The sequence below is a fragment of the Acomys minous genome, assembly GCF_964271855.1.
Source record: "Acomys minous genome assembly, chromosome: 2".
NCBI lineage: Eukaryota > Metazoa > Chordata > Mammalia > Rodentia > Muridae > Acomys > Acomys minous.
The window spans coordinates 94,209,232-94,353,410 of NC_140484.1; the positions used below are offsets into that span (position 1 = coordinate 94,209,232).

Genomic DNA, 144,179 nt, shown 5'->3' on the forward strand with positions numbered 1-144,179 from the left:
GATCCATTCTGTAAGTTCTGTTACTCTAAAGACCCAGAAGTGGTTCTAGAGCAATAGAAGTATAAAGATGAATCTTTTAAGTATCTGGAATAGGCTTTTCAATTTGCCAGCATCTACAAGTATGGCAGCCTCTCCTGGGAGCTCAGAGAGTACTGGAAGCCCATGGTGTGAACTATTTTACACAGTTAAGGAGATAAGTGTGTCTGATTATTGTGGGCAGCATAGATGAGCGCCTTATCCAGTCATCATCAGAAGGGCTTCCTCCAGCAGCAGATGGGAACAGATGCAGAGACCCACAGCCAGACAGTATGCAGAGAGAGAGGGGGGTCTAATTGGGAGGTCCCCATCACATCCCTCCTGTCAGAGTTCATGAAATCCCATAGAGATTCTAAGAGGCAAAAGGGGGTGGTGGACGCCACGATAACAAGGCCTTCTGAATCAACTAAGCAAGGGTCATATGAGCTCACAGAGCCTAAATCAGCAAGCACAGGCTCTACATAGGTCTGTACCCGGCCCTCTGTGTATATATTATAGCTATTAGCTTAGAATGTTTTTGGGACTCCTGACTGTGGGAACAAGTGGGTCTCTTTCTCTTATGCCTGATCTTGGTACTCTTTTCCTCCTGTTGAATTGCTGTATCCAACTTCAATTTGATAGTTTCATCTTATAATTTTTATTTTTGCATGTTTGGTTGTTTATCTCTTAGAGGCCTGTTCTTTTCCAGTGAGAGATAGAAAGGGAGAAGATACAGAGGATAGGGAAGCGTAGGGAAGAAATGGGAGGAGTGGAGGGAGGTAAAACCAGAATCAGGGTATATTGCATAAGAAAAAAATCTTACTTCTCTCCCCTCCTCTACCTGCTCCTCCCTCTTACTTTCTATCTCTCCTTCTTCTTTTCTCTCTCTGGAGTACCCCTCCCCCCTTTTCTTCTCTCCCCATGCTCACTTAATAAACCTCATATAATATAATTTTAAAAAAAGAAAAAAATCTATTTTCAATAGAAAAAAACCAAAACAGAAAGGAAGAGAGAGATGGAGAGAAGGAATGGAGAAAAGACAGAAAGAGACAGGAGGAAGGAAAGAAAGAGAGAAAAGACAGAAAAGAAAGAGATATGGGGAAGGAGAGAGAGAGAGAGAGAGAGAGAGAGAGAGAGAGAGAGAGAGAGAGAGAGAGGACAGACTGAGCAAGCCATGATAAGCAGACCACTAAGTAGCATCCCTTCACAGCCTCTCATCAGTTCCTGCCTCCAGGTTCCCACTGTATTTGAGTTCTCATTCTGGATTCTTTCAGTAATGGACTATAAGGAAGAAATATAAGTCAAATAACCCCTTTCCTCCCCAAGTTGCTTTTTAGTCACCGTGCTTCATCATAGCAACAAAAACCTAAAGAATTTTTGGGCTCAGGGAAATTGCAATGCTAGAGTGGGTATGCTGTGTGAAACCTAACCCTCCACAATGGGAAGGCCCAGAAGACATGCCCTTCGCTAATCCTATAAGACACAAAATGGTGAGAGGGGCACCAGCACATCTGAAGCTTTGTCACCCTTTCCCTCATACCAGACTTTAGAATTAGAGATGCTACCTCTCTGCTGGGTGAATTAAATGCAATGGATTCGGTTGACCCCGAGGTAGGAGGAACCACATAGCAGCACTGTCTAGCCAAAGGCAAGGTGATCATAGTTAGAGTAATAGGCAGCAGAGACAAAGCAATATTCAAGCCAGGCATGGTGGCACATGCCTTTAATCCAAGCACTCAGGAGGCAGAGGCAGGTGGATCACTGTGAGTTTGAGGCCAGCCTGGTCTACAAAGAGAGTCCAGGACAGCCAAGGCTACACAGAGAAACCCTGTCTCGAAAAACCAAAACAAAACAATATTCATAATAGCCTAACTTGTAATGGTCAACCCAGACAAAGTGAGTTTTGTGTTGTGCAGCTAGTATGGCCCTAATCAACCATGATGTTTCCAGGCATGGAATAGGTAAGAAACCTAGTTTATTTTTGTAGAGTCTGTATAAATGGGAAAAATCTCAAACAAATGAAAGGCCACATTGGATCATGGCAAAAAGGAATCTCGGCCTGTCAATCAATTTCCAGACTTGAGCCAGTTTTCAGACCAAGAAACCCCTTGAATGAAGGGACAGTCAGGTTCCCCTGAGGAAGGACCTTAATAAAATATCTAAAGGTTTCGCTTATTAGCCTTTCTCCACTCCTTCCCCAAAGGGACCCACAGCTTTGACAAGGTAACTGTACACTGGGGGAAAGGAAGCAATCAGACACACTCCCAGCTCTATTAGATATTGGTTATGAATTGAAGTTGGTTCCAGGAGATCCCAAGAAACCTTGTGGCCCTCCACTTAAACTGGGGCTTACGGAGGTCAGGTCATTAACGAAGTTTTGCCTGAAGCCCAACTGGGGTCCAGTGAGTTCCCAAACTTATTCTGTGGTTATTTCCAGTCCCAGGTTGTATAACTGTGATAGATATACTTAAAAGTTGGCAGAATCCTCACATTGGTTCCCTAACCTGTGGAGTGAGGACTATTATTGTTCAAAATGCTAAATGGAAGCCTTTAGAGTTGACTCTGCCAAGTAAAATAGTGAGTCAATAACTGTATTGCATCCCTGAAAAAAATTAAGAAATTAGTGCCACCATCAAGGACTTGAGAGGTGCAGGGGTGGTGGTTCCTACCACATCTCCCTTTAACTCTCCTATCTGGCCAGTGCAGCAGATGGATCCTGGAGATTGACAAGTTGACTTCAGAAATACAATCAGGTAGTGACTCCAATTGCAGCTGCTGTACCAGATGTGGTGTCCTTAATGAGCAAACCAACACATTTCATGGTATATGTTACACAGCTATTGATGTAGCAACTGCCTTTTTCTCAGTACCTATCAGTACCTCCGGGCCTCAAGACCACCAGGGGCAATTTGCTTTCAATTGGCAAGGCCAGCAGAATACCTTTACAGTTTTAGCTCAAGGATATATTAACTCCCTGGCCCTGTGTCATAACTTCTTTGGAAGAGATATTGATCATTTGTCTCTTACACAATATCACACCGATGCGCTATACTGATGACACTCTGCTGATTGGTCCAAGTGGGCAGGAGGTAACAACCACTTTGGGCTTGCTGGTAACACATATGCGCATCAAAGGATAGAAAATAAACCCAACTAAAATTCAAGGGCCTTCTACATCAGTGAAATTCTTAGGAGTCCAGGGATGTGGGGCATGCACAGATATTCCTTCTAAGGTGAAGTTATAGTATCTGGCTCCTCCCACCACCAAGAAATAAGCACAACATTTAGTTGGTCTATTTGGTTTCTGGACACAGAACATTTCTCAGTTGGGTGTGTTATGCTGGCTCATATACCACGTGACTCACAAATCCACTAGCTTTGAATGAAGCCTGGAATAGGAAAAGGCTCTTCAACAGGTGCACTTGGAACTGTGATTCAGCCGACCCTATAGGACTTGGGGTGTCAGAGGCAGATACAGATGCTTTCAAGAGCCTTTGGCAGGCCCTTATCAGTGCATACAGAAGAGACCCTTGGGGGTTTGGGGCAAGGCTCTATCATCGTCTGCAGACAATTATTCTCCCATTGAAAATCATCTCTTGGCTGCTATTGGGGCTTAGTGGAAACTGAACATTTTATAATGGGTCGCCAAGTTACCATGTGACCTGAGCTGCCCATCATTAGCTGGGTATTATCTAACCCACCCAAGTCATTGCACAGCGTCAATCCTTTGGCAAAAATCCTTTGGGAAAAAAATCCTTTGGTATATACATGAGCAGTCCTGAGCAGGTCCTAAAGGCTCAAGCAAGTTATGTAAAGAAGTTTCCCAAATGACCATGGTTTCTACTCCCATTTACAATGCTATCTGATGTCATCCATGCACCTATAGCCTCATGGGGTGTGCCCTAGAATCAGTTGAATGAAGAAAAGAAGACTACAGCATGGTTTGCTATGGTGGTACACACACACACACACACACACACACACACACACACACACACACACACATCCATCCAAAAGTGGACAGGTGTAGTATTATAACTCCTTTCTGGGACAGGTCTGAAAGACAACAGCAAAGGAAAATCTTCACAATGAGCAGAACTTCAGCCAGTACACATGATCATACATTTTGTTTGGAAGGAGAAATGGCCAAATGTGCAACTGTTCCATGATCCATGGGCTGTAACCAATGGGTTAGCTGGATGGACAGGGACTTGGAAGAAGCATGGCTGGAAATTTTGTGAGAAAGACATCTTTGGGAAAAGAATGTGGATAGATATCTCCAAATGGGTAGAGGATGTAAAGATACTTGTGTCCCATGTAAATGGTTATCAAAAGATGACTTCAGTTAGGAGTTCAATAATCAGGTAGATAACCCATTCTGTTGTAATGCTGACATCGTTCAGTGTAATTCTGAGATTACTGAGATCACCCAGATCGCAAGACCCCCAAAAAAGACCACCAGGACTTGATACCGATGCAACATACACAGGGTCCTGTATTACAGGCTCCGAGCTTAGGCTCACAATCCTTCCTGACACAGCAGGATAGGAGAGTGACCCAGAGCTTCAAAGGCTTATAAAGGGAAGCAGGGTGTGGGGGGAGGGTGGTCACAGAAATGTCGACCTTTGGGCAGGTTGGGTGGAGGCTGGATCTTCAGGGAAGTTGTGGGTCACAGGAATGTCGACCTTCAGGCAGGTTGGGTAGAGACTGAGTCTGGAGGGAAAGATTTTTTTTTTTTAATCTCAGAGAAATATTGGAAGTTAATTGTATCTAATTGCTCTGGTGGAGTTTCTGGAGACTGCTGGTAGGTCTGGTTTATGGCAGTGTGTGGTCTTTCCTGGAACACAGGAAGAAATGAAGTCACCTGGAGGACACCTTCTCACAGACCATGGCATTAATTGTAGAATACACATTACATATAAAATATGGCATTAATTTTGCCCTTACACTATCAACAGTCAGCCTCTTCCCCCAGCCATTCCTGCCATTGCCCAATAGTCCCATGAACAAAGTGATCATGGTAACAGAGATAGATGGTGATACATGAACTTGACAACATGGACTTCCACTCACCAAGGCTGACGTGGCTACAGATGCTTCTCAGTGGCACCTCTGCCAACAGAAGAACACAACACTGAGCCCAGGCATAGCATCATTTCCCTGGGTGACCAGCCAGCAACCTGGTGGTAGGTTGGACCACTTCTTTCATGGAAAGGACAATGCTTTTGTCTTTACTGGACTATTATGATTATGGACTTGCCTTTGCTGCATGTAACTCTTCTGCCAAAACCACCATCTATGAACTTAGAGGATGTCTTATCCACAGTCATGGTACTCCACACACTATTGCTTCCGACCAAAACTCACATCGCAGCCAGAAAAGTGTGGCAGTGGGCCACAAAATTTCTCATCCTCCTGAAGCAGCTGGCCTGATAGAAAAAATTGGATGATCTTTTAAAGACACAATTATAGTCCCAATTAGATGGCAGCATCCTGTAGGGCTGTGACAGGTTCTCCAAAAGACAGTATTGGCTTTGAATCAGCACCCAATGTATGGCTCGGTTTCTCCCCTACTATAGCCTCTAAGTCATTCTAATAAATCCCCTTTTTATATAGAGAGATTCATTCTATAAGTTCTGTTACTGTTGGCCCTGGTTCCTTAACAATTAAACTTTATTATGAATTTATTAAACAAAAGTATCTTTCTTACAACCCGACTATTTCAAGCAGAAAGAGGGAAGGATTAGGGAGAACAGAAATGAAACCTTCTGGGTATCAGTTCCGAGGGGCGAACCCTTGGCGTAACTCTCCAGGTTTCTCCTCTACCTGACAGAAATCCGCACACTCCTCACCCCAAACTCCAACCTCTTCTCCTCCTCGGCTCCCTGCACTGTGGTCCGCAACCTCTGATCTCTCTCACTCTGATTTCCCAAATGTCCTTTTCCTCCTAGTTGATGGTCCTTTTTGCAATACTATATCTCAGGCAGAGAAGCAGGGGCCTGTCTTTTGTCTTGGGCTGAAACTTGCTCGCTCTCTCTGAGTCTAAGATCTTTATCTGAGTGGAGTCTCAGTGGTCAAGCCACCCAAGACCATTTTCACCTTGGGCCTAGCCTAAAGCAAAGTCACATTCCTTCCACATGTTACTCTAGAGAACCCTGACTAATATAGAAGGGGATTAGTGGGAGGGAAAGGAGAGATAGTAGAAGACAATGGGGGGAGGGTGATACAAAAAAAAAGTTACTACTAAGTTGTACTTAGATATGGTGTGTTCACAATGGTATGGCTGCAGACACGTGACGGATCAGAAGGAAAATGTGATGCTGAAACACTTCACTTGGTAGACCGAACACAAACAAATAAGAAAGTTGTTAAGCACCAGAAAACAGAGAATTGCTTTCAGGAGGAGGTTTGCCCCCTCCTCTGAGGTCTCACAGAGCTACTGAGGAACCTCCCCTCATGAGCCTCTGATACCCCAGACACAACCACACACAGCAGGTGACTGAAACACAAAGACTTCCTCTCCTGTGGTTCAAGAGGTTAGAAGTCCAAAGTTAAGTCCCTTTGTATGCCTAGCAGCACGCTGCGTGAGTGGCCACCCCTGAAGAGCTCAGGGAGACTGCCCTTGCTGCCTGACTTGGCGGCAGAGGCTGTTGTCATCCTTGCCCCTCATCATCACTCTGCCTCTCGGGTCACATGACCTCAACCCTGAATTAGCATCCCATCTCCCTGTGCTTTTCCTCTTGCAGAAAGCTATTGATATTTACTATTAATATATATAATTATTACAGCAGTTATTATTTAACCCACTATTATGTAAATATATGACACAGGCACCTGTTAGACTTTTAATAGCCTTAAACCAGCAAGGCTGGGCAGATGTAACCTCCCTAAGCCACCTTGCTATCTCCCAGCCACACATCCCGAGTCATTTGTTCCAGTCATTCCTAACTGGGCTACTTCACATCTGTCTTTCCCATAAATACTTGTACACTCTTCTCATCTGGGCTGCTTCTCCCCATCACGCCAATCCCCAGAGCAAGTGCCTCCCGGCCATTTGTTTCTTTTCTCTAACCCATGGCGCTGCTCCTTTCTCCTTCCTCTCCTCTCCTCTCCTCTTCCTCCTCAAGCCTTTGATCCTTTGCTCTGCCCCTCTCTTCTGCTCAACCCAGTGTCAGCAACTTTATTATCCAATCAGCGATAATTTGGGAGGCAAGGTTCACAAACACCATTTTGAATATATGAGGGCTTGCTTGTACAACAGTAAGAATCTTGGGGGGGGGGCAAGAAATTAACATCTGAAGCCAGGCGTGGTGGTGCACACCTGTAATCCCAGCACTCAGGAGGCAGAAGCAGGCAGATCGCTGTGAGTTCGAGGCCAGCCTGGTCTACAAAGCAAGTCCAGGATAGCTAAGATTACATAGAGAACCCCTGTCTTGAAAAGCCAAAAAAAAAAAAAAAAAAAGAAAGAAAGAAAGAAAGAAAGAAATTAACATCTGGATACATGGGAGCTCCAGATCAACCACCACATTTTCCCTTAGAGAAACATTTGTGATTGGATCTGAAGGTGACCTAGGTAATGCAAGATAGTCCCCAATGGGCAAAAATCCTTCACTTAGTCACTTCTACCAAGACCATTCACAGTGGAAAAGAAACATTTATAGGGCAGCTTTTCCGTGGGGACTAAATATTTGCTATTTTAAGGTGCCTGGGCAAACATCAGGATGGTTCATCATTACTGTATGAATTAGTAAATAAATGTCTCCTTGCTTTGTACTGTGTTGAATTTGGAACCAACAGTGAAGCTACACCATTGCTCTGCATAAAGAAGCCAGTTTATGAGTTAATTGTCCAAATCAAAAGGCCTTTAGGCTTTCTAGGTGTCTCCCTTATCTTTTTTGAGTGAGAAGAAACACATTTTCCAGCCTGAAAAAAAAGAAGAAGAAGAAGAAGAAGAAGAAGAAGAAGAAGAAGAAGAAGAAGAAGAAGAAAGAAGAAGAAGAAGAAGAAAGAAGAAGAAGAAGAAGAAGAAGAAGAAGAAGAAAGAAGAAGAAGAAGAAGAAGAAGAAGAAGAAGAAGAAACATTTCTAGGTCCCAGGCAACGGGGCCTGAGCTCCTTTGGTCATCTCCACCGGATGCTTGTCTTTCATAGTGTTTTTTGTTGTTGTTGTTCTCCTGGGTGTGTCTTTGGTCTCCTTCTTCATAACAAGAACGTTTAGGTAGCAGTCTCTTGATGTTCTGGGGCCGGAAATAGGCTGTAAAGAAGATAAAACATTACATGCTAAGAGAAAATATCTTAAAATAGGTGAATCTGTCCACAGCATGTTAAAAACTCAATAAGAACAGTTCTTAAGCAGAAATAATTTCAAATTTAGAAGACGAGATAATATTCAACAACTCGCTGTGTGTTCCCTGGAGAGATGAGGAAACAGACACTGCTTCAGTTCATCAGAGCTCTTCCTAAGGTCACCTTAGACTAAGGAAAGCTCTTAGGCTCGCCTCTGCATCCAGGTCCACCCCAGAGACCTTGGTCTCTGAACTTCTCTCCCCCTTCCTCCCCTCCGACCTGCCCTGCCTTCTTTTATCTCTCCATCCTTCCGTCCGTCCTTCCTTCTTGTATATATGTGTGTGCACATGTTTATGTACTCGTGTATGCAGTGTTCATGCATGCACAAGTGTGGGAGTGAGGGCCAGAGGTTGGTGTCAGGTGTCTTCCTCAACTATCGTCTGCCTCATTAAAAATGCTTTTAATGTTTATTATTTTACTTTGTGTGTGTAAGCGTTTTGCTTGCATGCATATGTGTGCTTCATGTATGTGCCTGGCACCGATAAGAAGAAGATATCCAATCTCTTAGAACTGGGGTTATGGATGACTGCCAGCCACCAACTGGGTGCTGGGGACTGCACCCAGCTCCTCTGCACAAGCAGGAGGTGCTCTAACCACTGAGCCATTTAGCCAGTCCCTCCACCTCATTTTTTTTCCATTTTTTTCAAGGCGGGGTCTCTCCCTGAGTCTGGAGATAACCAATTCAGGCGGAATAGCTCTAGGCATCCTCCTGCCTGTCCCTCCCCAGCACTGGAATTCTAGACATGCGCCGTCACGCCCAGGTTTTTCTGTATGTGCTGTGAATATGAATTTAGCTCCTCAGCAACCACTTTACAGACTGTGCTGTTTCCCCAGCCCTCCTTCCCTGCTCTTTTCTGCCCCAGTGTCTTTGTCGTCTTGACTACTGGGTTTTCCTGTGCCCTCTGCACACAGGCCACCTGCACGCCCTGGTTCCTCCTCCGTCAACTAAAATCTGCTGATTCTCTGCAGCTCCACCAGTTCCTATAACTCTTCCTCTGCTGGAGCCCCACCTTTACTCACTCGCAATAGCCTGGGTCTCCCATTGGGATGCTGCTGCCGCAACTACTGCCCCTGCTCTGGGTGTGTGAGTGGGTTTCTGGAAACTGTTTTCCCCACCCTGCAGAGTCCACGGCTTCGTATCCAAAATTCACGCTAAAATTGCAGTCTGTGACGGTGCCAGAGGGTCTGTGCGTCCTCGTGCCCTGCACACTCTTTGGAAATTTCTGGCTTAGGAGATCGTATTCTGTCTTTGGCTACTGGTTCCGTGAAGAGGAGCATTCCCTTGATTTTCTAGTGGCTACAAACAGCCAAAACCAATGGGTGCAGAAGGACACTCAGAGCCGGTTCCACCTCTCTGGGGATTTAGAGTACGGTGACTGCTCCCTGGCCATCAGAGATGCACAGAAGAGGGACAGCGGTTCTTACTTCTTCCGACTGGAAAAAGACGGAGTACAGTGGAATTACTGTCACAATCAGCTCTCTGTGCATGTGACAGGTAAAGTACTGGCTCCATGCTGGCTACAGAGGAAGCCCATGGGTGCCACAGGGCAGGGCTGGGGCTCTAGTCTCAGAGTGATTGAGGGTGGAGCTGGCTAGTGCAGGAGTCGGGTCAGAATGTGGCCTTCTCAGGGGGTGTATGTCACTCCTATCCTAAACTTCCATATCTTTCTCTCCTCTCCAGCCCTCACTTACACCCCCAACATCAACATCCCACAGACTCTGCAGCTTGGCCATCCTAGGAATGTGACGTGCTCCGTGCCCTGGGCCTGTGAGAAAGGGACACCCCCCATCTTCTCCTGGATGTCAGCTGCCCTAACATCCCTGAACCCCAGGACCACCACCTTCTCCTCGGTGCTGACTCTCACACCGAGGCTCCAAGACCATGGCACCAACCTCACCTGTCAGGTGACCTTCCCTGGAGCTGGTGTGACTGTTCAAAAGACCGTCCTGATCAATGTCACCTGTGAGTTCAACCGGGGCCTGGGGATGCATGGTGGCTGTGGCATGGATCTTAGTTGGATTGGAGACTAAGTCGGACACAGGTCCCATCCTTCTCATATTCTGTGCTTCCTGGACAGTTGCGGGGAATGTTTCTGAAACGTGAGATGCTAAGTTCTTTTTTTTTTTCCCTCCAAGATACTACACAGACCTCCACAACCCATGTTTCTGGAGGAGCTGCCCCAGGTAAGGGAAGAAAGACATCATGGGTTGGAGAAATAGGGTCTCTTTAGCTCAGGGAAGGGTCCATCCCTCCTTACCCTGAACACAAAGACCTCCTTCTTGGGAAACTGGTGGCTCTCCTCATTAACATCGCATTCAAGTTCTGAAACAGCTGTCCCCATCTCTTCCTCAATCCTTTGGGCTTCTGGACATACTCCTGAGCCATTACAGAGATAGGACAGCATTCACAAAACAGAACCACACACACCCCCTAGACACTTTTAGTCAACTTGAGAATCTGCCTGAAACCTCAGCACTTGAGTCTGTCAACAGCTTTGATCTTAATGCTGGTGCAGACACACAACCGTATGGGAAAACATGCATAGCACACACAGAGGACGGTCCACTGAAAGTCAGCTCCCCTCTTTGAATAGACCAGTGATGACACACAGAACCAAGCTTTGGTTTGTCCACACGTAGCCTGAGAGGACTCAGGCTACAGGAGCATAATGACCTTAGCTCTCCATGACTTCAATACACACTGGCTGGATCTAGTTCTATTGACATCTTGTACTATTGGGCAGTCATCCCATTGATGTTATTCTGCTAAAAGCAATGTGCAGTAAATAATTTTGTATCTGCTTCCACAAGTGTGTGTGTGTGTGTGTGTGTGTGTGTGTGTGTGTGAATGTGTGTGTCTGTCTGCCTGACTATATGTCTGTCTATATATCTGAATTACTAATTCCCAAATGCAAATCACAGCTGAACCTGGTGTCTTTCTGATATGGAGAATGATGACCAAATGTTTCTTCATGGATATTGGACAGCAAAACATTCCCAACAGGGAGCCAGAGAGTTTGTACTTCCACCAAAGCAAGGCAGACCAAACTCTTCTTGTTTTGTTTTGATTTGGGTCCTATGAACGGATCTTAGGATGAACATTGGCCCATGCCTCTGTCCATGGAATCTTTTGCATCTTTGTCAATATTAAAAGTTTGGCATTGCCATGGACTTATTTATGCACTTTGACCAGATACAAAAAAAAAAATTAGGGATGGGGAGATGGCTCAGTGAGTAAAGAGCTTGCCTTGCAGGGACCTGAGTTCAATTCCCAGAATCCACATTTCACACACACACAAACAGAGAGAGAAAGACAGACAGACAACAGACAGACAGACAGACAGACAGAGAAACAGACAGAGAGACAGACAGAGAGACAGAGAGACAGAGACTGTGAGACTGTGTTGTGTACTAGGTATGGTGGCATGTGCGTATAACTCCACCTCTGGGGAGATGAAGACAGGACAGGCTTACTGGCCATTCAATCTACCTTAGCCAGACTGTTAACTAGCTATTGTTAACAAGGTAAATTGCAGGCCATTGAACAACCCTGTCTCAAAAAAAAAAAATTGATACTTGGCTATTTGCATATGTTCTGAGAAGTCTGAGTTTAAAAATCCTGTGACTATTATGGGCTGTGTTGCTGTAATTTATTTTTGAGGCAGGGTCTCACTACGTTACCAGGTTAGTCTCAACGTCACGGAGATTAACCTGCCTCCGTCTCCTGAGGACTGAGATTAAAGGCATTTGAGTTCCCTGTAAATTAAGCTGTAAGAATCCTTTCCTGGAGGCAGGAGAGATGGTTCGCTGGTTAAGAGCACTGGCTGCTCTTGGAGACTACCTGAGTTCACTTCTCAGCACCCACGTGGTAGCTTGTAGCTGCTATAACTCCAGTTCTAGGGGACCCAACAGCTTCCCTTGACCTCAAAGGGCACTAGGCCCCACATGTGCAGGCAAATAAAAATATGAAATGTTTAAAGAATGCTTTTTTTATATACTTGACAACAGCCCCTTACTGCAATATGCAAATTTGCTCCCAAATTCTGGAGGTTCTTGATATTTTCAATTGCAATTGTTAGTTTTGAATTTGGGTTTTTGTTTTGTTTTGTTAGCTGTTTGTTTGGGTTTGTTTGTTTGTTTGTTTGTTTGTTTGTTTTGAGACAGGGTTTCTCTCTGTGGCATTGGCTACCCTGGACTCACTGTGTAAACCAGCTGGCCTCAGGCTCTGCTGCCTCTGCCTCTCTGAGTGCTGGAATTACAAGGCATGCAACACTGTGCCCAGCTTGGTTTTGATTTTCCATACAGAATCTTGCTATGTAACCCAGGCTGGCTTTGAACCCACAGTCTTAGTGCTTCATCCTTCTGAGCAGCAGGAACACAGATGGCCACCACGCCCCTGTGGCAGAAGTTTGTTTATGATAGAAAGTGATTTTTTTTCTGATATATTGTTGGACAACAGGATGAGGGAGTCAGGGAGGCTTGGGCTGATGCCGTCTTAGGTCTGTGGATGAAGAAAGGCTTGGAGGACCATATCTAAGTGCTTCTCTGAGGGGGGGGACACTGGGATTAGCAGGTAAATTCAGCTCCATCCACCTTTCTGCAGGGAAAGCGGGGCGCCCGGCACAGGTGGTTCTGGTAGCCATAGGGCAGGCGGCTATCAAGCTCCTGTTTCTTGGGATCTGCTTCCTCTTCATCAGGTGAGTGTTGCGCCCGGGACAAGACACAGGTGTGGGAAGGTGGAGGCCAAAGATTAAATCCTAGCTTCCCAGTGCTAGGAGTCTTAATGTTTGGGATCCTGGCAGGGAATTCATGAGTACTGACAGGTCCTCCCATGCTGGAGCTGTCATGTGTGGCCTTTTGGGAATGTGTTAGTCAGATTTCTATAGAGAATCAGAACTGAAAGAAAGTATTACACACACACACACACACACACACACATACACACACATACATACATACATACACACATACATACACACATACATACACACATACATACACACATACACACACACATACACACACATACACACATACATACACACATACACACACATACACACATACATACACACACACACATACACACATACACACACATACACACACATACACACACACACACACTGGATTTACCAGAGTTATAGTCTATGGTCCAGCTATTCCAACAACGGTTATCTTCTGATAGAAAGTCTGAGAGTTTAAAATTTGTTCAGTCCATGAGGCTGGATGTCTCAGCTGCTCTTCAGCATACACTGGAGAGTACGAACGAGCAGGCAAAGAGCAAGCACTGCCTTCTTCCGTGTCTTTTATATAGACTGACACCTGTACATCTTCCCACCTCCAACGAGCTAGATTTATGTAAGTCTCCTCACCTTAAATGATTCAATCACGAAAAATCCCTCACTAAAAACAGCCACCATAGGAAGAAGGCTGTCTGCCACCACTAGGAGGTCCTGCTGTCTCAGTGGCAATCTCTCCCCCAGCCACCCTTACAGCCCCTTACTGTAGGGGGGGTGGCTGCTGTGCCTGGTCCCCTGCATGCCCATAATTGAAGGCTCTGCTCTTCTCACTCAGTATACAGTCCCATAGGAAAAAAGTGGAGAGGCCAGCCGTCCACGTGGATTATGCAGCCGCTGTCATGGATTAGTCTCTCAGGTGAGTGACGTGGGATCACAGCATCTGACTCTTCCCTGTGATGGACCCTGTATGTCCTGGCTTAGCATGGCCACTGGTGATCTGCTACCCTCCTGCAAGTCCACATCCCTGCTGGGTACCAGAATGCTCCCGGATCAGTGGCACCCCATCTCTTTCCAAAGCTAGCTGTGGTTCTCCACTGTCACCTCTCTCTACCCTTCACCCCATGACCCATACTGACCCCTTTATTCACCCATCCTTGACCATCCCTGAGCTTTGTCATTCCCTGGCCACTGACTCATCCTTACATTCTGCCTCTGTAACAGGGCCCCACATCTTAGTAGGCCCAGAACTTAGCGCAACTGACTCCATGATGGAAGTTCCATCCAGGCCATAAAACTCAACACATAGGCAGCACCACCTGCCAAAAATCAAAACAAAGACCTAATCCATCAAAGCCCATAGTTCAGGGTAGGTCTTTAAGTGTATTAACCTGGCCCTTGGCTTCTGTAGTCCTGCTTCTGCCTAACTGTTCTTGTTAACTGAGGTGTGTCAAACCAGAACAGTGGTTTTTGTGCTTAAAATTTCATGATGAGAAAGGCTTGGTGCTGTATTGGGATCCCAAATACTCAGTGTAGTCACTGGCCAGGTAATACAATTTTTCTACCGGCTTAAACCCATGTCTAAGCAGTCTTCGCTGGTGGATACCCCACACCATTTCTGGAGGTTCCACTGAGATTCCCCAGAAACCAGACCTTGAGACACTGGGGATCTCAGAGCCCCTTGAGATGGGAAGGAGTGCAGTGGGCAAAGAGCTCCCAGTGGGTACACAACCAGAGTTCCAGATCCCCAAGACTCCCTTTCATCAATCTCTGCGACACCTCCGCTCCAACATGAAACATATTAGAAAGTTGAGAAAGTTGCCTTGTCTGTCACCTCCAGAAGTAAGTCTGATTAAGGTGCCTTCCATTTGGACACATAGGAAGGTCAGATGATCCTGGTGATCCAGTGTCCAGGAAGCATGTGAGACGTCATTGGATTCCCCCATCTCTCCAGGTGTGTGAATGTGGCCACCCCTAGTTATCCTCTCTCTCTCTCTCTCTCTCTCTCTCTCTCTCTCTCTCTCTCTCTCTCTCTCTCTCTCTGTCTCTCTCTCTCTCTCTCTCTCTGTCACTCTCTCTCTCTCTTTCTCTGTCACTCTCTCTCTCTCTCTGTCTCTCTGTCTGTCTCTCTGCCTCTGTCTCTCTCTCTGTGTCTCTGTGTCTGTGTGTGTGTCTGTGTGTGTGTGTGTGTGTGTGTCTGTGTGTGTGTGTTTCTGTGTTTCTGTGAGTTCTGTTTCCCTGAATTGACCAATGGCTTTCTCTGGTGTGAGAACCCCCTGGCTTAAGACCTGTGCCCCATCCTGTCTCATCCAGGTTGCCTAGAGACACCGCCACTACCCAACATAGGCGCACACACACACACACACACACACACACACACACACACACACACCTTCACCTGTCCCACTCCAGGAGTGAGAATACTTGCTTGGTTTGTTGCTTGATTCCCGCTCAGTGTTGGTCCCTGTGTGGGGTTGGGAAGGGGCTGGGCCTCTCACCCAGGGCCCCCAGCTATCTAAGTAGAATGCACACAGGGAGGGGAACTGTCCCCCAGGTGAGCATCCTTCAGCTCTGTGCCTGCTCTACGCAACCTCAGGGGAGGGATAAAGGCCCAAAAGAAAAGAAGAAGTTCCACCCCTTTTCATTTTCATGATTTATAACTCGTTTTTCAACTTGTGATCCGTGTAATTGGAAAACTCAAACTGCACCATTCTCTTTTTAAAAGTAGAAAAAAAAAACATCATCTCTGGGCCAGGCAAGGTGATCACTGCCAGAACATGCATCCGGGACAGATGGATGCTTCTGCTAACACTAACCAAGGAGATTTTAAACAATTTTCACTAGGTCCTTTGTAGAAGGATTAAGACAGCTGCTAAAAATATTTCCTTTGTCACCCATTTGGTCCCAGACATTAGAAAAAATATAAAGGTTGTTTAAAAACTAAAATATAAGTAGGTTTCAGTTAGCCACACGGTGGTGGCACACGCCTTTAATCCCAGCACTCCGGAGGCAGAGGCAGGCAGATCGCTGTGAGTTTGAGGCCAGCCTGGTCTACAAAGTGAGTCCAGGACAGCCAAGATTACACAGAGAAACCCTGTCTCAAAAAAAAATAGGTTTCAGTTGCTAGAGGTAGCTCAAAAAAAGTGTTTAACCACAAAGAACTGATTGGGACAAGATCTTTTGCATAAACTAAAAGCCACTGTCACCTTCTCCGAAAGGAAACCCAGACTTACAGACATCCAGGAAAAACTTGATGTCTTACCCTCTGATAGAAGAATATCTCCTAACTGCAAGTTCTGCCTGTGAACAAAAGACACAGCTGGGAGGCAGCTGTGCTCACCACTATACCACCAATGTGTTCTTCCAGAGGTCCTGAGTTCAATTCCTGGCAACCACATGGTGGCTCACAACCATCTATACTGGAAGCTGAATCCGCCTTCTGGCACGCAGGCATACATGCAGATAGAGCACCCATACATAAAATAGTAAATAAAATACTTAAACAAAAAGAAAGAAAGAATCTTTTAGAAAAAGAAAAAGAAAAAGACACAGCTGGACTTTCAGATTGATGACAAAGATTCCTGGGGTGTGTGAACCCCGCAGGACTGGCCAAACACCAAATTCCTATAATTGTTCGACTAACCAGTTCAGCTACCCCATATTAAAGAATATCCAATGGCCCTGGAAGCAAAAAGGAATATTGCAGTCCACACTGCCTGGCTTGGAGAGAAAGCACTCTAGTGACCTGCCAGTCAGCCTAGAATACACCTCTCCTGCCTGCGGGGGGGAAAAAATTGCAACATCTAGTTCTTGTGAGTCTGATTCTCCTGAAGAAACAGGTGCACGCTACCTTGTACCTGAAAGATGTGTTCTTCAGCCTCCCATGGGCACAGGTGAGTCAACCATGCTTGCTTTTAACTGGACAGCCCCAGGGGAGGTTACAGTGGGCAACATACTTGGACCAGGTTATTCCACAGACTTAAAGACGCTAAGTGCCGCCCTCCTGGCATTCACAGCCCGTCAGAGGTGTCCTGGAAACAGATTCTAAGGGGACCACTGAGGGACTGCTGTAAGAGTTACACACCTTGGAGGTACATCATCTCAGCTGAGAAAGCTCAACTCTGTGCAGCAGAGGCTGCCTATTGTGCCTACCAGCTGAGGGGAGGCGAAAGAAACCTGTCTCAGAGGGGGGCTGCTGTTTTCTTCAATTCCTACTCCAAAGACTAAGAGACAGGTTGGAGAGTTCCTTGGTACAGATAGATATCGCTGCCTCTGGATACCAAAGTTTGTGGAAATTGCATAAAGGGGGACACTGAATCCCTAAAATGGACTGAAAATAAACAAAAGGCATCTAAGGTTTTTTTTTTAAACAGCTCTGACTTTGGCTCCAGCCCTAAACCCTTCCAGACACTTCAAAACCTTTTCAACTGTATGTCCATGAGACAAAAGACATTATAGAAGGAATTTTAAACCACACTTTGGGGCCGTGGAAACCTGTTCAAATGATTGGAACCTATAAGCACAGGATGGTCCACCTGTCTAAGAGTTGTGGTGGCTATCGCTAGGTCTAATGAAAAACTTGTAACAGGCAAGTCAACTCTGGGCCAAGATCTTATTCTCTCAGCATTCCATGTGGCTGAGGCCCTGCTCCAAGGATCACCAGAACTCTGGCTGCCTAATGCCTGTGTGATCTAGCACCAGGCCCTACTCCTGACTCACCCTTGAGTCCAGTTTGAGGCGCTCATCCTTCTACCCTCTTGCATGGTGACAACTCCGTGACTGTCGTGAGATGAAAGGTGACACCGGGTACATGGGAGCTGCAGCTGTTACCTTAACTGAAACGATTTGGGCCCAAGCCAGGAACCTCAATACAGAGAGCAGAATTGATGGATCTGACCCAGAGTCTCAGATGGGAGAAAGGAAAGTCCAGCAACATATACACAGACAGTTGCTATGTTTTTACTACTGTGTGTCCATGGTATGATCTATAGAGAAGGAAGACTTCTCACCACTGCAGGAAAGGCCATTAAAAACAAGCTGAAAATCTTGGCCATCCTAGAGGCTATTCATCTTTCCCTACAAATTGGGTCACTGACCTGGCCATCTAATAAGTGGCCCTAAGACCACTGGGTCCTATTGATATTCTAATGGCATACCCTGACCCAGGGCTGCCTGAGACTCCGTGGTAAAGAAGAAAGGGACAGCTCAAACCCAAAGGTTAATGGAGGACACCAGAGGGGGGGAAGGTCATTCTCCCAGAAACACCTGCCCAGACTCTGTTAACTGACCTTCACCAGGCTCTGGGATCCACAAAACAGAGTTGCTCAGACCAAGGTGTGTTATACCTAGACTAGGTGCCTAGCTCAGCATATCTCAGCCAGACGTCTGTTTTGTACTCAAGTAAATCCAAAACAGAAAGCCCTTACCCAGGAAAGGGTCTGGATGAGAGATCTACACCCTATCAAAAGTCTAGGAAAACTGACTTCATCTAGATCCGACCTGCCAGGGGAGGGTAAAAGTACTTACTAATTTTTATAGAAACTAGCTATCATTTCCAGGTGGGTGGGAGCAGTCCCTACCCAGACTAAATTACTCAAATAGTAGCTTAAAAGCTCCACCAGGAACTGTCCCCCTGGTTGGGCCTCCTCCTAGCCTATGGGATTTGACAATGACCTCACTTTCATGGCTAAAACCTCTCAGTTAATAGATAAAGCTTTAGAAAGTAGTTGAAAACTTCATTGTGCATATAGACTCAGAGTTCTAGGCAGGTAGAAAAAAAAATAAACAGAATGAAAATAATAATAATAATCCCTCTCATTAGAGTCCAGCAACTCTAATGAGGAGGGTGTGTGGACCTCCTTCCTTTGCTCTGCTTCAGGCCTGCTGCACCCCATATAGGAAGGGATTTACTCCCTATGAGATTGTGCTTAGAAGAACCCCCCCTACTGCTTCCCAGGCTCAGAGACTGTTATAGTTATTTTTATATAAGTGTGTTTGTTTCTAAGTTTCTCTCTTAACGCTGCTATCACACAAATAATTGAGATAAATTTATAGCAGTTTAATAATAAGCTTCACAAACCAAGATCTGAGCAGTTATTGCTCTATTTCTTCTCTTGTTGTTGTTGTAGTTGTTATTTGTTTTTTTGTTTTTGTTTTTCCGAGATAAGGTTTCTCTGTGTAGCCTTGGCTGTCCTGGAACTCACTCTGAAAACCAGACTGGCCTCAAACTCAGAGTTCTGTGCCTGCCTCTGCCTCCTGTGTGCTGGGATTGAAGGCGTGCACCACCACTGCTCTATTTTTGTTGTTGTTGTTGTTGCTCTATTTTTAACTGTCTAAGCTATTTTGGTTTCCTCTCAGCATACATCACAAAGATACTTGAACGTTGTAGCTTTTGTTACTGAGCTCTCTCTCCTGGTCCCTCCTGGACATCGGCCCATGGCTGAATCCCCTACTTCCTCCTCTAACTCCTTCTCCTTAGATGGCAGGAAATCCAGCCCTATTCTCTGCCCTGCTCAGCAACTGGCTGTAAAGTGCTTTATTGGCATACCATGGGACAACTGGGGAGCAGTGTTTACACAATATTGAGGAAGAAGACTCTCAGAGCAAGGCTTGCAATGATATATGAGAGGTACAGAAACCAGCAGTTGATGATGCCTGCATCTCCCCTTCTAGTCCAATAAAAGCCTCTTTCTCTTACAGTAATAAACTATATGCAACAGTAATAATTATGAAAATTATTAGTTAAGATTTACACTTGTATATTTGGCACCCTCAGATAAAGTATTCTATTACCTTTCAATTTTTATCATGCTAAAGAATTTAACTGTGAGATTATATCTAGTCTTCCACCCCATCAGAGACTTAATAAGGAATAAATATTACCTAAATATGTAGGAAGTGAAGGCAAGAAGTTTCTAAAACTATAGAAATGACAAAAGATATTTGGCTGCCTGGAATAGTCCCTCTAATTTTCTTTATAATGGAGCAGCATCTTTAACCTTCTGGCTCAGAATATTTGATAGACTTTTCTGTGAAGCAGGAATTATAAAAGACTTGCCTACCTTGTCTTCTTTATCTATTTCCTTTACAATAATGGCATGATAAGTCCTAAGGCTTTTGTAGCCAAAGATTTATTGTCCATGCATAGCTGAATTTCTGACTGGAGACATTTTTATGTCTCAGTCGCACAGATGTTCCCATACGGAGAGATTAGCAAATTATGTTGCCTGTCCTATTTAGTCTTCTTGATTTCTTTCCTTCTATCTGGAGCCAAGATCTTCAGGAAGTCTCCCCCTCTCAAATCTAATTTCCATTGGTTTGGATGAAATACATAGCTTTTTTTTTCCCTGTTGAGACAAGAGCATTTTCTCCTTCTCAACACAATACATTTCCTGTCTTCCATTTTGGGATTAGGACCTATATATGCTGATCTAATTTAGCAGTGCTTTCTAAAATCCAGTGTATCTCAGCAGGCCCCATGATTGGGGCCTCCTCCTAGCCAATGGGTTGCAACCAGATATGAGGGGGGGCGGTGGCGGGTACAGAAATAAGCATTTTAAATACACGATAACCTTATACCTACAACTAGCAGTTGGCAGAACTCTCTATTTCTTTCTCAAATCACTACAGGCCCTCCAGTCCTCCAAAAAGGCAGCTCATTGGGCTATCAAAGAGAGCTAGCTGACCTCTGAGTCCACCACCTGTTTCTCCTTCTTTGAGTCCGCTGATACCCTCTGGGTCAAGCAAGAAGCCAAAGGGTACTGAAAACAACTTGGAAAGGACCCTCCAGGTGGTGATCTCCATTCCTATGGCTGTGAAGATAGCTGGGGTTTCACCATGGATCCACCACACCCAGGTCAAGAAAGTAGAAGCCATGGATGCTGATGCCAAGTGGACTCTGAACTATGGACCCATTAAAATTAAGGTTTCATCTGGCCCCAGGCCCTTCCACTCCCTGCTTCTTTATCTCCTTTTGAGTCTTCTGTTTTGTTCTATGGGTATGAATATAGGGTTATGGTCCCACCCCCACAGAGGGAAGGTGTTAGCTAGTGTGACTATAGGCCAGCAGCCCATATTCATTTTGACCTTTGTTTACTGATGCCCACATTAAATGTTTGTTTGTATTGAAAAAAAGCTAAGATATAGGAGTTTATCTTTTGAGATATAAATACAATTCTATGCATGCCCTACAGCTAGGCCTCCTACCGAGTTGCTAGGAACAAGCGAGTATCCGCTACAAAAAAAAAAAAAAATGGAGTTGTGAGACTGAGGCTTCCTGAAATTTTCCTTTAAAAAGATTCTGGCCTCTGGAAAAGCTGGGGATTCAGACTCTATCCCCAGGGTCCCCACAGGAGTTAATCAGTCCCAGCCAAAAACCATCCAGGATTGCTTAGACACCCAGCCCCCAAACTCCATAGGACAGGAACTAACCAGACTGTCAGCCCATTAACTAACAAGACTCACTGTGACTGGGGGCGGCCCAGATTGGCATTAGAGAACTCACAGGTGACTAAAACTTGTCTAATATCCCAAACCTTTCATCTATGCACCTCCCCTTATTCTGATGCCTGCTCTTCTGCCTTGTGGGTCAACTCATCTAGACAACAGCAATATTACTGACACCAATTGGTGGGAGTGTACTAATGGTTTGACTGGAAGGGCCTCTTCTGCTACTTCCAAAACTAAATAGACAGACTGAACAGGACTAAGAGAAACTAAAAGTTTTTGTTTCTGAAATAAAATAATAGTTAGATTCCCTTGCAGAAATGCCCTACTAAATTGGAAAGCCTTGACTTCCTGTGTAACTTTGGCTACACAGAGAAACTGTGTCTGAAAAAAAAAATAGAAAGAAGGAAAGGAAAAGAAAAAAACTTGAAAAGAGAAGAGACAAAGACAAAAATAAAATAATTGACACCAGTGTCTGTCTTCTTAATCTCCCTGAGTAGCAACTCTATTATCAGCACTGCCGAGGCCTTTAATTCACATTCTAATTGGATTAATGTTGAGCCCTGCATCCTCAACTGAAACAGGAAGGGTTCATGACCCCAAACCTTAGTAGGCCTCTAGATCTTAGCACAACTGACTCCGTGATAGAGTCAGGACATAAAACTCAGCACATAGACAGCACCATCTGCCAAAATGAAAACAAAGACCTAGTCCATCAAAGTCCATAGTTGTGGGAAAATCTTTAAATGAGCTAACCTTGCTTTTTTGGCTTCTGTAGCTCTGTGTCTGGCTAAGTGTTCTTGTTAACTGAAGTGTGTTAAAAGCTCACCTTAAGAAAGGCTCAGTGATGCACTGGGGTCCCAAACACTCAGTGCAGTGAATAGCCAACTAATAAAGGCTTTCTACTGACTTAAACCCATGTCCAAGCAATCTCCTCTGGTAGATACTCCACAATACCTCACTGCCTTCCTAGCACGGGCCCCGGAGATGTATTTGCAGATGCAACCATCATCCCTTCCCCCACAGTCTGAGTACTTTGTGTTCTCACCATGGATAGAGGCTGAAAAACAAGATCACCTGTACTGAGGGCCTCATGGTGTCTACACCCTGAGTCTTCTCGCCCTGCATGATGATGGTGTCACACTGCCTGCCCACCCTCCTGAACCAAAGACTGTGCATGCGCTGCTCCCACCAAAATTCCCTTCCATTCCTTTTTTTTGTCTGTCCTCATTCTAGCCTTCCTCAGGCTCAGCCTGTGTGTCACTTTGGGTGATGATGGTTGTGATGCACACAGGGCTGTTTGTAGGAGTGATGTTATCCACTGTGTATGGACCATATTGGTGAGTAATACTGAGTTCCTACCAGGGACTAGCATTTTTGTAAGGCTGAAGATGCATCCCCATTTCTGTTGGAAGAAATTGCCATCCAGTGCTCATAGCTGGAATTAAAATAAATAAATTACTAATTAGGACAAAGCAGAGATGATGTCTGTTCAGATAAATCATGCAGAAGAGCTGGTGACTCTGGGGACACTCTCTTAGTCTGAAGGCATCGGGGTGATGTTTCAATACCCTCAAAGTGGGGAGGAAGGAGATTTAGTGTATTTCCTACACAGGAGTGTCCAAGGGAGAGAGAGAGAGTACATTAGGTCTGAGGCAGAAACAGACTGCTTAGCCCAGAAGAGGGACCGGTGTTTGATGTCCTGTCACCCACAGAAAGAGATGGTGATTTAGAGCAAAGAATGGCAAGATGCCAAACAAGAGGCCCTGAGGGATTCTGCTTGATCTAAGGCACCATCCATGGACAAAACGGGCAGTCATCATCAAACCCCTACCCAGATCTAGCCAAGGGACAGAACATTCTCCACAGCTAAGTGGAGACTGGGGGACTGACTTTCACAGGATCTCTGGTGCCCCATATTTGGCCATGTCCCTTTGTTGGGGAGGCCCAATGGCACTCGGAGGAAGGATAGCGGTCTACCAAGAAAAGACTTGATACCCTAGCACCATATTCAGGGGGAGGAGGTCCCCCTCAGCCACCGTCATAGGGAAGGGGGATTGGGGTGAAAGTGGGAGGGAAGGAGGAATGAGAGGATGCATGGGATGGGATAGAAAATGAGATGTAATAGGAATTATTTTTAATTTTCAATAAAAATGTGTTATTATTAAAAAAAAAAAAAGAGGCCCTGAGGGTAAAGCAAGAATGCAGAGTCTTTGAGAAAAGAAAAGCTGTGTGGATTTTCACTTTAACAGGATACCATGGCTGCCCTGTTCAGAACAGGACAAGGCAAATCCTAGAGCTGTGACAGGAACGGTGTTTGTAAGCTTTCCATCACTATGACAAAATACCTGAGACAAACAATTCAGAGAGAGGAAAGGTTTAGTCTGAATCATGGATTGAGTTCACACCACTATTTGGCTTTGGTACTATTGGCCTATAGTGATGTGTACATCGTGGGACAAGTGCATGCTGAAGGAGGCCTGTTTGCCTCATGGCAGCTTGGGAAGCAAGGGAGAAAGAGGCCAGGGAATGTTCCAATGTCCCATAACTACTTCAGATGTGCAGCTCCAGTTTCCTGTCTTCTACCAGGCTCTACCTCCTTCATGGTCCATCATGTAGCACCATCAGCTGAGGACCAAGACTTTAACCTTGAGCCTGGGTGGAGGACATACCATACTCAGACAGTATTTAAGGGGAAAGGGCCACCACATTCTAGAGGACGTGATGGTCCCTTGAACTTGGCAGGTCCTACAAGGATGTGTGTTTGATGCATGAGGAAGATCAGACTAAGGGCTTCTAGAAGATGTGTGTGTGGTGGTGCAGATTCACTTGCTTTGCTGAACAGGTTTGCCTTTTGATCCAATCCCAGTTTTGTATTTTAGCTTTTGCTTCCTGTTCTTGGGGTGAGGGTGGGTCACATTATATTCAGGTACATATAGTTTCACAGACTCAAGGTTCAAGGCCTGCCTTCTGTTCTCCAATGGTATTTGGGGGGGGCTTTTTATTTATTCTTTATGAATTTCACATCATGTACCTCATGCCAACTCATCTCCCCATCCTTCCATATCTGCTCTCTACCCTCACAACCTCCCCTCCAAAGAAAACAGTAACAACAACAACAAAATCTCACAGTAGAAGCTGTGGTGTGTCCTGCAATACACCCTTGTGTCCACACTTGCAAATGTACTTGCAAATGTTCATTGCAGTGAGTCACTAGTCTAGTTCTAGACTTCTGCTACGCCATTGGTACTGCATCCTCACTGGGACTTCTCCCAGACATCCTGTTGTTGCCCTGTATCACTGAGATTCTGCAGCTTTGGTTCTGCAGGACCAGCTTCCCATGCTCCAGCAGTTTATAGATGGAGTAGATACTGGGGTGGCCCAACTCAAAGCCCTGGATCTGAGCCTGGATGGTAGGTGAGTTGGCCAGCCGATAATTGCCCTGCAGTCACACTACCAGGACCAGCTTCCCCTCTCTGCCCAGGCCAGGGGCAAGGCCAGCTCTCCTGCTTGTGGTTGTGGTATTTGTAGAAAATAATAATAATAATAATAATAATAATAATAATAATAATAATAATAATAATAATAACAGTAAAATAGTAAAACTGAAAATACCTGATAGAGATGAACAAAAAGGTTGGGCCCCTACTTGATTTTGCTAGTCTACTCACCCCACACCCCAAACTAAAGAGTTGAGCAGAAGTTGCTAAGAGCCAAGGTTGCCCATTACCTGCAGATATGACAAGGTTATATACCCAATAAGCTTTCAAGATGGTCATGAACTGCCTAGCTTCATCATGTTGAGTCTCCTGTGCTTGCTATTATGAAGAATCCAGGTTTCTCACAGTTTTGACTGTGGCTTGAGAGCCACTTTCGACACTTTATTCATTCTGAGCTGTCCCTGTGTATGGCCCAAGACCACTCACAAGTGATGTTCTGATGGGGCCACGGGGACAGGTGTGAGACTTGGTTGGAGAAAAGTCAGCAAAACTGGAAAAAGGGCTTTGGGCTGCAGTACCACAGGCAGCTCTTTAGCAGTGTGGTCAGATAAATGATAGCAAGGCGTGATGGCACACAGCTGTAACCCCAGGACTCGGGGAGGCAGAGGCAGGAGGATCCCTGTGAGTTTGAGACCAGCCTGGTCTACAAAGTGAGTCCAGGACAGCCAAGGCTGCACAGAGAAACCCTGTTTTGGGGGAAAAAACAAAACAAAACAAACAAACCAAATGTCACCATTTTTTGGGAAAATGAGTGGAATTGGAGACCTATGTGCTAAGCAGAGTAAGTTCAACTAGAAATACAGAATTACCACGGTTTCTCTCACATGGAATGTAGGTTTCTTGATGTACACAGACACACACAACATGAAAGCAGGTAGGAGACAGAAAAAGAAGAGGCAGCGAAGATGGGAGAAGATAATGGGAATGTTTACAAAAATATATGTGTGGTGTGTTAGACGCTAAACCTTCCTTCGCATACTGAACACACACTAATAAAGCAGAAAAGGCTATCGGCCACAGTGAAGATCCTCTGGCTTCCTTCTGCTCTGTGGTCTGCCATGGCTGTTTGGTGGATGCCTCCCCCATGAGCCTCTGATGGCCCTGACACAGTTACATCCTGCAGGTGTCTAAAATACAGACGTTTCCTCTTTCAGATGTTTCAGCAGACCAGAATCTGAGATTGGACTCTCTGTGGTAAAATGGGTGCCACATGGGTAGTTGTCCCTCTGGAGAGCCAGGGACTGTTTACCTCTAACTTCTCCAGGTGGTGAAGGCCACTGATGTACTGGCCTCCTGCCCTCTGAGTCTTGTCTCTGTCTCTGTAGTCATATGAACTTCCCTTTGCATCTGCCACCCGTCTCCTTCTGCTTCTCTCATTGAGGGACAATTTGTGAGGACCAGACATTACTGGGGTTCTGTGACATAAGTCACTTAGCCCCAGGCCCATGGTGCCATGACAGAAGGAAGTCATGGAGCCACCGCCCCCCGCCCCGCACCAGCCAATCCCAGCTGGAATCTCGTAACCTCCCTCCACACCAACCAACCCCAGTTAGTGTCTAATAGCCACAGGTAGGATTCTTCCAGAAGCCTTTAAAAGAGCCTGCGAGCTCAAACTAAGGGGTATCATTGCTATTTTGTATGGGTGGTGTTGATCCCTGCGTGCAGGCTGTTTCTGCAGAATAAATGCTCTTTGCTTTTACATACTATTTGGGTCTGGGGTCTTCCTTCAGCGATTTTCAGGCCCTTACAAGTTGAAATTTGAGAGAAACTGAAATTGAATTGCGAGGACCAATTGTGTAATGCAGGACTGTCACCACTTTGCAAGATCTTCTACCAAGTCATTTGCTGCTTGCCTGGCATGCACAGAACCCTGGGGTTTTATCCCCAACACTGCAGAAACTGAGTGTGGTGTTTTGTGCCTGTCCTCCTAGCATTTGGGAGGTGGCAGTAGGATGATTAGGACTTCAAGCTCATCCTTAGCTACAAAACTAGTTCAAGGTCAGCTCACTGCATATGCAACCCCATCCTAAAGAAATCTGTAAACAAGTAGAAATAGCTTGGTTTGTTTCCTTTTTAAAGCAGCCGCTTCACAATACAGGAACAATTGCATTTAAAAGTAGTCAGGGATATGGACAGACATCTCTCCAGAGCCAGGCATATACATAGTCAATACAGGCATACCAAATGGCTCAACATAACCAAGAGTGTAAGGCAAAGCCTCAAACTGGAGCTTGGGAATGCAGCTCAGTCGGAAAAGTGCTTGTCCGGCACTCACAGCATTTGGTCTCCAGCGTCACCTAAAAGCCAGCACGGTGGTGGCTGTGGTTGTTTTAATAAGAATAGCCCCCCATAGGCTCAAAGATTTGAAAGGATAGGAGGTATGGCCTTATTGGAGAAAGCGTGTCACTGGAGGTGGGCTCTGAGATTTTTCGGAGCCACTGAGATTGGCTCCAGCGGCTCTCCTTGCTGCGTGGGGATCTGGATGTAGAAGTCTCAGCTATTTCTCCAGCATCATGTCTGCCTTCATGCCAGCATGCTTCCTGCCAGGATGACAACGGACTGGAGCTCTGATGCTATAAGCATGCCTAAATTAAATGCTTTCCTTTGTAAAGGTTGCTGTGGTCATATTGTCTCTTCACAGCAATAGGAGCCTTAATTACGACATGCTTGTAACCCCGGCAGGTGGAAGGTGTTAGCAGGAGGATCAAAAGCTTAAGGCCATCCAAGGCTATGCAGTGAGCTCAGGGCAGACTGAGAACCATAAACACAAACACATAAGTAAAATCAACATCTTGATGATGTTCCCGGGAGAGCAGATGAAATGGACTCATTGTGTTAGGTGATGTTAGCCAGACTGAGAAGTACGGGTATAAAATGTTTTCTGCTCTGTGCAGAATAGAAACGGTGCTGCTGTGGAATGGGTGACTCCTAAGAAAAGACCATAGACTCAGTCCAATTCTAGTTAAAGGATTTAGTAGTTACTGTCAGCGGGATGGCTGGACAACAGTCTCTGAGCCGAATTTGAGATTGCTATGAGGAGGGTGGGGGAAAGATTTTTAAAGGCAAAAACCACAATAAAGCCTTCAATATTTACACAGGCAATCAAAAACTGGTCTGGGGGTGGGGAACTGGAGAGATGGCTCAGAAGTTAAGAACACTGGCTGTTCTTCCAAAGGTCCTGAGTTCAATTCCCAGCAACCACATGGTGGCTCACAACCATCTATACTTGGATCTGGTGCCCTCTTATGGCATGCAGGCTCATATACAGGCAGAATACTGTATAGGTAATAAATAAATAAATAAATCTTTTTTTTAAAAAACTGGTCTGTTCTGCCAAGTTAAATGGTTAAGGCAACTCAAAAATAAAAAAAATAATAATAAAATGAAATTAAATTTTAAAAAAACTTCATTGGATGTCTGTGTAAGCAGGTTATGGAAGCCAAAAAGGCAGTTAGTGACATCATAACAAGTAGATGGTCTTAGCTGTGCATTTCAGGGTGGGCTTCACTGTATCAGGGCTGTCCAGAACTTATCTTCCAGGGTCTTACGTCAGAGACAAAGGTTAGTGGATACCAGGATGGAAGTCTGTCATAAAATGGTGTTTCTTTAGCCATCACAACACAAGAAAGTAGAAGAGAGCCAGCGAGGGCTAATGGAGAAAGGGTTTGGTGGAGTGGGACTGGGAGTAAGAGAGAGTAGTGGAGGGTAAATGTGGCCAAATCACATTCTGCACATGTGTGAAAATGTCAATGTGACTCTTCAAAATGAGCATGTGTCAATAATAACTTAAGACCACAATCAAATTACACTTCATTCTCATCTCAAGAATAACTATTTTTAAAAAATGGGAAGTGGCAGGTGCTGAAGGGGACAGAGGAACTGGAAGTGCGGTGCCCTGCTGCTGAGAAGGTGGCACGATGCAGCTGCTGCAGAAAGCTCCACCATAGAACCTCAAACAGACAGAGACACCGAGCACCTGACCCAGCGGGTCCACCTCTGACTGTGCAGCCCCAGGGCTGAGTCCAGGTTCCTGTGGGAACTCCCATGATCTGTTGTCACATCAGTGTTCATCACCACAGCTCATAGCAAGGAGCAACGTGGGCATCCATTAAGGAGCAACACACTGAGGCCCACATAACAGAACGTTCAGTCACCATGTGCCCTGGCAAGCAGAGGCCTTGACTACATTGTGAAAAGAAGCCAACAGTCAAATGGCACAGGGATGGTGTGAGTTCACTTGCAGGAGGTGACTGCCAGAGTCACAGATGAGGAAACTAGAAAGTCACTTTGCTTTGTTTTAAACATACTTTTATATTTAAAAAATATATATATACACAGGTCTAACCCACATGGAGTCCCAGCACTGAGAGAGGAAGTAGACACAAGGCCCATCCCTAACCCACAGCTATTTCTAATTGATAACAACTCACAAAGGAAAAAATTAGTTTTCTCCAACTCAGTCTCACTGAGGATACAAACTACACTTAGAGCCAGGCCCTATGCCTAGCAGTAATGGCCAACACAAACAAACTCAGTGGTATTTCTGGATGTTTCTTTGATCCTTTCATGCTTTGTCTGGGCTTTTTTTTTTTTCTTACAGGTCTTTTACTTATGTATTATGGTTTCTGGTCTCATTTTTAATGAGTTTTCTGTGTGTGTCAGTGTTTGTGTCTCTGCATCTATGTTTCTTGTGCGTGTGTGTGTGTGCGCGTGTGTGTGTGTGTGTGTGTGTGTGTGTGTGTGTGTGTGTGTGTGTGTGTGTGTGTTTAGCCCTATTCTGGTTTGTTTTTATTTTATTTATTTATTTTTTTTTAGATTCCTTTTTGTTTTCTAATGAGAGAGAGGAAGAAAGAGTATGTATGGGGCAGTAGGGAGAATATGAAAGGAGTTAGGGGAAAGGAAACTGTAGTCCGAATACGTTATATGAAAAATATATTTAATTAAAAATAAAAATATTTTGTGTGTATGAATGCTTTGCCTGTGTATATGAGTATGAACCATGTGTGCACACTGCCTTCAGACAATGGAAGAGGAGGTTGAATCCCTGGAATTGACATTACAGAGGGTCGTGAGCCACCATGTAGGTTCTGGGACCAAAACACAGACCCTCTGTGAAAGCAATGAGTGTCTTAAGCCCTGAGCCATCTCTCAAGACTCTCAGCTTTTTAAAAAATGATTTATTTTATTTTAAATTGCGTGTGGGTGACAGAGAGTGTGTGTGTGTGAATGTGCACATGTGAGCACAGTGCCCATGTGCTTATTGCTCTAGAAGTGGTGGGGCCCGAGAGAATGGAGCCAATAAGCAAGAAAAGTTTATACTCTGCATCAGACAATGAATGCTCTGAGGGGTAAGTAGAGTCACATGGATAGAGTGTGCAATCACAAGGGCAAGCCACACGTGGCAATAAGCTGAACATGGCAGACAAGCTACACTCGGCAAAACCAGGTTTTTCCACAGAGGCCTATAAACAAACAACATTTATCACGCTGTGCTGACTAATCTGAAGTAAACTCACTCCTATCTGCTACACCTGGGAGGGTCAGGAAAGCATAACGGAAAAACAATTCTGTGTTCTGAAGAAACTGAGATCGCAAGACTCGTGTCTTGTTTTCTTGGAGTTTTCTCACAGGCACTCAGAAATCTCTTCCCATGACTCCGTTCTTCAAACAAGTTCCAACACCCTCTGTGTCCAGAATACGACACTGAATCTCCAGAAGTTGGAGCTACAGGCAGTTGTGACACATCCAGCTTGGGTACTGGGAGCCAGACTCAGGTCCTCCGAAAGAACAAGGAGTGCCCTAAATCTTTTGAGCTGTCTTCCATCCCCAAGTCCTTGAACTTTTGAGACAAGTTCTCATTGCATTACTCAGGCTGGCCTTGGCCTCACAATCCTCCTGCCTCAGCCTCCCAAGGGCTGGACTCTTAGGTGTGTGCCATCACACTTTGGAGATATCTCCGTATAAGGACAAAATTCCACATTGGAGAGATGAAAGGCATTGTGGAGATGGCCAGTCATGATGACTGCTTCTTGCTTAAGCAGAAAAATAAGGTAAATTTATAATGCAAATATTACCATAACAAAGCAAGTGGCCTAAATATGTTGGTTTTGGCTTCTCAAAAAAATAAATAAATAACACATGCAAATACATTTAACATGGTTTGCTGTTAGGGAATTACATAGAAAAACCACACTGGGATGCTCACACATGCCAATTAGAATGATTGAAAGTGATGCATGAGTAGATGACTGGTTTAGTACCATCATGATTCCAAATGCTAGAGTGGGTGTGGTACAGATGGCGTTCATAAGGTCACTTAGCAGGAGTGCGAATGGGCAGCCACCTAGGGAGCTGTTGGCTCACTGCACACAAAGTTAGACCTGATGGAGCATATTCGTAAGCAACTTAATTCTAAGCGCTGACCCAGTCATGGGCTCCTGACTCTGGCTTGTCATCGCTATAGCGATTTCACTTCACAGATACCTAAGCCTCAAAACAAGTCAACTGTCTAAGGGAGTAGTGGGAACAAGGCCGTGCCTGTCCGTGACACAAAGGACCATTCTGGTGACACTCACAGAACCACATGGATGACTCTCCATTGTATGCCGGAGAGAAGTCAGACCCTCAAGCTGACTTTCACTTTTTTTTGTTAGTTCTTTGAGAGTTCCACACAACACATTTGGATCGTACCACCCCCACCTCCATCCTGCTTCTTCTCGGGTACCTCTCCCTTCCCCACCCACCCAACTTTGTATGCTTGTTGTTTTTTAATCCTTCAAGACAAATTGGTGCTGCCCGAATACTCTTGGATGTGCGGTTTTCCACTGGATCTTGACTCTCCCTCTCCAAGCGGCTAAGCCGAAGTTACTTTTTTGCCGCTTGAAGGAGTCATCTAAGAACACAATCCTTGGGATGAACCAGGAACTCCTTAGACACTCCTTGTACACAAGGGGATATGTTTAAGGATTTTGGCAGCATACTGCTTATGTCAAGTTCTTGGACCTGTTGAGCTCTGTTTTTAGTATGTCACCAAGAGATTGTGAAGTTGGCTGCACATTAACAGAACCTTTTTTTAACACCCACTTCAGACTAAGCACAACTTGTTTTATTACCTTGCACGAACTGTCTTTGTTTAAAAACTCAACACATACACAGCACAGACTTAGCTCAGGGCTCAACATGCCCCCGAGTTAAGTCCTTGCTTCTGCTAATCTTATTTCTGTGTCCATCGCCTTTGCAGCTCCGATCTTTAATGGCCATACAATCCACTCACACAGATGAAAATATTGTGTGGTCCTTCTTCTGGAGTTATCATTGACATTTTCGGGGTCCATGGACAAGACATGGGGAACAGAATGCCAAATGCACACTTTAAAAATATACCCAGTATGGCAGCCCAGAAGGTGGCAGCTCTCCATTGCTGGCAACTATGCTGAAAACAGTGTATGTGAGGGTCCTGCATGGAGAAGCTAAGTGTAGGGCTCAGGACACCAATGTCCCACGCATGCTCACCCCCGCTCCGCAGAGCTCACTGTGCATTTGCTGAAGTTACTCTGTCATCATAGGTATCACCACAAACTCAGTGGTTCTGGTGCCTTGGTGGTGCCCACAGGGTCATGATGCAGGAGGCTACAATCAAAGCACCTTCATTACGTACAACTGAGGAAGCCAAGTGTAACGTCAGAGTATAAACCGGGGCACTAACCTAAGTTGGCGAAGAAGTTAGTACTGATGTTTACACAGATTTAAGATAAAATCAACATCTGATTTCTGAATTCTGAAAAAATATCTTTTTCATTGAATGAAGTTTATTTTCCTCTTAAAATTACTGAAATTTGAAAACTGGGTAGGATTATTGGGAAATGGAAACTGAGACCAGAATCTAAAACGAACCATCCATTCACATTAGACATTGCAACTGGGAAAGTCAAATTACCCATTAGTTTATCAGTTGTAATAGCACAACTATTACGTCATATGAAGACTTTCATATGAAGGAAACTTTCTACAGCAAATAAGCAACCACAACAAAGATAAAATAGACAAACATTTAGTGGGAAGATTGACACCTTAAAAACTATCTATGGTGCTGGGTGTGGTGGCGCACACCTTTAATTCCAGCACTTGGGAGGCAGAGACAGGTGGATCACTGTGAGTTCCGAGGCCAGCCTGGTCTACAAAGGGAGTCCAGGACAGCCAAGGCTACAGAGAGAAACCCTGTCTCGAAAAACCAAAAAAAAAAAAAAAAAAAAAAGTTCTTCAGACAGTTTAGTCATTAAAAATTACATCCAAACCAAGAAAGAAACAAACAGATGTTCAAGTATGCATGTGAGACATGCAGATTTCTGATGAGATTTTGTCTTTACTAGAGGGTGGAGGACTTTCAATTTGTGTTGTTACATTTTCCCACTATAAACTAAATTAGAGCAAATGAAAGGATGATTCGTTTCTTTGGAGAATTGCCTAAATGTGCACTGCTGTTTACTCCATTTCTAGGATATTTGTAGGCAAAATCCAGCTATACTATCCATAGGTACTTTAATGTGTACCTCTAAGTGATGATGCCTTCTTTGCATAATCATATAGTCCATCTAACCCAAAGGAGCAATGATTTGTTGATCTACCATGTTAACTAATTTATCATATCAAGATCCAACTAACGTCCATAGAGTCTACGCAATTAATATGCATACTTAATCTTTTTTAATTTACAAATACTTTCCTTGCCTGTTTTCATGTTGTTCATTTCCTGAATAAATGTATTTTTTATTTAATTATTGTTGCGACAGGGTCTGATGTGTACCAAGTTGGCCTTAAACTCACATTCGGCTCCCCTTCTGCCACCTCCCAAGTGCTAAAATTATAGATGTAAGTTACTATATTCAGTTTATGTGGTGGTGGGGATTGAACCCGGGGCCTTGAGCAGGCTAGCCAAACATCATGTCAGCTCAGCTTGAACATTATGACAGTCTAGATTTGTCTTAGGTCATTCCTCATAGTGTTATTTAAAATAAGGCTCCATCATTGTACTTCTGGTGAACTAATATTTATTTACTTCTTTGTTGTTGTTGTTTGTTTTGTTTTTTTAAAGACAGGGTCTCTCTACAGAGTCCTGACAGGTAGGCCAGGTTGGCCTGAACTCACAGAGATCTGCCTGTGCCTCCTGAATGCTGGGATTAAAGGTATGTATCACAATACCTGGCCCTTTCATCACAATTTGAAAACTCCTATTGTTTTTTCACAATGAGACCCATCCTAGTTCATCCGTCTGGGACTTACTTGCCAACCACATCCAAACATCACAGGGTGAAGGCAAGAGAGATAGCTCAACAGTTAAGAGTGCTTGCTGTTCTTCTAAAGAACTGTAGTGGGTGTAAACAGGTTTTTTGTTGTGATCTCAAGTGCGGAATGTGAAACAGACGTTGTGAGAGGGCACGTGGTGTTTTTCCGATAGAAAAGGAACTGGCTCATGCTGGGGCATGGTTTCTGCCAACTGATAAACATCCTGGTACAGACTCTCTGAGAGGAGACACATATGAGCCCAAAACCAGAGGCTTGCTTTCAGGTTTGTGCATCGCTTCCCATTTCTTGGCTGTTCGTTGCTTCTCTTTGAGACGTTCCTAGAGAGAAGCATTCCAAACTACGCTTCAAGGTTCTGGGTTCTGGCTGCTGCAGTTGCAGTCACGTTTGCTGAATGGCTGGCTTGCTGTTTAACTGGTCTGCTGGAATCCTGACAACAAAAAAATGGAATCGGCCCAAGGAACTGAGTCTTAAAAAGTCTACTTCTACTGTCCCCGTTAGCCTCTTTTGTCTCCTATCTAGAGTAGGTGGGTTAGAAAAGAAGAAAGTTATTAAAGAGCCCCAAATAAAGTAGGTTTTTAAAAGATGAACGCCTACAAAGAACCTGAGCTTGCTTCCCAGAGCCCACATTGGGGGGTCCACATCTGCCTGTAACTCCAGCTCCAGTAGGGTCTGACACCCTCCTCTGACCAGTAACAGTGCCCCCAACACACGTGACATTCAATGACACAGATACAGCTTACAAAGAAATGAGGAATAATAATAAATCTTTAAGGGCTAGAAAAATTGCCCAGAGGTTAAGATACTTGCTGCTCTTGCAGCAGGCCCAGGATTGGTTCCCAGCACCCACATGGTGGTACACAACCATCCCTAAGTCCAGTTCCTGGGAGGCGGGGATCTGATGCTGTCTTCTGACCTCTGAGGACACCAGGCACACACATGGTGTACAGGCATGTGTGTAGGCGAAACACTCATAAACACAGAATTAAGAAAAAAAGCCAGGTGTGATAACACATCTAATCTAGAAATGCAAAAACCTGAAACTTTTCCGTAAGTTCTAAGGGTTTTTCCTTGTTGTTTTTTTTTTTTGGGGGGGGGGTTCTTGTTTGTTTTCGAAGGTTGTTGTTGTTGGGTTTTTGTTTGTTTGTTTGTTTTTTGTTTTGTTTTGTTTTTCCGAGACAGGGCTTCTCTATGTGAAGATTTACCTATCTTGGACTCACTTTGTAGAGCAGGCTGGACTCAAACTCACAAAGATGCACCTGCCTCTGCTTCCCTATGCTGTGATTAAAGGCATGCACCAAGTTCTAGGTTTAAAAGCACTTAAGTTTTGGTTTTGGTTGTCTTTTTTTTTTTTAAGATTTATGTATTTATTATTATGTATACAATATTTTCCTGCATGTACACCAGCATGCCACAAGAGGGCACCAGATCTCATTATAGGTGGTTGTGAGCCAGCACGTAGTTTCAGGGAATTGAACTCAGGACTCGTGGAAGAAGAGCCAGTGCTCTTAACCACTGAGCCACCTCTGCACCCCGTATTTAAGATTTTTAAACTCCTCAATTAAAGATATTCAACCTGAGTAAGACAGATTGTTATCTGGTTATTCATGTAACCATTGGAGAGAAATCATACTGGTGACAATGACTTTGCTGTGAGATAGTAATACTTCTAATTGTCAACAACTTGAGTGATGACTGGAGGATATGAAAGAATATGTGTGTGCGCGTGTGCGCGCGCACGCGCGCGCATGTGTGTGTGTGTGTGTGTGCATATGTGTATATGAATTTGTGTGCATGTGTAGACATTCATATTTGCTTTGGTCTTACATATATTTGTGTGTGGTCCATGTGGGGGAGGCTGTTCACCTGTGCATGTGGACAACAGAAGGAAACTTGAGAGATCTTCCTCTATCACTTTCCACATTATGTTTTTGAGACAGAGCCTCATTGAACCTAGAACCCCGCCCTGTTTCTACACTGCGCACCCAGAACCAAGTGTTGGGATGACAGGTGCATGCCACCATACCCGGCTTTTATATTTAATGTGAGCACTGGGAATCTGAGCTCAGGACTTCATTTTTTTTGCAGCAGGCATTTTATTCCTTCATTCATCTCTCCAGACCACAATCATATAATTTCTAATGAAGATGAGAAATAGAGAATTAAATGGCAAGTAAATAATATCACTATGGCCCTTTCAAGTAATAAAAAATATTTGGCAGAAGTTATAGACTTTATGTGAATTATAGACTTAAAGTCAGGAAAAATTTTTTTCAAGATAAAGTTTCTCTTTGTAACGTTGGCTGTCCTGGAACTCACTCTGTAGACCAGGCTGGCTCTGCACTCACAGAGATCCACCTGCCTCTGCCTCCAAAGTGCTGGGATTAAAGGTGTGCACCACCACCACTCTGCAGGGAAAAATTTTTATTAAAAAAATATTTTTAAAAAATCTTCACTTATGTGTTCTGATCATGGTTTCCCCTCCCTCATCTCCTCCTAGATCCTCCCCACCCATTCAACTTGACACTTTCTTTCTCTCTGTCTTTAGAAAAAAAAATCAGGCAAATAAAGCAAACAAACCAGAATTTTAAAAAAAGGAATGAGAAACACATACACACAAAAAACAATAACAAAAAACATAAAAGCACAAAATCAGAAAGCATAATATACAAGTAAAAGACCAGTAAAAATTAAAAATGCCCAGACAAACCAATATGAGACTAAAAAAAACCCTCCAAAATATCAGAGTTCGACTTGAGTTGGCTGTCTACTGCTGAGCATGGGGGCCTGCCCTTAAATGTGGTTTATAAACCCAGTAAGACTCCATTGGAGAAACTGATTTTTTTTCCTTTGTGAATGATTTTTAATTGGAGATAACTTCTTGGTTAGGATTGTGTCTGCTTTCCCCTCAGCAGTAGAACCCCATCTGATTTGGACCTGTGCAGGCCTTACACACGCTGCCACAGTCTCTGTGAGTTGCATATGTGTGCCATGCACGCTTTGTTTAGAAGGGCTTGTTTCCTTGGTGTTATCCATCCCTCAGGCTCGTACAGTCTCTCTCCCTTTTCTGTATGGATGCCTGGGAAGAGGGATACAATGGCAACATCCCACTTAGAACTCAGTGTTCCAGGGTCTGAAAGTGAAGAAAAAACTTGAAGGATAAAAATCAGCCTTATGAATTACTGAAACGAAGGAAACCAATATGCATTCTATTGTAATATTTTGCATGTGCATAACATGCCCATAAAAGATATAATCAAGGCACCGAATATCCAAAAATTGATCTAGGAGTTCATAGCAATTGTAGATAAAATTTCAATACACAATTTCAGACATACAGATTCATAGACAGCTACAAATTAAGAAGCTAAATCTATCTTGGTAGGAAAAAAAGAAAGAAAGTCGAAAGAATCTTGAACAGTAATAAATCTGCAATAAATCCACTGAAGTGGCCCCAAGGCTGCTGACCCATCCTCAGCAATCTACAGCCACAGCCTAGAGTTGGAAACTATTACCCCCCCAAAGCAGCAGGAGCTAGCTGCTAGCCTTGTAGCTGTCAGCAGGGGACATTCCTAGCCTGGAAGTCTCCACTCCAGGTTCCCCTGAGAACAAAACACCACAGGTGTCTGTTTCTGGTCCTGTATTTCCCATCACTTGTCTACAGATTTTGGTCTTCTGAGAGCTCAGAAAACTCCAGGCCCCCCATTCCACTACTTGCCTCACCTCACTGCTTGCCGTCTCCCCCACCCTCTCCAACATCTAGTCTCAAGGAAACTTCTTGGGTATGGCCAAAGGGGACCCATTTTTCACTGTGCAGAAAATGTCACCCAATGATGATGGCAAGAGGGAGAGAGGGAGGAAGGGAGGGAGGGAGGGACGGAGGTAAGGTGATAGTCATTATGGGATATGTTGGTTTTAGGGTCCCCAGTTGTGGACCTGGGTGGCTAATCTTTAATGATCAAGGGCTCCGACAGTGCTGGAGTCTGAAACTCCTCCTCCTGAGCCAGCAGCTGTCCTGGACTCACCCCTGCTTTCTGGTGGGACTTCCTCCAGGCCTTGAATCTCTTAGTTCCTCAGGGAAGAGCCCAGAGGATAGATTCTCCTAGATTTTCCTTAGCAGCCTTGTACACAACTGGACATGCTGCGCCTGCTGCTGCTGCTGCTGCTGCTGCTGTTCCTGCTGCTGCTGCTGCTGCTGCTGCTGCTGCTGCTGCCGCCGCTGCCGCCGCCGCCGCCCAGGGTTGGGAGGGGGGGAAGGGGGCCGTAATAAAGAGAGTGGACAGTAGAGGCCAAGGAGAGTTACACCCCCGAGAGCCCAGGGCCAACAGTGGCTCTAGCTTAAACCTTATAATCTTATATTTGTGTCTTCTCGGACACATGACAGTTTCAAACCAAACTGATTCCAGTCAACTACTATAGAAAATCCAAAGCCTACCACTCAACCAAGGGGTTAAAATAAAGAGTCTTATAGTCCCTCCTAGGCAAAGATTTACCCTTTAATGCCCCAAAGGCTGGGGGTGAGGATATGATGAGAGACTAGGGGCTGGGGACGACAGCAACAGCACCCAAGCTAACAAACGAATAAAGCCAGGGAGACTGGAAGCCTCCCCAACAAATAGCAAGTACTCAAGCCAATTAGCAGAGAAGACTGTGTGTCAATGAGTGCACATGCAGTGTGACTCTCCACAGTGTCAGAATTTATTGAATAATAAATTCACAAGGTTTTTGGGGGGGTGCTCATTTTTTATATTATATATTACAATTTTTTCATATTACATCCCTATTATTATCCCCTAACTTGCACCTTCCCCCCATTCCCACCCTCCCTCCTTCTTCCACCTTATTCCCCTCCCCTAGACCTCTGATGGGAGGGGGGCCTTCCTCCCCGACCGCCTGACCACCAATTTGCCATAGAATCTACCTACCTTGGTAGCTTGGCCCAGGTGAATACAAATTCTTTAATCCAACCTTAATTACCTTTATCGACTCATCTCATACAGCACACAATAAATATACCCAAGTCTCTGTTTCTCTCTCTCTGTGTGTGTGTGTGTGTGTGTGTGTGTGTAGGCTACAGAATGACTATGAGTTCAAGAGGCATCTGAGGTGGACTGAGAAGGGGTCTGCATAAATAACAAAGCAGACCAGTGAGAGGAGAAAGCCACTGGCTGAACCTGCCGGGGAAGCTGCTACAGTCAGGTTTGAGAGTGAAGCTACAGCATCTGGATGCCAAGATGAGAAGACCAACCTGGTCTAGAGCAGAAAGTGGGTCAGACAAGATCAGGTACACGGCAGATTAGATCCAGGTCCGGACAGGTGAACAACTGGGCACTGAGGCAGTGCGGAAGGCTACATCAGCAGTGGGAGACTGAGCCAAGTCCTTGATGCACACAATGGACGATAGGTTTGTGTGAGCCCACACCTCCACAGAGGTAGGCATCTATCACATTATAGGGGGGTGGGTCCCTGTGAGGAACATATACCATTTTCTCCACCTGGTACGTCTGGAAAGGTTCAAGGGCCTTGGGCCTGGTTTACCTGACTTAGCATGTCCCTGTGCCCTCACAGTTTCAATTCTCCCCCACTCAACTTACAGGGTGGCTCTCTTTCTACTCCCAGGAATAAGTTATCAGTCTTTGCTTGATGGGGGTACCTGTCCAGTGGTGCTTTTTCTGGGTCTATTCAGCAGCAGAACAGAGGGAGTCAAAGCCTCTTGTAGAACAGTCTCCTGGGGGCAATGTACAAGTTGGGGGGAAACTGTTTTATACACTATGGAGTAACTGAGCCTGACCTCAACAGATTGAGAGTCCTTCCTCATAAGGGATTTATCTAATGGGCAGAGTATAAGCAAGAAAAACCTGCCATATTTTACAAAGGCTCAAACTCCGCTGGTGCTCTCTACCTTCAGCTCACTAGCCCACTCCTATTCTCAAGAGTGATTTGGTGGCACATGGCTGTAATCCTAGCACTAGGGGGAAGCAGAGGCAGGTGAATCTCTGTGAGTTCGAGGCCAGCCAGGTCTACAAAGGGAGTCCAGGACAGCCAAGGCTACACAGAGAAACCCTGTCTCGAAAAACAAAACAACAACAAAAGAAGGCTTTCTCTCTTTTATACTTTTAAAATTACATTTTAAATTTTATTTTGTATAGGGTGGAGGTGGGCACATATGGAAATCGTAAGACAACTTACGAGACTTGGTTCTCTCCGTCTACCATGCGAGTTCAGAGGCTGGGAGGGAAGTGGCCAGGCCTGAGAGAAAGCAACTTCATTGAGTGAGCCATCTGTGTGGCCCTTTCTTGAGAACTTGTTTGAGGGTTCTAGCAGGAAAGCACAGCTACTTGCACGGTTCCAAGGACCAGCCCTCCTCACTGGGTAAGGTCCACCTAACCCGAAGTTTTGGGTGCACGTGCAACAGTAAGGGAGAGAAAACCCTGGCCATCAAGTGGGTGGCAGATGTCTCAGCCAGATCGCCCTCACATTCCCACGTGACCTTTCCTAATAAACTAGCAGTTTTCAATTGTGGACCCCATAGGGGTAGCCTATCAGATATCCTGGGCATCAGATATTTACATTTCATAACCCTAGCAAAATTACAGATGTAGCAGCTAAATAATTTTATGGGGGGGGGTTGGTTTCACCATAACATGAGGAATCGTATTGGAGGGGGCCAGCATTAGGAAAGTTGAGAACCACTGTAATAAATGGACTCTGTTTTAACCATGTGTCCGTCCCTGGTCAAATCAGACTATGTATTTGGGTGGGCAGCACTGAGAGCCCAATTTAGGTCATCTGGAGGAGAAACTTAAGCCCAGAGCATGAACAAATAAGTCGTGGTGCTCAAAAATTATGAGAACTACACACTGAACTAGAGTACTGGTTGTCTCAAAATCCAACAGAACTTACACCATTAAATCAAGGCTATCCAGAGTCCCTTGTTAACAACGCTTAATAATAAATAACGGCTAACTCTCTGAAAACATTCAGATTTCCCTACGTGCGAGCGCACAAACTGAACCCAGGAACCAGGACCAAACCGAGAGCGCACGAACCTCCCCTAATCAAAGCACCGAGACAGCCAGAACTCTCGCGGAAACGCTCTCCACTTCTCGAATACCCGCGTCGGCGCGAGTTGGAACTCTCGCGAGAACAGCCGTCACTTAGCGGGGACTCCTGATAGGTAGGTCGTGGATATGGCCCGGCCTAAGCCTTCCGGGAGCCGGATGGACCGACAGCTGGAACATGATGTGTGTGCGCTCGTCCGGCGGGTTACTGGCCTGCAGGACGAGGCGGATCCCAACTTCCAGCTGGCCTTGAGCTTCGTCTGGTCCAACTTCAGGTGTGGGATCGCGGCTGCGAGCTCAAGCCGGGCGGGCGGGTCCGGGTCGGGGGTGCGGCCTTCAGGGGAAACCGCCGGCTGCCGCTGTGCCTTGGTTTCCCCCCAAAAGTGCCCTTTCGAAAAAGCATGCACTGAAAAAACTGAGTTGCAAGTCGCTGGGCACCGACTTCACCTTAGCAGCGGGGCACTCGTGGAGAGCTGTTGACTCCGCTGTCCCTAACGCAATACTTTGCACATCGAAAGTCATTAAGCTGGGAAAGTGCATTTTTAGAGCGAAATTGTGATTACGCCCTGTTAAAAATTCAGCCTCAACAACTCCCCTCTTCTTGGTCAGGCCACTTGCACATTTCCCTAATTCTGTGTCATCCTTTTGCCTAAAGCAAACTCCAGTTATATATATTAACTGAGCAACACATAATATGCCTTGTAAAAATCACCTTGAGCAGTGAACAGTTTGTCAAAGGCTATGCTCCTCATTATAAGCACAGACACGAGTTGTCTACCAAATCTGAGAGAATTACAGACCTCTCAGGTTCATGGAAAGCACACCAAGTGTCCAAAAAAACAAGTGCAATTTCTAACTATAATCTAGAAAAAGAGCAATGATTCAAATAAGTCGTGTAACTCAAAAAGTAAGTGTATCCCAAGTAATTTTTCTAGTAGTATTCCTAGTGTCAGAAGAGGGGATACAAGATGTTGCACAGTATAACATCCGTAGTAAAAGCATACCTATGACTTTGTCACCAGTAGAAAACATGTGACTTTCACGTTGAATTACAGTTGCTTCAGGTTATTTCCACATGTTGTTTGTTATTACACTGATGGCAGCTTTGGGTGTGTGTATGCGTGATTTACCTCTATGTACACATGTGTATCTTGTGTGTGCTGATGCCCAAGGAGACAGCTTATCCTCTGGAGCTGGAGTTATAAACAGTTGTGGGTGCTCTGGCTGGCACCTGAGCCCCCTAGAACAGTGGCAAGGGCTCTTAACCACTGAGCCATCTCGCCAGACCCTTACCAAAGCAGGTTTTTCCCCCTTTTCTTTCTTTAATTTGATGATTGTACTTGAATATGCTTGCTTTTCTTTGTATTCTATTTCGAACATTTAGCAAAATTATTCAAAGGATGACAAAATCTAGTTGTGCAAGTGCTGTAATTGCAGCACTTGGATGGCTTAGGCAGGAGGATTGCTGTGAGTTGAAGGCTATCGTTAGCCTCACAGGGAGTTCTGAGCCACATTGCAAGATTATCAAAAACCCTAGGAAAATATGTTATGCTGAACATAAGTATGGGACTTATAAAAAAAAAGTATCAGCCATATGCAGGGATATGGAAAACTATGACTCAAGTATACTTAGCTAAATGACAGTATTGGCATTAAACACTGTATTTTATCTTCACCAGATTCCATCGCTTCTTGGATGTCAACAGTCACAAAATAGAAAAAACAATAGAAGGGTATGTTGATTCTGTATATATGCATATGTATTCATTAATGTGTTTTAGTGAAGTTGGGTTTTGTATCAATTGATTTTTTTTTTTTTTACCATTTTAGAATTTATGAAAAATTCACCATTCATTCTGATCTGAGCAAAGCTGTTAGTTGGAAAAGATTAACTCAGGAGTTTCTAAATGCATCACTTCCCAGCACAGAGAAAATAAAGGTAAGCCTTCAGTTGTGAGCTCTCTGTTTGGTATTCATGCTTTGTTGTAGTTACTGTGACTGTGGAAATCAGCAGTTGACACAAATTACAGCACTGTCTGGTTACCTTAAATTTCTCAAATAGCAACTGTTTTCTAGATCCCAAATGTGCTTTGATATTTTATGTCAGGGGTCTCAAGGCCACCTTTAGATACAATGATTTATGACAAAAATCCTCACTCTGGTATCTTTGTTGTTACGGTGTATTACCATTAACTAGTATAGAGTACAGTCAGGAGAGAGGGTAAGCAGAGACTAAGCACATGTGTGATAGGACACACCGCTAAGTTTGTGTAAGTACTCCACTCACAAGGACAAAACTGCCTAATGATGTACTTCTCAAAATGCTAAGTGACTCTTGGTTGGTGAAAATTAAACTGAGAATCCGTCATTTGTGTGTGTGTGTGTGTGTGTGTGTGTGTGTGTGTGTGTGTACACACCCTAACTCCTTTCAGATCCATTCCTCCTTCCTTACCCAGCAGTTTTGTGTCCTTTTTTACTTTAACCCATAGTCATGGATATGTGGCCTTCTACTGGAACGGGGTCACTCTACCAGTGACAACACTCTAAAACAAACCGACTCCCTCTCCCAGCTGCTGTCAGTTGCCAGAAGCTCTTCAGCTAGCTGTGGGACCTTGTCTCCCCATGCTGAGATTTGGTCTGCCTGGAGTTTGCACAGGGCTTGTGGATGCTGGGAAACCACTGCGAGTTCATATGTGCAGCTGCCCTGCTGTGGCCAGAGAACAGTTTCTGCCTCAAAATCTACAAATAAATCTACCACGTGATCTAACTGTACCAACTCTTGGGCGGCCCATCCCCAAAGGACTTAAATCCTGCTGTTGAGGTTTCTGTTTGTCCATGTTCATTGTTGCTCTCACACTAGCCAGGAAAGGAAAACAGTGTAGAAGTTCACCAGCTGATGAGTGGATAATGCAGATGTAGTGTATTTATGCAATGAAATATTATTCAGTCCATAAGAAAAACAAAACTATTAAAAAAGAAAGTAATAAAAATAGTAAATCTTAAAAAAAAAAAAAAAACTAGGAAATTCACAGGCAACCAGGTAGAGCTGGAAACAGTCATCCTCTGTAAGATCACCAAGACCCAGACAGGGAAAGATCACATGCTTTCTCTCATTTGTGGGTGTTAGCTTTGAATCTTCCACCCGTTGTCCTAGGATAAGGAAGGTTTCTATGTCTATGCGGGTTTCGAATCCCCTGGAACTGAAGTTACAGACAGTTGTGAGCTGCCATTTGGGTGCTGGGAATTGAACTCGGGTCCTCTGGAAGGACAGCCAGTCCTCCTAGCTGCTAAGGCATCTCTCCAGCCTCTCTCTTAGTTTTCTTTGTGAAAGCTTAAGATCTTAGGCCATTATTATTTTTCTAACTGCAGTTAGTACTTAGTAGTATAATTTTCAGCTAAGCACTTGATCTTGCTGTAACACACACATTTGTGGAGTTAGAGTTTAATCACGTATTATTTGTTTAAATTTCAGATTTTACCCATTTGTTTTTTAGAATTATATTGTTTCATTTCCAGATATTATAGAATTCTCTCACTGACTTACTGATAATTATTTGTGGTTTGTGTCTACTTTAAGTTTATTTTTTAAAATATATTTTATTAATTAATTTATTCATATTACATCTCAATTGTTATCCCATCCCTTGTATCCTCCCATTCCTCCCTCCCTCCCATTTTCCCCTTACTCCCCTCCCCTATGACTGTGACTGAGGGGGACTTCCTCCCCCTGTATATGCTCATAGGGTATCAAGTCTCTTCTTGGTAGCCTGCTATCCTTCCTCTGAGTGCCACCAGGTCTCCCCCTCCAGGGGACATGGTCAAATATGGGGCACCAGAGTTGGTGTGAGAGTCAGTCCCCACTCTCCACTCAACTGTGGAGAACGTCCTGTCCGTTGGCTAGATCTGGGTAGGGGTTAAGATTTTACTGCTTATACAGTATTCTGCTTGCAGGCCAGAAGAGGGCACTAGATCTCATTGTAGATGGTTATGAGCCACCATATGGTTGCTGAGAATTGAACTCAGGACCTTTGCAAGAACAGCCAGTGCTCTGAGCCATCTCTCCAGCCCCCACTGTGATTGTGATTTTCATGAGTAGTCTGAGTGCTTCATAACGAGATTTCTAATCATCTTTCATCCTTGGTGTATCACTCATTCTTTTCACTCAGTATTTTGCTGCTGTTACAATTTTTCAAACAAGCTTATTACTGGATCAACAGTGACTATGAAAATACCAGAATGTCCTTTGCCTTTATTTTCCCTGTCCAATGCTCTGTGTTTTATGCAAGTTCAAGCCCCTGGCCTGTATCATTTCCTTTTCTCTGCAGCACTTTATCTGCTGGGCCACGTGCTGTGTGTGGTGTCTGGTGTTGGCTACTGTGTACCTGAACTTGGACTCTAGATTATGTGGCAGGGCACTGGTCGTAAGGGCGTCTAGTAACTGTATACCTGGCTGCTTTTACTGAAGTTCCAGATTTCCTAAAGGAAAGCCCGTAATTGTTCACAAACACATATAAGAAAAAAAGGGAGGGGGGACAATGTAAATCCGTTAACTAGAAGTTGGCTGCACACCATTCATGAAAACAAGCCCTTTTGGGGACTGTTGACAGCTCTGGCTACTTGGTTCTTTTCTGCTAGCTATTAGTCATCAGTGCTGTGAAAAGGAAAGGCTCAGAAATTTGGGTCATAGCGTACATGCAAAAACATTATTTTTCATTAAGTAAATTGGATTGGTTGAGAATGGTAACAAAGATGTATTGAGACTTGGAAAGTTTGAGGTATGGTTTCTAGTAAAGAAAAATCAAAAGACTTTTAAAGTTATTTTTGTTTTTGTTTTGTTTTTAATGTTGACCCTTTATAAAATAAATGTAAACTTAACATCAGCAAGTTTGGAGAAGTAGCTCAGCAGTTAAGAGCAACCACTGCTTCTCCAGAGGACTTAGGTTCAGTTCCCAGCACCACTCACAAATTCAGTTCCCAGGGATCCAGCGATCCCTGTCTATATTCTGTCTATAAGAGTGCTGCACGCATTTGTGGCATATACATACATGGAAGCAAAGTGCCCACACACATACAATAAAAAGTAAATCCTTAAAAGCAAAGACCAAGAACATTTTTCACTTGTCTGAGTGTAGGAAACAGGTCCATTTCCACCCCGTGCACCTATAGATGTACAGTATTTGTGCTGAATGTAAATATGACTCTTTTGTTGTTGTTTTGTTTTGTTTTTCGAGGCAGGGTTTCTCTGTGTAGCCTTGGCTGTCCTGGACTCACTTTGTAGACCAGGCTGGCCTTGAACTCACAGGCTTGTCTTTGCCTCCCAAGTGCTGGGATTAAAGGTGTGCACCACCAAGCCCAGCTTACGCTCGCTAGAAATAGGCCCAAACCTCATATACTTAGATTCCTTATATGTAAACATTTGAACTATGAGCCAGGCGTAGTAGCTCACGCCCTTAATTCCAGCACTTGGAGGCAGAGACAGGTGGATCTCTGAGTTCAAGGCCAGCCTGGTCTACAAAGCTAGTCTAGGACAGCAAGAGCTGTTACTCAGAGAAACCCTGTCTCAAAAAACCTAAAAAATGTGAATTATGAAAGAAAGAAGTTTGGAGATTAGAATTTATTTTATGATAACTTGTGTTATCGTAACATAACAAACAAGCAAACTAAGTGTGTAAATAACTGTTGTACACAAGCACTTAACCTCAGACTGATTGACTTTCTCCACTTTTGTTTTAAAGACAGATGCTCATTATTCCATACTGTCACTCCTTCTGTGTCTGTCTGATTCTCCTTCAAACAGCAACTATGTGGAAACACCAAGAGATAAAGAAGTGGGTATGTTATGAGATACAAATTTATTACCTATTAATCATGGAGTTGATGGTGGGGTTTTTTTTTTGGTTTTGGTTTTTTGGTTTTTTGAGACAGTGTCTCTCTGTGTAGATGTGGCTGTCCTTGACTCTCTTTGTAGACCAGGTGAACCCACAGTAATCCGCCTGCCTCTGCCTCCTGAGTGCTAGGATTAAAGGTGTGCACCATCACACCCTGCCATTGGGGGCTTTATTAAAAGCTGTAAAATCATAGTCAAGGCTACACAGAAATAACCATTTCTCTCAAAAAAAGAAAAAAAGGCTCTAAAATCAGGAAATTAAATTATTTCTGTTGCTATGGATGGAGGCAGAGTTTCATTTAAAATATAAGCTCTAAATTTGTAAGTTAGACTTTTTTTTATATGAAAAACTCAATTTTGAGGGTCAATTAATTCAAGTGATAAAAGATACATTAGAATCCAGATTTATTAAACATATCTCTCTCTCCCTCTTTTTTTTTTCTTTTTTTTCTTTTTTCTTTTTTTCTCCTCCTTTTTTAAGACAAGGTTTCACAATATCCAGGCTGGCTTCAAACTCGCTATGTAAGTGAGGATGACCTTGAACTTCCTTCAGGTCAAGGATTACAGGTGTAATCCACTCTGCCCATCCCATGCAGCGTTAAAGAGCTATGCTAGGCAAACTTCTGTTGCCTTCCCAGTCCCAAGTGTCTCAAAATTTTTAAATTTAGTTCCTTGAATGTATTCTGAGTTTTATGTGAGTTTCCTTTCTTCTAGTTTTGTGGACTTTTCTCCCAGATACTTGTAATAACGCTGATGAGGTTCCTCTGTTACATTTTAGAAAAGAAAGATGATTTTGACTGGGGGAAATACTTGATGGAAGGTGAAGAAATTGGCCTTGGTCCAAATATTGATACACCGGTAAGTGGTTGTTGTTTTGCTGATGCAAATATAAGGACTTTCCCACAGCAGTAACCTTCGTGTGTCCATCTGCCATAGAACACATTATTAAAACAGGGACTCTCCACTAAGCCAGTGAGTCTGGCTCCTCACGCAGAGGTGCTTACTGCCAACCCAAACACCTGAGTTGGATGGTGAAAAGAAACTCCTGCAAGTTGTCCTCTGGTCTGCACATGTAAGCCATGGGTGACCATGCTCACTTGTGTGTGTGCATATATATCACTCTAAATAAAATGTAAAAAATGGCCGGGCAGTGGTTCTCATGCCTTTAATCCCAGTACTTGGGAGGCAGAGGCAAGCAGATCTCTGGGTGTTTGAGGCCAATTTGGTCTACAAAGTGAGTCCAGGACAGCCACGGCTACACAGAGAAACCTTGTCTCAAAAAACCATAAATAAAGTAAAAAATAAAATTTTAAAGATGTGAACTCTGGAAGATTTATTAGGATTCTGAGCTAAATTAATATAGGTCAATACAACTTACATGTTAAATAGTATTAGAATTATTTGGTGATGTTTAAGCAGAAAAATGCCAGATGTGATGGTGCATGCCTTTAATCGCAGCACTTGGGAGGCAGAAGCAGGCGGATCACTGTGAGTTCGAGGCCAGCCTGGTCTACAAAGTAAGTCTAGGGTAGTCAAGGCTACACAGAGAAACCCTGTCTGGAAAAAAAACAAAAAAAAAAAATGGAGGGGGTTTCAGGTTATAATACCCCTTCCCCAAAACATTTTTTTAAATAGATAAGTGCAATAAATGTACTAAATGATTAATTATATTTAGTTCCTATTGTACTTTTGTTTGAGGAAATTTATAAAGCACACCTTACTCTCACAGTCACTGCCTCAAAGCAGTAATACATGTTCAGTTCTTTTAGAGTTCAGGAGGGTTTTTTGCTAGTTCCGATCTCAGAAAGTTAAATTGACATGTTCATCACAAAAAAAGGAAAACTGGAGGAGTTGAAACTATTGGGGGGGGGGAAGCTTTCTGTAGCTCTTCATGACCCATAGAAACGTTTGCCTACACTCTGTCCTTCCTCACCACCTTTTATGACCCTCTCTAGCTCTCCTTGTAAATGTAGCCTTTGCCTACACTGCTCACATGTGTACATCAGCCTTGGGATTTTTATCACCTCTGATCAGTCTGTTCCCATTATGGAAGTTTTATTTGGCTTTTGCTTCTCTTCAGAAATGCTCTCCATTTTTACGCCTAAGTCACTATAATTGTTCCAGACTCCAGTAAGATCTCTTTTCTCCTAAATCAGAATTGGTCTGAAGACAGTGACAATGAAGATGCACAGCAGCCATTAAGCAGAGAAGACTCTGGGATACAGGTAGACAGGACCCCATTAGAAGAACAAGACCACAACAGAAAAGGGGGCCCTCAAGTCAGCTGGGAAGGTAATTTACATGGTTCGGTGCTGGTGTTTTCTCACAAGAGCTCTCAAGTGACAGGTTTAAGACTGATGGCATTGATGAGAAGAGTGGTAAGCCCTGACGTGACTACCAAATCTTCAACTGCTAGGGCAGTGGCGCTCAACCTTCCTAATGCTGCGACCCTTCAGTGCAGTTCTTCCTGCTCTGGTGACCCACCACCGTAGAATTATTTCAGTTCTACTTCATCACTGTAATCCTGCTACTGTTAATATTACTATTGTTATGAATTGTGATGTGAATATCTGATATGCAGGACATGTGATGCAAGCCCCAGAGGGGTTGTGAGGCACAGGTTGAGAAGCACTATGCTAGTAGATCTTGAGTGTGTGCCTAAGAAGTAGCACCATGGCTTTTATCCCTTCTGTCAGTTAAAAAAAAAAAAGTAGTACTAATATTCTAATGTTTTTAATGTTATTTTATGTGGGGCATTTTCTATGTTCCTATTTGTACCATGTACATGTCTGGTGCCCACAGAGGTCAGAAGAGAGCATCAGATCCCCAAGAATTGGAGCTACAGATGGCTGTAAGCCGCCATGTGAGTGCTGGGGATCACACTTGGGTCCTCTGCAAGAGCAGCCAGTGCTGTTAACCACTAAGCCATCTCTCCAGCCCTAGAATGTAGTTTTTCAATAATAGTTCTGATAACTTTGTCCTAAATGTTCTCTTTTATGCTGTTTTTAAAAGGTTAACCTTTCTGAATTTAGTAAAAGGAGAAAGATATGTAGAGTTTGTTTTTACTTTGAATGCTTTTCGTTTATTAGTGAACAACTAGGAATGGTAGAAATTTTAGAAAATGCTAGAAGATGATAGATAAAGTCATCTTGTTAAACATCTTGTCCGCTTTTATTTCTGATTCCCAGTCTTAATTCCCCTTTCCAGCTAATGAGTTTTAAACACTTATTCTAATACATCTTCTAGTTATATGCCTGTCATTGTTCTGCATTATGAAACATTGTGTTGACTGGTATTAAATTATATAACTTGTATTATATGTAAATCTTGTTTCCTTACCTTTCCTTAGAATTCTCTCCCATATTAGTATGAGAACTCCTCTTCCTCTATTCTTATACTGTTATTGAAGTTAGATGTATGCAGTTTATTATTTCCATCTCATTTTCCCTTGTTGATAGTCCCCAAGTTACCTCTGCCACCCCAAGATCCCTGCTCCATCTAGACTTGTGTGAGATTTTGGCTTTGATACAAGTTCCTGCCCCATAATCTCCTACGTGTTCAATTAGGTCTGTTCTTCTGACTGGGGCATTGTCTTATAATTGCCATCATTTACTGGCTGCACTGGAGTTGGAGTTGTTTCTAGACAGTGTCTCTTTGTGACTTGAGTCTGTTCTCCTGTCTCCTGAGTGCCGGAGTTACAGAAGTGTAGCATCGTGCCCAGCGTCATTTGGGTTTTGTGTCTCCTGCCTGCTCCCCCACAGTTCTTTGTTGATAACAGTTCTTAAGCTTTAAACATTTGACAAAAGGTTTTAGTCTTCTGACGTAGATAAAAAAGAATCTGTGTTCTTCATTGTTTTCAATTAAACCTGTGAATTTGAGCCACTGAAGAAGTGGCTGAGCACTTAAAGACAGCTTGCTGCTGTTGCAGAGGAGCTGAGCTGAGTTCTGAGCATCTAGGTGAGCTGCTCACAACCACCTGTAATCCAGCTCTACAGCATCCAGCATTCTCTAGGTATTGTGCATGCGCGCCCACACAAACACAAAAAAAAATTTTTAATCCTTTTTAAAAAACAATTTTTCAGATTGGTTTGGTCTTGAAAGTTTTTTGCTAAAACCAACATTTCCCTGTATTTTTGTGAGTGTTTTGATTTATTTATTTATTTGTGTGTGTGTGTTGATTTATTATGCTGCATTTAGGTAGATTTTTTTCTTTTTTGAGATTATAATACAATTACATTGTTACCCCTTACCTTTCCTTTCTCCAAACCATCCCAAATGTCCCATCCCTTTGTTCTCTTTCAGATTTTGTTGCTTTATACATAGTACAGCCTACTCGGTCTATATAATGCTAGTTGTGTGTATGTTTTCAGGCTGACCATTTAATATTGGATAACCAGTCGATGTGTTCTTCCATGGGCAGGACTACCAACCCCCCAGCTCTTGGCATCCTTGGTTGCTTTTAGTTCTTTGTGCAGGGTGGAAGCCTTGTGAGCTTTCTTGAATCCACGTTAGCATCGCTATTGGTGTTGTCCTTGTTCAAGTCATGTTTAGGCAGCCATATTGGTGAGACTGATGAGATGAGTGTATTTACTGACATTCCTGGGAGACACAACTTCAAAGCAAACTCCCCATTTCTCTACATTCTTTCTGCTTCCTCTTCTGCAGTGATCTCTTAACTGTGGGTGCAGGCGTCTCATGGTGCATCAGCTGCATTTTTGTTGGTTGTGTTTTTCTGTAGTTGTTTCCAGCTGTTGGAAAGAGAGGTTTCCTTAAAGAGGGGTGAGGACCACACTTACCTGGCTAGACCCTGGAGAGGATGGCATTTGGACCATTAGATGTCTCCAAGGTCTACTTCTTTATATGACATGAGATTAAAGGACAGTTTATTTTTCTACGGTCTCATGGGGCAATTTTCTGAGCAACATCCTTGCTTGGTGGTTTTATCTTGCTTGTCAGTCAGGTTCTCCTTTGTACTTTATTACAGATCATCTGTTACTTTAGTGTTCATCTACCCAGGGACAGACTTTCTGGTTTTGCAGCTTTGTGGTATCCTGTCTTAATGCATAGAATGCATATCCCGTCCTTCGCTGCTTTTCAAAAATGTCTTAGCTCTTTTAGTGAGCCTGTACTCTTCCATGAACATTTTAGAATCAGTGTGGTAAATAAATCTAACTGGATTTTTGATTAGGGTTTTAGTAAATTTGTTGATTTAGCTTGGGGAGGCTGACAATCCCTCAATTTTTTTTCTTATTAACTTGTATTATATTGGACTTTGCTTGAAAGTAAATATAGAGCCTTGTGAATGCTAGGGATTCTCAAGTAGTCACCTAGTGATTGCTGTGTTTGTTGCAATTTTATTGTTGTGATTGTTTTTTTGTTTTGTTTTAGGTTTTTTTCGAGACAGGATTTCTTTGTGTAATGGCTCTGGCTGTCCTGAAATTCGCTCTGTAGTCCAGGCTGGCCTCGAACTCACAGAGATCTGCCTGCTTCTTCCTCCCCAGTGCTGGGATTAAAGGCATGCGCCACCACTGCCCAGACCACCCAAATGTTGTGATTCTTGAGCAATTTGTTTCACTTTGTTTACATAGGCATAGGAGAACACTGTTGGTTTCTGCAGTTTGTCTGCATTGGGCATTCTTGGTGAATCTTTATCTTATATTAGGTAGTTTGTTGATTTGGGGGTGTTTCGTTTGTTTGTTTATGTAAGTGATTAGTATTAATCTGCAGGTAGTCACAAGTTTATCCCCTCCTTCTAATTCATATATATACATATATAGATATAGATATAGATATATATCTGCTCTATCTGCATGTACACCTGCAGGCCAGAAGAGGGCATCAGATCACATTATAGGTAGTTGTGAGCCACCATGTGGTTGCTGAGAATTGAACTCAGGACCTCTGGAAGAGCAGTCAGTGCTCCTAACCTCTGAGCCATCTTTCCAGCGCCCCTCTCCTTCCAATTCTTAAACCTTGGATCTTTGTGACAACTTGACTAGGTCAAGCCCTCTCGTTTACAGGCTAGGCAGTGGACCTGGGAGGGCCCTCACTGACAGGGTCTCATCCCAAGGAGGATACACTTTGAGTCATAGGGAGATGAAAGTACCTAGAACACTACAGAAATTGATACATATTCCACTTCTTGTGACAGATGAGCCAGATAGCCGGAGCTGGCTGGAACAGCATGTTGTCCATCAGTACTGGACAACCAGACGTTTCCGGATTCCACACAGCACACATCTGCACTCCAATTTAGCTGCTGTCTGGTAAGCTAATGTTTTGTTTAACATAATAATAGAAGAGATTTTGATGTTTAAACATTTGGCTTTGATTTGTAGTTAAGTCAAGTCCATCCTTGAACCATAAGCTTGTTAGTTTTAAACAGTTGCTGTGGAGTATGTGCAAGAGTGCACATATAGCATGCTAGGATTGAATCGAGGGCCTTAGACACGTTAGACAAGCACAGTTTTGCTGAGCTAAGCCCTGGCTCCCTCAAGCAAATTTCTAAGTAATATTTAACATTATGAAGTTAGTAACGATGGCATTCTTATTTTCAGTGTAAGTAGACTGGCGTATACCAGCTTTTATCTTATTGCCATTTTAGTGTGTTTATTATAAAAATATACTCATTTTTTAAAATCACATAGTTTTAAGCATTTGCTTGATTATATGATAAACAATTATAATTGCTCCAAATATGCTTCACTAAAAAGATTTCAGTGAATGTGGAAAATTAATATGGAGTGCACTTAAGGCATTAATTGTGTTTATTTGTAGATTGCTGAGTATAAAATTGCATAATTCATTGAGGCAAGTAATGTTACCTAAACCTTTCTGTTGACCTTTGGTGTTTGCTCTTTAATAGGGACCAACACCTGTACAGCAGTGACCCACTGTATGTTCCAGATGACAGAGTGGTGCTTACCGAGACACAGGTTATTCGGGAAACCCTATGGTAAGAGACATTAGCCTAGGAGATTGTGTAATTGAGAAGTAAAATGGTTTTGTTTTGTTTTTAAGGAATATACCCAAGAAATTCCACTTGTAGGCTAGAAACAGGCTGTAGAGGTGAAGTTCAGTCCCGATTTCACTGTGAGGATTGTATGATTTTCATATATTCTTTCTCATTTTAAATATGTTGGGACTCAGTTAGACCATCATTTTTGATTATCTGAATTTAAAGCAGTTTTAGACATGCAATGGCCTCTTTGTATCCTCAGGAGTGTAGAGTGTATGTTGGCAGGGGCTGTGACAGTTAAACTTCTAAAATGATGATGAAATATCTCCTCTTATAAGCTTCACTAAAAAGATTTCAGTGAATGTGGAAAATCCCTGTGACTGTAGCTGGTCTTTCTACTTTGTGGCTTCTTCTTTATCACCACACCACTACCCCCAACACTGGATAGGAGAGAAACAAGGATAGAAGGGATCAAGGAATTAGGAATATCCCCTAATCTGATTTTTTTCCTTTTATTCTTCCGGTACTTGCAAACCACAACCAACTTCCCTAAATGACCACCACCCACCAACACCACCTGTTGGGGCCCTTGCATTTATATACCCTCTGCAAAGTTCCCAGAATTCCAAAAATACAATCGCGGAAATTTTCTGCAGCCAGCAAAACCTTGCTGCTGCTAGAGCACAAGGGAAGTTGTGGTCAGCTGCTGTGGACAGTCCACAGCAGCCCCCATCCTTACATTTAGGGTTAAGTGAAAGCACATTCTTAATATTTCTGTGTTTTTTAAAAGACACCAAAGTTCCAGAATTCTTAAAAATATCACCACAAATGAAGTTTGATAATTTTCCCCTTTTCTTGTTATCTACCTATTTTGTCCCCCAGTTCTGGGTTTTAAAAATAAAATTTGAAGCTATGCTTTAGTGATTGTTTTAGTAAACCTCAAGTATATTGACCTTTTAAAATTGCATTTCAGGTTACTTTCAGGGGTAAAGAAGCTGTTTATATTTCAGTTGATAGATGGGAAGGTAACAGTGAGAAACAACATTATCGTAACTCATTTGACACATGTAAGTATTTGTGATTATTGTCACTTAAAATTAGGCAGAAATCTTAAATGTTGGTAATACAACTTTAGAACAATTTAAAACATCAAATTAATTTAATAGAGTAAAAACTAAAAAGCAAAATTAAGTTGGGCATCATTACAGGGCTTAGCTAATTCTTAAATATTATTTGTGACATTTAATTTTTATTTCATTTTTACCTTTTGCTACTGTTTTTTAAAAGGTATAAGCCATAATTCTGTAGCAGGTAGAAATCAGTTGTCTGCTGTTTCTTTTGAATGTGAACTAAACTCATTGTGTTACTTTGTTATATACCAAACAATTTTAAACAGTCATGTAAACAGTCTTTTACAGTTAAAGAGAAATTAGTTTGCAAGTCTGTGGAAGGCCAGCTTTAAATGATTATGTGTGCCTTCTGTTGTAGAGCTGTTTACGATCTGTGCTTGAGCAAATAGCAGCATATGGCCAGGTTGTGTTTCGGCTTCAGGAGTTCATTGATGAAGTCATGGGGCACAGCTCTGACAGCCTGTCATCTGGAAATGGCGCCGCACCTAAGAAGCCCCCTGAAGCCCCCTTCAGAACCTACCAGGCTTTCATGTGGGCCCTCTACAAGTACTTCATTAACTTCAAAAAGGAACTGACAGAGATTGAGAAGTGCATCATCAGTAGTGGTAGGTACACTTTTTTGTAATTTATAAGCTACCTAACTCATTTGGGTATTATTAAAGTTATCCATTTATTGATAAATGGTTTTAAATTTACATGGCAAATAAGTAATTCTTATGAATACATTGATTTTTAAAAAGTGATTTTTTCAGGCTAGAAAGATAGCTAGCTCAACAGATAAAGGCACTTGCCACCAGGCCTTCCAACCTCAGTACAGTACGTAGGACCTGAATGGTAGAGGAGAAAGCAGTTCCTTCATGGGCTCCTCTCCCTGCACGTGTGCACTGTGGCACACTCATCTACCTGGTTACTACCCCTCCACCACCCGTACCCACATTCACACACACAGTTACATGTAATAAAAATGTTGCATAATTTTTAAGCTACCTTGAATTTTTATTTTTAAGCCATTAGTCTTTCTTTTAAAAAAAAAAAAGCAGAACAACTTACAGTGATCAGTTTTTTTTTTTTTTTTGCTCCCGCTCCCCTCCCAAGGACAGGCAGCTTAGGCTACGTTTTAGAAGGCACTATGTATGCATATGGGAGCTCCCTCATTTCTTTGTTTTTGGGAGGGTGTTTGTTTGATTGTTTGTTTTTTAAAACAGGGTCTCTCTGTGTAGCCCTGGCTGTCCTAAACTTACTTTGTAGTCCAGGCTAGCCTCGAACTCACAGAGATCTGCCTGCTTCTGCCTCCCAAGTGCTGGGATTAAAGGCGTGCGCCACCACCACCTGGCTCTCCCTCGTTTCTCTTGACAAAAAAACATTTTGTTTATAAGATAGCCCAGTTCTCAATGGTGGACACATGGGTTGTTTCCATTCTACGATTAGCAGTCCAGCTGCAATGATTACCACTTACATGTTACAGTAAGTACACATATGTAGAATGAAATTGATAGGTTAAAGAGTGTATATGATAACATATGTGACTTTTGCTAGATTTTCCTGTATTTCTCTAAAATAAAAAATAGGTAAGTTTATGCTCTTGTCAGCAGAGTCTTGTTACATGTTACTAAACTTTTGTTCTTTACCAATATGAGAGATATAAAAAGGTCAGCCGGTGTGTGGGTTTGTTTCTGTTTTTGTTTTCTTCTTTAACTAAGGACAGAGTAACACAAAGATCTCTCATGTTTTCTTGTTTCTCTGAGTGGTGAAGTTACAGAATCAGCTAGGAAACTGATGGTGCAATGTAGGAACCAGGCCCGACTGGGCTGCCTGCCTGCCTGTCTTCCTGTTTCATGTCCTGTTTCTAGCAGCTTCCATGTCTGTGTTTATCTTGGTTAGCTAGTCATGTTTACTGCTCTGAGAATGCACCCCTCCCTTCCTCGAGACTTTTCCTCTTGTGTGCAATCACCTCTTGAGGAATTTCACCTGGGAGGAGGATTCCTGTTTGGCTGCCTATAAAAAGGCTCTTTGGAACTCTGAAAGGGAGGAGAATAATAAACCACTGCCGCAGCTGCTGCTCTCTTAGCATGAAGGACCCGCTGTGTGTGTGTGTGTGTGTGTGTGTGTGTGTGTGTGTGTGTGTGTGTGTGTGTGTGTGTGTGTGTATGAGTTAAATCCACAGTCCCTCGCCCTCGACCCCTGGCACGGGCACCACAGTGCAACAACACCTTAGCCAGGCTGCACATCCAGTAGTATGTTGAGGCATACAGTATCTTTGTGATGTGCTATTTTGCCACTTGTATAGAACTATACACCTACTTTGATGTTGTGCCGCTACCATCGAGGAACTTGGTTGAGCCACCCCTTTGTAGCTCCCTGCCCCTCACTGAACTAGTAGATTGTGGTGGTGAACTAGTAGTAGTAGGTGTGGGCGTTGCTTTACCTTGTGTAATTTTAGTTCATGCTCTTTTTTAAATGAAGTTGAGTGCCTTTCTGTTACATTAAAAACCACTTGTCTTTCCTATTCTGATGTATGTCAGTTCCCTTACACAACACTTTCGTCTGGGTTATTTTCCCCTTGGCTTATGAGAGTTCCTTCTTGAAGGAAGATATGATATTAAAATCTACCATCCTCATTTGGCTAGCTTTCCCATATGTCAAAGAAATAGCATTATTAGCATAAGTATTATATGTTAGTCACAGATATATTTCCTTGCTATTCATTTTGATTTATTGATACTTAACAGATACAACAATAACACTTGCAATAGTGGTGAACAAGTTGGCACCTCGATTGGCTCAGCTAAAAGTCCTGCACAAAGTGTTCAGTACTGGAGTGGCGGAAGTCCCACCTGATACTCGGAATGTCGTACGGGCATCTCACCTGCTTAACACCCTGTACAAGGCCATTCTTGAATATGACAACGTTGGCGAAGCCTCTGAACAAACTGTATGTTGGACTTCTGTTTGAACTAAAGTGCATGGTGAAAAGATAATGAATAGCCTGTCATAATTTTTTGTTTAATGATGTGTAAGTCATGATTGCTAGACATTTGTTCAAAGTCTCAGTTACTTTCTGAACTCATGTCTGGCTTATTAGTTTTAATTATCAAAAGAACCAAAAGGAATGAAGCAAAAAGAGACAAGAAGTTAAAAATACCTATATAGATATTTCTTTTTTTTTTTTTTTTTTTTTTTTTGGTTTTTCGAGACAGGGTCTCTCTGTGTAGCCTTTATATAGATATTTCTAATAAATCTTTTTTACATACAAGACAGACAGGAATAGTGACACACACCTTTAATCCCTGCATTCAGATGCAGGCAGGTCTCTGAGTTGAAGAACCTGAAGCCTGGTCTACATGGCAAGTTACAGGTCATCAAGGGCTACATGAGACACCTTTCTAAAAAGAAAGAGGTCTCAAGCCTGTGACATGGAGTGTCTAAAGTAGTCACATCGTATACCAGACTTCTAGGAGCTAGGGTGGAGAGTTTCAGCATAAATGTACTCAATGCTACTGAACTTCTATATTACAATGGCTAAGATGGTGGTAAGCATGTGCAGTCAGGAGGCCGAGGCAAGAGGATTACAAGTTTGAGATGATACTGGGCTACATGGCAATCCCTATCAAAACATAGAGGCCAAGGTAATACATTTTGTGAGACATGCTTTTTCCATAATTTTTTAAATATTTTATGGATGTGAGTGTTCTAGCTGCACGTCAGAAGAAGGCATCATGCCAGTGTAGACGGCTGTGAGCCACCATGTGGGTGCTGGGAATTGAACTCAGGACCTCTGGAAGAGCAGACAGTGCTCTTAACTGCTGAGCCATCTCTCCAGCCCCTCCATAATTTTTTATAATTACAAATCCAGCTAGAGACTGATGGGTAAGTTACTGGTTTGTTCCAACAGTTGGTGCAACTGTTGTCTTCTTGCCATTTTAATATCAAAGTTTAGTACATAAAGGAATATGACTTCTTTCATTTATGCAATATTTTTCCTATCAGTAACTAGAGGAGAATAAAATAATTTTCTTGTTTTTTATTTAATTGGGAGTAGGGGTGGAGACACATATGCCACAGCATGCCTGTGGAGGTCCGAAGACTTGAAGGACTTAGTTTTCTCTTCATTGAGGGAAGACAGGGTAGGAGTTAAGGCAGGAACCTGACAGCAGGAACAGAAACAAAACATGGAGGAATGCTGCTTTCTGACTTATTCTTTGTGGCTTCCTCAGCCTGCTTTATTAAACAACCTAAGACTACATGCCTGGGGTGACACCACACCAGAGGGGCTGGCCCCTCCACAGTAATCATTAATTAAGAAAATGCCCCACAGACTTGGCTACAGGCAATCTGATTGAAGCATCTTCCCAACTGAGTTTCCCTCTTCCCAGGTAACCCTAGCCTGTGTCAGGTTAACAGAAGCTAACCAATACAGTTGACCTCTTATCAGTTTGATACACAAATGTGTCACTATTAACCATAACCTTTTCTTTCTTGTTTATCCCTAAGATCTCATGTTATCATCATAATATAAAACAGTATAATGTCAGCCTTAACTGTCCTCAACTTGCCTTGTATACCAGGCTAGCCTGGAACTCACAGCGATCTGCCTGCCTCTGCCTCCTTGGGTGCTGGACTTAAACGTGTGTGCCACCGTGCCCAGCTAAGTTCCGTTTCCTTAAAGCATACATTAAAGCCAGGCAGTAGTGGCGCACGCCTTTAATCCCAGCACTCAGGAGGCAGAGGCAGGCGGATCACTGTAAATTCAAGGCCAGCCTGGTCTTCAAAGTGAGTTCAGGACAGCCAAGGCTACACAGAGAAACCCTGTCTCAAAAAACAAACAAAAAAAAAAAAAGAGAAAGAAAGAAAGAAAAGAAGCCATACATTAAAGTATCTCTAAAATCCAAAATCTAACGGGTGTCCTCCTGTATGATGACAAGAAAGTTATATCTTACTCTAAGAGAGAAGAACCAGGACACAGGCAAAGTCTGAACAAAACAAAATCAAGCTCTTAACAGTAGATCAATGCCCTGCATCTGGGATTCAGTCAGTTTTCCAGGCTCAAAGAGCTTAGGCAGCTTTGCCTCTTTGGTTTTGCCATTTAATGCACATATAGCTCATCTTACAGGTTCAGGTCAGCTTCACTCCTTCACTATTGCTGTGCTTGGCAGTTGTCCCCCTGTCCTGCCATCTCCAATATGCTAGAGTTTCTACAGGCTGCACTTTGACCAATGGCCTCCTGGCCTCTCTTCAGGGACTCTGGCCCTGCTACAAAGTGTCAAGCCTCAGCCTCTCTCTCTGACCCTGTCAAATCCTGGAGTCTCAACTGCAGCTGAGGCTGTACCATCACCAGTGGCCTCTCCTTCCTTCTTGTGATACAAGCCTCGGCTACTCTCCATGCCTTCTTTATGAGAGACTCTTACACATGACTACTTCATCTGCCAGCATGCGATGTGCAGCCTTCACGCGCTCTGGACCACAGCGTCTGTGTTCTTACGCTGAGGAAATAGTCCCTGAATATGTTGACACAATGTTGCTGGTCTCCTCTCAATCACAGTTGATTCTTTAGCCCCAGCTGACTAGAAACTACAAGGAGCAAGTGGGTATTTACATATGTCATGTTAATATCCCCATTAGTCTTGGAGGAAACTTCCCACTGACTCTTCACAAGCTAGGTCTCCATCATCTGCGTTTCTCTTTGCATTCTTATCTGCCATCTCATTAAGTTCTCAGTGGCTTTTTCATGCCAAAGTTCCAAAGTCCTTCCACAGTCTTCCCCAAAACAACATAGTCTGGTCTCTCACTCCAGTAGCCTACTCTGTGGCACCAATTTTTTGTCTTAAATTGCTTTCTCTTGCTGTGATAAACACCATTACATAAGGCAACTTGGAGGAAAGAGTCTATTGGCTTATATATCCATGTTACAGTGTATCATCCAAGGAAGCCAAGAAGAACCTCAAGGCAGGAGCAGAGCAGAGGTAGGATGCTTAGAGGAGTGCTGCCTACCTGTTTGCTCCGTGTGGCTTGCTCAGCTTGTTTTTATACAACATAGGGCCACCTGCCTCAGGATGACACAGCCACCATCAGTGGGCTCCGCCCTTCCATATCAACCATTCATCAAGGAAATACCCCCCAGACCTGCCTGCAAGCCAGTCTGATGGAACCGTTTTCTCAGTTCAGGGTTCCCTTTTCCAGATGACCCTAGAATGTATCAAGTTAACAAAGAGGCAAATCAGTACAGGAGGGTTCTCATATGAACAATACATGTTAAAATTGTCCCGTTTCGATGGCTTTCTAAATAAGAATCTTACCGTTATGTTTTGAGAATTTCAGTTTCTTTGTTTCAGAAAGTAAGAAATACAGTCACTATGTTTTTTCAAGAGTTTCTCTGTGTAGCCTTGGCTGTCCTAGACCCCATAGCGATCTGCCTGCCTCTGCCTCCCAAATCCTCCACCACATCCAGCCCAATACAGTCACTTTTTTTTTTTTTTTTGAGACAGAGTCTCTCTGTGTTAGCCTTGGTTGTCTTGGAATCGCTTTGTAGACCAGGCTGGCCTCGAACTCACAGCAATCCGCCTGCCTCTGCCTCCCGAGTGCTAGCATTACAGGTGTGTGCCACCATGCCCGGCCAGTACAGTCACTTTTAAAAGCATTTTGAACTTTAAAATTTGATCTTAGCCTAGTGAGAGGAACTCTGAAGACTAACCAAGCAAGGTCTCATCCTTAGGTCTCTCTCCTGTTCTCTCTCTGGGTGGAAACAGTGCGACCCTACCTGCAGACTGTAGATGAGTGGATCGTGCATGGACACCTATGGGACGGTGCAAGGGAGTTTATCATACAGAGGTGAGGCTTTGCATTGAGTTCAGGGGATGCTGCTGGCGTTTATCTGATACCACATCAAAACTGAATCCTTAGTAAGTTTCACATGAAACTGAGAGGGTAGGGTGGTAATAGAGGTGTATTGCTACCATAGCACAGGCGTGTTCTGCTACATCTTTACAAAGAGGTGTCAGGTCCCAACCAATTAAACATATCTTTGAGTTTTATGGCAACTCATATCTTTTCATAACAATTAAATTTTTGAATGGTTTTTAAATGTGTGCTGCTTTTCTATGAGATGAACCTACATGACATCAAATGTTACAAACTATTTCTATTGTGAATTATCAGTAAGATATGACAATAGTATAGGACGTGCCTTTGAGGCTTTTGTGGGGGGAACAGGGTGGGTTGTTTGTTTTGTTTTTTGAAACAGGGTTTCTCTGTGTTATCTTGGCTGTCCTGAACTGGCTTTGTAGACCAGACTGGCCTCGACTTCACAGTGATCCTCCTGCCTCTGCCTCCCAAGTGCTGGGATTAAAAGCATGCACCACCATGCCCAGAGTTTATGTCTTAAAATAAGGTACATATTTTCTTCTTAACATAATATTTAATAAATAAAGAAAAATCTCAGTCCATTTGTAAAAATTTCCCATTGGTCAATTGACTTTTCAAACAAATTCATAAGCTGCAATGGAAAACAATTTGTACTATTTCTAAAGGGAACTAAGTAGTCATATTCTGTTTAATTCCAAGTTAGAAAAATGCTAATTTAAACTCTAATTAAATTGGGAGTACTTATTATTATACATTAAACTGAATGAGGTTAGATAAAAATGACTCCATTTTTCCTGAAGATCATTTCACTAGCAGTTGATATTGCTATAGTATAGAATGTCTGAATGACTTACCTAAACTAAAACAAAGTATACTGTTGTTTTTAAGGAACATCAATTAACACTTAAAGTTCTTTTCAATCTCCATAGGAACAAAAACGTTCCAGTAAATCACAGAGACTTCTGGTATGCAACTTACACATTGTACAGTGTATCAGAAAAGACAGAAAATGAAGAAAAAATGAGTGACAATGCCAGTGCCAGTTCTGGGAGTGACCAGGGCGCCCCCAGCAGACAGCACACCATGGTGTCCTTCCTCAAGCCTGTGCTGAAGCAGATCATTATGGCTGGCAAGTCAATGCAGCTGCTGAAGAACCTGAGCTGTGCAGAGGGCTCTGCGTGGCAGGCGGCAGCCAGAGGTAGCCGTTTTGTCTGTGCATGTCTTCTTTGGCCTGGCTTAACTGTTGTCTCCCTCAAACACAAAGTGAGCAAAGCCATTTATGTCAGTGGAAATCATCACCATAGATTTTGCTTATTAGCTTCATTTGGGTTTTTGAGGTGGGGTCTCCTTCGCTGTCCTAAAACTCACTCTATAGACCAAGGTGGTCTTGAACTCAGAGATCCTCTTACCTCTGCTTCCTGTGTATTGGGATTAAAAGTGTGCACCACCATACCCAGACATCACCTTGGGTTGGTTGGTTGGTTGGTTGGTTTTAATAGCATTTTTTCTTTTAAAATTTCACGCATGTATACAATATATTTTTATCATAATCACCTTTGATTCTTTTTTTGTTTAGCTCTTCCCAGGCTTCCCCCAACATGCATCCTTCTAATTTTATCCCTCTTAAATATTATGTTTTTATAATTCATTGAGTCCAATTAACTCTACTCATTGGTACATGGTATGGGCAACCTAACACTGGCCACATCCCCAAGGAAAAGTTACTGTCCCTCAGTAGCCATTAACCTGCAATAGCTCATCTACTCAGAGGATGGCCTCAGAAGCCTTTCCCTCATTCTTAGCCGTCTTGGTTTTGTGCAGATGAGAACAAAATTCAGTCTGTGTATTTGTATTTCAGATGCAGAAAGAAAAAGCTTATATACCCTCTTTCTGGAATCTATACAGTTGCGTCTTCAACATGGAGAAGATTGTACTTCACCCATTCTTACTGATCAGCAGGCAACCAAAGAGAACTTAGTAAAGATGCAGTCCATTGCTGAAAGGCATCTTGAGCTGGATGATATTCATGACCCACTGCTGGCCATCAATTTTGCAAGGTGATAACATAACGTACCATATTTTCAGTGGCTAAGCTAGCAATATCTATATAACACTTCATAATTGCTTCTGTCAGGTAGGTTTTTTCCTGGCTTAAAAACAAAAGCCTTGTCCTTTCTCACAATGGAGTACGAGAAGGTTGTGTTCACCTATATCAGTGGGTAGTTTTGCCCCCTCATTTATGAAAGCATACAGATGTGACCCAGCTGGCATATGCCTAAGAATATTGTAACTTACATAAAGTATGCTTCTGAAAGTCTGGAAAGGCTCTGCACTGTCTCCCTCTGTATTGCATGTGTCTTGGGCTGAGATGCTTTCAGGAACTTAACTCCAGTGGAATAAGCCGTAATTCCCTTATGGTCTGATACTCTCTGATGACCATTCGCGGTGTAGTGCACTAATGGAAGCACTAATTTCAGTGCTGACCCTAAGCAGCAGTGATCCAGAAAGGATGTTCTGGGGGAGAAGTTTCTTTCTGTGATGATTGATCATCTGAAAGTAACGGTGGAAGTGGGACTCTCAGCTCTGGTTTATTAGAATTCTGTCAACAGCTGCTCACAGAATGAAGACTCACTCACATTTTAATATTGAAGGTTGTATTTGGAGCAGAGTGACTTTCATGAGAAGTTTGCTGGTGGTGACATATGTGTGGATAGATCATCAGAATCTGTGACTTGCCAGACTTTTGAATTAACACTAAGATCTTGCCTCTATCCTCACATTGATAAACAGTATCTACATTGCTGTGGAAATCTCATGCAAACCTTAAAGAGAGATTTCAGGTAAAAAAAAAAAAGGTAATTTAGCTTTAGAAGTAATTAGTTATTGTTTGTTAACCAGTGGATTTTTTTTTCCTTTTTCCTTTTTTTTTCTTTGTGTGTATATTGGTCTTTGGTACTGAGAGTTAAGTATAGAACTTTTTGTATAATAATATTTAAAGTCTATTAATTTCAAGAAAACTTTAATTAGAGAATAAATATGTAGTTAAGTTTTTTTAAAAGGTCAATTAACCATCAAAATTTAATTTAAGTATGTTGTAACTTTAATTCATTATGTGAGAGTTTGTGCCAAAAGACATAACAAAAGGAAAAAGAAACCCTCAAAACATAAATTACTTGGTAATAGATAGCTAGTTCTAATGCTGACTTATTCATGCCCATGTGTAAACTCCATAACATTCATAAAATTAAAGTGTCCTAGTTTGCTTCTACTGTTACAATAAAACTCTAACCAAAAGCAGCTTGGGAGGAGAGGATTTATTTGACTTACAGCTTACAGTTCATCATTGAGGGAAGCCAAGGAAGGAGCTGAGAGAGCACAGAGGAAGGAACACTTCTTACTGGCTTGCTTCCTGGGGCTTGCTCTGTTTTCTTTTTCTTTGCTTTTTTTGTTTTGTTTTGATTTTTGTTTTTTGTTTTTCGATACAGGATGTCTCCGTGTAACAGCCTTGGCTATCCTAGAACTCACTTTTTGGCTAGGCTGGCCTCAAACTCACAGAGATTCACCTGCTGCATGCTGGGATTAAAGGCCTATGCCACCATGCCTTTCTTTCTTTCTTTCTTTCTTTCTTTCTTTCTTTTTTTTTTTTTTTTTTTTGAGACAGGGTTTCAGTGTGTAATCTTGGCTGTCCTAGACTTGCTTTGTAGACCAAGCTGGCCTCAAATACAGAGATCTACCTGCCTCTGCCTCCCAAGTGCTAGGATTAAAGGTATGCGCCACCATGCCTAGCTCCTCTTTTTCGATTTTTCTTTTTTTTTTTCTTTTTTTTTTGTGTGTGTGTGACTTGTTTGTTTGTTTTTTTTGAGACAAGGTTTCTCTATATAACAGTCCTGGCTATATTGGACTCATTTTTTGTAGACCAGGCTGGCCTCAAACTCACAGTGATCTGCCTGCCTCTGCCTCCCAAGTGCTGGGATTAAAGGCGTGCACCACCACACCCAGCTAGCTACGCCTCACTTTCTTATACCCCAGGACCACCAGCCCAGACAGAGGTGTCATCATCCACAAGTATGCTGGGGATCCCTTTGCAATTATGAATCAGGAAACACCCCTACAGACTTGCCTATAGGCCAAATTGAGGTTTCCTATTTCAGGATGACCAAAGCGGTGTCAAGTTGATGAAAAACTTACCAGCATATTAGGTTAAATACAGAGGTTAATAAGCAGGATGTTTAATACAGTGGGATAGATACATTTTCCTTAATGCTCAGCAAAAGACTGAAAGGAAATATTCCAAATAGTAACTAACTAAATGTTTGGATAGTAGAATTTTAATTATTTTGTTTGTTCCATTTTTGTGATTTGCCATAAGTTTTGATAGAAATGAATATTCTAATTTCATGAGTGAATGTTTTATGTACACCTGACTGACAAATGCCTGTCTAACCGTGGCATTGTTCAGAATTTTACAGGGCAGGCATACAATGTGTTCTGTTACATGTCTTCTCTCTCTTCAAGGTTGGTGGAGTACTTGCAGGCCATGAGGAATTTTTTCTTGATGGAAGGTGGAGACACTATGTATGACTTCTATACTTCAATTTTTGATAAGATAAGAGAAAAAGAAACCTGGCAAAATGTGTCTTTTCTTAATGTCCAACTCCAAGAAGCAGTAGGACAGCGGTATCCCGAAGACAGTTTACGGTAACATAGACCTGTGCCAAGAAATCATTGTGAATGTTTACTCGCCATTATTAGTTAATTTTTGTCCTTATAGGCAGGCTACCTAATAGAAGCAACTTCAAGGCAGGGTTATTTTGGCTCACAGATTGAAAGGCTTGTGTGTGTCGTGGCAGGGAGGATGCAGTTAAGCAGAGCAGTTGATATCTTGTCAAAAGGAGTATAGTAATGCAGGGGTGGGCCAGGAAACAGCGCCAAGGAAAACAGTCCCAAGGACACCTCAGTGAACTGCTTACTGCAGTTGAGCCCACCTCCTGAGTGTCCAGAACCTCTCCAAATAGCTCTACGTTCTGAGGATTAAGCATTCAAATCTTGTATATGTGGAGAACATTATGTATTCAGCCCACACCACATATGTTATTTTGTCTTCATCCTAACCCTACAAGTTAGAAAATGAAAGCTGAGCGGGGCAGTGGTGGTACACAAATTTGATCCCAGCACTTGGGAGGCAGAGGCGGTCAGGTCTCTGAATTTGAGGCCAGGCTGGTCTACAGAGTGAGTCACAGAACAGCCAGGGCTACACAGAGAAACCCTGTCTCAAAAAAAAAGGGGGGGGGGGGAGAGGAAGAAAATCAAAGCTGATATGGTGGCATATTCCTCTGGTTCCGGATATTTAAGGTCTAAGGCAAGGAGCTCATCTGAGCCTGGGAATTTGAGGCCAGCCTTTTATCTCCAGGCAAAACACACACCAAAAAAAGGCAAGGGATGGCTCATTAGATAATGGTGTTGCCACACAAGAATGAGAACTGAAGTTTGGGTCCCCAGCAGCCACATACAAAAGCCATGTGGGCATGATAGTTAAACTGTAGGCCCAGCCCTTGGGAGGTGTCAGGTAGTCGGACAGGGTCTTTGGAGCAGGCTGGCTATCAAGCATCAGGTTCAGTGAGAGCCCTGCCTCAGTGAGTGAAGTGAAAAGTGATTAACCTGTAACCTAAACACACACAGAGACACAAATAGACAAACACACTGCACACTCCACACACATATATGTACCTCCACCCCAAAAAAACAGAAGGGGAGGGGGATAAGGGGCATCAAAAACAACTGCCACTCGTTTCTAAAAGCAAGTTTGTTTTTTGAGGTATATGCTGGAAAATATAAGTTCATTAGCATATTTATATTGCATGGCGGGGCGGTGGTTATATGGTATTAATAATGCCAGGGCCTCATTCACAGTGCACAAGTGTTGTACCACTGAGGGACACACCCTGCCCATGGACCCTTTTGTAAGGACATTTTTTATGTGATTGTTGTATTATCACAAACTAAAACTGAAACTTCTTCATTTAGTTTATCTATATCTTTTGAAAATGTTGATACAAGCAAGAAGAAACTACCAGTTCATATCTTAGATGGTCTAACCCTGAGCTACAAGGTAAGCACTAATCATTTTTATTATAAAAAGGTTTTTAATTAAAATTAAGGTATATAAGTAACTTGTGTTTTTGTTTTCATAGGTCCCATGGCCTGTGGACATTGTTATAAGTGTAGAATGTCAAAAAATTTATAATCAAGTGTTTCTTCTCCTATTGCAAATAAAATGGGCAAAATACAGCCTGGATGTTCTGCTGTTTGGTGGTAAGACTTATTTCAATAAATTAACTACTTTGTTTTGGTCCTGAAAATTTTTTTAAGGTTTTCTTTATTTTGTATATGCAAAGAAAAACAAAATTGGCACAGTTGTATGGCAGCATATTTACCAGTCCCCAGCTATAGGAATTAAGTTTGGGGCTGGAGGCATAGCTCAGCAGTGAGGAGTGCCTGCTGCTCTTCTACAGGGCCCATTTTGGCCAGCTTACATCTACTCCTGATACTAGATCCAAGGTATCAGAACACGCTCTGGGGTCTGCAGTGCACAGTGCACACACAAACACATATGACACCCAGTCACACATAGATAAAAATAGTGAAGTATCAGGAACCCATAGGATGGATCTTAAATGTAATTACTTGGAAGGAATTGACTCTAAATATTCTTGCAACATGCAAAAAGTCTAGTCAGGGTCTTCCAGAGATTTTAATCTGAACCTTGATAAGTATTATTTATCCATATCCCTGTGTCTTCCCAATGCTGAGATTAACAAATTTGTGTCTTTATGACTGGTTTTCAGTACTGAGAAATGAACCCAGAGCCTCAAATATGAGAGGCAAAGCCGGGCAGTGGTGGCACACACCTTTAATCCCAACACTTGGAAGGCAGAGAGGCAGGCAGATCACTGTGATTTCGAGTCCAGCCTCGTCTACAAAGTGAGTCCAGGATAGTCAAGACTATACAGAGAAACCCTGTCTCAAAAAAAAAAAAAATATGCACGACAAGTACTATACCAGCTGAGCTCCAGCTCCAGCCTCATGAAGCTTGGTATTTCATCTTCCTAAGGCACAAATATGCCCTTGTTAGGTTCCCAGCCCTGCTGATGCAGCATCCCTCATTTCATGGAAGGGAACCGGTGGCTTTCAATTAATTCCCTTTCTGCCCGTTTTGTCTTTTCAATTTTATAGAGCTGGCTAATGCCGCTGAAAGATCCCATGCAAAGGAAGACATTCTACGTGAACAAGACACACCCTCCCAGTTTGGACCACCGAAAGAATCACTGAGACAGCAGATTCACCGAATGTTTCTCTTAAGAGTGAAGCTCATGCACTTTGTGAATAGTTTACACAACTACATCATGACTAGGGTTGGTGTTTGTCTATCTGTCTCCCCGGTTCTTTTGTCTCATGTAGGTGATAATTCAAAAAGAACACCCATCATGTATTTATAACTACAAAAGAGCCACTGAACACTCAGAGATTATGAAAAAAAAAGAAAAGTAAACATAATTTCATTATTCAATAATATGTCTGTGAGAAGTAATATATATATATTAATATTTATTTATTACTGTGTATACAGTGCTCTACCAGGCCAGAAGAGGACATCAGATCACATTATAGATGGTTGTGAGCCACCACCATGTGGTTGCTGGGAATTGAACTCAAGACTTCTTGAGGAGCAGTCATGCCCTTAACCTCTGAGTCATATCTCCAGCCCTGACAATACTTTTTCCTGATAATATATTTTTAATAAATATTTTTATTCTTTGAGAAATCATACAATATATTTTGATCATGTTTACCTCAGTCCCGCCCCTTAACTCCTCCCAGACCCACTTCCCTATTTATTTATTTATTTATTTATTTATTTATTTATTTATTTATTTTGGTTTTCGAGACAGGGTTTCTCTATGTTATCTTGGCTGTCCTGGACTTGCTTTGTAAACCAGGCTGGCCTCTGCCTCCCAAGTGCTGGGATTAAAGGTGTGCGCCACCATGCCCGGCTCTTATTTTATTTTAAATAACTCATGAACTCCATTTTGTGTCCATATACTCCTGAGTGGAGGCCCTATCCATGGGAGCATGGTTGACCTACTAACGAAGAGCCATACCCCTAAAGAAAACTGATTGTCTCTCCCCAAAATGCCACCAACTGTCCATAGCTCCTCACTTAACAGTGGGAGCTCATGAACCCCATACCCAAGATTAACTGGTTTGATCTTATGTAGGCACTGACAGCTGCTGTTTGCTTCCTGAGCGCAGTGGTCCCATCATATCCACAAGATACTGTTTTGCTTCATCCTCCATGATCACTTGGCTCTTACAATCTTTCCACTTCATCTTCCATGATGGTCCTTGCCTTGGGGAAGGGCTATAAGATAGATGCCCCATTTGTGTCTGAGCCTGTGGAATGGCCTTTAGAGCTTTTTTAGTAGACCACTAAATTTCATCATTGGTGATAGCTGTCTCTGAAAAATGGCTTCGGTATTTAATAATAACCTAAATCCTAGGTAAGGGTGATATTTAAGAAAGAGGTACAACTGGATTATATCTTTTTTTATTTTTTAAGATGTAATGGGCTAAGGAAACAGCTTAGTAATTAAGGCGCTTATGAGGACTGGTGTGCAGATCTCCAGAACACACAGGACCCAGCAAGGATGGTGGTGACCTGCCCAGGGAGCCAAAGACTGGAAATGCCCAGGGCAGGATAAACCAGCAGATGGAGGGAACCTGGGCTTCTGAAAGAGACCTGCTTCAGTAAATAAAGTGAAAGTCTCCATACATGTGCTCACGCATACTCAATACACACACGTACAGGTGAAAAGAAGTTCTCCAGAAAGCAAGAAAGGTGCATTTTTCAGTCATGCAAAAACCAGTTCCAGAGATGCAGTTATCAGAGAAGAGCTCACATGTCCGGACTGTGGCAGCGCTAGAGGACAGCACTCTCTTCAGCAAAGACCCTTCATGCTGCCCCTTTGGTTTACCTCTAGGCAAGATGGTCTAACTCATCTTGTTGGGATGCAGTGACTTAAAAGCCAGTGTGAGAATGTGGCTGGGTTGCTCTGCATGCCTGATTGCAGTACCACTAGCCTTCACAGAGCCAGCATAAAGCACTTAACTGTGAAAAGGAATAAATAGGAGCTTAATTTTTACTTAGTTTTTTGTTTTCTATTTGAAGTAAAGTTGAGTTCTTCTTAGAGAAAGATCAATACTGTACTGTCTGAACTTACAAAAATTCATTGAAAATGTTTGTATTATAAAGATGATGCGTAGGAGCAGGATGTGGTGGTGCCCACCTGTAATCCCAGCACTCAGGGAGGCAGAGTCAGATTCCTAAGTTTGAGGCCAACCTGATCAAAAGTGAGTCCAGGACAGCCAGGCTACACAGAGAAACCCTGTCTCAAAAAAAAAAAACAAAAGTAAATAAATAAATTAGAAATTATGCTTAGCTTAACAACAAATGTCATAACATTTTTACATTTTTCAGTGCTTTTGTTTGATTGGTTGGTTATTGAACTTCTCCCTTCCCATTTGGAAGTCTGTTCTAAGAGTAGGGATTCATTTAATGTCCAACTGGCTATCCCAGGGTCTGGCACTACCATTGTCTAAAGGCGCAAAAGAAAAAGCTTTTAAAGAAGGCTATCAGGGGTTGTCCATATATTATAGCTCGAGGGTAGAGTATTTGTTCACTGTGTATGAAACTTAGGGTTCTATCCCCAGCACTGAGTGAGTGAGAGAAAGAAAAGGCATACTGGGGAGACAGCTCCGCTGGTAAAGTGCTTACCCCAAAGGCATTAACGACTTGAGTTTGCACCCCAGCACCCACGTGAAAATCCATATGTGGTTGCACACACCTAGGGAGGAGGCAGAGACAAGAGACTCCTAGAGCTTGCTGCCTGTGCAGCCTGGACAAACAGTGCTAATTAAGCTTCTTGTCTTCTCATTCAAGATTCTTCACAGTACAGGGCTGGAATTTCAGCATCAAGTTGAGGAAGCCAAAGATTTAGATCAGTTGATTAAAATTCACTACAGGTATTTGTCAACCATCCATGATCGATGTCTGCTGAGAGAAAAGGTATGTAGAATACCATCGTGTATAACCAGTGGGTGGAAAGGAATCTAGGCAAGTGAGAATGTCTGTCTGTTGTGGAGCTGAGAATCTTAAAACTATGGCCCTCCGTGTGTGGTGGCGCACGCCTTTAATCCTACACTTGGGAGGCAGAGGCAGGCAGAGCTCTGTGAGTTCAAGGCCAGCTTAGTTTACAAAGAGAGTTCCAGATAGCCAAGGGTACACAGAAACCCCGTCTCGAAAAAACAAAAAACCTATTGTCCTGCACAATCTTCTCTTAGAAAAGAACAGGTTTAATGGGGTTACACATGTGTGCCCACCTACCAGGAGTTAAATTTTTAAAAAGTGTATCTACAGAAGTGAAAACTGAAGTGTGCAGTTAGGCAATGAAAGTGCACCGCCAATTTGTTATGAATATGTGGAGCTGAGTAGTTTCACTCCTGTTGACCTTCTGTCCGAGGTTCACTGATGAGTCTAGATGGCAAGAAAGAAAGCTTGCCATCCTGGAGTGCAGATTTACATTCCACCTTCCTTACACATAAAGACAGTCATTATAATGGCTTACATTTTCTGTGACTTAAGTTAGGTAGAAGTATTGGTGTCATTGTTAATAGTTACAAAGCCCATATTTTGTCTCAAACATTGATGTTTAGGTCAGCTTTGTGAAAGAAGCCATCATGAAAGTGTTGAACCTGGCGCTCATGTTTGCAGAAGGCTGGCAGGCAGGCCTAGGAGCTTGGCAGTAAGTATGTGTGATGTGATAACCCGTACTGTAACCATTTCAGCTTTCCTTCCAAGTAGCTTCCTTTGAAGAGTCTTTCCACGCCCAGTCTCGATAATGGTTCACGCACCACTGTAACTAAGAATTTACACTTTTAACTTGAAGAATGGGAGTGTACTTTATTGGCTTGCCTACCATGCCTAAGACCTGAAGTTCAGTTCTATGCACTACCATAAATAGAATCTGTCTAGTTAAACTAAATAGCATCAGGAAAGTCAGTTTTCTTATAAGGCACAAAACAGGTTTTTTTTTTTAAATCTGACATCTTTTAATTAAAATAAGGAACATCCCCAGATTATGTACAAGGCTCAATTTCTTATTATAGATACCTTCAAGCATGGAGAAGTGTATAGGACAGCATAACAAACCCGCGTGACTCACCTCAGCAGTTTCTGAAGATGAATAGGTCTGGGTCATGAGCCCCACCACCTCACAGTTGCTGAAACAATTTAAATTATGAACATTAAGCTGGGATACCCTGTAAATTTCTGTGTTTGTAAGCTCTAAAAGAATGTATATTTTATTTCCATTATGATTTTCACTTGTATCATAAAGACTTAAAAGTCGATAAGCAGCGAAGGGCCCAGGAACTCTGTCTTCCAGTCTACAGGAACATCTCCAGCTTTGTTTTTATGCTGAGCATTGAACGTGGGGCCTTGCATATGCTATGAAAATGTTTTACTACTAAGCTGCACTACCAGCCTAGCTATCTTCTTATGTCAACTTGAATATACGGTTCAGTGTTTAGCCTGTCTCCTTTATGAATTATATGCAGTGATAGTTTACTTTGCTGAAGTAAAAGTTCATGCCTTGTGGATTGGAGGTTTTGTTTGTGTGCTTGCTCCTGTATGAGGAGTATATTCATACAAATACATAAAGATACAAGTACCTTAGTCTGTACATAGAGGCCAGAAGAGAGTGTCTGGATATCTTCCTCTGTCGTTCTCCACCAATTCCTTTGAGGCGGAGTCTCTCCCTGAACCTGGGACTCACATTCCCTCAGCCAGACTGGAAGCCAGTAAGCTCCAGCAGGCCTTTAGTCCTCACCCTCCTCAAAGCTGTGGTTGCAGGCATGTGAGAGGTTATTACATAGGTGTTGGAATCCAAATTCTGAGCCTCAAGGTTGCACAGCAATCACTCTTAACAGCTGAGCTACCTCTCCAACCCTTGACTGGGTTTTATAACAAAATCTGTATTTAGTCCATGTTAGTAAAGAGGGAAGCGTTCACTTCTGTGTTGCTGTCTTTCAAAGGCTTAACCTGTAGCTTTGTGATAGTAAGGATGCTCACAATTGTGGGTGTGAAAAGATTCTCCTTGGGCTGGTGAGATGATTCAACACAGAAAGGCCACACGAGCCTGACAACCTGAACTGAAGCTTCGAAAGCTACATAAAGGTGGAGACAGAGCCCTCATTGCAGAAAGCTACCGCCTGAGATCATCACGCATGTAGTGGTGCACACATAACCAACACATTACTCACAGACATGCACAATAATAGTAAATACAAGAAAAAAGACAGACACTAGGAATGTAGCTCAGTGGTGAAACACCTGCCTAGGACAGCGTATGTCCTGAGTTCTGTTCCCCACAACACAAAACAGAAGCTTTCCTGACTTGATATATCCTATCAAAGTATACAAAACTACTTTCTCTGTAACACTGAGCCAGAAGAGAGAAGCACTACTCCAGATGCTTTACTAAGTTTAAACTATTCCATTTGTATGACAAATATCAAAAAAGCAAGGGTGAGGACTTAAGCACTTTAGAGCTGGTATGGAGACATAAATTTTGACCTACTTAAAAAGTGGAGGCTGGAAGATCGTGAGTTAAAGTCTATGCACACCAGTATTTATGAAATGTTTTGCTTTAAAAGGTATCATAATTGCTTCTAAGTAAGTACTATGGAAAAGATGAGAGGAAGTTTGTTGGCTCTAGGTAAATGACTGCTAAAGATGGTTGATGAGCTATGCATGGGACACACACACACACACACACACACACACACACCATATTAGCCCAGAAAATATACCTATGATAGACCAAAGTAATAAATGGACCAGAGTCCATCTTGGTAAACCAGTGAGTAATACACTAGGGTTATTAACATGAGTCCGGATGATAGGTCACTTAGAAGAGCAAGGATAATCAATTTATCAGCCATGTCACCAAAAGGCTCGCCACGATATGGGTGATAACTTATCAAAGCTTCATCCCATCCTGGGACCTCTCTGCAGGACCTGTAGGCATCTTGACAGTCTCTCCTCTGCGCCTCCTGTGAGCAGAGTCTTACCTTCTGTAAAGGTGAAGAGGAAACATCCAGAAGCTTCCTAGTTTCCACTTTCCCACATATGAGTCTTGTACTTCCCTGCAGGGTGGGGCGTGGTGGGTGATTCCAGGGAATGGATCAGCTTGGGGGAAACCCCTGTACAACATGAACATACTGTAACGTGTTCTCCTGCGTATGTTGTGGGTCTCTGTGAGTTTGAGGCCAGTTTGGTCTACAAAGCAAGTCCAGAACAGCCAGGGCTACACAGAGAGACACTGTCTTTGAAAAGAAAAATGAAAGATACTTAGAAGTGAAGATATTAAGTGCCTGTCAAACCTAACCAATACAATGAGATGCTGTCTATGACAAATAATGCAAATTAATGTAAAGTACAATGTTTCATAGTTTATAATCATTAGCCTTAGGATTTTAGAAATTAACTCCAATGATAATTTTATAACCTGCCTATTACTAGTTCCTATGAACTTAATATAAATTGAAATTTGCTTTCCTTCTTAGAATGGAGTCTATAGAGAAAATGGAATCCGATTTTAAAAACTGCCACATGTTTCTCGTAACCATTTTAAATAAAGCTGTCTGTAGAGGATCATTTCCCCATTGTGAGTACATCATACCTTGTCACTGCTTTATTGTAACTACATTGTATGTGTCAGTATTTGCTACTAGTCTCAGGGAGGATGAGTTCTTCTCATTTCAAAACTGGAAAGTACTTAGCCATGATTTGAATTGCTTTTGCAGAATTATGATGGGGTGGATAATTGTTATATAGATATCGCTAAAACTGAAGGTCTTGCTTATTTGTGTGCCTTTTATCCAGTGGATTCCTAAAACTGAAATGTAGTGGCTTGGAGAGTTAATTTCTCCCTCTTGACTATCATGTGAATTCTTTGTTACTATTCCTTTCTTTAAAAAATACAGATTTTAGCAACTTCAGAACTTTCAGACTACCTCTCATTACAAAGAAATGTGCATTTTTTTCAGTCCAGAGTATAGGGTGTGAAGGAGATAAGAGATTTCTGAAGTGAATCATTGAGGAGATTTTAGTCTGTGGCAACAGATTAAGTGGTATCTGGCCACTCCCCCCCCTTTTTCATAAAGAATGTGTGTAGTGTTAAGCCAGGCAGTGCACACCTTTAATCCTAGCACTTGGGAGGCAGAGGAAGGCAGATCTCTGTTAATTTGAGGCCAGCCTGGTCTACAGAGTGAGTGCGAGGACAGCCAGGACTACACAGAGAAACTTCGTCTTGAAAAACAAAAACAAAACAAACAAAAAAGGATGTAGTGTGCATTTTCTGACTGCAATATATTTACTAAGCATAACCAGATGTGGGGGAAAAAAATACTGCAGTCTGCCTGTTTAGTAACATTGATGTATTTTTGTCTGTATTTACACAGGGCCAGGCTTATGGAAGCAGATGCCATCCACAGATTAGAATATGACACTGTATTATGAGCTAGCCCAGAGTTTATGCCATATAAACAAATGCTGTGTCCAACAAAAAGCTGGTTTTCATTTTCAAGGTTAAAAAATCTGAGATAAAAATGTCATCAACTGTTTCCATTTATATTAACGAATATCCTCTTCATTATATAATAAAAATATTGATACTTTAAAATATAATACATCTTTAAATACTTTCAAGTCTTGAATTCACTGCAGCCTTATTTAACATATTTAAACATATGTAGACCTAATATTGAACCTTTTTTTTTTTTTCTTCCCACAGTGGAATCTCTTGCACTCTCACTCATGGCTGGCATGGAGCAAAGTTAAATATCTTTAATCCAACAAGTACCTCACACATCATCATCATCATCCGTGTACATTTTGGCTGTTTGCAGCTGAGGACTAAGAATCTTTTTCAGCCAAGCGTGGTGGTGCACACCTTTTGTCCTAGCACTAGGGAGGCAGAGGCAGGCGGATCGATGTGAGTTCGAGTCCAGGATTGCCAGAGCCACACAGAGAAACCCTGTCTTGGGAAAGAAAAAAAAAAGTGGGGCTTCCCGCGCGTGGGCCCAGGCAGTGTTTCTTGCCGCAGCGTGACCACTGAGCTGCAGCGGAGCGGGTGACATCCCGTGGAGCAACCATGAAGCACTGCGAGGTGGAGATTCGGGAAGCAAAGCTGAGGGGGAAGTTGTGCTTCCTGGACAGGGTGGAGCCTCAAGCCACCGTTGCTGAGATCAAGAACCTTTTCACCAAGACGCGCCTGCAGTGGTGTCATGCCCCCTCCGGGGACCTGAAGGCAAAGTCCTTGAGAGAGGAGGATGTCATGCAGAAGCTTCCTGTGGCCACCACGGCCATGCTCTACCTCTGGGACCTGGGGGCCCAGATCAGCTGGGTGACGGTCTTCCTCACTGAGTATGCCGGGCCCTTTATCATCTATCTGCTCTTCTACTTCCGGGTTCCCTTCATTTATGGCCGCAAATAGGACGTCACCTCCAGCCGACACATAGTGATGCACCTCGCCTGCATCTGCCCCCCATTCCACCATATCAAGCGCCTGCCGGAGACACTTTGTGCACTGCCTCTTTCACGGAACCATGCCTCTGCGAAACATCTTCAAAAACTGCACCTACTCCTGGGGCTCTGCTGCGTGGATGGCCTATTACATCAACCACCCTCTGTACACACCCCCTACCTATGGAGTTAAGCTGGTGCTGGCCGTTTTTGCGATCTGCCAGCTTGGCAATTTCTCCATCCTCATGGCTCTTCGGGACCTTCAGCCTTCGAGGTCCAAAGGACGACCCCATACCCACCAAGGACGACCCCATACCCACCAAGGACGACCCCATACCCCACCAAGAACCCCTTCACCTGGCTGTTTTTGTTGGTGTCCTGTCCCAACTACACTTATGAGGTTGGGTCCTGGATTGGCTTTGCCATCATGACGCAGTGTGTCCCAGTGGCCCTCTTCTCCTTGGTGGCCTTCACCCAGATGACTGTCTGGGCCAAGGGCAGGCATCGCAGCTACCTGAAGGAGCTCTGTTACTTCCCACCCCTACGCATGCCCATTATGCCTTTCCTGCTCTGAGCAGCTCCTCATGAGCTCTCTACCCATTGCCCTGCTGTCCCAGTGTGGCCATGGCTCTCCAACAGCAATAATAAAACCTGCTTATCCCCCCCTGCCCCCCAACCCCGCCCAAGAAAGAGAAAAACAAAAAAAGAATCTTTTTTATTTTTAAACCTGTCTATACAAATGAATTGTAGGTATTTTCTCTGGAGATAATTAGCAAGTATGTATATATATATGGTTATATATCTAATTGCAAAATATGTATAGATAAAAATGGACTACTAATATTTCTTTTCTTCTAAAAAATTGACTTATTTTTATCTTATGTATATGAGTATTTTGCCTGCTTGTATATACGTGCACCATGAGCATAGCACCATAGAGGGCATCAGACACCCTGTAAGTTTTACATTCTCTGTCGCCTAAATGTTACCTTAGATCTGACTATCCTTGAAGCATTTGAATTTTTATGTACATAGGAAATTCCAAAAGGAAAATAACAACCAATATCATTGTATAAACTGAACATTACCTACGGCCAGCTGTTATATAATGATGTTTAGCATTCATTATCTAACCAGTAATATCTCAAATAAAACTGTATATAATTCAATTTTCCACGTTATATTTTTATGTGTATTTCTCAGTAGGCGCTGTATAAGACCAGATAGAAAATGTAAGCAGATAAGTACAGTATGCACATAGCAGAACTGAACTTTAGCCAGCTGAGTCAACCTGACATCCTCATCCAGCCATGATAATATAATACACTCACCAGATAGTCTGTATATTCTATGCATGAAATGCACCTAATCTTTTCTTTGGTTTCTTGGGTTTTTTGTTTTGTTTTGTTCTGTTGTGGTTTCTGTTTTGTTTGGCGTTGGTGGTGGTGGTTGGTTGGTTGGTTGGTTGGTTGGTTGGTTGGTTGGTTGGTTGGTTTTTCGAAACAGGGTTTCTCTGTGTAACAGCCCTGGCTGTCCTGGAACTCGCTCTGTTACATCAGGTTAACTTCAAATTCAGAGATCCTCCTGTCTCTGCCTCCAGGGTGCTGGGATTAAAGGTGTGCACCATCAGTTTATTTTTTGCATTCTTGAAACAGTCTCTCTCTTCAGCCAAGGCTTGCCTCAAACTCAGGCTCCTCCTGCTTCTGTGTCCTAAGTGCTATAATTACAGGCATGCACAAATGTACCTAGCATGTGCTTACTGTCCTTCTTAGGGTTACTATTGCTGTGGTGAAACACCATGACCTACAACTTCATCATTGGAGGAAGTCAGGACAGGAACTCAAGCAGGGCAGGAACCTGGAGGCAGGAGCTGATGCAGAGGCCATGGAGAGATGCTGCTTACTGGCTTGGTCATCATGCCTGCTTTCTTACAGAACTCAGGACCACCAGCCCAGGGATGGCACCACCTACAATGGCCTGGATCCATGATCAATCACCGATTAAGAAAATGCCCTATAGTCTCGCCCACAGCCTGATCTTCTGGAATGATTTTCTCAACTAAGGTTCTCTCAGATGATTCTAGCTTGTGTCAAGTTGACATAAAACTTTCCAGCACACTTACTTTTTAGGAACAAATCACATAAAGTATACTTTCTAGTCATAGTGCAAATAAAGTACTAAGTTCAAGATCCCATAAAGCAGTGGTTCTCAACTTTTCCTAATACTGTGACCCTTTAAGATAAGCCAGGCAGTGGTGGTGCATGCCTTTAATCCCAGCACCTGGGAGGCAGAGGCAGGTTGATCTCTGAGTTTGAGGCCAGCCTGGTCTACAAAGTGAGTCCAGAACAGCCAAGGCTACACAGAGAAACCCTGTCTTGAAAAACCAAAAAAAAAAAAAAAAAGAAGAAGAAGAAGAAGAAGAAGAAACTTCATGTGGTAAGTCCCAACCATAGAAATATTTTCCTTGCTGCTGTAATGAATTGTAATGTAAACATCTGTGTTTTCCAATGATCTTAGGCAACCCCAGTGAATGGGGTCATTTGACAGCTGAAGGGACACAACCTGCAGGTTGAGAGCCACAGCCATAGAGAATCAGCTTGAAGATAATGTTGTGGCTGACAGGGAAGTGAAATCTCTTAGACTGAAGGCCACATGGACTGTCCAAGACCAGATGGACTGTGGTCCTGTGGTGAGAGCAGGAGATGCACAGAAAGGCAATGTGTCTGTCCCCACGAAACTTGAAAGTATCAGCTACTCCCGGAGCAGTGGGCTGTCAGGGTTCTGCTGAACTCAGTCCTCACGCTCAAGCAGGAACTCCAGACTCCTGTTTCCCCGGTCTTGGAGCCTGGTATCTGTGAGTCTCAGTCAGATGTGGCCCAGAAGCTCTGGGGAGGTATTAGATGCTGAGTTAACTGAATAAACCATTGTTTCAACTTATAAAAAATATTTTATGTATCAAAGAAACAAATGAAATTTTAGCTCCTATAATACATGTATGAAATAGAGTTCTGAATTCACTCTTTTCATGTAAAGAACCAAGATATCCCAGGATAATTTATTTAAAAGCCTTCTTCACTGAATTTTTTTAATCCACTAATCACAGATGTATGAGTTTATTTCTATGCACTTATCTCTATTCCTTTATATATGTCTAATCTTAATTTCCAAGATCAACCAAGATCAATCACATTCAGGATAGCATGGTATATCATGTAGGGTGTTTTAACTCCAGTTTTTGAGTCATGTAATTTTATTCATTTTTTACCTAGATTATTTTGTCTTCTCAAGACTCTTTACATAGTCTTATGAATATTAGGATCAGCTTTTCTAGCTGCCAAAAAGTCCATTGGACTCTAGTGAGCACATGGAGTCTCCAGACACAGGGCTCTACATGGTGAGCTTGTGGAGTCTCCAGACACGGGGCTCTACATGGTGAGCACATGGAGTCTCCAGACACAGGGCTCTACATGGTGAGCCCACGGGGTCTCCAGACACAGGGCTCTACATGGTGAGCCCACGGGGTCTCCAGACACGGGGCTCTACATGGTGAGCATGTGGGATCTTTGCTGTGTTATATAGGTCTAAAGTTTTTTCAGCAGTGTTGTTTTTCAGTGTAAAAGTTTTATACTTTTGTTAATTTTATCTGAGAGTATTATCTTATATATAGTATTGTAGATTTGTTTTCTTTTTTCAATTAGTCATTTTTAATATGTAAACATAAGTGATTTGTCTATATCAGTCATATCCTGCAACTTGCTGGCCTTGTTGCACACCAGCACTCTTCTGTGTATACATGTTGCCTTTACGCTTTTCTACAAATGCGATCATGTCATCAGGAAATGTTTTACGAGCAGAAGATGGCTCAGTCAACAGCGTGAGAGGTCCTGAGTTTGATCTCCAGCACCCATATAAAAAGCCAGACATGGTGACATATACTTGTGATTCCAGCACGGGGCTCTCCGGACAGCCAGCATATCCTAACCTGCAAGCTCAGGGTTCCAGCACAAGATCCTGTCTCAAAAACCAGTGTGACATGAACTCTGGTGCCCCATATTTGACCACGTCTCCTGGATGGGGAGGCCTGGCAGCACTCAGAGGAAGGATAGCAGGCTACCAAGAAGAGACTTGATGCCCTATGAGCATATACAGGGGAAGGAAGTCCCTCTCAGTCATAGTCATAGGGGAGGGGAGTAAGGGGGAAATGGGAGGGAGGGAGGAATGGGAGGATACAAGGGAGGGATAACCATTGAGATGTAATATGAATAAATTAATTATATATATATATATATATATATATATATTTTTTTTTTTTTTTTTTTTTTTTTAACAGTGTGACAAGGTCCACAAGATGGCTCGGTGAATGAAATGCTTCTCACACAAGCCTGATAACCTAAATTTGGTCCTAGGAACCCATTTAAGGTAGGAGAGGGCTGATATCACAAAGTTGTCCCCGGACTTCCCCACACATGTCATAACATATGTGTACCCACACATGCACATCACACACATAATGGCACCTTTCACTGTCACTGTAAGAAGAAAAGTTGGAATCTGGAGAGATGGCTTAGCAGTTAAGAGTACTGGGGTAGGTTCCCAGTGCTCACATGGCAACACACAACAGTGGATCAGCCCTCTCCTGGCCACCACAGGCACCAGGTACACACATGTTGCACAGACATATATGCAGACAAACATCCACACATAGAGATTATAATAAAATTCTCTATTTTAAAAAGTCATTGGCAGCCGGGCGTGGTGGCCTCACGCCTTTAATCCCAGCACTTGGGAGGCAGAGGCAGGTGGATCGCTGTGAGTTCGAGGCCAGTCTGGTCTACAAAGTGAGTCGAGGACAGCCAAGGCTACACAGAGAAACCTTGTCTCAAAAACGAAAAACAAAAAACAAAAAAGTCATTGGCTCCGTAGGAACAGTACACTAAGTTGACATAGAGCCTCCATACACACACTCATACACACGTGCCCACACCTACACATACACAGTAATTCTTCCAATATTAGTGAGTTACTTCATTTTCTCTCCTAATTGTCATAGCTAGAAACTATAAGACAGTCTTAAGTATAAGACAATGTCCTGGCATTTGGCCTAAAGAGAAAGTTTTCAGTCTTCCAACATTATAATGTTAACTCTGGGTGTTATTTTTTAATATATATGCTTTTTATTTGAGAAAGTTCCCTTATAATTTCTATATTGTTGAGTATTTTTACTATAACAGAATTACATTTTTAAGATGATTTTTCTACATATTCTGGTGACTCTGAGGTTTTTGTTTGTTTGTTTTTGTTTTTGTTTTGCCTCCCTTGTTCTTTGGGTCTATTGGTTTATTACATTGAACAAACCTTTTGGTCCTAGGATAAACTCATCCAGGTCATGATTGTATATGCTGTTGGAATCAACTTACTAATGTTTGCTCTTTTTTAAGATTTATTTATTTATTTTATATATATGAGTGTTCTGTCTGCATGTCCACCTGCAGGCCAGAAGAGGACATCAGATCACATTACAGATGGTTGTGAGGCACCATGTGGTTGCTGAGAACTGAACTCAGGATGTCTAGGAGAGTAGCCAGTGCTCTTAACCTCTGAGCCATCTCTCCAGCCCGCTAATATTTTCATATTTTTATGTTTTTGAATATTTGGTAGAAATTCACCAATAAGGAGATAAGACCTTAAGCTTTTCTTCTTGGTCAGTCTACTTCTTGGTTAAGCATGAGGAATCCCTGGGTAGTCCTGTGTCTGGACATCTATAGACAACCAATGTGGTGTTCCATGAGATGACTCTGCCTTTGAACATTCCAACCCTGTGGTAGGAGAAGTGGCCTCAGATTTCTAAGATACGAAGCTGGAGTCTCAACAGCTAAGAGTACTTGGAACTTTCCAGAGGACCCAAGTGATTTGATAATTTTGACCTCTTTGGACACCAACACAGATATGGCATATACTCACAAAGAGAAACAGAAATTAAAGTAAAGATAGTAATAAATTAATAAATAAATAAAAAGATTTCAGAGATCCCCTTGTTCTTTTCCTAGTTCTGAAGATTAGGGTTCCTGTTAGTGACTTTAGCAAGTGTTAGAACATAACATGGTTTTTGTTGTTGTTGTTTTGAAACAGGGTTTCTCTGTGTAGCCTTGGCTGTCCTAGACTCACTTTGTAGACCAGACTGGCCTCGAACTCACAGAGATCAGCCTACCTCTGCCTCCCCGATTCTGGGATTAAAGGCGTGCGCCACCACACCCAGCACTTGGAGACTAGTTTACCTGTCTCTTTGTGAATGCTTCTCCAGACTCTTGTAACTTCTGTGATACAGTTCCAAAGATGCTTCCATGTTTTTAAAGAGCTCCACTCTAGAACCAATGTTCTGTTTTCCTATGTTAGTTTTGTTGTAGATGAAGTTTAGTTGTAGAGTGTTTACCTAGCATGTGCAAGACCATAGGTTCCACCCCCAACAGTACCAAAAGGGTAAGCACACACACACACACACACACACACACACACACACACACACACACACACAGACCCCCCCCCCCACACACACACACACGTTTGAGTTACAATAGTGGAAAGCTAAACTAAATTCTATAAACAGGTTTTAGAACTTTAGCTTCCAAGCCTAGAAGTTTAGATGAGAGAGCCCCAAATGTTTGGCATCTAGTAAGTATCAAAAGTCAAGGAGAGAGAACATCTGAAAATGAAGCCTTTTCTTTTTGTTTGTTTGGTTTGGTTTTTTTTTTTTGTTTTTTTTTTTTTTTGTTTTTCAAAACAGGACTTCTCTCTCAGTGATCCACCTGCCTCTGCCTCCTGAGTGGTGGGATTCATCACCAGTTGGTCGATTCTTTTGTTTTGTTTTGTTTTGTTTTGTTTTGTTTTGTTTTGTTTTGTGAGACGGGATTTCTCTGTGCAGCCTTGACTGTCCTGGCCTCATTTTGTAGACCAGGATGGCCTCCAACTCACAGCAACCCGCCTGCCTCTGCCTTCTAAGTGCTGGGATTAAAGATGTGCGCCACCATGCCAGCGAGACAAACACCGAGGACAGGCTTATCCTTTCCCTCTCCCCACCCCTCCACCCCTGCCCCCCCCCAGCAGACAGGGGGTGGAGGAGAGATAGGGAGGGAGGGAGGGAGGGGGGAGGGAGAGAGAGAAAGAGAGAGAGAGAGAGAGAGAGAGAGAGAGAGAGAGACTCCCCCTCCCCCCCCCAGGCAGGGTTTCTTTGTGTAGCCTTGGTGCTCCTCTGTCTGACGCAGTTAGTCTACTTTGTACTACACTGTCCCTACTGCTTAGCATCAAAGCCCTCTAATTATTTTAATGCTTTACCTGGAAGTACATAAAATTCATCAGCTTTGTGACCTCGGGTTCAAGAACTTCCACCGTTTTCTCATAAATTTCAACCCTATTAGGCTGCTCGTTGCACTTCACCTGAGTGCAAAAGAAAGACGCGCCAAGTAAGGTTTTCATCAGGCCGAAGCGGGCATTCCCATAACCGAAAAAGGGGTGCAAGATGGGGGGTGGCTTGGACGGACAGGGAAATATTTCCTCAGTCTAAATGACATTTTAAAATCTTATTTAAATGTGAAAAACTGCTTTATTCCTAGGGTTGAGAACAAGACAAATGTCTACCTAATCCAAAATTTCTATTCAGTATTATACTGGAAGTACTACATGGTACATAATAGAAAAAAAATACTCTGGGGAAAAAAGTGAACTTAAAAAGTTACATGGTTTTATATATGTATATGTGAAGTAGATTATGCCCAGTGAGAAACCAATCCACCACTTATAGATTAATAAAGGAAAATGTTTAATAGTGCATGTCAGGTTAAAGGGAACTAGGCCTAAATAAAAATCTGTGTCAGCATTTTGAGTAATCAAACATGTCTCACAAATACAGAAATTCCAAGATTCAGTTGCTTGAACCAACGGAGACGTTTACAATGTAAAATATTACCATAGCTTTTAACCAAGGTCATCCTCTCTGCCTGACAAAACTATGCTTTTCTTGATAGGGCCAGAGTGTTCCTTTAAATTCTGTTTTGTGTAACAAGATTTCCTTATCAAGTTTAGTAGCTCCTTTGTAATGCCAGCTTATTATTCCCAGTTTTTACTGTATCATATGTAGAAAATGTAAAGAAATTTCCAACTACAAGAACTAGTAAGTCAATCTAGTAAGTCAGGATTTGAAAGCAATATAAAATAATTTTATATAGTAGTAAAAATTACAAACGAAAAGTTTTCTCAATATCAATAAGCAGTGTTGTGTGACAGAATTGGAAGGAGTAAACTCAACACATATGGGTCTAATCACCCCAGAAAGGGAGCCCACTACAGACCAAACAGTTACACCAGTGTCAAGTTTGGTGAAACAATAAATATTGTATTTTTGTTTTGTTTTTGTTTTGAGACAAAGTCTGTCTACATAGGCCTGGCTGGCCTGGAACTTACAGAGATCCACCAGCCTTTGCCTCGAAAATGCTGGGATTAAAGACATGAGCCACCATACCCAGCCCCCAATGAGTTTTTTTTTTGGGGGGGGGGTTGTTTGTTTGTTTGTTTTTAATTGAGGTTACAAACTGTTGTGGGATCCACTTAAACCCAACATAACTCAAACACCATGTGATTGCAGGTGACAAAAATACATATTGTAATCAAGCCAATACTGATCGATCGGAGCTGCAGAACAGACTCAAGCTGAACTACAACCCTGAAGGAGCATTGTACAGCATATTTAAAGGATGAAACCACAAAGCAAGGGGGAGTGAGGTGGGCTGTAGTCTTGTCCAATCAGTGTAGGAAGTCCCTGGGCCTGGGAACATGAACTTAGTTGACCCTGCCAGCAAGATGGAGTTGTCCTTGAAATGCCTTGCCTCAATTGTCTCTTTAACAAGCTGTCCCTGAGATGTCTGGACTCAGAGAACTGCTATTGGGAAGTCCCCAGCTCCACTAGGGCCTGGGACTTTGAATTTAGTTTCCCCATTCGATTAAATGGAGTCTGAAAGCCCAGCTTGGTGGTGCACACCTATAATCCCAGCACTTACTTGGGAGGCAGAAGCCAGCGTACCTCTGTGAGTTTGAGGCCAGCATGATCTACAAAAGTGAGGCCAGGACAGCCAAGACTAAGCAGAGAAACCCTGTCTTGAAAAAAATAAACAGGGGCTGGAAGGATGGCTCAGAGGTTAAGACGACTGTCTACGCTCCCAAAGGTCCTGAGTTCAATTCCCAGCAACCACATGGTGGCTCACAGCCATTTATAATGAGATCTGGTGCCCTCGTCTAGTGTGCAGGTATACATGCAAGCAGAACACTGTATAAAATAATAAATACATACATACATACATACTTTTTTTTAAAAAAAGAAACAAACAAAAAATGGAGCCTGAAAATGAAATGGTCGTACTTATAATGAGTTTCTATTACTTGTTCCCAAACACAAACAAGGATAGGTGAGCAGTGACTAAGTAAGAAGCAGAGATAACTCACAAGCAGCTGTGTCATCAGAAAGCTCACCCCAGCATGGGTGACCAGCCCACAGTTCAGCTGGCCAGAGACTCCACCCCAGCAGCTGTTTATAATCCCTTTATTCTGTTGGTCCAGGGCCTTCAAGAATCCTCCAAGCTTCTATTCCAGCTTTCCACTGGAGGCTGCTGAGCAGTCGTCTCCTTCCCTTGGGTGGAAGGAGTGTTGCAATTTAGAGGAACATGGCATACAACAGGAAGTCAGACCATGGGGATAGAGTCTAACTGGGGCATATGAAGGCCTCTAGGGCTTCGTGCATGTTTGCAAGCACTGTCTGTGATGTTTGTCAACAGCCCCATGTTTGGACTTTGGCAAATTAAAATAGTGTAATATGACATTGGAAAGTTCCAATTTTGCAGGATTTCATTCAATAACATCCACATATATATTGTGTGTGTGTGTGTTGAATTTATGTTGAAAACTATAAAACAGTCTCCAAAATTGAATTAAGTATATATCCTTGGAGCTGGAAAGATGGCTAAGGACTTAAGAACACTAGTTTTGTTTTGTTTTGTTTTTTCCCCAGACAACCAGGATTTGATGCTCAGCACCCACATGATGGCTCACAACCACACCGATCCCATGCCCTCTTCTGCTCTCCACATGCATCAGGCATGTATGTGGGGAAGGGGCTTGGGCCTGCTCCAGCAAGGCGAGCATGTCTCTAGCAGGCCTTGCCTTTCCCCTTCCCTCTCCCTTGTAAAGTATAGATTACATTCCTGATGCTGGCCATCAAGACTTACTACCTTATTTGGAAACTTTCCTATGCCAGATTTGTTTCTGAGGTTGACTACCAAGGTCCAGCCATCAAAGCACTGAAGTCCAGAGATCAAATGCCCCCTTTGGTTCACCTAATGAACATGTCCACCCAAAACATCCCACTTTGCACTAGCCCATTCTAACACAGAACAACAGCTGAGTAACTTGAAATGGAGAGTCTGTACAAAACTCCAGCTGAGGTCACTTAGAACCGCCAAACAAAGACTTTTCCCATCTACACACACACACCATGTGCCACTGGATGAGGCTCAAACAATGGGGAGTGGAAGGAGAGTTGTAGAGACCCAAAGTCAGTTGAGGCTCAGAAGGCTCTGGTCTGAAGTGTGATACTATCAGCCTAAAGCAGAGAATTCTCTCCTAGTGGCTCCCACTGAGGTCAACACAAAACACCTACATGAACTTCCACTCTGCCCTTTCATCAGCAGTATGCACCAACTGTTGGGATGTATGGGTTGGAACTATATGGTGGAATCCATAAAGTCACACCATGCAGCAGGAGGTTTACTAGGGGAGGGGACACAGAGGCTGCCTCTGGGTGAGGGGTGTCAGGAAAGAGAGAGAGGGAAAGGCTGAAGGAACAGGCCCTTTTATAAGGTGATGCAGTGCATGCACAGAGAGAAGACATGCAGCTCTTAGAGACAGTGGAAGTGTGTCGAATCTTGGCAGCCAGTGATGACATGTCCTGTTGTTGCCATGTCCCTGGAGCTGGCTGTGGAGGTGCCTGATCACTAACACTAACAACCAGAGAAAGAAAAGCTATGGGGGCAGGACAGAGGATTGCATATATTTATGATGTGGTAGCTGTTGTTATTAAAAACAAAATACCAATCTTTTGATTTTACCAATAAAGACTCAGGAGCCAGATGCAGGGGTGAAAGTCTGCAAGCTCAGAGAGGCAGAGAAACCACCCAACTGGCCTTCCTACTCAGCTTGCATCCCAGAAGGAAAAAGCCCTTCTTACTCAGCCCATGTCCCTCCTTTCTACTTCCTCTGTGTCTCTATTAGTCCTTCACATTTCCTCATATTGTCTGTGCTTTTTCCCCCCATGTTCACTTCCTGTCAATCTGGTTATTTGTTCTGCCTCTTGACCTAGGATTAACTTTATTTAAATCATGTTTACAGAAAGCTCTTGGATTAAAGGTGTGTGCTAGGGTTTGAGGCTACCATAAGTACTTGTTTACAGTAAACAGAAAGCTCTGGGGTCAAAGACGGAGCCAAATCACAATTAAAAACACGTTTTTACAGTTCACAATCTCGGGATTCACAACAGTATCAAAAATCCCCCAACATGTAGCTACAGATATGAGAGTGGAATTGTCACCTCAGGGCACTCTACAGTTCCTGCCACTGTCTTGGAAAGCAACAAGTTGGAAGCAGAACTACATTGTTGTTAATAGCAGTTTCCACCAGAAATGAAATCTGAAAGATAATTTGTTTCAGTTCCACTGTAGCAAAGCATACCCCAAATCTGGCTAGATAGATTTCAACCTTGATTGCAAACTGTACCTCTCTCAATTCATTCCTGTATTAGTTACTTTCTGTTGCTATAATAAAATGCTATGACCAAAAGCAACGTAGAGGAGAAAGGCTTATTTTAGCTTACAGTTCTAGAGGGCGTACAGTCCATCCGTCCATCATTTTGGTGATGATGTGAGGCAGGAGACACGAGGCTGTCTTGGCAGTTAGGGAGCAGAGAAAGAGAATACAAAGTGAGGTCAGCTTTAACCAGTGACAAACTTCCCCCAGCAAGGCTCCACCTCATAATGATTCTGTAGAGTCTACAGTATAGATGCTTGTGTGTCCTTCCCAAAAAGTGCCACTAACCAAGGCCCCACTGGGAAAACACACAGGCCTGTTTTCTCATTCAAACAGCAAAATTGCAGTTTGGTACATGAAACACCACAGAAAAGGGAGAAATTCAAAACCCATCACACCAAAAAAAAAAAAAAAATTACCGTTGTGATATTTTTTTAACCTATATTTTAATACACTTTATCTTTCTGTTGTTTGGATTGGGGGGGGGGAATTCATTGTTTTGTTGCTTTTCTAACCTTTTATTCAGGTATCAAAACTAGAACATTTATTTTATGACTACTTATTGCAATTCTCACACTGAACTGGCAACAGATAATCTTTTGGGTCACAGTAGGTACCCATCTGAGTGTCTTAGATGCTTTCCCAGTAGCAATAGTTCTTAATACTTCCCTTTGTCATTCTGCCTTTGTAACCCTCTCCTTCCTTCTCCCTTTCCTCCTCCTCCCTTTTCTTTTGGCTTTTCCAGACAAGGTTTTTTCTGTGTAGCCTTTGCTGTCCTGGACGTGTTTTGTAGACCAGGCTGGCTTTCAACTCATAGCCATCCTCCCACCTCTGCCTCTTGGGTACTGGGATTGCAGGCCACCGAGCCCAACTACTTCTTCTTTTCCCTCCTATGTAAATATTTACATTTTTGTTGAATTTTTGTGTGTGGAGGGGTCCAATTAAATAAGTACTCTTATTCAAGAACATTTTTCTAATTCTTATTTCTTTGACAATTTCATATGATGTCTTTTGATCATCTTCACCCTCTCCCCACTTCTCTACCCATTCAACTTTGTGTCCTTTAAATTACAACAACAACAACAAACTCATCAGGTATAGTTGGTGCTGTCTTGGATATGTGACCTTCCACTAGAGCATGGTTCAACCCATCAGGGACCATAATCTTTTAAAAAGCTGATTCTAGCTGGGTGGTGGTGGCACATTCCTTTGATCCCAGCACTGGGAAGGCAGAGGCAGAGGCTGGGGGATGTCTGTGAGTTCGAGGCCAGCCTGGTCTACAAAGTGAGTCTAGGACAGAAACCCTATCTCTAAAAACCAACAAAAGAAAAAAAAAAAGCTGATTCCTCCTACAACTGGCAATCGCCAATATCTCCTTATCTAGGGGTGGAACTTTAGTCCTACTTCCCCTCACTGTGGTGGAATTTTTGTCTGGCTTGAGCTTGGGCAAGCCTTGTGAGTGCTCTCTCAACTGCTATAAATCAACAGCAACAGTGTATGCAACTGCTCAGCTGTGTCCAGAAAACACAGTCACTAGAGTCGTCCACCACCTCTGCCTCTTACACTCTTCCCACTCTTTCTTCTGCAATGATCCCTGAGCCTGTAGAGGAGGATAGCCCACTTAGGACTGAACATTCCAGTCTCACTGTCTTCATGTTGATCAGTTGTTGATCTCTGTGTTGATTACCATTTACTGATGAGGAAAAAACAAAACAAAAACAACGTCGCTGAGGAGGGTTGACAGATGCACTAATCCATGAGAATGATGATAGATCATTAGGAGTTTTTTTTTAATACTGGCCCATTTAGCCGAGTACTATTAGTAAGTTTTCCTTAGGGCCTGGAATATGTCCAGGAATGGGTCCTTTGCCCTAGTATTGGTGTCAGATATGGGTTTCAACTTGTTAAGTGGGCCTTAAATACAACCAGAAAGTGGTTTATTCCTGGGATACTTGTACCATTATCATACTGGTGGTCGTGTTTTATAAGGCCTGTCGTACCTCACAGGGTTCTCAGAGGGAGTAACATCAGTAATTAGTTTTTCCTTCAGCACTGTGAAAGCTAGTCATCAGGGTTGAGGTTCCTAGGTGAGTACCAGCTTAATTTCCCTCTGTCAAGTGTGTGGCGTCTTGAGTAAGAGGGTTTTGTCTCAAAGTTCTAGAGGATAATTACGAAAATTCCTTTAATCCCAGCCCTGGGGAGGCGGAGGCAGAGGTAAGCGGATCTCTGTGAGTTCGAGGCCAGCCTGGTCTACATCACCTACTGTAATGTTTGGGATGTCTGTAGGACCTCATTGGCTCTAGGATTTTTATTTGTTGGCCTGTGATATCTAGTAGGAGCATTGTGTCCCTGTTACAGGCTAACTCCATTTAACTTTTATATCTGTATATTTTCGGAAGCTATGTTGCCAGATGTACTGACTGGTTTTATGTCAATTTGACACAAGCAAGAGTCATCAGAGAAGAAGGAGCCTCAGTTGAGAAAACGCCTCCATGAGATCCAGCTGTAAGGCATTTTCTCAGTTAGTGATCAGTGGGGGAGGGCCCAGCCCATTGCGGGTGGTGCCATCCCTGGGCTGGTGGTCCTGGGTTCTATAAGAAGGCAGGCTGAGCAAGCCAGGGGAAACAATCCAGTAAGCAGCACCTCTCCATGGTCTCTGCATCAGCTCCTGCCTCCGGGATCCTTCCCTGATGAGTTCTGGTTTGGACTTCCTTCAATAATGAATATGTAAGCCAAATAGACCTTTTCTTCCCCAACTTGCTTCTTGGTCATGGTGTTTTGTTGAAGCAATAGGAACCTTGAGACACTTACTGATTGATGTTGGTTGTAGCGGCCACAGCAGAGAAACAAGCTGACCAAGTTGCTAAGCCTTCCTTTTCTGATGGAGCCGAGGGCTTCAGTCTTCTTGGAAAAGGCTGACGCCCAGCTAAGCTCATGCCAGTTACTTTAGTCAAACATTATACACGGATAATTGGGGCTGGGAAAGATTCGAACTATGAAAGTTATCTTGCCCTTGCCCTGCCCATGAGAGCAGACAACCCACACGAGTCTCAGTCCCTTCTGACCATGGCTAGCCATAATCAAAAGCAAGAGCTTCCAGTTTTCCAAGAGTGTCTTAGGACCAAGGTCTATGCAGCTGCAAGCTCTCATGTAGCACCATCTGCAGATTCTCCAGAGAGACAACATTTTCTCAGGGGTTGAACAGTCTCAAAACAATTTCTCAACCTCTTCGGATTGGCCTAAATATAGCAAAGGCTTTGTTGAAATATTTCACTCCAAGCCAGACAAAAGGCTTTACTATACATTCCACTTAAAGCCAGGCAGAGAGCTGGAGAGATGGCTCAGCGGTTTAGAGCACTGACTGCTCTTCCAGAGGTCCTGAGTTCAATTCCCAGCAACCACATGGTGGCCCACAACCATCTCTAATGTGATCTGTGCCCTCCTCTGGCCTGCAAGTGTACATGTAGGCAGATCATTGTATACATAATAATAAATAAAAATCTTTTTTAAAAAGCCAGGCAGAAAGTCTTGACTTCATATATCACTTCAGACACCATATGACTTTTTACATTGTTTTTTTAAAAGATTTATTTATTTATTATGTTTACAATGTTCTGCCTGCATGTGTATCCACAGGCCAGAAGAGGGCACCAGATCTTACTATAGATGGTTGTGAGCCACCATGTGGTTGCTGGGAATTAAACTCAGGACTTCTGGAGGAGCAGGCAGTGCTCTTAACCTCTGAACCATCTCTCCAGCCCTTTTACATTGTTTTTAGTGATCATGTGTTACTACTCTAGATGTGGTGAGGCCTGCAAGGATGGATCAAGTCAATGAGGTAGACTAAAGAAAGCCTCATGCCATCGCCAACTGTATGCAGGGCCCCAGACAATCTATACACTGAGGGTTAAGAAAGGTCACATGGAGTCAGGCATCATGGCACACACCTTTAATCTCAGCACTCAGCAGAAGCAGGTGGATCTCTTTGAGTTCAAGGCCAGAGGTGGGGGGTGGGGGAAGTAAGTAAAAAACAACATATCAAACCTATGGGATGGCCAGGCATGGTGGCGATGCTTTTAATCCCAGCCCTTGGGAGGCAGAGGCGGGCGGATCTTTGTGAGTTTGAGGCCAGCCTGGTCTACAAAGCAAGTCCAGGACAGTCAAGGCTACACAGAAAAACCCTGTCTTAGAAAAAAAAAAAAAACCTGCACACCTTTAATCCCAGCACTCGGGAGGCAGAGGCAGGCGGATCGCTGTGAGTTCGAGGCCAGCCTGGTCTACAAAAGTGAGTCCAGGACAGCCTAGGGTACATAGAGAAACCCTGTCTCAAAAAAAAAAAAAAAAAAAAAAAAAAGAAAAAGAAAAAGAAAGAAAGAAAGAAAGAAAGAAAAACCCACCAAACAAACCTATGGGACACAATGAAGGCAGTTCTAAGAGGTAAGTTCACAGCACTGAGTGCCTACACTAATAAGTTGGGGATATCTCACATTACTGACTTAGCAGCACATCTGAAAGCTCTGAAACAACAAGAAGAAATAATACCCCAAAATAATAGATGGCAAAAAATAATCAAACTTAGGGCTAAAGTAGTGACATAGAAACAATAACAAAAAGGCAATACAAAGAATCAATGAAACGAAGAATTGGTTCTTTGAGAAAATCAATGAGATTGACAAACCCTTAGCCAAACTAACTAAAAGATGAAAAGAGAAGACTCAAATTGACAAAATTAGAAAAGGAAGGAGGGATATTATAATAGAAACCAAAGAAATGCAGAGAATCAACAGACATATTTTAAAAGTCTGTACTCCACCAAACTAGAAATGGATGATTTTCTTGATATATGTGACCTAACCAAAGTTAAATCAAGATCAAATAAGTAATTTGAACAGACCAATAACCCTTAGTGAAATAGAAACATTTATTAAAAGCCTCCCAACCAAAATAGCCCGTGGACAGATGGAGTCATTCCAGAAGTCTACCAGACATTTAAAGAAGAGCTAACACCAATACTCCTCAGTTTATTCCATAAGACAGACAGTGAAGCGACCTTTTCTTTTGCTTTTGTCTGTGTGTCCTTTTCCAGTCTACCATGATACATGGTAGCAAGGGGGAGGAATGATAGCACAAGGGTCCTTAAAGCATGGAGATAGAAAAAAAAAAGAGTTCTGATAATAGAAGCAGTGTTAGAGAGAAATTAAGCCCTGGCTTTGATGATGGGCAAAGGGGGCAGTAGTTGAGATAAGGAAGCTGGCAGTAGTGACTGGAAAAGAAAAAGTAGCATGCTTACAGGATCAGCGCTCATAACAGGCAAGCATTAATTACCCCGGGAGATTGATTACGCTGGACCTCAGGGATACAGAATTCATAATACTATAATACTTTCTTTCTTTTCTTTTTTGTTTTTCTTTCTTTTTTTCCCCCCAAGACAGGGTTTCTCTGTGTAGCCTTGGCTGTCCTGGACTGGCATTGTAGACCACGATGGCCTCGAACTCATAGGGATCCACCTGCCTCTGCCTCTTGAGTGCTGGGCATGCGCAACCACCACCCCGCTGTTTTTTGTTTTTCACGACAGGGTTTCTCTGTGTATCCCTGGCTGTCCTGGAACTCACTCTGTAGACCAGGCTGGCCTCAGAGATCTGCCTGCCTCTGCCTCCCAAGTGCTGGGATTAAAGATGTGGGCCACCACCCCCTGGCCACTAAGCTAGTTTTCTGAAGCTGCTGTAACACATCATAATTTTAGTGGCTTAAACAAATAATGTCTCAAACTTCTAATGTTTCTGTTGCTGAGTTTATAAATTTTTTGAGTTTATAATTTTTTGACTATATCTTCATAAAGGTGTAGATACCTGGGTGTGGTGGCGCACCCCTTTAATCCTAGCACTCGGGAGGCAGAGGCTGTTGGACCCTGTAAATTCAAGGCCAGCCTGGTCTACAAAGTGAGTCCAGGGCAGTCAAGGCTACACAGAGACACCCTGTCTCAAAAAACAAAACAAACAAGCAGAAGGTATAGACATAATGGTTTTCCCAGTAAGTGTCCTAATGCATTGTATGTATGTATGTATGTATGTATGTATGTATGTGTGTGTGTGTGTGTGTATATGTACATATACATATGCATATATGGGATCAGAATGACTTACAAGCTGTGGTCCAGCTATTCCAATAATGGCTGCCTGTGAACAGAAGGTCCAAGAGTCCAGTAATTGTTCAGCCCGTGAGCCTAGATCTTCAGCTGGCCTTCAGTATATGTTGGAATCCGGAAGAAGTAGGCTGTAATGCCAGTGAAGGAATGGGCTTCCCAGCAAGAGCAAGCAGGTAAAGAGAGAGAGCAACCTTTGCTCTTCCAGATCCCTTTGCCTGGCGGTCAGCAGACGGTGTGGCCAGATTAAATGTGGATCTTCCCAGTGCAGGGACTCTAGCCAGCTGGGAAGCATGGCTCTGGCAGTCCTTGCCTTTCTCCTCATTCCTTCTGCCTTGCTAAAACGCTGTTAGCTTACATCCCTAAAGCTAGCCACCAACGTCTTTCCCCTTATTTGGCCACTTCTTCCTCCTGAGGCTGACTAGCAAGGTCCAGCTATCAAAGAATTGAAATCCAGCAATCAAAAGCCCCCTTTGGCCCATCTAATTAACATGCCCAGTTAAAATTAAACACTTCATCCACACGCGGGGTTTTCCCTTTTCCCTTTATAAACCTCAATTTGCCTATGGGCCACTCCTGTCTCCTCTCTTTCCAGAGGCAGTCCTTTGTCCCTGGGGACAACTACCCTTTCCCCCTCTCGCTTGTGTCCTTCCCCTTCTCTGGCTCCTCTATCTCTGTCTCTGCCTCTTATCTCTGCCTCTGTCCCTCTAGGGCAAACAAATTTTCTTTGTGCAGAGAACTGGCCTTGGGTGTCTTGTGATGACTTTATACCCACCGAGAATGATCCGGATAGAGATTTATCTTCTCACTCCGAAGATCCTGATTTAAAAAGTGTCTTTCTTGTCACTTCAAATGATTTAAGGAATTAAAAAAAAAAAAAAAAGCCGGGCATGGTGGTGTATGCCTTTAATCCCAGCACTTGGGAGGCTGAGACAGGTGGATCTCTGTGAGTTTGAGGCCAGCCCTGATTACAAAAGCAAGTCCAGGATAGCCAGGACTGTTACACAGAGAAACCCTGTCTCAAAAAAATGTTAAAAAAAAAAAAAAGAAAGAAAGAAAAGAAAAGAAAGAGGAAAACAAACAAACAAACAAACAAACAAACAAACACAAGTGTGCCCAGGCATTTATTTTGGTTTTGGTTAATTCCAAATGTACTCAAGTTGACAACCAAGAAGAGCCATCACACAGCACAGAGGTTCATGTATTTGATTGGTTGGTCCCTTATTGGTAGAATTGTTTGGGCAGGATTAAGTGTGGCCTTGTTGAAAGAATTGTGTCACTGGGGTAAACTTGCCCTCTCTCTGTCTCTCTGTCTCTGTCTGTCTCTCTGCCCCATGCTTGTGGATAAGATATAGGTTACTGCACCAGTGCCATACCTGCCTGCCTGCTGCCATACTCCCCATCATGACGGGCATGGACTACCTCTCTGACACTGTAATCAAGCCCCAATAACCTCTTTTTACCTATAAATTGTCTTGGTCATGGTGTCTCTTCACAGCAATAGAAAAGTAACTGAGACAGTAACACTAAATCTAAGTGCCTCAGCTGATGCAACTTGGGTCTGGAAGTCTGACTAGAGAATGGTGAGAAAATGAAGGAAGGACAGACACCTGGATATATGTACAGAAAAGCTGGGGTCCAGTGGGCTGTGCACTGACAGAGCCACACCTACGACTTCTGTATCAGGAAACCTCAGTAACATGGAATAGCCACCTGGGTTTTTCCATTTTGGGGTGAGCTTCGGATGCACCTATATTGCCTGAAAATTGGGGGTGTGGACGTTCATTCATTAACCTGATCGAGTTATTAATTAATATTTACACTGCATATCAAAATGTGAAATACCTTATGTTCAATGTATATCTCTATCTATCTATCTATCTATCTATCTATCTATCTATCTATCTATCTATCTGTGTGTGTGTTATAGACAGGGTCTCACTGTGTAGCTCTGGTTATCCTGAAACTCACTCTGTGGAGCAGGCTGGTCTCTAACTCACTGAGATCTGCCTGCCTCTGCCTCCTGAGTGCTAGGATTAAAGGCATGTGCCACCACTGCCCAGCTATAAGTAAATATATTGATTGATTGATTTTTCAAGACAGGGTTTCTCTGTGTAATAGCCCTGGCTGTCCTAGACTCACTTTGTAGAACAGACTGGCCTCAAACTCATGAAGATCCACCTGCCTCTGACTCCTGAGCGCTACCATGCCCAACCCACATTTTAATTTTTTTTTTTAATAATATAGGGTAAAGAAAGGGAGGTGGTACTGCCTTTTCACAAATTATAGAAGCAGCCACAACAACCTCCAAGAAGTTTATATCACTTCAAACCTATTTTCAAATTATAAGCCAAGATTTCTTTAAAATACACATGTACGTTTCCCCTGTGGATCTGTATGATTTTTTCCTTCGGTGTGTTCCCATATCTGTTGGCACTGAAAGGACAAAACACATAAGTGGGTTTCCTACTAATTATTTTTTTAAAGAATTATTTTCCCCCCAAAAAAAGCTTTTGTTTTTTTCTCACCATGACAAAGATTGACATCTTATGTGCATTCAATAGTAAACAGGTAAAATTTAACTTTCATTTCCACATGGAGAGTTCCATTCCATATAAAAGTTAACAAGTGGTGGGCTAGGTGTGGTGGTGCATGCCTTTAATCCCAGCACTTGGGAGGCAGAGACAGGTGGGTTGCAGTGAGTTCGAGACCAACTTGGTCTACAAAGCCAGGCCAGGCCAGCCAAGGCTACACAGAGAGATCCTGTCTCACAAAACAAAAACAAACAAACAAACAAAAAAGTTGACAAATGGTTTTTATTTTTAAAAAGTTGCCTTGATTTCATATAATGATATAATTCGAATTGCTTGTAGGATAGTTCAATGCCATATTGAAACCTAATCTCCCAGGTTACGGTCCTGCAGAAGCAGAGGAATGTCATCAAGCAGGCGCTTTGTATTTTGTTGCACCACACACTGCAACTAGTAAGCCAAGGAGTCACCATGTTGCATTTGTAGCATCATTATGGTTTTGTTTTTGTTAGTTTTGTTATTCTTGTTTGCTATGCATATGTAGAGAAGCTATAGGAATTATGCATTTAATTAAATTTAAGGCCACATATTTCATAAAAGGTCTATTAGTTTAAGATGGTCAAAGCACCGGTGTGTTTGCGGTAAATAAAATTACATGAGTTTTATTTTTCTGATATTAAGAGTTACTTAATAGTTATTTCTGTTAAATTGGGGAAAAAAGACTGGTGTGGGAGTTGGGTTTGATGTCAAATGCCTAGAATTTCAGCACCTGCCAGGTGGAGGCAGGAAGATCAGGAGTTCAAGGCTAGCCTGGGATACTGTCAAACCTTAAAGACAAAACAAACCACCCAAATTCTTCACGGTAAGGAGGGTCGTCGTGAGTGAAGAAGGGTAGGAAGTTTGAAGATATTTCTGTCCTAAGTTCAGCATTATGACGTATGTTGCTTAATCTGTCTCTGATTACTTTTTTTTGTGGGCGGGGCAGGGACAGACAGTTGTTTTGTTTTGGTGAGCCATTCCCAGGAGTCTTGTTTTTTGTTGGCGTTTTTTTGTTTTTTGTTTTGTTTGTTTGTTTTTGTTTTTGTTTTTTTGACATAGGGTTTCTCTGTGTAGCCTTGGCTGGCTGGCCTCGAACTTAGAGATCCGCCTGCCTCTCCCTCTCTGAGGGCATTCCCAGGAGTCTTAACTTGTGGTTGCTCTTACTAGTAGGCAAACGCGACAGCAGCACCGTTACTTCAGGGAACCCCGGCGGTTTATTTTCTTAGTTCAGTCTGGTATGATGTGCTTGCTCCCCAAGACTTGTTCCCACCACCCAATGCGTCTGTGTGCCCCTTCAGCATGGTTGTTAGCTCCTGTGTGTCTTCTGAAGTTCAACCTGGGGCCTGACATGAGGGCAGTGAAAAATTTGGAGCTATGCGGAAGAGAAAGATAAGCTCAATTCCTGAAGCTTTTCATCAGCTGAGGACGAGTTATAATTAAATTAACCACCCTGTTGTTCTTGCAGAAAAAAAAACGAGGCTTGATTCCCATGGGAACCCATTCACAACTTTAGTTCCTGGGGGATCCAACGCCCTGTTTGGACCTTTAAAGGCACCAGGCACCCACACGGTGCACTGACACACAAGCCAGCGTAAAATAAAACTAACGAAACTTTAAAAAAAAAAAGTATCTTTAGTGAATTCCCAACTCTCCCTCTTCATATACTGGCTAGTCCTGGAATTCTTTCTTCATCCGGCCTTAGCCAGAGCAGAGCTCCCCAAAATCACGGAAAACTCCTGAGGCTGGTGAGCCTGGCAGTGTGGGGAGCTGTGTTTCCATCCTTTCCCAGGCTACAAATCAACCCACCGGCTTGACGGGTGGAGCCCACCAAGCAAATCCCGGCTTCCTTTGCTGCTGTGACCGGAGCAGCAGGCAGAAGGCAGCAGGCAGGACTCCGACTAGGGAGACTTGGGGACCGAACGGGCCGCCCTGGAGGAGCGGGACCCAAGGCAGCCAGGGGGAGGAGGGAGGAGCGCCGGGAGGAAGAGGCCGAGCCGCCGAGCGCCGCCCCGGAGGAAGGGGAGGAGGCCGGGTGTTTCCTGGTGCATTCCCGACCCGCCCAAGTGACTCATTGGGGTGGCTAAGCTCCCCGGGCCCGCCCTGGACAACCGAAGGCGGCGCAGACCAGGTAAGGGCGGTCGCCTGGCCGCGGGGTCCCCGCTCCCCGCATAGCCCGGTTAGGCGAGCCTGCAGACGGCCTCGGTGCAGCCTCCGGGACCACACGGCCTCCCGGGATTGCCTCCTGGGCTCTGGAGTCTCCCGGTTTTCTGCACGCCAGCTCCCGAGCTCGGGACTCCCGGCCCAGCTCGGCCGTTCCAGGGCTTCCTCCTCGGAGTCACACATTCCAGAATCCCCGGGCCACGGGCTCCCCAGTGCTGACTCCCCGTTCCTTCGTCGGTGCACCACCTGCCCTCCGGTGGCCCGGCCCCCCCCCGAGTGCTGAACCCCGAGCCCTCACCTCCCGCCCGGACTCACCCCTAGATCCTTGGATCCGGGAGGATACCAGATCTCGCGCTTCCGGCACGAGGTTTAGCTCCAAAGAGGAAGAGACAACGTTAGTGTTTAGTATTTTACTGTTGAAAAGTAAAAAGCAGACGGATAGTTAATGTTGCACTGAAGTGGGAAAACAAACCCGAGCCCTCCATGGTTCTGCCCTCAGGAAAGGAAGGAGAGGGTAGTCGAGGGAGGGAATCGAGGGAGGGAGTCGTTCTCAGAATCTTGGAGAGAGGCATTTTGGGCTTTGTTAAGGAAACAGGATTGTTCGGGAGCGGTGGTGCGCCGCCGCACATTCTTAACGAATTTTACACTTTAAGCCTAACGCGTCTGCTTAATTTGCAACGTTTTGTGAGTATGAGAAAAGAAGGAAGAGATTTGCAACTGGGGAGGGAGTTAGGCAAAGGAAGCATCAGGGAACAAGTGAGCCCGGTGATTTCTCTTGCTTGTCTGCTAACAGATCGCTTACAGGAGTCGCTTACGTGAGTCGTGTTTGAAGCAGCTGGGATTCCCGGGTAGGCAGTAACTGAGTGCTTGTCAACGTGGGTATTTTGCTCCTAGACCGTGCCCAAGTTCATTGGCTGGAAGTTGAAGCATACCAAACTGGTGGGGTGCCTGAGTACCTGCACTCCCCGATGCTAGTGGCTTTTAATAAAACCCCGGATCTACAGGCACAGAGCCTGAATTAATTCTGTTTTTAAATAAATGTAAGCCACTGCAGACTTGCGTTGTAGGAATTAAATGGGATGTTGTGGGGGAGTGCTTCTCTTGTTACCTGTCCACTTCCCCTAAACACACACACACACACACACACACACACACACACACACACACACACAGTAATGTAACATTGTAAAACACTGCTGCTGAAAAGTCCCACTAAGAAAACACATCACTAAGTATTTGTTCATATAAAGAAATGTGTATTAAGTTTTTTAAAAAGTAAGTAGTCGTGTGTGTGTGTTTGTGTGTGTGTGTATGTGAATGTCTGCGTGTACATGTAGATGCTCAAGACTGATTTGGAGTTTCCCTTGATTGATAAAAGGTCTCTCAGTGGAACCCAGAGTTAACTGATTAGTCTTGCTAGCCTGGTAAGCCACGGTGCTGGTTGGCATTTGCATGGGTTCCTGAGATCTGAACTCCTGCACTCACGTTTGTGTGGCAGATGGTATCCACTGAGCCAGCTCCCTGACACTTTACATATGGTAAAGTTTTAAACTTTACATATAGTAAAACTCATGCTTTGGAGTGCTGACTGCCACTGTAACCAAGATGCAAAACCAGTTCCTATCCCCTCAACATTGTCTCTCCCGTGTCCCTTGTAGTTAGCCTTTTCCTACCATCAACTCTTGGCAACCACTGATCTTTTCATGGTACTGTTTTGCTTTCTCCAGAAAGTCTTGTGGTCATCTTTGAGTCTGCATTTGAGATGGTACTATACTATCAGTAAAATGTACGGAGGCATTGGGCAGAGGGTTGCCACATTTAAGGCCCTCCAGGGTCTTTTACCAGCCAAGCACCATTAAGGGAAAATGTATGATAACGCTTGTAGCATGATTTGTGTTACAAAACCTCTACTCAAATATGTCTGTAAGAAGTAAAGTCAACACATTGAAAAGTAGATTCAGGGGAAAGTGAGCTGGCTTAGTGGATTTAAATAGTTGTCATACAGGTCTGACAGCCTTAGTTACAACTTAAGGTGGAGAGAGAGACTGACTCCTGAAAGCTGTCCTCTGACGTCCACAAGGACACAGTGATCTGTGCCCAAATTCACCTGCCCCCCCCCTACCCTCAAACACATCATACACAAATAATGAGTACTGCTTTTAAAAAGACAAAGTGTAGTTCAGGATACAACCTGGAAGAAAGAATAAAATGTTATTCTCCCCCCCCCCCCACAAACACCTTCCTTTTAAATTTTAATTTAATTGTTTTATTTATTTTTGGTTTCTGGAGACAGGGTTTTTCTGTCCGTTCTGTAGAGCTTATCCTGGAACTCATTCTGTAGACCAGGCTGGCCTCGAACTCACAAAGATCTGCCTCTGCCTCCTGAGCACCACTACCGCCTGTCTCCTCGCCTCCTTAAAGCTCTATTTCTATCTTTGACTTGTGTGTTTGTTGTTGCCTGCATGAGTTTGTGTGCACCGCATTCGTGTCTGTGGATCCCAGAAGAGGGCATTGGATCTCTTGGAACAGGAGTTTTAGGTTGTTCATGAGCTGCCGTGTGGGTCCTGGGGACTGAACCCAAGTCCTCCTGAAAAGCTCTTAACTCTGCACATCCCCTTTGAGATGGGGTTTTATTATGTGGGCCAGGCAGCCTTGAAGTCATGGTTCTTCTGCATTCGCCTTTGTGTGTGTGGGAAGGGGAAGAGGATGGGTTGAGATGGTCTCACGAAGCCCTGCTGGGGCTTGAACTCCTGAGTCTCCTGCCTCCGCCCTCTGAGTGCTGAGATTGCTGGTGTGGCTATCACCCCTTCCTCACCACCTCAGCCTCTTGAGTGCTGAGATGACAGGAATGAGATAAAGCCTAGCCTGAAATAGTATTTTTAAAGGTGAGAAAGTTTACAGCCGCCCCCTCAGTACTTTTTAAGTAGCTCAGAACTATATACAACTCTATATGTACTGAGAGGGGCATTCTAGAAGCAGTTTCTATGACACCGATTGCATTCCACGTGTTACACGTTTCCACCTAATGATGCTCAGCTGGTTAACGATCTTGGCCATCCTTAAATGTTGCAGTTATTTTTACCAGTATGGCCTAATAGTGTTTATTATATTATTAGGCCTATAATTATTACTACGGCAGTATTTTCTACCCAGCTAACAATCAAGAAAGACACAGACACTTGTTATATTTTAAAATAGCCTTAGTTAGTCTGGGGCAGGGCAGATATTAATGCCCTAACCTACTTCCCATAGTGGGGGGCAGGTATCCCATACCTGTCCCAATCCCATGCCATCTGCTTCTAATAATTTCTATCAAGCTACCTTCCATCCATAATCCCAAATACTTGGTAATTATCATCATCTGGGCCAAGTCTCAGTTCGTGCGGCCATGTGCTTCTCCTCCACCTAACCCATGGCACAGCCTCCTTCTTCCTCCCTCTCCTCCAGTCTCTCCTCCTCCCAAGATTATCTCTGTCTCCCCAAGCCCTGGAACCGTAGCCACACCTATTCCATTTGCCCTGCCCAGGTGTGATGGCCTTTTATTGGTCAAACAGGCTAGGCTCTTAGGCAAGGTACAGGTGGGGCAGAAACAGCAAGCAGCAATTAGCATAAAAATACATCAGACCAACCACCAACATTTAAATGTTGCTGTATACAGAATCCTGTCATTCTTTTTATTGATTGGTTAACATGGTGACGTGTTGCTGAATTATAGTGATATGTTGTAGTGTATCTACACAGTTCTATCACTGCATCAGAGTGTGATTAGGCTGATGAAAGTAGGTGTGGATGTGAATTACATGATACAGTGCTAGGAGGGCTGTGGTCAGTGACTGAAACATTGATAGGCAGTGAACAAACTGTATTCTTTAGTGTGGATGTATTATAATGTATTTGGTCAGTCTTCTGGGTGTGTCTGTGCACCACATGTGCACATGGTGCCAGAAGAGGACCTTGCATCCCCTGGGACAGGAGTTAGGTATCATTATGAGCTACCACGTGGGTGCTTGGAATTGGTCCTGGGTCCTCTGGAGCCATTGCTTTTAATCACTGAGTCATCTCTCCAGCCTTTGACATTGTGGATTTTGTTTGTTTGTTTGTTTGTTTGTTTTTGAGACAGGGTTTCTCTGTATATCCTTGGCTGTCCTTTAAAGACCAGGCTGGCCTAGAACTCACAGAGATCCGCCTGCCTCTGCATGTGCCACCATGCCCAGCCAACACTGTGTTTTTTGTTTTGTAAAAGTTATTTATTTATTATTATGTATACAGTGCTCTGCCTGCATGTATAGCTGCAGGCCAGAGGAGGGCATCAGATCATGTTATAGATGTCTGTGAGTCACCATGTGGTTGCTGGGAATTGAACTCAGGACCTCTGGAAGAGCAGGCAGTGCCCTTAACCTCTGAGCCATCTCTCCAGCCCCCAACATTGTGTTTTAACATTTATCTCCATTCCAGTTGATACTTGTGTCTCTATCCCAAATTAATCATCCTGAAGGTGTCTGTTGTGTTGATGTGAAGAGACACCACGACAAAGGCAACTCTCTACCCCAACACCCCCAGACGGGTTTCTGTGTCGCCTTGCCTGTCCTGGACTCACTTTGTAGATAGACCAGGCTGGCCACCTGCCCCTGCCTCCCTGAGTGCTGGGATTACAGGTGTGCACCACTCCACCCAGCTAGACAAAGGCAGCTCTTAGAAGAGAATACATTTCACTGGGGACTTGCTTACAGTTTCAGAGATTGAGACCTTTATTGTGGCAGGCATGGCGCTGGAGCAGTTGTTGAGAGCTCCATCCTGATCCACAGGCAGAGAGCCTGGGTCTGGCATGCGCTTCTGCAACTCCAAAGCCCAACTCCAGTGACACATTTCCGTCTAATCCAGCAGTAATCAACCTATAGGTTGTGATCCCCTTGGGGGTCAGCGACCCTTTCACAGGAGTCGTCTAAGGCCATCAGAAATATTTATATTATAATTCTTAGCAAAATTACAGTTATGAAGTAGTAATGACAACGATTTTTATGGTTGGGGGTGACTGCAACATGAGGAACTGTATGAAAGGGCCGCAGCAGCGTTAGGAAAGTTGAGACCCACTGTCCTAATCCTTCTCAAATACTGCCACCCCCAGACGACTGAGCGCACAAATAGCAGAGCCACAGAAGGGAACTTGTGCTCCCTTTCTTACCACTTCCTATGTTCGGCCATGATTGGGAGCCAGTGTTTCTTTTCCTGTAAAGGTGCAGATCATGAATCGTTGCGGATCTGTGGGCTTTCTTGTTTTTGTGTCATAATGTTAGAGCAGGGTGGAAAATGAGTGGGTGTGGCAGCCTGCCAGCTAGGCTATTGACATAGAGAGACAGTGACCTGTAGTCATAGTTTGCTGAGCTCTCAGTTCATATAGTTCTCCGAGTGCCTCAAGATAGACACAGTTGTTATTTATCCTTCATGGATGCCGAGTCGGCAGATGAAGTAGGAGTCCGAGCTTACGTGAAAGACCGGGTGTTGAACTCCATCATCAGATCCTTAAGCTTGCAAGTTTAAAGATTAGAAAGAAGGGGCCTGAGATGTGGCACTTGGCTGCTCTTCCAGAGGACCCGGGTTCAATTCCCAGCACCACCTACGTGGCAGCTCAAAACTGTAACACCAAGAGCTGATACCCTCCTCACACAGACATACACGCAGGCTAAGCACCAGTGCACGTAAGAGAAAAATAAGTAGATTATTTTTTTAAAAATTAGGAAAAGCCGGGCGTGGTGGTGCACGCCTATAATCCCAGCACTCGGGAGGCAGAGGCAGATGGATCTCTGTGAGTTCGAGGCCAGCCTGGTCTACAAAGTGGGTCCAGGATAGCCAAGGCTTCACAGAGAAACCCTGTCTCGAAAAACCAAAAAAAAAAAAAAAAAAAAAAAAAAAGGAAAAAAGGTACAAAATACTGTCCTCCAAATGGTGGAGTGTCAGCAGTCTGTGGAATCGTTGCCGTTCTGGCTCTCCAGGTGTTTTCCAAGCCCCCCTCATTGGCTGTCTGTGAAATCATGCTTCACTTAGCAGCAGCTGCTAGAGAAATGAATTAGGCTTGTATTCTTCTAGAGTATATACAGGGGATTTAGTAGACTGCCTCATGCTTTAGGAGGCAGATAGTTCAGTTGTAACTTCGTGCATTTTTTTTATTGTGTGTTGGTTTACATCCCACAGCTGTGCTGAAATTTCTTTTAATAACTTTTATGCAACCAAGGGTTTTTCTTTCCTTGACATTGTAGCTGCCTGTGTTGGCTGGGTTGTAAGGTTATGTTTCTAATTGTTATATCACAATGCTGGGGTGACTCTTCATAATGCCTCCCGCCAAGCCCCTGGCTAGTCTCGTACTGCTGTGTAGTCCAGGCTGGCCTCAGACTGCGGACATCCTCTTGCCTTCTGAGTGATGGATGAGCAGCAAGTGCCACTATGTGTGGCTATGTTTCTTTCAGTAATAATTTTTTTGTCTTCTGGTCTTTTTTCCTGTATATCAGGATAGTTCTGTTCATTTTTGGTTTTGCTTTTCGTGTATCTTAGCTATTTTTGTGACAGGGTCTCACTATGTAGCCTTGACTGGCCTGGCACTTGCTATGTAGACTAGGCTGGCTTTGAACTCATAGAGATCCACTTGCTTCTGCCTCCTGAGCCCTAGGATTAAAGGCTTATACCACCATGCTTGTTTGGTGTATTCTTTTTCATTCTTTTTGTTTCATTTCATTTATGTCTTTAAAATGTGTTTCTCATGGACAGTAAATCTTTGGCTCCTTTGGGTTTTGTTTTTTAACCATTCTGTACACCTTTGCTTTTCAATTTGAGCATCTTGTCTATTTACATGTAATGCAAATTAGGTATATACTATGATTTTATTTCAGCTACTTTACTATTTGTTCTCTTTATCTGGAGAATTGGTGGTTACTTTATCTGTTACACGGATGTTGGCCTGGTTACAAGCTATCTAATATAAGGCTTCCAGAAAATTTCAATCCCGGCAATGGTGGCAGTGGTGGCACACACCTTTAATCCCAGCACTTTGGAGGCAGAGGCAGGTGGATCTCTGTGAGTTCGAGACCAGCCGGGTCTACAAAGCCAGTCCAGGACAGACAAGGCTACACAGAGAAACCCTGTCTCGAAAAACCAAAACCAAACTAAACCTAACCAAACCAAACCAAACCCCAGAAAATTTCAAATATAACATTTGTATTTGTAAGATTTAAACTTTTTATTTCCTTAATGGCTTCTCAGCAGGTGGTTCCAAAGGAACCGGGATGCGTTTCTGCTTCTGGGCAGGTGGCAGGGGCCAAGGGTGGGTGAGTATAGCAGACACTCATTGCCCATCCTCTTGGTTGCTCCCCCAGCCAATTCTATTATGACTGTTCCTTCATGCCTGGCAGTGGAGGCACACACGGTGGACGTTGTCCTTCAGCTTCCAAAACTTTTAGTCTTGAATAAAACGTACAGTGAGAGCTACCATGACCTTGAATCCAGAATGTCTGTGATTTGTATGACCGTCACAGGTATCCTCCTGGGCAAACTTGCCACGCTCTTCCCTTTGCATTCCCCCAAGCTCATGGAGGGATTTTGTTCCACAGAGAAGAAAGTCAGAAAGCAGTGTGTTCCATTCCTGAGGGTGATGGCTTGTGAGTCATTGTCCTGACTAGGACAGTAGGCATGGATACTGGATTCCTCAATGGAGGAAGCACACTTCGGTCTGAAGACTTATCAGTGGGAACACAGGTTAAGGCACAGATCCACACTGAATTCCCTTAATATTTTGGGGATCTTGATGCAGGTAAAGCCAGATCCTTGTCAAAATGTCAAGATCAGCCAGTGTGAAGCAGGGGTTGTGATTTATTAGAAGAAAAAATTAACATGGATGTTCAGTGCAGAGTTAAGAGATAGAAGCATGCTTAGTTGCCCTTCCAATAGGCATGTACAGGACTTTGGTGATATCAGAAGTTATTGTCTAAAGGATGTAAGTGACATCACAGATGGCTCCTTCAGTGCACCTGACATGATTATAGTTGGTAAGCAAAAGTCTAGATCACAGAGATGCAGGATGTTAGGATATCTGCACCGTGAACAAAGTTAATAGTCTCTGTGTGTGTGTGTGTGTGATTTCCAGACAATACCCAGGACAGGAGTGAGGCCCTACTGTGCAGGGTTAGCTTTTCAACTTGTCAAACCTGGGGTCACCTGAGAAGGGCGTCACAGTGAGAGACTCTGTAGGTCAAGCTGTGGGCACATCTGTGGAGAACTGTACTGATTAACTGATGCCTATGGTGGGTGGCACTATTCCCTACGCAGGGGATACTGAGCAGCATCAAGATGGAGAAAGCCAGGTAAGAGCAAGCAAGCAAGGCTCCATGCATCCGTTCTGTCTCTGCTCTTGACTATAGGTGTGATGCTTTTAGTTCTTGACCTGATTTCCCTAAAACAATAGACAGTGAGCTGGAATTGTAAGCTAAATAAGCACTTTCTCCCCTATGTTGCTTTTTGTCAGTGTATTTGTCCTAGCGTCAGAAATGAATCTAGAATATCTGCCCAAGGCCATATACATTCAGGCCTTCAGCCTGCTTCCTTGCTATTTTAACATTCTCTGTGTAAAGGAAGCATTTTCTCTATTTCCGGAACCTCACAGCAAATGCTGGATTCTTGAATTTCACTCTGCACTATGTGCCCATAATTTAACCTGCCTTTGTGTCCTGCGTCATGATCATAAACGCCAGGCCCTTACTTGGTGCTGCTATATAGCACTAAAGTAGACCCCGGCAGGAGCTCTTCTATTTTAAAGCATTTTCTTTTGTTTACCACCCACGAACCGTGGTAGGTCTCTACAAAAGCAGGGACTGAGAAGCCATTTCTCTTGGCTCTCCGGGTCAGCCACCTTCAGAGATCAGACTGCTAGCACACTTGGAGACTCTTAGAGGCTATTGAAATCCAGCGTTGCTTCTGTTCCATGCAGCAGAGTCAGAGGGATTTTGTGTGGACAGGTTTGTGTTTTCTTGTTTGCTTTGGTCACAGGAGTGGGGGTTGGTAGCATTTTATTTAGCTAATGTTGCCCAGAAAAACAGAACAAATAGGATGTATGTGTATGTGTATGTGCGTGTGTGCGGGCATGCGTGCGTACAGAAACCATTTTAAGGAGTTTCACACAGCTGTGGAGACTGGCAAGACCACACTCTGCAGAGCAGAACAGCAGGCTCGAACCTCACAGAAGACTTAATGCTGCAGTCTGAGACCAAAGACCACGCAGAAGCAAAATTCTCTCTTGCTTGGGGGCTGTCAGTGTTTTTTTTTTTTCTCCTAAGACCTCGAACGCATTGCATTGCATTGCATGAGTCCTGTCTAAATTGGGGTAGCCTGCTTAAAATTTACTGACTTTAATATTTATCTTATTTAAACACTATCATCATAGCTACGTCTAGACTAGAATTTCACTTTGACCGTGAACTTCCTAGATGGTTTGACTCAGAGGTAATTCTTGTTATTTTAGTTATTTGTGTTTTGGAGAACTGCCTCCTCCTCCTACAGAGATAGATGGGGTCAGTGTTCCTTTTTCAGAGCTACACTGCGTTGCTTGTCTTCTGGCATCTAGCTGAGGAGAAACTACAGGACTAACTTCCCTTCCCCAGAAACAGGGGCCATGCACACAAGCTGTGGGAAGCTGTGAACCCCCACTTCCCAGTCCCACTTTTCTTTCTGTACCTGTCCTCCCCTTCCCCTTTCACATCCCGGTTGCTCTCGGCATCCCCTTCGCTTCTGTTGTCCTGTCCCATGGGCCCCTCGTTAGTTCTCTGGGTTCCCCCCACACTTATTTTCATTTAAACACCCCCCCCCCCCGCCACAACAAGGCTTCTTTGTGTGTCCCTCGATGTCCTGAAACTCTTGGTGCTGGAACTCAAAGATCCACCTGTCTCTGCTTCCCAAGTGCTGGCATTAAAGGTGTGTGTCCCACCCACCCATCCCTGTCGCCTGGCCACACATACAACCTTAAGAAAGATAGGATGTCTGTATGGGAGAGATTGTGAATTGTGTTTCTGAGCCTGGGTCACCCAGCTTATTATAAGGCTTTGCCATTTTGGTTATCTGCTGAAGGCCTGGACCAGATCAAGCCAGTGATCATTCTAACACAGAGTGAAAGGGGTCCATCAGCCTCTACTCCTAACTAGGAGCTATGGGCAATTGGTGGCTTCTAGGGGGAAAGTCGGTTTGGGCCAAGGATGTGGCTCCTGATAGGCTGACCATATTCCAGCGGATGGCCCCACACTCAGGAGCATGTGGGCAGCTCAGGTTGGAGTCAATGGTTATTAAACAAACAAACCAACAAACACAAGAAAGTTGGGAGGGGGGGACGGTGGCAAGGAGGTGAAGGCGGAACTTAGGGACAGGGTTGGAGGTGAATGTAATAAAAACACATTGTATGACATTCTCAAAGAACAGGAAAGGAATTTACAGCTCCATTTTCCTGCAAATTTTTACAATTTTATTTTTTGTTAATGGCTGATTAAAATTCTGTTTTGTGTTTATGCCGTGGTTTTGTTACCTTTTACTCTGATGACATCTGGGCTAATTGCATTCCCCGGCTTTCGTGAAAAGAGTTGCAATAAAAAAGATTGATGCTAAAATATCTCTTGTAGGACATGCAGTAGGGTGGTGGCTATAACAGTTTGTATTCCCACTGGCTGTACGTAAGGGCTCTTTCCCTACATCCTCAGTGGCATTTGTTGTCATTTTGTAAAGGTTAGTCTGTTGTTGTTGTTTTTTGGGTTTTTTTTTTTTTTTTGGTTTGGTTTTTCGAGACAGGGTTTCTCTGTGTAGCCTTGGCTGTCCTGGACTCACTTTGTAGACCAGGCTGGCCTCGAACTCACAGCAATCCACCTGCCTCTGCCTCCCGAGTGCTGAGATTAAAGGTGTGTGCCACCACCGCCCGCCTGGTTAGTCTGTTAGTAATGATGGTATGCCTTCAGAGGCTAGAAGAAAGTATCCAATCCCCTGAGCTAGAGTTGTAGGTGGTTGACAGTTATCTGACATGGGTGTTGAGAACTGAACTTGGGGCTTTTGTAGGAGCCGTCTGTGGGCTAGTCCACTGAACCATCTCTGGGACACCTCTTTTTTCCCCCTGTATGGTAGCCACTCTGACTGGGGTGAGATGGAATTTGCATTTTCCTAGTGGCTAAAGATATTAAAATCTTTTACAAATACTTATCGATCATTTGTACTTCTTTTGTGAACAGTCTTCATTTTATTTGTCCATTAATTAATAGGCAGGATTTTTGTGTGTTTCAGTGTTTAGAGTTGCGCTAGTTAGTTTTTGTCAGCTTGACCATATCTGGGGAACATGGAATCTTGGCTGAGGAACTGCCTTCATCGTGTTGGCCTGTGTGCATGTCTGTGGGACATTTTCTTCATTGTTGACTAATGAGGAAGGCCCAGTCACTGAGGGGCCATCCCTGGCCGTTCAAGGCTACATAAGAAAACAGACTGAGTAAGCCACAGGGAACAAACCAATAAGTGGAATTTCCCTTGGCCTCTGCTTTAGTTCCTGTCTCCGGATTCCTGCCCTGCTTGAGTTCTGCCTTGCCGTCTAGCAGGGATTGACTGGTACCTGGAACTTACATAAACCCTTTCCTTCTCAAGGTGTTTTTAATCATGGTGTTCATCAAGGCAATAAAAAGCATAACAGGAGCCAGGCATGGTGGTGCACGCCTATAATCCCAGCACTCTGGAGGCAGAGGCAAGTGGATCGTTGTGAGTTCGAGGCCAGCCTGGTTTACAAAGCGGGTCCAGGACAGCCAAGGCTACACAGAGAAACCCTGTCTCGAAAAACCAAAACCAAAACCAAAACCAAACCAAAACAAAACAAAACAACAAAACAAAACAAAACAAAAAAACCCTAACAGGACAATGTATGTATTTTAGATAACATATACATTATATGTTCTAGATAATAGTTACATGTAGCTGACGAAGATTTTCTCCCATTCTGTTCATTCTTATCATTTCTTTTATCCAGAACCTTTTAAAATTTGTTGGAAAAACCACTTGTTAATTGAGTTTTAATTGTTTGTTTTCGAAACAGTGTCTCTCTGTGTAAGAGCTATACTTAAAAAAAATTTATTACGTATACAGTGCTCTGCCTGCATGTACACCTGCACACCAGAAGAGGGCATCAGATCATGTTATAGATGGTTGTGAGCCACTATGTGGTTGCTGGGAATTGAACTCAGAACCTCTGGAAGAACAGCCAGTGCTTTTAACCTCTGAGCCATCTCTCCAGCCCAAGAGCTATACTTTTATCCTGAAGCATTTTCTCTGATTTCCATAGTTCTTTGTCTGTCGTATCCCCTCACCCCCAACCCTGCCCAAAGACAGGGTTTCTCTGTTTGCCCTGGCTATCGTGGAATTCAATTTGTAGACCAGGCAGGTTTCAAACTCATAGACATCAGCCTACCTCAGCCTCCGAAATGCTAGGATTAAAGCCAAGACATCAGGCTCAGAGTTCTGGTTTTAAATTAAGGTCTTTCATCTACTTTGAACTGCTTTTTGTATAGAGTGACAATATGGACCTAATTTCATTCTACTGCAAGTAGCCATCCAGTTTTACCAATATCATTTACTGAAAAGCTGCCTTTAAAAAAAGATCTCATTATCCATTTATTGAACTTTACCTAGATCCAAATGTTACTTTTAAATGAATTCTCCAGGATTATTCATTGCATTAACACTATCTCTCACATGAGGGACTTTTTTTTTTGGCTTCTGGGAGTGACATCAGTTTGCTGACTCTGAGGCTATGAGAAAACACTTCCTTTCCAGGCCTAGGGCTGGCACTACCTGGTAAATTTAGAAATGAAAGAGGAAATCCCAGAGTGAAAGGCTCAACTGTTTGGCACAGTAAAAACATTAGACCTTGCAATAATATCTCCTCAGTTCCAGCTCCAGTCACCCCTCTACACCCCCCCCCAACAAAAGTTAGGTTTCCAAAAAATTAAGTACAATGGAAGAGCAAATAGCTTGACCTGGAAGTGAGTTTGCCGCAATTCTGTTCAAGTTTTAATGTCATTAATATAGTGAATGACGTCATGAATCGGTGAAGAAGAGGATTCAAAGCAAAGAAGCAACCAGCCCGTAGCAGCAAGTCATCAGAAAGGGGAGGGGCGTCAGAGCAAAGCCTGGCTACTGTACAGCAGCGCGCTCAGTCCTAGCAGCAGTAGGAGAAATGCAAATTAAAGCACAGTTGCAAGCAGAGATAAAAATAAACAAAGGATTCTAGTTTCTCCTTTATCCCCCTTTGAGGAAGTGGTTTTAATTCTTTGGATAAATACTCAGTAGTGGAACTATTGAATCTTTTGGTAGGCCTACTTTTAATTTTCTTGAGGAACTTTATACTTTTCCATATTTGTAATAATGGTCATCCCCATTGAGAAGAAGGGATCCCCCATTGTGGTTTTGATTTATATTTCCTTGGTGATTAGTGACATTATTAATAGAACTTCTTTTGAGAGATGCCCATTTGTCCTTTGTCTAAATGCCCTTTGTCCATTTCAAAATGGGATTACTTGCTTTTCTGTTAAATTGCTTGAGTACCTTATATTCTGTATTAGTCCCTTGCCAGGTGTATGGCTTGCAGTATTTCCTTTCACTGGATGCTGTTCTAGTTATTAACCCGTAAGCGTGACAGTGATCTATGTCTTCCTTGCCTGCGGGTCCCTGTGAGAGTACACCTGGTTGGCCGGAATTGACCTTCCACTTTAAAAGGTAGTCATGTGACCAAAGAATCCTTCCTGTGCTGTGTCAAAAATGATTTGAAAATACAGAACACAGCTGAGGCTCTCCCACAGATGTGTTCTCTTTCTTAAGTGTACTCTATATTGCAGGCATTATAATGGTGATGACGTCATGAGCTTTGTGAAAGAAGTCTTCATTGCTTTATCTTGCTGATGGGTGGCTAAATACCTGGACACAGTTTTGTTTTGTTTTGTTTTGTTTTTTGGGGGGGGAGGGTTGAGACAGGGTTTCTTTGTGTAGCCTTGACTGCCCTGGACTCCTTTTTATAGACCAGGCTGGCCTCGAACTCATAGCGATCCGCCTGCCTCTGCCTCCCAAGTACTGGGATTAAAGGCAGGTGCCATTACTGGCCAGCCTGGACACAGCTCTTATGAAGGCCAATAGGGGGCCATTTGGGTGATGAGGATTATGATTCACCTAAATATCAAAATAGCAGCAGCAACAACAAAACCCTCTTGCTCTTGGTCCCCTATTGGCTCAATGTTGGGGGAGGTGCACTGTGACCCTTGTAGAGTTGGCATCTCTGGGACAGTCTCTTGTGAGCTCCAGTTGTCACCTGTGGATACAGGCCTCTGTGCCCTGTGAGGTCTGTGGAGTCTCTTGGTGCCTCTAAGAGAGAGTCATTGAGGCCGGTGGACACTTGCAACCCAAAAAGCTTGAGGGCAGGAAACTTGGTAGGTGTTTGGGAACAGGGTGTGGACTAGCTGGGGGTGCCAGGGCCTCTTATTGGGCCACAGGCAGGTTATTGATAATCTTAGGGGATGGGGCTGGCCTAGGGTCATTGAGGGCTGAAGCTCCTTGTAGCTGTGCCTAGAGAGAAGAGGCTGTTTGAGGGTGGTAAAAGGCTGGACTGTCCAATAAGACTGGTCCCTTTCTGGGTAAAGAGGAAGAACAAGACAAAAAGAAAGGGCGTGTGCTGGTAGTGTGATTGCCTGAGAAAGGCGACTTTATTAGTTTGCTTTCTAGTCCTATGAGGAAACACCATTGCTACTAAAAGCGATTTGGGAAGGAGGGGGGTTATTTGGTTTTCATTTTCCTGTCACAGCCTGTCATTGGGAGAGCCAGGGCAGGAACTCAAGGCAGGAACTGAAGCAGAAGCCAGGGAAGAAAGCTCCTTCTGGCTTGTCCCCCATGGCTTGCTCAGACTGCTTGCTTGCTTTTATTTTATTTTTGATACAAAGATAGATCGCTGCCAAGCAGTCTATTTAATGCCTCCAGTCTTAGCTTCCGCTTTTTGTAAATGAAGACTACTCAGCAGTCTCTTCTGGACAGCTCCCCCCCCCGCCCCCCCTGCCCCATGCCCCCCTTCATCTGTGCTGAGACTGCCCTCCTAAGCACGGAGACTACCAGGGGAGGGACAGTTCTAATGTTAGAATACACTCAGCTGGTTGCATTTTCCTCTTTTGTCTCTTCAGTGTGCTGTGTTATAGATGAGAGAATGCCATAGTCACAAGGAAAACTGTCTTTATAGTAATTCATACTGTCTCTCTGGATCCTGCACTGGGGAGGAAGCCCCTCCCACCCTCCATCCCCCCCCAGGGAGACCCTTGCCAGTCCTCCAAGCATCTGTCAAATTGGTCAGCCACTGGAGTTTTGCTAGTGAACCCCCCCCCCCCCCCCCATGGCTGTGTCTGGCATGGCAGAACTGACGAATGACCACTGGAGGCAGCCAAAGACGACCCTGGACTGTTTGTTACATGAAGGTTAGCTATCCTGGGGAATACTAGGGCCCTTCCCTGTGTCTCCCCAAACCCCAGCTTGCTCTGTAGATCAGGCTGGCCTTGACTCACAGAGATCCACCTGCCTCTGCCTTCTAAGTGCTGGGATTAAAAGTGTGTATACCACTGCCCTGATTTTTTTCCTCTTTTTTTCAAACATACTTTTTCATGTAAACCCTTAGAATCAGTCTTCGTATATAAACTAGAGAAAGGCAGGGACTCAGGAAATGGCTCAGTGGGTGAAAGTGCTTCCTGTGCAAGCCTGATGCTATCCGTGGCTGTCAGAAGCCAGGTGTGGGGTAGAGTGGGAGTGCGCCTGCCATGTGTAATCCCGTCAATCCTACCGGAAAGATGGGAGGCAAGATGGAGGTGGAGACAGGAGAATCAGCTGGACATTTGTGAGCCAGCCAATGCGGTGTTAGCAGTGTAGAGACAGAAACAAAAAAGGCAGCTCCAACAAAGTGGAAGGTAAGAACTGACTCTGCAAAGGGGTTTTCTGATTCCCACATTTGTCGCGCTCACATGCGCGCGCGCGCGCATACACACGCGCGCACACACACACACACACACACACACACACACACACACACACACGAGAGGGAGGGGGGGGAGGGAGGGAGAGAATATGAACGGGAGAGAGAAAGACACAGACAAAGGGAGATGTGTACTTATTGCCATGGTGAGGCAAACATACCAGAATTCTGTGGAACATGAATTGGACCACAAAGCTATGGGCTGAGAAAGCTATTGAAGATGCAAGCTGGTGCTGAGTGGTGGTGGCGCACACCTTTAATCCCAGCACTCGGGAGGCAGAGGCAGGTGGATCTTTGTGAGTTTGAGGCCAGCCTGGTCTACAGAGCGAGTCCAGGATAGCCAAGGCTAGACAGAGAAACCCTGTCAAGAAAGAAAGAAAGAAAGAAAAAGAAAGAAAGAAAGAAAGAAGATGCAAGCTGGAGAGTGACATGATCAGGATTATGCATGGCACCGTTAAATTAAAAGGAAGAATGGCAGTTTGGAGTGACCCGGACTGCTTAGTGACTGACTGGGCTGCTTGTGGCAGCCTAGCGCAGGAGTGTCAGGAGGCAAAGAGACCGCTGTGTCATGGGAGTGGCTGTAGAGGCTGCTGACTGAGGGGAGGCCAATTTTGTGTGGTATGTGGGCATGTACTCTAGGAGACTGGAAATTGCTGTTTGCCCTCTATTTCAGATTTCGTTCCTCAATCTTGTAATACTTCAAGCCAAATTGATTTGTTGTTGTTGAAGTTCTTCTTAACCTTTCAGTTGCTGCTTATGAAGTTTCGCACTTTTGTGTACTAAAAGTAAATTTCTTCTTTGATAGAGCTAGGCTAGGGTGTGTGTTGGTTATTAGGGATTTGTTTATTTTTATTTTACATATATGAGCATTGTCTGCATGTATATGTGTGCAGTGCCTGCCGAAGCCAGAGGAGAGTGTCAGATCCCCTGGGGCTGAAGTTAACAGCCACTGTGCACTTTTATGTGGGTGCTGGAAACGGAACCTGGCTCCTCTGCAAGGGCAGCCGGTGCTGTTAGCCACAGAGTTATTTCTCAAGTTACTTTACTTGCTCATTCATTTTTTGTGGCTGGTCTAGAACTTGAACTCAGAGAGCTCTGCCTGCCTCTGCCTCCTGAGTGCTGGGATTAGAGATGCTCACCGCCACACTTGGCCTGGTGAGTTTCAGTTCTAAGCATCTTGCCCGCTCTGTCATAGCAGTTGCCTCTATGATAAAAGTGGTAGCCAGTTCTGGGTTTAGCCATTTTAACACATGGGAGAGAGAGAACAGTTCAATTAGGCATGCTTTAGACATGTTTGTTTGTTTGTTTTTGAGACAGGGTTTCTTTGTGTAGCCTTGGCTGTCCTGGACTCACTCTGCAGACCAGGCTGGCCTCGACCTCACAGTGATCCGCCAGCCTCTGCCTCCCGAGTGCTGGGATTAAAGGCGTGCGCCACCACGCCCTGCTAGAGGTGATTTCTTATGAGTGTGAACAGGCTACACACAAGTACTGGAAGTTTCTGCCCTTCTGAGAAGGAATGCATTTGCATACAGAAGAGGAACAGAATCAGCTGACACCTTGCACATGTTAGCAGAAACATGTCAGAAGCGGTTCTCACTGCTCGTGTGCTATTGTTAGGCAAGCAAGCTACTTCCTGTTTAATGAAGCACTAGGTGTTGTCGTGACGCATTCAGACATAATTTTTGTTGATCTTCCTCCGCACTCCGTCTGCCCTGTCTCTCTGCCTGGCTTCCCAGCAGTCTCCTTTCTGCTTCTGTGTCTTGTTGGCCTCCCTACTTCCTCAATGACACCTCTTTCCCCTTCCTGTGGTCTCTTTCTAGTTTCAAAGCCTGTTCCTGTACTCAGACCCATATTCGTACATAGCCTTTTTAAAAGATGGAATTTTCGTTTTCTGTGTGTGACTGTTTTGCCTGCATATATGTAAGGATATCACATAGGTGCAGTGCCCTCGAAGGCCAGAAGACCTGGCAGTGATCTACTATCCTTAAACTTTTTATCTCCTTAAAAATTTTATCACTGGCTACTTTTCTGATGGGAGCTTGCCTCCTGGCATTGCCGCTCAACTGGGGATATACCTAGACTTACTGGTTTCTTTCTCCTCTTGGTCTCCTACCACCGTGCCAGCAAACAGGTTGAGTCGTCTTTTTCTTTGTTTTTTTCCTTTTTGAGACAGCGTTTCTGTATAGCCCTGGCTGGCTTGGACTCACTTTGGAGACCAAGCTGGCCTCGAATGCACACAGATCCATCTGCCTCCACCTCCCGAGTGCTGGGATTACAAGTGTGCCTCACCGTGTCAGGCTTGAACCTCAGTCTTGCTGTTCTGATTTTTACTCTTTTGTGCAGTTTACAGCCCAAGAGTTTTTGTTTTTCAATTTTTGACACAGTATCTTGCTAAATTTGTAATACCCGAAATCATCCTGTAAGCCTCAGCAGCCCAGGGTCCAGTTAACCTTCTAGGATGCTGGGAGTTGTAGTTGTTGGAAAATAACAAAGCCTCTTGGGAAAGTACCGTGGCCTGTGGTTTTGTCCGTAAAAAAAGCCCCTACAGCCACTCAGCTGGGAATTCCAGGGAGTGTTCCTGACCAAAGTCCACCAGCTTCAAATTTGGCTTGAAATGGTGGACCTGGTTTTTCTCCAGCAAGTCTCAGACTTACAGATTACCTGGGCTGCCTTGGAAATTGCCTTGTAGTCCAGACAGAATTTGAGTTTGTTAGCTTCTGCTTCAGTCCAGGAGCTTAGATCACAGGCTCGTGCAACGACGCAGGACCTCAGCAGCTCTTTTGTAAGCCTGGAGTTTCCAAGGACAGCTTGTCTAACTGTGAGAGCATCTGTGTTCTCAGCCATCTGCCTGAAGTTGCCCAGAGAGGGGGGAAAATGGTCAAGCTGCCATCATCATCGGTTTTGTAAAAAAGACAGCAGTTTAATTATTCACTGTTCTTTATTTCAAAATGTGGTTAACTGTTAAGTTTTGCAAAAGTCATTTCACTTTTTCCTTGAGTACTGACCCTCTGGGTGGCTCTCAGAGCTAATGATTTTGAAGAGCAGGGGTATGGCAAATGCTGGGCTGTGAGCGCAGTGTGCAGGCAAATGCTGGACAGTGAGCGCAGTGTGCAGGCAAATGCTGGACGGTGAGCGAAGTGTGCAGGCAAATGCTGGACGGTGAGTGCAGTGTGCGGGCAAATGCTGGACGGTGAGCGCAGTGTGCGGGCAAATGCTGGACGGTGAGCGCAGTGTGCGGGCAAATGCTGGACGGTGAGCGCAGTGTGCGGGCATGGCCTGTGTCTTGTCACCGGGCCTGCCTCACTCACAGCCCTCCAACATCTGCAGGACTCAGTGAGGCCAGCACTGAGACTAATGGCAGGGCAAGAGCCTTGTGCAGTAAGTGACTCCTATAGACCGGTCTGCTATTCCAGCTTTGCACTGCTGCTTTTCTGACCTTTACACCTGGGCCAGTTTTGTCCACTAACTGGCCTTGACCCCACAAATCCAGCTGCTCAGCCCTAAAGGATGGACACACATTTTTCAGCATTAGATCAGGGTGTGTGTGTGTGTGGTGTGTGTGTGTGTGTGTGTGTGTGTGTGTGTGTGTGTGTGTGTGGTGTGTATGTGGTATGTGTTATGTGTTTGGTGTGTGTATGTGTGGTGTGTGTGTGTGTTATGTGTGTGGTGTGTATGTATGTGGTGTGTGTTATGTGTGTGGTGTGTGTGTGTGTGTGTGTGTGGTGTTCTTTGCCTAGGGCTCTCAGTTGAGCTGGAGGCTCTGACCTTCACTCAGCTTGTCTTATCTGTCTACTGGGATGACCCCTCTATGGGAGTGGCTATAAGAATGACTTATTGCACCCATGAAACTAAGGAGTGGTCAGTAAGTGACAAGTAGAGGGAAGGAAGATGCTCAGCAGCCATGACACCTGCAGCCTGATGAACACTTCCTCTTCTGTGGGCACACCAAGAGACAGCCTCCTCTCTGCCTGTGGTACTCTAGTGCTACTTGGTCTATGTGGTGCCCTGGGATGCTCACCTGCAGGCCCTTCATCAGACAGTGAAGTAAAGAAAACAAACGCCTGGTGTGCCGCTCCAAGCTCAAACTGGGTCTTTCGCTGAATGGTCTATGCAAATTGTCATTTGGCCTCCTAGAGCAAGTAGCTCCTGAGCCACGAAGATGGGGACATTGGGAAATCACTTGAAAAGATATTTTAGAACGCTTTCTAACAAAAATTAATTGATGACTTATTAAAATAGCCCATCCAATACCACATTTAAATTCATTTTTATAACTTAAGAAGTGTAGGATTTAGAAATAAATGTGAGCGTTGAACTGCTGCCAGTAGAATGCAGCCAGAGAAGCAAAGCATCCTCAATGCTGCTTAATCATCGAAACCACAGAGGTGTTTTTTATTTGTGGGTCAATTCAAGGCTCAAGGAGGCTAGAGCACCTATAGCTTGTGCATGTGGAATAACAGGTTTTATGGGCCATGCTTGAGCAGGTGGTTGCTTGCTACAGCAGTGTGCATTTGGGTACACATTGAGCCTGCATTATTTTCTAAACTAGCAAAATGCCACTGCATACTCTTTTTTTTACCTGACAACCCAAGGGCATCTAGACTCTGGGTGATTCTCCATGTATGTTTGTGAGGCCTGTCAAACATAATATCACAGAGCAGTGTGAGAACTTATCTTCTCACAGTTCTGGAGGCCAGAAGTCAAAGGTCAAGCTAGCAGGAGGGTTGGTTTTTGCTTTAACATTGGCTTTCAGGTGACCATTTTCCATCACTGTCCTACCATGGCCTCTCCTATTCTCTGCTCATACATGATGTGCTGTTCTGACCAGACCCGAGGAGTAGATGGATATCTGTGTGTATGGTTCTGGCATTAAACCGTTAACTATGCATTGGTAGCAGCAGCAGGAATAAGAGTTATTCCTAATATGTGATTTAAAGTTTACTGTGGGATGTCCATATTGTGGCATCTGGGTTGGCTAGTTTTATGTCAACTTGACACAAGCTGGAGTCACCTGAAAGGAGAGACCCTCAACTGTAAGATCAAGCTCTAAGCAAGCCTGTGGGGCAAGCCTGTGGGGAAAGCCCGTGGGGCATTTTCTTAGCAGCCACTTGGATCATGGCAAAAGGGAATTTCCGCCTCTGAATGATTTCCAGACTTGAGCCAGTTTATAGACCCCCCTTGAATGAAGGGCTTTGATAAAATACCTAAAGGTTTTACTGTTAGCTTTTCTCTGCTCCTTCCCCAGAGTGACCCATAGCTTTTACAAGGGTAACCATACACTGGGGAAAGGAAGCAATCAGACTATCTGGGGTCTATTGGATCCTGGTAGTGAATTGATGCTGAGTCTGGGAGATCCCAAGAAACATTGTGGCCCTCTGCTTAAAGTAGGGGTTTATCAAGGTCAGATGATTAATGGAGTTTTGGCTGAAGTCCAACTCACAGTAGGTCCAGTGGGTCCCTAAGCTCATCCTGTGGTTATTTCCAGTCTCTGATTGTGATAGATATACTTAGAAGTTGGCAGAATTCTCACACTGGTTCCCTGACCTGTGGAGTGAGGCCAATTATGGTTGGAAATAATAAATGGAAGCCTTTAGAGTTGACTCTGCCAAGTAAAATAGTGAGTCAAAAACAGTACTGCATCCCTGGAGGAATTAGGAAATTAGTGCCACCATGAAGGGCTTGAGAGGTGCAGGGTGGGGGTTCCACCACATCTTCCTTTAACGCTCCTATCTGGCCAGTGCAGAAGACAGATGCATCATGAAGAATGACGGTTGACCATTGAAAATTCATTCAAGGAGGGACTCCAGTTGCAGCTGCTGTGCCAGATGTGGTATCCTTGTTGAGCAGACTAACACATCTCCTGCTACATGACACACAGCTATTGATGTAGCAGCTGCCTTTTTCTCAGTATCTGCCTGTGAGGACCACCAGAAGCAATTTGCTTTCAGTTGGCAAGGCCAGCAGTATGCCTTTACAGCTTTACCTCACAGATACATTAACTCTTCAACCCTGTGTCATAACTCAGTTGGAAGGGATCTTGTCTCTCCCACAAAGTGCCACATCGGCCCATTATCTTGATGACATTCTGCAGATTAGACGGAGGGAGCAGGAGGTTGCAGCCACTTTGGACTTGCTGGTAACACGCATGCACATCAAAGGATGGGGGAATAAATCCAACCAAAGTTCAAGGGCCTTCTATATCAGTGAGATTCTTAGGAGTCCAGTGGTGTGGGGCATGCAGAGGTATTCCTTCTAAGGTAAAGGATAAGTCGTAGTACCTGGTTCCTCCCACCACTAAGAAAGAAGCAAAACGTTTAGTTGGCCTATTTGGATTCTGGATACAGAACATTCCTCATGTGGGTATGACTCTCAGGCTGTGATGGCAGAGGTACCTTGGCAGCTGCTGAAGCCCGCTCCATTGTCTCTAGCTTGGCGCTGACCACACGGGCATGTGTCTCACTGGACCTCCCTTCTGGCTGGTTTTGGTATCATCATGGGCTTCTGGAACTCCTGAGTTTTCACTGCCATTAATCACATTTTTAAAAAGCTAACTGTAACACCTAATGGAAAATTCATTTCTACCTCCTCTCCCACTCTCTGAGACCGCCAGCCCTTGCCTAGTGACAGTGCTCTAAGCAGTCCCTGAGAAACTTGACCCTTGTTCTCAGGGTCCCCCTGTTCCCATCCAGAAGCAGTCAGCACTTGGACTGGCCCACCGTTTCCTTGGGTGACCAGCCAGTGACCTGGTGGCAGGTTGACTCCCTTGGATCACTTGCTCCATTGAAAGGACAATGCTTTGTCTTTCCTTGAGATACTTATTCTGGTTATGGATTTGCCTTTCCTGCACACAATGCTTTTGGCAAAACCACCATCTGTGGACTTACAGGATACCTTATCTGCAGCCATGGTAACCCCACATAGTATTGCTTCTGACCATGGAACTCAATTCACTGCCATAGAAGTGTGACAGTGGACCCATAGTCATGGAATCCACCTGTCTGAGCACGCTCCTCACCATCCTGAAGTAGCTGGCCTGATATAAAGATGGAATGGCCTTTTGTAGATATAGTACCAATGAGGTGGCAGCAGCCTGGGGGGCTGCATTCTCCAGAAGGCAGTATATGCTTTGAACCACTATCAAAAATATGCTCCTGTTTCTCCCATAGCCAGGATCCATATGTTCCGGGATCAAGGGGTGGAAATAGGAATAGTACCACTTACTCTTATTCCCAGTGACCTACTAGGAAAATTCTTGCTTTCTGTTTTATGATCTCACGTTCTGCTGGCCTAGAAGTTTTGCTTCCAGAGTGGGGAGTGCTCCTGCTAGGAGGCACAGCAAACATTCCATTGGACTGGAATGGCCTTCTGCTGTCCTTGAGCTAACAGGCTAAGAAGGGAGTCACAGTGTTAGGAGGGATGATTGTTCCAGACTACCAGGGGGAAACAATTGCTTCTCCACAATGGAGATAAGAAGATTATGCCTCACGCAGGAGGTTCCTTAGCACCGTGGTTCTCAGCCCATGGGTCAAACAACCCTTTCACGGGGGTCGCCTAAGGTCATTGGAAAACACAGATATTTACATTACAATTCCTAGCAGTAGCAGAATTATAGTTATTAGGTTGCAGCAAATAATTTTATGGCTGGGAGTCACAACATGAACTGTATTCAAGGGTCACAGCGATAGGGAGGTTGGAAGGAACTCCTTTAGGGCATCTCTTGGTGCTACCATGTCCTGTGATTAAAGTCAATGGGGAAACTATAGCAGCCGAATCCAGGCAGGATGACAAAGGTCACAGACCCTTCAGGAATGAAGGGATTGGGTCACTTCTCCAGAAAAAGAGCTAAGATCTGCTGAGGTGCTTGCTGAGGGAGGAGGAAATACAGAATAGAGGAAGGTATTTACAAATACCAGCTAAGACCGTGTGATCAGTTACAGAAACAAGCATTCTAGTTGACATGGGTGTTGACTTTGTTAAGAATGTGTTTGTACAGTTATTTTTGTTTTCTTTCCTCAGTTTCTGTATCATGTAACATCAGTTAAGAGAATAGCAGTGGTTATCATATTTACGTTTGAGATACTAAAAAAAAAAATGTCCCTCAAGGGTCATTGACATCTATTCCAAATTTCTAAAGTGTTTGCCATTGTACAAGGGATAGTTGTGTCATGTTGGGTATCATTATGACTTGGTTACGTTTTCATTTAGAGAGTAAATGTGATGTAAAAAGATATGATTGTGTGTCAGATTGACAAGAGGCGGACCTGAGATGACTATTGTTTGTCACCTTGACCGTATCCGGAATTAACTTAAACCCAAGCAGCTGGGCACACCTGTGAGACATTTTGTTTTCTTAAAGTTTTATTTTATTTTATGTGTATGGGTATTTTGCCTGCGTGCACAGACATGCATGCCCGCTGCCATGGATCCCCTGGAACTGGAGCTACAGACAGATGTGATCTGCCATGTGGATGCTGGGAATTGAGCCTGGGTCCTCTAGAGGGGGAGCCAGTGCTCTTAACTGTCCAGCCATCTCTCCATCCCGAAGCTTTTTTTTTTTTTTTTAATTATTTGAAATAGGAAGAGCTACTTCTAATCCGGATCTTTGAAGTTGGAAGCTCCACCTTTGATCTGGGCCACACCTTCTGCTGTCAGCCTATATAAAGGACATAGAAGAAGGAAGCTGGCTCCCTTTCAGAAGGAAATGAGGGACATTTATTTATTAGGGTTAGAGAAAGTAAACAGAACAAGCAAGATGGAGATCTCAGCAGCTGCTGGAAGGAGGGAGACAGATGAGAGGCAGAGAGAAATCTATGCTGTCCAAACTAAAGTTCAAGAAAGCAGATCCGCTCGCCCCTGGAGACCTGAGATTGCATGCATGGCGGGGTGGGGCGGAGTGTGAGGATGGGTCATTCAGAGAGTATGAGAGAGCCCAGAGTCACGCAGACTGCCTTAGTATTTTGGCCAGAGTTCATAAGAGGCGAGATGGAGACAGAGACAGTTCTGCTTCCGCCAGGCTTAGCAGTGAGGGTCTGTAAGCCTTAAGGACTGGGCTTCTGGGGCTAGCGACTATATGCGCCATTGATAGGATTTTTTAAAAAAAATCACCTAAGAGTAGATTTAAACAGTTGATGAAAGTCATGCTTTGCCAGGGTAGCATTCCCGTGAGGGGCCTCCACCTTTTCGAATGGCATTTTCAGTTTTGAGGAGGAACAGCTGTGGCTCTCTTACATGCTGTTTCAAATGCTAAGGAGGAGTTGTTCTGATATTTACTCCTTCCTTGAAATTAGTGTGTTGCCAGGGAAGCAGGCTGCTCCTAGCAGACCTGCTGCTGTCAGTCTCCAGTTTGGAGATGTTCATTTTCCTAGTTCTCTTCCCGGTTCTGTCTCCCCCCCCCCCCCCCCCCCCCGCCAATCCCTTCTCATCCCCCCACCCCCCACCTCCCCCGACCCATCTCCGAGACAGGGTTTCTCTTTGTAGCATTGGTTGTCCTGGACTTGCTTTGTAGACCAGGCTGATCTCAAACTCACAGTGATTCCCCTGCATCTGCCTCCCAAGTGTTGTGATTAAAGGTGTGCGCCACCACTGCCCGGCGATTCTGTCCATTTTTGCTGTGGAGTTTGAAGTGTTTGGGCTAGATGCAGACAGAGCTAGGATTGTTCTGTCTTTGGGGTGTTGCTCCTTTAATAATGTAAGGCCACTGTTTAGCCACAGTGATGCTCTTTGAGGGCCAGTGCCCAGGGCCACCCCACCTTCCACTGGGCCAGTTCTGCTGTTTTCTTGTTTCTGTTCTACTTTCACCTACCAGGCCCATCTAACCAGCTTTGTAATTTTGTATATTGTTTATAGTTAATGCAATTATTGATGTGTTTGGATTTAGCACTATTCTTTATTATTGTTGATGTTGTTATTGTTATTGCTGTTGACTGTGTAGCCGTCGCTGACTTGGTGCTTACTATGTAGTCCAGGCTAGCCTCAAAGTCCTTGTGTCATGGTGTGCACCACCACTTCTGGCTATGGCTACTCTTTAGTTCTTCTCTCTTTTTTCTTTATTCTCTTTTCTGGTTTTGTGTTGTTGGGTCTAGCATTGAGTTCAGGGCCTTATGCCTTTTAAGCACTCTGTCACCGAGCTACATTCACTGTCTGCCTTCTTTCAGGAGTTGAACGATTTGCAGTATTCCATCTTAATTTATCCCAGATTGTGTCTACTTAATAGTTATTTCCACTCTCCACCCCTACCATCTCATTGGGGCTGGTGGTGGTGGTGATGTGGGGAGTTAAACCTAGGACTCTGTGTATTTAAGTAAAACAGCTTACCACCAGGTAAAAATCTCAAACCCAGTAGTTCTTCCATACTATGTAGCCACTTTTTTAGTGGGTGCTGTAAAAATCCCCAAGTACATGCTTAGTAATTTTTGTACTCTCTTAGAACTACAGCATGTGGAAACCTTACCACCATGTATGTTTGCTTCCCTCCTATCAATTAGAGTTCCCTTTTGTGCCTTCTTTTTTGTTTTGTTGTTATTTTTTGAGACAAGGTTTCTCTGGGTAGCCTTGGCTGTCCTGGACTCACTTTGTAGACCAGGCTGGCCTTGAACTTACAGAGATCCACCTGCCTCTGCCTCCCAAGGGCAGAGATTAAAGGCATGCGCCACCACTGCCTAGCTAAAAGTTTTTGTTTTGTTTTGATTTTTGGTTCCTTTTCTGTACATTGGTATTTTGCCTGGATTTCTGAGAGATTGCACCCACTGAAACCGGGGTTACAGATACTTGTGAGGAGCCACGTGGACCCTGGGACTCGAACCCTGGTTCTCTGGTTCTCTGCTAGAACAACCAACGTTCATAACCGCTGAGCCGTCTCCCCAGCCCCCTGTTGTGACTTCTTAATCTCAACAAAATAATTGAAAAACAGACTTAGAACGATAGTTGAGAACCATTTTTATTAGTTTGTGAAAAAAAACAACAGGGTAGGCAAGCTGTAACCTCGGCAGCTGTTGGCAGGGAGATGGGAAACCCGCTCTTTGAGTCAGGGTCGGCAATGGATGTACAGAAAACCTGCTTAGGATGTTGGCTGGTGTTCAGAGAAGAGACAGACCGGAGAAATGGAACAACTCGAAAGATGCGCAGCTTTAGCAGAGATCTGCAAGCACCTACCCTGAAAGAGGAGCTTCTGGGTATATAACTACCTTAACCCGTTAAGGGGATAATTATTGTTCATATATCCATAGCATGTCTGTAGGTGAATTAACTACTCACGTTCTTTGGCCAGGTAATTGACATGCCCAGTTGGATTAATTTCCCCGCCCCCGCCCCCTACATAGTGCTGGCTGTCCCGGAACTCACTATGTAGGCAAGGCTGGTTTTGAACTCACAGAAATCTGCCTGCCTCTGCCTCCCGAGTGCTGGGATTAAAGCTGTGTGCTGTCATGCCCAGCAGTTAGAGTAACCTTTTTTAAAATTTATTTTGCCCAACTTGTTTGTTTGTTTGTTTGTGTTTGGTTTTTCGAGACAGGGTTTCTCTGTGTAGCCTTGGCTGTCCTGGACTCGCTTTGTAGACCAGGCTGATCTCGAGCTCACAGTGATCCACCTGCCTCTGCCTCCTGAGTGCTGGGACTAAAGGCGTGCGCCACCCCCGCCTGGCAATATTTTTATTAATTATTTCACACAGTGCATCCCGATCACATTTGCTTCCCTTCCTCCTAGGTCCACCTTCCCACCCTTATACCCTCCCCCGCCATCATCATTGTCAACAATAATAACAAAAAACAAAAACACCAAGTCCCATTGGAGCATGGTCAAACTCCCAGTGGCCAGCCACTTAAAACTGAAGTGGCCTGTCCATCCTGTGTCCGTGACACCCGGTCCCATAGCATCCCCCACCCATGACACTTCAGCATCTTTATCACAGTGTTAAGGACTTTTATTACAGTGTTTAAGTACTCTTTTCAATAGTTTCCTGTCTGGACTGTTTTCTGGGGGAGGGGGAGGGAGGGGAAGGTCACAGAAGCCTTCATTGCCTCTCATTCCCAGTCTGCAGTCATCACTCTTAAGGGAAGCGTGTGAGACTGTAGTGGAGGAAGGAGAGGGTATTTCGTAGGCTAGGGTTGCCTGAAATGAATTGCAATTAACCCTCTAGAGCTACAGCAGCTCAGCCTCTTTCGTATCATTGAACATTTAATCAGTCAGTTGGCCTCTGTAGACACAGCTTCTTTCCAGGAATTCTCATTCACAGGACCCCTTTTCCTCCCAGAAGGATGGATGTTGCTAAAGTCCTGGTCATCTTTGCTTTTCTGTAGAGCTACGCTTCACTGGAATCCCCCAGACCCCGCCGCCCGCCCCCCCAGCACTGCTTCTCAGTCGGTAGAACCCTTTCTTACGAAAGGCCCCATGTACTTTGCAGAAGAGTGTACTGTTATGTTAATTGCAAACCGTTCCCACCTAGACATTTATCCTGAGTATTGTTTCTCAGTCAATAGAACATGCACAAGACATGTACTTTGCAAAGGCATCCCAATGGGGTCATGTTTAAGCTTTGTTGTAATAATTGTCACAAGGTAACTTTTTCTGAAGTTGTACTGTGCTTAATTAAATATGTCACAAAACCACTCCTGGATTACCTCTCATGGATCCTCTGCTGGCCATCGTGTTTGCAGGGACTTCCCCACACAGAGGTGGTTTGAATAAAAATGGCCCCCATAGGTCCATAAGGAGTGGTATTATTAGGAGGTGTGGCCATGGTGGAGGAAGCGTGTCATTGGGTGTGGCTTGGCCTTTGAGGTTTCTGGAGCTCAAGCCAGGCCTAGTGGCTTAATTCTTTTCCTGCTGCCTGCCGATCTGGATGTAGAACTCTCAGCTCCTTCTCCAGCACCATGTCTGCCTGCACGCTGCCATGCTTCCCACCATGATGATAGTAGACTAAACCTCTGAAACTGAAAGTCAGCCCCCAATTAAATGCTTTTCTTTATAAGAGTTGCCATGGTCATGGTGTCTCTTCATAGCAATAAGACCTTCCGCCTTAGTGTGTTTATTGGTATTGCTGTTGTCTTCTTTATGTGACCATTTCTACACGAGACTGTTTCACAGCACATATCCCGGCATTTTGGCTCTTAGAATCCGAAATGTTTCCAGAACCGTAGATACAAGATATGTGATGTAATTGTGTTCATTGGGGCTGGGCTCCGCACAATCCATCCATCTCTGCATTGTGTCCAGTTGTGCTTTCCTGTAATGGAAGCTTCCTTGATGTGGGCTGATGGCTGCATTTGTCTTTGGGTATAACGATAGGATTCAGAATGTGGCTAGGAATTATGCAGGACTAGCAAAGTGGTGGTACTAGATTTTCTTCTAAGATCTGTTAGGACGCTGGCCAGGAGTCTGTAAACATGAATGCAAAGTGGACACTTGGAGTATTGTGATATGAGACTGTGGTCTTCCTAAAACCATTGGAGGGTGTTGCTGTTTTTACTTTATTAGGCAATCAGCCTATCTTATCTGGGCTGTGGCTCCGTATCAGTCCCACTTCTCAGCTTGTGCTATGTCCCTTAGACCTGCCCTCCTCTGTGTGTCTCACATAGCTGTATAAGACTGTGCTTTGTTTTATAAATACACAGCCTTAGATCGATATCCGTGCTGCTTTCAGTTAGTCTGGGATTTCAAGATCAGTTTTTTGGACTCTCTGTTCCTGTCCACACTGGCTCACTGGGTCTCTGGGACATCCTTTTTTTTTTTTTTTTTTTGGGGGGGGGTCTTAGGATGTAACTCTGATCCTTGGGAGGACATGACATGAGCAGCATGCCAAGGTTTGTGGGTCTTTAACTTCCATGCTGCCGTTTGATTGAGGCTTCTATTTGGAGCTTCCTTTGGCTCATTGGTGTTACCTCCTTCTTAGAACGCAGCCTGTCCCGTGGCTCCATCTGCGGAGAGAGCCCAGGTCTTCAGGTCTCCCCTCCAGGAGAGTGGCCTGTCTTTCTACCCCACCACCCATCCTAGGGTCAGAACACATTCAGTGGAAGGCGGGGTATGTGTGTTGCTGGAATTTGGCTGCGTGTACACCTGCATTTCTCTGCCTGTCTGTACTAGCTTTGGTGTTTATGCTCTTCTCTCTAACTGCCACCTTCCTCAGTCACCTTGCACACACTTCTCTCGTGGCACTCCCTGTGATTCCAGCCTGTCTGTCTAGCTACACTGCTGGTGGCCAAGGGCAATGCGCTTGTGACCTATCTCTGTCACTTATATATTTGGAATAACCATGCAGGAGATGCTGTCCTATTCCATTTGTGTGAAGTGTTAGCACAGAGGGTACTCTTTGAGACCCTAAGCATCAGCCGCTAGGACTGGAGCACCAGTGCCAGTGTAGAAAGGTACAGGAAATGACAGCAAGCGTAGTATCCTGTGTTAGCCGGGATACTCTGTAGTTACCAAGTGTCTTAGTTAGGGTTTCTGTGGCTGTGAAAACATTTAATTGGGGCTGGCTTAGAGTTTCAGAGGTTTAGTTCATTGTTGTCATTGTGGGAAACATGGCAGTGTGCAGGCAGATACGGTGCTGGAGGAAGCTGAGAGTTCTGCATCTTGATCTGCAGGCACCAGAAGCAAGCGTGTGTCATGCTGGGTGTGTAGTCTGAACATGGGAGACCTCAAAGCCCTCCTCCGCAGTGACACATTTTTTTCCCAACAAGTCCACACCCACTTCATCAAGGCCACACCTTCTAATACTGCCACTCGTTATGGGCCAAGCGTTCAAACACATGAGTCTATGGGGGTCAGTCCTATGCAAGCCACCACACCAGGGCACTAGAGGTCAGGAGAGCTTTCCCAATAAGCCTGGAAGAAGGAAAGGTCTCCAAGGGGCGTACAGTCCCCAGGCCCTCTGCTCTAGTTGTCGCCAGTGCCCTTGAAGGAAGGGGAAAGGAACCAGTTGCGCATTCTTTCCTCACCGTTGTCTTTGTACTTTGTTCTGCTGCAGGATGGCTGCCCAAGTGACACTAGAGGATGCTCTGTCCAATGTGGACCTCCTGGAGGAGCTGCCCCTGCCTGATCAGCAGCCCTGCATCGAGCCTCCGCCATCCTCACTGCTCTATCAGGTAGGTCTTTGAGCAGATGTGACCCAGCTGGCTGCTCTGACCTCAACATGATGGCTTTGTCTTTCTTTTCCCTTCAGCCAAATTTCAACACCAACTTTGAGGACAGAAATGCATTTGTCACCGGCATTGCAAGATACATCGAGCAAGCGACTGTCCACTCTAGCATGGTAATGTTGTCTGTTTATTTCTGTCTGTCTAGCAGGTGCCATATTTTGGTTTGTTTGTTTTTTTTTCAGGTGCCATATTTGAACTGCAAACAAACTACATGGTTCCTGATGGACTAGACAGACAAAAGGAGGAGATAGTTTTGAGAAAGTCTTTTCTTTTATTATAAAAACAATGCATACTCTTTAAAAAATTTTTAATATCAAGCTGGGTGGTGGTGGCGCATGCGCTTGGGAGACAGAGGCAGGCGAATCTCTGAGTTCATGGCCAGGCTGACCTACAGAGCGAGTTCCTGGACAGCTAGGGCTGGCTACACAGAGAAACCCTGTGCTCTTTCTTTCTCTATGCCTGAATTTACATGTTAGGTATACACTCATATGGGACTTAGGTTTTCTAATGAATTCTATTGTTGTAATTATCTATTTTAATGGTAACATTTTTTTTGTTTTGGTTTGGTTTTTTGTTTTTGTTTTTTGAGACAGAGTCTCTCTGTGTTAGCCTTGGCTGTTCTGGACTCACTTTGTAGACCAGGCTGGCCTCGAACTCATAGCGATCTGCCTGCCTCTGCCTCCTGAGTGTTGGGATTAAAGGCGAGCGCCACCATGCCTGGCTTTGTGAACATTTTTATGTCATCATTTGTGCCAGAGAAAATACTTTGAATGTCTTAATAACCCATTTTGCAATGTCCACAGTTATTTTTCTACATTTGCTCAATTTCCCCTTTTGTGTAATAAATAATGCTGTGATGAACATATTTCTAAGTATTTGTAGAAGTGAAATTATAAGATGAAAAGCAGTAGTTTGTTTGTTTGTTTTTGTTTTTTTTTTTAACCAAAGCAAATGATATGGAAGTAATGGAATAGAACACCAAAAATTAGTTTTTCAAAATGATGCTAGCCCTTTTCCTGTGGCGACTGTTGCTGAATTCTAGCGCTGTAGGAAGTATTCTGCCTTTTCCTCCTATATATCCTGGACTAGCAGCTCTATTTTCTGGACCCTGCTGAACCAGGAAGTTCGGTGTGACCTGGAAACTATGAGGTTGCTATGTGTACCCCTCCCTGCCTAGGCTTTCATGCCCCTAGTTTCCGGTCTGCATGGCAGGTAGTTATGTAGGGTTGATGGGGGGGGCCAAGATGCACCTCGTGGCTCTCCTCAGAAGTGACTGCCTTGTCACCCAGACTCCTTTGCAGGCTGCTGAAGCTGTGGGGGATGTTTGGAGTGGTTGTGGTGGTCTGTGGTGGGCACTGTATCTCTTGTCAGGCTACAGTCCCCTGCTTGCCCGTGACTTGTCCTGCGTATCTTGTAGAACGAGATGCTAGACGAAGGCCAAGAGTACGCTGTTATGCTGTACACCTGGAGGAGCTGCTCCCGTGCCATCCCGCAGGTGCCTTGCCTCTTTATTATTTATTATTTATTAATTAATTAATTTATTTATTGCTGCACCTGTCCCCTGTCCGTCCAAGCCACGCCCCATCTTGCACCTTACTTGGCGCGTCTTTCTTTTGCACTCAGGTGAAGTGCAACGAGCAGCCGAATAGGGTTGAAATTTATGAGAAGACGGTGGAGGTTCTCGAACCCGAGGTCACAAAGCTGATGAATTTTATGTACTTCCAGGTAAAGCATTAAAATAGAGGGCTTTGATGCTAAGCAGTAAGGACAGTGTAGTACAGAGTAGACTAACTGCGTCAGACGGAGGAGCACCAAGGCGGACACGCGCTTCAGAGTAAATAGCTCTTTCGTGCTTCACCTTTCTGTTAGGGTGAATTTTTATCCTGCACAAAAAGCTTGCTTTCATCACTTCCAAGTTTATTTATTTATTTATTTTAAATAATTTTTTACATTTATTTTATGTGCATTGGTGTTTTGCCTGCAAGTATGTCTGTGTGAGAGTGTCAGATCTTAGAGTTACAGACAGTCCTGAGTTGCCACGTGGGTGCTGGGATTTGAACTCCAGTCCTCTGGAAGAGCAGTCAGTACCCTTAACCACTGAACCATCTCTCCAGCCCCACTTTCAAGTTTATATATCTAGTTTTTTCCAGCTCTTTTCTTGACTACCTGATACTTCCTACCCTGTGCCTGACCTCATTTGATGATTCAGTTATGCCAAGAAATAAAAAATAAAAAGCCTCATGGAAGATACTCACTGGCTCTTTAAAGTGGTGGAAATATCTATAAACAGCTATTTTTTAAACTAGCTTTCCTTAAAAGTTACCAAGAGTCACCCCTCTTTCCCCTCTGACAGTCAACATCAGTGTTATAGATGTTTTATCGGAGCATTTTGCTTGGTAACTGCCTTCAGTTGTTTTCTGTTGCTCTAGCAAAATACCCCAGTGAACCAACTCAAAGGAGGAAGAGTTTATTTTTGCTCACAGCTTAAGACTTTAAGTCCATCGTAGCAGAGAACTCAAGGCAGTAGGAGCTTTAATTACCCGGTCATGTCACTTTCATAATCATGACACAGAGATAAGAATGCATCCTGTGTCCCAGCTCATTTCTCCATTTTTCTGGATCCCAGGATCCCAGCCAGGCAGTGGCATCACCTCCAGCAGGGGGGGATGGGGGTAGTGGGGGTGGTGGGGTGGTGTCTCTTTCTACGTCAGTTAGTCTAATCAAGGTACTCCCTGATAGGCAAGCTGTCAAACCCGTCTCCCAGGTGATTCTAGGTATGCCAAGTTGACAGCTAGCAGTAACCACCACAGTCCACAGTACTTTTACTGGAATAATCACCAAAATTCTTTCACTTTAGTAAGAGACATGGTTGATAAACTGCAAAATAAGTAACGGTTTTTGCAGAGCAAAGGCGTGGAGACTGCTCAGACAAAGGGTGTATTTGTGAGGTGGAAAGTGAACCCCAGGCCCTCAGTGAGTGGCAGTGAGGGAGGGAGCATCCTTGAGACATGGACGTGGATCTGACGAGCTGCTGACTCGTGCTCCTCTGCCTTCCCCTGTCTGTGCTCAGAGAAACGCCATTGAGCGTTTCTGTGGGGAAGTGAGACGCTTGTGCCATGCTGAGAGGAGAAAGGACTTTGTGTCTGAAGCCTACCTCATCACGCTGGGCAAATTCATCAACATGTTCGCTGTGCTGGATGAGCTGAAGAACATGAAGTGCAGCGTGAAGAATGACCACTCGGCATACAAGAGGTGAGCTCAGGCCTGCAGCGCATGCCGCATGCCGGGTCTGCCCCGCCGGGCCCCGCCTCAGCCTGGCGCCTTAGTTAGCAGGTGCAGGCCTCCTGTTTCATTGATGGCCGCTATTATCATCAGGGGACTTTGAACACGTGCTGCCAAGAATAAGGCGCAGGGCTGGCTGACAGTTTAAAGGTCTCTGGTAGTTTTACATATCTTGAGTGGCCTGGAGCTTTACTGGTGAGCTTCAAATGGTGCACGGGGAATCTGGGTGCTTAGTACCCTTGAGATGATAAACGTGCATCTATCTCTGTTGTGTAGAGCTGCATGGCCTAGGGAACAACTTCTTCTTCTTCTTCTTCTTCTTCTTCTTCTTCTTCTCCAACTCCTCCTCCTCCTCCTTCTTCTTCTTTTTTAATTCCCCGCCCCCTAGGGAACTTCCTATTGTGGGGAACGTGGGTTTTTCATCCAAGGATGCCAAGCTGTAGTCCTCTGAGAAGTTGCCATGTCCCTTTCTTGTCCCTTGTGTGTTGAATGACCCTGGTACTTCCTTACAGACTTGAGGTTGTACGATCTTCGCTTAGCAGGTGTCTTTGGATCACACTAAGCATTCCAGGGCCTTTGGACAGCTAGCTCTTTCCTATGTCAACTTTACCTTCCTTTTTTTTTTTTTAAGGCAAGGAACTTCTGGAAAGAGGCCAGTGGGGGAGCACTAATCAGGTTTTACTGTTGTTGGCTATGATGAAATCTGGACCTGAGGTCCAGGCTTAGGGTAGGTCTTCTGACCTTAAATGATCCAGGGTTAAGATCAGTCTTCCTACTGCAAAAGATCAATCAAGAAATCCTTCCCAGGTGTACCAGGCTGCTTGGGTTTGCTTGATTCCAGATGTAGTCAAGTTGACAGTTGACAACCACACTAGCTTTTATATTCCCATATTCATTCATTTTCATTCTCTCTTCTCTCTCTCTCTCTCTCTCTCTCTCTCTCTCTCTCTCTCTCTTTCTCTCTCTTTCTCTCTCACTCTCATCTTTTGCGCCCAGATTATAACTTTGAATACATATTCTGAGTAAAATGTAAAACTAACCCACACAATTGTGGTAAGCCTTCACTGAAGTAGAGAACAGTGTCCTTGAATCATTCCTTCCTTGGTTGCCGTGTCTCACACCCTAGCGTCTACTGGAATCCATAAGGTGACTGCATTAAAAAGAGAAGAGTGTTACTGTACCAGTGATATGATGGAACTGAATACACGTTTTCAAAATACTAGTTTTTAAATTTTTGATATACTTCTTTTTATTTATTTATTTATTAATTATGTATATAGTATGCATCCGATCACATTATAGATGGTTGTGAGCCACCATGTGGTTGCTGGGAATTGAACTCAGGACCTCCGGGAGAGCAGACAGTGCTCTTAACCGCTGAGCCATGTCTCCAGCCCCCTGATGTACTTCTTTTAATTAAGGAATAATTGTTCTGCAGTCACCACATAGTGCTCATAGTCCAGTACGGCTGCTTGCGTTCTCCCCACAATTTATTTATTTTTTAAAATATTTATTTTTATTTATTACATATACAGTGTTCTGTCTGCATATATGCCTGCACAGATCTCTTATAGATGGTTGTGAGCCATCATGTGGTTGCTGGGAATTGAACTCAGGACCTCCGGGAGAGCAGACAGTGCTCTTAACCACTGACCCATCTCTCTAGCCCCTCCCCACAATTTATATTCTGGTCAATAGGGAGGGGGAAAACCATAAAGCTGTACTCTTTCTTAGAAGTAAACATTCAAGCTCCTGGCAATCTTTTGCATCATATCTCATGGCCCACCCCTTGGTTGCCTGGCCACAGCCAACTGCAAGGGAGACACTACATTGTCATTCCTTGGAAAGTTCAGGCTGTTCGTGGGGAAGAAAGGAAGTGAATTTAATGTGGATATGACCCTTCTTTGTGGCACCATAATGGCTCAAGATCCTGGGTTGCACCGATAGAACCTGATGGGCAGTCTCTGTTACGTGTAAAGATCTGTCACTCTTTTCTCTACACAGACTTAGCATGTACCTTCAAGGATTTCACTGTGCAAGCCTCACATTGTGGAGCTGAATAGGTGGCAAATCCAGGACCCTGGGAAGTTGCCGTGCTAGTGGACTGAGCCAGCGTAGCTGGGGAGAGGCACTAGTGGAGATAGCGGTAGCCCAGTGAGGCTTTTGGAAAGATCCTTAACAATGCATTTCAGGGCTTTTTGGAGTCAGAATATGCAGAGACAAGGTCTTCTCTGACATGGAGATTAGGGGTCCTTTGACCCACAGACAAAGGTGAGCATTCACTTAGGTATAGGAGAGACCGGAGTGTAACACCTGTTAATGAAGTCCGTTGGCTGTGGGCAGTAAAGAACGAAAGCTCTCTGGAGCTGTGTAAGATGTATCTCAGTTAGCGAAAGGTTCCCTAGAGTCAAAGGCAGAGGTGCTGCAAGAGGCTTAAACCGTGAGCATCTTCTGCAACACACATTTCTGCAGATAACAGCAGGTGGAGGAGAGGAATCCTGACCACCCCCCCTCCAAGTACCCACCCCTTTAAATCGATTTGTAGACATTTTAGAATTGACTCTTTTCTTTCTAGGGCTGCTCAGTTTTTACGGAAAATGGCAGATCCGCAGTCCATCCAGGAGTCACAGAATTTGTCCATGTTCCTGGCCAACCACAACAAGATCACGCAAGTAAGGCCTGCGTCTTCCGCACACCGCTGATGGCCCCTGTTGCTGTTGAGGCCGGAGTGGGCGGTAGCTTACGTCCCTCCCCTTCTGTTTCAGTCTCTGCAGCAGCAGCTTGAGGTCATTTCTGGCTACGAAGAGCTCCTGGCAGACATCGTGAATCTGTGTGTGGATTACTATGAAAACAGAATGTACCTGACGCCCAGCGAAAAACACATGCTTCTCAAAGTACGTGTGCAGAGGAGGCCGTGACAAGCTTTCTCGGGCATGAGGCACAGCCACACAGAAGGCTGTACTTAGTGTGGAATCCTTTGCCAAGCTTTTCTCATTCTCATGATGTCGCGTATGTGGATAGTGTCTCCCGAGCGTGCGCACAACCTGTCCCCTTTGCTTTGCTCACCACCTCTCTCTGCGCACGGTTGGGCTAAAGGGTACTGTCTGCTGTCCCAACTTGTGACACATCCTTGTCAGGAGAGTACCAAGAGGTGATGGAGAAGCCCCTGGTCACGTTCCCAGGGCAAACTGAGGGCGTTTGGCTGTTGCCGACTTGCATTTGTTAGTTTACATGCACTGAGAGTTAAGTTTAGTGGTTACGCCTGGCTGGGTCTCGGCTGGAGCCGTTCTGCAAAAGCCTTGCTACTCAGGTTAGACTAGTCAGTGCTGCTTTGTCTCTTAGCAATCAGCCTGGAAACCAAGTTACCCTTTGTCACCCAATTTCAGTGAAGAAAGAAAATAAAAAATTGCATTCAAAGCACCAGGCTAGGAGTAACAGGTTTTAAATCACAACCAACCCTTAAAAATTACGCAGCTTAACACACACTGTCACACTTGCTGTGAGCTGGTGACTACTGCAGCGCACTATGAGTCAATTCCAGATGTTAAATATTGATTGTACATTTGGCCACTTCTGTCCATGATCTTCTAGGGACAGTCCTGTACCTACATGAGTAGGCATCAAGTTATTCTCGAAGACTCGAGCTTATGGTAGTATTGGGGAACTGTCTTGGAACTCTCTTGTGCAGCTGCCCATCTCTGGTTCTGCCCTGTGCTCCGCTCAGCAGGCATTGGTACTTGAGTGTCCAGGGAGGAAGCTGAACCAGCCACAAGAGATGACATAAACAAGGAAAAAAGTTTTATTTGAAAGGATAGCTCTTTATTTCGTAGCACTGTTAAGAGGGTGATTTGTGATTTCAGTGTGCATCTGTGTGGGTGAATTCACAGCCCCAAGTGTGACATTGCACCATTTGTGGCTTTCCAGGTCATGGGATTTGGTCTGTACTTGATGGACGGGAGTGTCAGTAACATCTACAAACTAGACGCCAAGAAAAGAATAAATTTATCCAAAATAGACAAATATTTCAAGGTGAGTTTCATATATGTGTGTATATATGTTTATATGTACATATGAATTTAAACTTGTATAAATTTTTTTGATAAAGATTTCTGCTTAGTTCTGAGCATTGATGATAAATGTTTTTTTGTTTTTTGTTTTTGTTTTTGTTTTTAGTTTTTCGAGACAGGGTTTCTCTCTGTTGCCTTGGCTATCCTGGACTTACTTTGTAGACCAGGCTGGCCTTGAACTCACAGAGATCCACCTGCCTCTGCCTCCCAAGATGATAAATGTTTTTATTGATATATACCTTGAGATTTTGCCAAGTGAATCTGTGGTTGTGATGCAAATCAGAATGTAGTGAGGCAAGAAAGGGCTTAATCTCTCCTCTCAAAAGGTGGCTGCTTTCTCTTTTCTGTTCCTTGCCTTGGCTTTGCCTGCCTTGAACAGTGTAGAAAGGGAACCGTAAGATTTCTCCTCTTTTGCATCTGGCTCCATATGCCCAACCTTCTGGTTGTGAAAAATAATCTCTATGGGAGCCTGGGGCAACAGCTCAGAGGTTTATTTTTATTTTATTTTGTGCTAGAACCATTTTAATAAAATGAGCTATGTCTGCCAGATCTAGGAAGGAAAAGGTTTATGCCTATATGTCTTCCAGTAACACGAACACGAAGAAGAACAATCTGGCACAGTTTCAAAGTTCTCTGTGTATCTATCTGGCCAGCATCTCCTTACTGGCAGGTGTAACAACTTAATTACAGATAAATAAGTGCCCTTTGCTTCTCTTCTCATTCTTCTTGTCTAGACATGTTATTAGGGAATTTCAGTGCAGCTCACCAGTCAGTTGCCCTGAATTTTCCATATAATTATAACATGTTTAATTACAGAAAAAGTCCTGCGGAAATGGAGTTCAAGGTTGCATGGAGGAGGAGGGGCTGGAAAGATGGCTCAGTGGTTAAGAGCACTTGCTGCTCTTGCAAAGGTCCTGAGTTCAATTCCCAGCAACCACATGGTGGCTCACAGCCATCTATAGTATGGTCTGATGCCCTCTTCTGGCCTGCAGGCTCACATGCAGATAGAGTACTCATACATTAAATGAGTGGATGAACAGATTAAAAGGTTGCATGCACTAACAGGAGATCATGGTTTTGAAGTCTAGCACTAATAAAAAAAAAAAAAACTGTAGGTCTATAATTTATATCAGACACAAGAGATTTTTCTTTTAAAGTGCACATCAACTATTAACTAACATTTTAAAAGCTAATTTATTTTTTGTTTTATATAGGTATATGTTATATACTCCCTGTCCTCCCTTTTCTTTCTGTGAATATTATTTTTTAAATAACGTAGTGCATGTAGGACAGTCGATCACACAGTTCGCACAGCTCTGAGCAGTTTTTCAGTGCCAGCTGTCAGCTGACGGCGTGAAGGGAATGAGCTGGAAACAGTGTCCGTCCCTGAGATCCCACGACGGTTTGCTGCGACACTGGGTCATTGCTTGATTTTTATTTTTAGTGGTGTGTGGTTGCATGTGGTTTCGACGGTTTGATTAATCACTTTGCAAATCAGAAAAAGCAATCATCTAAAACAGTAGCGTCCTAAGTAGGTTGCTCTGGCCATTTCTAGTTGGCACCTGTTGGGCCATCTCTAAGACCCTTGACATCTCCTTCTGTGGTTCATGGAGCTTTGTCAGAGGAATCTGATAATCACCTCTCTCTCTCTCTCTCTCTCTCTCTCTCTCTCTCTCTCTCTCTCTCTCTCTCTCTCTTTTTTAGCCAATGCTTGGCTAAAAGCAGATATCTTGCCCAGAATATTTAATGAATCTCCATAAAAGGATTCTAGAGGGCTTCATAAACCTGGATTTTCCAGGAGACTAAATATTATATAATATCGCATAAAACCAACAATAGTAATGTTCTCAAACAGGAAATTGAGTCGGCAGACATATGACTAGCCTGAAGCTTGTCTAGAGGTCTTGAGTGGGACCTTTGCATGAAGGAGGAGCAGGTAGACAGGGGATCTGACCATGTGGAGGGGACACAGCAGAACTCACCTTCCACTCATGGGATGTCTTTCTTAAACAGGTCTCACTTTTCCTTACAATTTGTTGCTTTTGTTGGTGGTGACATTTACCTTTTTTTTGTTTTTTTTGGAACACTTTATATATGAGCACTGTGTCTACCACATCTACCCCTCCCCCAACTTTTCACTTATTCCCTCTTGGAAATTCATGATGTCTTTGTTTATTGTTCACACACACACACACACACACACACACACACACACACACACACACGTCTATACAACCTACGGAGTCCTTTTTGTACATGTTTCTATCACTTTGGGTTGGACATCCTGCTTTCTTGTTCATCTCTCTAACGTTCTGGGCTTCTGTTCAGCTGTCTGTCTACAGTAACCCCACGTCCTTGATTCAGAAGCTTAAAATAACTGTACTGAGTTTGCGTGCCTGGATCAGAAAGCAAGGCCACCCAATCCCAGCTTTTTCACTCCTCCTAACCTCAGGCCAGTCCCTAAGCCATGCAGGGCACAAAAATTCCCAGTTTATTTTGGCGGTTTGGCCGACCCTGGTAATTCATCCATGATGTTTAGGTTTTACAGGAGTCCAGGTGGTTAAAGTACTCCTCTAATATTCTGAATTTCTGTGGTGTTTGTGATAAAGCTTTCCTATTCACTTGTTTCCTACTCAACTTTCCTATTCTTTTTTTCTAATTAGTTGGGTAAAGGACTGGTGATGCTATCTTATAGAACCAGCTCATAGATTCGTTGCTTCTTTGTATTGTTTTCCTTGTTTTTATTTCATTAGTTTCTGCTCTGATTTTTATTCTTGCTGTCTAGGTGATTTGGGGTAGGTTTGTTCCATTCTTTTTTTTTTTTTTTTCTTCCCAAAATTTCGGGCTGCATCATGAAGTCACTTGTTTGTCCTTCCATATGACTTATCATTATTATTTTATTTTATGTGTATGGATAGTTTATCTGCATGTACATTTGTGTAACGTGTGTCTTTTTATTTGTGTGTTATATGTGTGGAGCATGTACATGTTTAAGTAGGTGTGTGTGTGCGGGTGTACGCGCACATGAGTGCGTATGTGTACGGAGGCTAGAGGGTCGATGCCAGATGTTTCCTTTTATTTAACTTACTTTTTGGATAGGATCTCTCACCAAACCTGGAGCTCGTTGGTTTCCCAGGCTGCCTGACCACTGCCCGTTAGAGGTCTACTCATGCTCTTTTATATGGGCTCTGGGGAAGGCAGCTCAGGTCCTCAAGCTTGCATAAGAGCATACTACCCGACCCTGAACCTCAACCTCGTTGTGTTCTGATTGGCTAACGTGTCCTGCTGTGCCTCTGCTGTTGTTTATATTATTGGCCTTGGTGTGTTCCCTTTTGTTAATGCTATTTCATGTTTACTGTTCTTCCACTGTCTGTCTGTTGTATAGTTAAGTCTTTTATTGGATAAATGTGTAACATAAATGCATGCACTGTTGGAGACACAGCTCACAGAAAGCATTAGAAGATCCAGAATTGTTAAACACGACGTTTTTTTGTTTTTTTTGTTTTTTGTTTTTTGTTTTTTAAATTTTCTTCAAGGGAAGGAAATGATGCCCCTTCACATGGAAAGGCTGGAGTGAGTGTTGTCTGTCAACCCCGTGATATTTTTGCTGTTTTGTAGAGCCAGGCTTCCTGAATCCCCCAAAGCCTGGGCATTGTTTATGCCCTGATCCTGAGCTTTGTTTTCAGTGAACAGAAGCCAATCCTTCTGAAAGAGGTCCCACGGTACCCTGCGTTCTCCACCAGCAGACTCTATCCCTGTGCTTATGAGGAACCTGCCCTCTTTCGGCTTTGCCCTGAGCGCCGTTTATCAGCCAATAGCACTCGTACTTACTCTAAAGGTCACAGATGCTTTGCTGCTTTGCAAGGGGCTTTCAATGTAGCCTTCCCTGAAGCTTTGCTATGAGAATTGTCACTTGGAGACTTTTTTTCCTCAAGTTTGCCTGTGTTTAAATGTGTAAAAAAAAATAATAATAATAAATTAAACCACAGATTGAGACTCTGAAGTTTTGACCTAGTCTGACTGACCAAGTCCAGCTACACCGAGTTTTCTTTCACACCTCTTTGCAGTTTGTTTCCCTGCTGGTGGTGAAACCCTCAGGGACACCTGACCTCCCTCCCCCCCCAAAGCAATGCACCCTCCTTTTTGTGTTTCTCCTTTCCTACTCAGCTTTAAAGAAACAATTGACAAATAAATACTGTTTATATTTATGGTATATAATGTGATGTCTTGATACGTGTATTCATTGTGAACTAATTAAATTGAGTTCATACTTATTTTTTTTCGTGTAGAAATCAATGCAAGAATGTTCATTAAGTGCATCGAGCAATGCAGGGTTGTTCGTGTTGTCGGCGTTAGATGCTCCTCCAGAGCTGCGGTTTCGTGTCCTTAGACGGCATCTCTCCTTTCCCTCCCTCAGATCCATGTCCTTCTTTGTTTTCCTTTGCTGCTGGGGTCTGAACCCAAGGTCTGACACATGCTCAGCATTTGGCTCTATCGTTGAGCTAGGAAAGTTGAGTAGGAAACAAGGGAACAGGAAAGCTTTACCACAAACACCAAAGAAATCCAGAGTATTAGAGGAGAACTTTAACCGCTCACTTCACTTACTTTATGGTGCCATTTACCAACAGAAGCCCTTGATTTTATTGTATTCTGGATAGGCCAATCGTTCCGTTTGTATCCACGTTACGGCAGCCCAAGAATCTTCTATTGTGTTACCTTTGTGAAGCATTCTGTTCCCTTTTTCACCTAGGTCTATAATCCTCTGGCACCCGGTCCATATTTATTTGTAGGGGTTGATAATCTTTGGATTTTTTTTTCTTAGCATGCTTCTTCAGTTGACCCTGCTTATTCGTTACAGAGACGTTTATTTCTCCATTGCTCTGCCGCCTGTCCAGCTCATCAGTCTGTGGAGCTGATCTGGGTCACTGTCCTGTCTTCTGGCTTCCTTCCTTGAGGCAGGGCCGGACTGCCTTACTATCTGCAGCTTCCTGCCAGCTGTTCTTGTCCAGAAGAGGATGTCACCCAGTTTTATTCTTTAAGATAATCTAGATACTATTA

The 144,179-nt window shown here is 43.8% G+C and overlaps 3 protein-coding genes and 1 pseudogene across 5 annotated transcripts in view; all 4 read left to right on the top strand.

Annotated features, from left to right (window-relative positions):
* The first annotated feature begins 9,164 nt into the window (after positions 1-9,164).
* Positions 9,165-14,017, top strand: LOC311581738 (myeloid cell surface antigen CD33-like). The gene is made up of 5 exons (XM_084754273.1): positions 9,165-9,854; positions 10,041-10,322; positions 10,496-10,543; positions 12,963-13,056; positions 13,937-14,017. Exons 1-5 carry the CDS (start codon positions 9,407-9,409, stop codon positions 14,007-14,009), a joined length of 945 nt encoding a protein of 314 aa, XP_084610399.1. The 5' UTR covers positions 9,165-9,406; the 3' UTR covers positions 14,010-14,017.
* Positions 14,018-41,514: 27,497 nt separating this feature from the next.
* Positions 41,515-77,288, top strand: TUBGCP5 (tubulin gamma complex component 5). 2 transcript variants are annotated; one of them, XM_084771351.1, is made up of 24 exons: positions 41,515-41,679; positions 43,084-43,137; positions 43,235-43,343; positions 47,140-47,236; positions 48,070-48,149; positions 49,448-49,516; positions 50,094-50,154; positions 53,443-53,557; positions 54,157-54,246; positions 55,223-55,316; positions 55,738-55,984; positions 58,109-58,311; positions 62,089-62,204; positions 63,167-63,435; positions 64,096-64,294; positions 64,889-65,077; positions 66,753-66,935; positions 68,262-68,346; positions 68,429-68,549; positions 69,471-69,649; positions 72,235-72,360; positions 73,008-73,096; positions 75,921-76,021; positions 77,150-77,288. In XM_084771351.1, exons 1-24 carry the CDS (start codon positions 41,534-41,536, stop codon positions 77,194-77,196), a joined length of 3,069 nt encoding a protein of 1,022 aa, XP_084627477.1. In that variant the 5' UTR covers positions 41,515-41,533; the 3' UTR covers positions 77,197-77,288. The 2 variants fall into 2 exon arrangements, with proteins under 2 accessions (XP_084627477.1, XP_084627476.1); XM_084771350.1 differs by lacking the exon at positions 50,094-50,154 and having other exon boundaries at positions 49,448-49,583.
* A 221-nt stretch (positions 77,289-77,509) lies between these two features.
* Positions 77,510-79,049, top strand: LOC311591617 (very-long-chain enoyl-CoA reductase-like; annotated as a pseudogene). Its single transcript has one exon. The product of its transcript is annotated as a very-long-chain enoyl-CoA reductase-like (transcript).
* Positions 79,050-100,425: 21,376 nt separating this feature from the next.
* The window catches only part of CYFIP1 (cytoplasmic FMR1 interacting protein 1), a 91,921-nt gene continuing 48,167 nt past the window's right edge, over positions 100,426-144,179 (top strand). Inside the window, 9 exon segments of the mRNA XM_084771349.1 lie at positions 100,426-100,561; positions 131,601-131,718; positions 131,796-131,885; positions 133,190-133,267; positions 133,396-133,497; positions 134,843-135,024; positions 137,630-137,726; positions 137,820-137,948; positions 138,979-139,083. Coding sequence (XP_084627475.1) covers positions 131,602-131,718; positions 131,796-131,885; positions 133,190-133,267; positions 133,396-133,497; positions 134,843-135,024; positions 137,630-137,726; positions 137,820-137,948; positions 138,979-139,083 — 900 coding nt within the window. The 5' untranslated portion in view covers positions 100,426-100,561; position 131,601.

Coding starts and splice junctions, on each gene's coding strand:
- LOC311581738 (XM_084754273.1), top strand. CDS start 9,407: ATGCTGCTGCCGCAACTACTGCCCCTGCTCTGGGTGTGTGAGTGGGTT. Junction 9,855..10,040: donor GCTCTCTGTGCATGTGACAG/GTAAAGTACTGG, acceptor TCTCCTCTCCAG/CCCTCACTTACACCCCCAAC. Junction 10,544..12,962: donor TTCTGGAGGAGCTGCCCCAG/GTAAGGGAAGAA, acceptor ACCTTTCTGCAG/GGAAAGCGGGGCGCCCGGCA.
- TUBGCP5 (XM_084771350.1), top strand. CDS start 41,534: ATGGCCCGGCCTAAGCCTTCCGGGAGCCGGATGGACCGACAGCTGGAA. Junction 41,680..43,083: donor TTCGTCTGGTCCAACTTCAG/GTGTGGGATCGC, acceptor TATCTTCACCAG/ATTCCATCGCTTCTTGGATG. Junction 47,237..48,069: donor ACCAAGAGATAAAGAAGTGG/GTATGTTATGAG, acceptor GTTACATTTTAG/AAAAGAAAGATGATTTTGAC.